Source organism: Neoarius graeffei, chromosome 6 (assembly GCF_027579695.1).
Source record: "Neoarius graeffei isolate fNeoGra1 chromosome 6, fNeoGra1.pri, whole genome shotgun sequence".
NCBI lineage: Eukaryota > Metazoa > Chordata > Actinopteri > Siluriformes > Ariidae > Neoarius > Neoarius graeffei.
The window spans coordinates 66,148,403-66,292,581 of NC_083574.1; the positions used below are offsets into that span (position 1 = coordinate 66,148,403).

At 42.3% G+C, this 144,179-nt stretch overlaps 2 protein-coding genes, 2 long non-coding RNA genes and 1 pseudogene across 5 annotated transcripts in view; 4 read left to right on the forward strand and 1 right to left on the reverse strand.

Moving 5' to 3' along the window:
* Positions 1 to 30,458: 30,458 nt before the first annotated feature.
* Positions 30,459 to 31,194, forward strand: LOC132888308 (uncharacterized protein K02A2.6-like; annotated as a pseudogene).
* Positions 31,195 to 41,168: 9,974 nt separating this feature from the next.
* Positions 41,169 to 98,006, forward strand: st14a (ST14 transmembrane serine protease matriptase a). The gene is made up of 19 exons (XM_060923997.1): positions 41,169 to 41,557; positions 57,920 to 58,076; positions 65,505 to 65,635; positions 65,730 to 65,800; positions 68,111 to 68,274; positions 68,375 to 68,404; positions 68,506 to 68,740; positions 72,877 to 73,022; positions 76,428 to 76,531; positions 76,616 to 76,713; positions 78,511 to 78,644; positions 78,769 to 78,873; positions 79,233 to 79,340; positions 79,448 to 79,564; positions 80,272 to 80,391; positions 87,524 to 87,707; positions 89,596 to 89,864; positions 91,825 to 91,961; positions 95,779 to 98,006. The coding sequence occupies exons 1-19, from the start codon at positions 41,513 to 41,515 to the stop codon at positions 95,938 to 95,940; spliced, it is 2,517 nt and encodes an 838-aa protein (XP_060779980.1). The 5' UTR covers positions 41,169 to 41,512; the 3' UTR covers positions 95,941 to 98,006.
* Positions 98,007 to 104,098: 6,092 nt separating this feature from the next.
* On the reverse strand, positions 104,099 to 117,265 carry LOC132887506 (uncharacterized). 2 transcript variants are annotated; one of them, XR_009654835.1, is made up of 10 exons: positions 117,182 to 117,265; positions 114,071 to 114,112; positions 113,927 to 113,988; positions 113,777 to 113,828; positions 113,580 to 113,680; positions 113,435 to 113,480; positions 113,129 to 113,334; positions 106,916 to 107,267; positions 104,490 to 104,649; positions 104,099 to 104,271 (listed from the first exon to the last, which is right to left on the reverse strand). It is a non-coding gene; the product is annotated as an uncharacterized LOC132887506 (long non-coding RNA). The 2 variants fall into 2 exon arrangements; XR_009654836.1 differs by lacking the exon at positions 106,916 to 107,267.
* Positions 117,266 to 117,334: 69 nt separating this feature from the next.
* dhx34 (DEAH (Asp-Glu-Ala-His) box polypeptide 34) overlaps positions 117,335 to 144,179 on the forward strand; it is a 156,515-nt gene continuing 129,670 nt past the window's right edge. Inside the window, exon 1 of the mRNA XM_060923998.1 lies at positions 117,335 to 118,201. Coding sequence (XP_060779981.1) covers positions 117,509 to 118,201 — 693 coding nt within the window. The 5' untranslated portion in view covers positions 117,335 to 117,508. The remainder of the gene's footprint in view (positions 118,202 to 144,179) is intronic.
* Positions 125,294 to 127,614, forward strand: LOC132888065 (uncharacterized). Its single transcript, XR_009654897.1, has 2 exons — positions 125,294 to 127,244; positions 127,335 to 127,614. It is a non-coding gene; the product is annotated as an uncharacterized LOC132888065 (long non-coding RNA).

A 144,179-nucleotide genomic window follows, 5' to 3' on the forward strand; every position in this document is an offset into this window, starting at 1 on the left:
AAACCGGAGCACCCGGAGGAAACCCACGCGGACATGGGGAGAACATGCAAACTCCGCACAGAAAGGCCCTCGCCGGCCACGGGACTCAAGCCCGGACCTTCTTGCTGTGAGGCGACAGCGCTAACCACTACACCACCGTGCCGCCCCAATTTCAAAGTAACGCAATAATACATTTTTAAAAAAACACATATCAAACATACTTATGAAACCAAACTTCACGATAGATAACATAGAAAGACATAGACATCATAACCCAATATTCACAATAAGTAACATAGACTTAATACAATTTTAGAGCTTTGGGAGGTCAGAGGTCATAATTAATCTGAGCTCAGAACTTTGAATAACAGGTGTTCAAATTAGAAGTTGGTTTGTGACATAAAGAAAGGTCTGGGGTGGTTTAACTGGAAGAAACATCAAATCGTTTTGTAGAGGAAATGTAAGTTTCAAGTGCCTGAAATACTTGTTTGTTTGTACAGTTATCACAGCCCGGTAGCCCCTGTAGTAGAATTGATTTGGTCAGATGATCTTGTGTGAGCTGTTCAACAGTGGTGGCCAAGACTTCACACTGGTTGTTGTAGAGCGGACAGTGTAGCAAATAGTGGGCGACAGTTTCAGAGGACGAACCACAGGAACATGCTTTGTCTTTTATCTTCGTTACATGCAAGGTGGCATTTAATGGGCTCCAGTCCATTCTTAGTCTGGCAGCAAGGATGTTGTAATGCTGGATACCCTGTCGTCTGTACGCCTGGTGTTGCCTTAGAGTCAAGAGGTAGTCCTTGCACATTCTCTTGAAGGTGTTTATGTTGTTGACGTCCTTCAGTCTCTGTGGAAGTTGATTCCAAAGAGTTGATGCATGTGGAATGAAGGTGGACCTGTACGACTTTGTTCTACAGTGGGGTACGTGAAGATGAGTTGTGTTGCGGAGTTGAAGTCGAGTTGTTCTCTGTTCGCCTCTTGTTGAGGGGATGAGTGACTGCAGGTGTACTGGTACCAGTCCATTCATGAGCTTATACATTATCACCATGGAATGATAGTGCCTCCTAGTGGCCAGACTGTCCCATTCAAGTTCTTGTGCAAGGCTGGTACTGGGGGTCCCCTTCATGGCTCCGGTTATAAGGCAGCCTGCATGATATTGCACTTTGTCAAGCGTCTTACTTGCTGTACTACTGAGATCTCCCAGCAGTACTGATGCGTATTCTAACTTAGATTGTATCATGGTGTTGTAGGCTAACTCAAGGGCCTCCCTACTTAACTTTCCCTTAAGTTTGCAGAGAGCACCTAAGAGTTTCCTGGCTTTGCTAGTTTGCGCTTGTACATGTTCATTCCATATCAGGGACTGATGGATGGTGACTCCAAGGTGAGTGTATAACAACACTTGTTTGACAACTTTTCCAAGGATGTAAATAGATGGTAGCTGTACATTCTTCCTGTCTGGCTTGATGCAAACAACCTTACATTTATCTGGGTGAAGTTCGAGACCCCAGTTTAGAAACCAGGTAGAGACAGTACGCAGGTCTGCATTGATGGTGTCAGCTACTTCCTGGGCAGTTTTTGCTGAATTGTACAATGAGGTGTCGTCTGCAAAGCAGTTAGTATTTGACTTGCAAGGAAAGTCTTTGATGTCATTGAGATATACAAGGAAAAGTAAAGGTCCCAGTATACTCCCTTGTGGCACTCCTGCTACTGTTGTCCCCCAGGAGGATGAAACACCGTTAATGACGACACGCTGTTGATGGTCCATTAGATAGCTGTAGAACCAGTGGATCAGCGGTCCATCTACACCATAGTGGGTCAGCTTGTAGATAAGCCCTTGGCGCTAAACCGTGTCAAATGCACATCTGACATCGAGAAATACAGCCGCAGTACAAGCTATGTCTGGGTCTTCGATGGATTTCTCCCAGTCGTCCACTAGGCGTATCAGCTGAAACACAGTACCGTCTCCCTTTTTGAATCCAGACTGGTGTTTGTTAAAGAGGTTGTTACTTTCCAGATGAGCATACAGGTGGTTATGGACCAGTCTTTCAAGAACTTTGGCAACAGTTGGTAGTAGGGCTATTGGTCTGTAGTTCTGGGGGTCTGTTCGGTCACCCTACTTGTAAACAGGGGTGATGTTACACTGTTTCCATTCAGTGGGGAATACTCCAGAGTCCAGTGAGTGGCTGAACAATTCCTTTAAGGAAGTACATATTTCATTTTTTTTCTCTTTTTTTTGTTTCATTCTGTCCTTGATACTTTGTATTTGTTTGGAAGTACATATTTCAGACGCAGCCTCCTTGAGTAGTGTGTTCAAAATACCATCCGGGCCTGTTGCTTTGTTTGTATGCAGGTTCTGAAGTACCTTGAGGACATATTCTATCGAGAACTGGAGTACAGTGAGTTGTTCAAAAGTAAACATAGGGAGTCTCTTTGTCCTGTCAGGATGCTTCGAGTCCTTGGTAACATTAACGAACAAGTGGTTTAAAAGTTTGGCTTTATCCCTGTCTTTGTTGACTAGTAAGCCCTGATTTGAAAGTGCTGGAATGTTCGTCCTTCCCTTTCCAGTCAGCCTGCTCAGTACTGACCACAATAGTTTTGATCCATCAGGGGTTCTGATTTTATCGCCTATGGACGCGTAGTACTCTTGCTCGGCTTTGCGGAATTCAGAAGTCAGCGTGTTCTTGTACATGGTGTAATTTGCCCAGTTCTCCTGCATTCGGGACGCCTTATAAACTTGGTAAAGTTCAGTCTTCTGTCTAATCATATCTAATAAATCAGGGGTTATCCAGGGTTTATGGGCTCGGCCACCTACTTTGACCATTTTGTTTGGAATTGTATTTCTAGCAATTTTGAGAAATTTAGTTTTCCAGTTATACCACATATCATCAATGTGACCTGTCATACATGAGGACCAGTTGGCTTTTCGTAACTCGTACCGAAAAGTATCAAAGTTTGCCTTATCATACATCCATATATGTCGCTTTACATTGTTACTAGGTAAATGCATATTCAATTTACATACTACTAAACAGTGATTGGAGGTAGCTAGGGGAGCTAGTGTATACATATGATTGATTCTACCAGGGTCAGATAACATAATCAAATCTAGTACACTACTGCTAGTTTGTATTAACCTTGTACCCTCGTGTTGGGATTGATAGAGTCCATATCTGTCAATTATGTCTGCTAGAAGGTGTCCATTTTGGTCGGTAGTCGATCCTCCCCAGGCTGTGTGATGGCAGTTGAAGTCACCGACGATCTCCTCAGAAAAATCTGAAAGTTTGAAGAAGAAGAAGCCTGGGCATCCCACGCAACTGTCCCCCATTCAGATGCGCTCCCTGTTAAGAGAGAAATGACAGACTATGCAAGAGCAAGTGCAGCTGGCCACAAGCAGGAGCAGGCAAAGCAGGTCTTGGGTAAAACATGGAGTGGAGCAACTAGTAACACAGCACACCAGTCACCAGGAGCAAAACCCGGCTCAGAAACTGGAAGGCCTGGGTCTGGCTGTCATACTCAGCACCTTGCTACACACATTTCTAATAGTAACTTGTAGAGTATTGTGGTGGCTAGCAAGCAGCTCTTCAGCCAACTTGCAGATAATACTACTCTCTTTTTAAAGGATGCTTCTCTCCCTTAAGGAAAGATCTTCCTTACTCTGGTCACGATAGAGAATTTTTTCAAAAGCATCTGGGTTGTATTTGAATTTGGCTAAGGGTGAATTGATGGCTATAACTGACTGTGAAAGGCCCTCCATTTGTGGTATCCCTGTAAAAGAACAAGTGATGTATTTAGAAATTCTTATGTCAAAAGATAGCAATAAAAGATGTTCCTCCAAAAACTCAACTTATGGCTGCAAAGGGATTTATCAGGCCATAGGCCTCTCAAAGGCCAAAGGCCTATCCCAGCTATTAAATGCTGCACTTTCCCTGTATGTTGCAGAATTTAAGAAAATTGATAAAGTACTGATTAATTTTTTTAATGGGAGAATAAGTGATTTTATTTAAAAAAAAACTGCAGTAGACTTCCAGTCGGAACACCGGCAAAATGGCCGCATAGTGAGGGAGCTCCCGGTTGAACCAGAGCAATTACAGAAATACCCCCATACAAACCAAACAAATCATTCCGTAAAAAACATAGAGAAAGGGGATAAAAAGCGATATCACCACCTTGAGCAGTGTAGGTGCAATCAGTTAATTATTGAAATTAAGTGATCAATCTCATTAAATCAGTCTCATTAAATTTGAAGGTTAATAATTAAAATGAATCAATCCCATTGAATCATTTAATTTGACTCATTTGAATTGAATCATACCATAGAATCAGTCTCATTTGAAGTGAATCATTCAGTGAATCATTTAGTGAATCGTTCAATGAATCATTTAGTGAATCGTTCAATGAATCATTTAGTGAATCATACCATTAATCCTGGTGCTTAATAATAAATTACCAAACAGCTAAATTATGGTATATTTCCAAATTATTACGATCACTTACCATATTACATAACTTATATGCACCTTTTTGAATTCTTTGAGAGATTGGGGACTTCAGATATTGTTCACACCAACAAGATGAATACACACAGCTTTGATAAAAAAAAATGGATTTATTATAACAAAGATAAAAATGGATAATCAATATATACAAATATGATATGGTGTGTGTGTATGGCCTAGCTTGTTGCTAGCTAAAACAAAGGAATGTTATCTAAATAGAACAAAGGATTAGCTCTGTTGCTAATGTGTGCTTGTGTGTGTGCATGTGTGGGAAGGACTTGACCATGTGTTTAGCCTCGTGTAGCTAACTACACGTGGTGGAGGCCTAGATTAGCCTTGTGTTGCTAGTGTGTGTTTGTGAAAGCCCTATGGCCTAGCTAAAGTGTGTTTGTTAGGCCTGGTGAGGCCTACTGAGCATGTGTTGCTAAAGACAAAGGAATTAGCTTTGGATGCTAATGTGTGCTAAAAGAAATCAACCATAGGCCAATTTCACTAGCTTATAACAGTACTGAATCCCCTGAAATCTTAATGTGGTCAAGATGTATAATAAGAGAACTAAATATGTTAGTAGTAAAGAAAAGCATGCACAGCCTATCTATTAAAAACAATTGAGAGATTAACAAAATAAATCAACACGCTGCATGTTTTAACAGTGTAACAATAAACCTGGGTTTAAATTCACACTATTTCAATAAAAGCAAATTCCTAAGACTATCTTAATTATGCCCAAATGCCAAAATCTTACTTAATCCTGCCTTTAGCAAGATATGAAGAAATATTCGCCGTTGTAGTTTCGGGCCTCGCCGTTGGAGCACGTGAGCCGCTCGTGATAGAGGCGTAGAGAACTTTCTGGTCCAGCGGAGCACTTGGGTGGTTCCCGTGGAAAGCAGAGGATTCTTGGTCCGAACTTCAGCGTTCGTGAGGAAAAGTCTCTGATCAGAATAAGATGCACAGCGCTTTTGAGTTAAAAAGGATTCAATCGCTTCTTAACTTTTAACTGCCTGGGCTGCAGTCGTGACGTCACTTCTAATACGAATAAACCGGTTGTAACTCAGGTTGAGTTTAAAGATCGCGCTATTCCGGACTTTTACCTTGGCCAGTGGTTATGCACAGAACGCGCTGGATGGTGAATCTTGCAAGAAGGAAGTGTTTTCGGGTTTGAGAGCAACTCTTTTGTGCGTCTAGATTCCTTGGAACCCGGACATGAGAGACCAAGAGCGGAGCTTCCGCCTGGACTTATGTGCGCATGGCGGACTGACGTAGATGATCCCGCCCACGCGTGACGTAGGTCACGCGGAAGAGGACTGGGACTTGTAGTTCTTAGACACAGAATGGCAGCATGATACCTACATTCCCCCTTTTGGTCTCAGGGGTATGACGGAGTCGTAGCACTGAGAGCACCGTATCGTATCATCGCCATGTCCATAGTCCTTGAGGTAGACTTGTTCTGCACAGTTCATGGTGTCCTGTGAAGACTGTGTAAACTTGTGAGTTCCAGTAAGACAGTTGGAGACAGAGGCATTTTGGGCATATAATCACTATGGGCATTTTGGGCATATAATCACTATCTAACTAACTAGATCAAAACCACATCAAAAAAAAAAATATTAAACATTGAACATGAAACATGTAGTGTTCAATTTTTTATGCATAAAAAAAACAAGAAAAGAGAAGAAATGAAGGAAGGAAAGAAGTATTAGTGTTTGGGTTGGCAAACCTAATCTTCTAGAAATCTTCTGTATTTGGTAATCGCAGTGGGTGGTCTGGCCAGAGAGCATGCACTACTGCGGCTAAAGCTGTCAGGGACACAGACTATCTTATCTAACTTGGCATAGTGTTATGTATGGGTTGCCTGGGCAGACCCAGTGGATGTCTTTAGTGGGGGTGCATATCTCTAAGTCTTGTGGATTCACAAAAATGAGGATAGCACTGCCAAGACTATATGCCAGGTGTATTTGCGATGAATACACACTAGTAATGATAGCGGATTTTAGTATTTTATCTACCATGTTATACTGAAGGGTTATTACTTCATTGGGTTGTGAAGTCTGACCGGGAATGTTAGTGTACGCATGGGTTGAGTGATGCGTACAAGCTAGGTGGACAGGATGGGCCTAGCTGTCGTCCACCCCCTTTTGGAGTGAGGACTGTTCAACAAGGTTTGATTCGATTATCATGGAAATCGATATGAAAGCGTTTGATTAGGCCGAGATGTCCTAATGCGATACGCGACGGGGAACGGTTTTGTTTTGTGTGAAGTTGACTAAGTTTATGTCGCAGGGCTTGGTTGGGATTGGGTCGCCTTGTGAGAGCCGTGTGTCTGAGAGATGGTGGTGAAGACTTTAGCGCACATGAGAGGTGCGTTTTGTGTGTTTGCCTTCGCCACCAGGGGGGGCCCTACATCCTGACCCTCGCCTGCTGTTTCAGAGGGATCTCCTCCCCCTTTCACGAGATATACCCGTGGTTCCTGGCCTAGTCATGCCAGCGAATAGCTTTTTGTCATTTTTCTTGGGCTCTTTTGTTTTATCTGTTGAGGGGTCTGACCTCTCCTGTAACAGTTCTTTAATCTCAGCCAACTGGGCTTTTAAAGAGTCCAGCTCTGAGGGGAACTCACCAGGTTGGTCTGAGGCACTGTGTTGGTCGTCTCTACCCTTACGTTTAGAGCTACGGTCGGAACGCTTCTGCCATTTCTGGTCAGAGCGGGGATGACGGTTTTGCTGCCAACCGTTTTGGTCCCTACGACCCTTTTCATGTGATGGGCGATTGCCATAGTCACTTTGGACTCGCCCTTGGCCCCTCCTGGCCTTACCTTGTCGATTTTTCCACTCACCCTTGTGATGGTTCGGCAAGGGGCAGTTCGGACCGGGATTTCCCCAGGGGGGTCCCCCTTTTGGAGCTTCGCCTCCTTCTAAGGTTAGTGGGGGCCCATTTGCATCCTGGAGCCTAAGGACTCTGGGTTCATCATCATTTCCGTTTGCGGTTTTGACAATGGTCTCCCAGGTCATTTGGGCTAGTCGCCTAATTTCCCTCATCGAATAGCGACCTCGTCGACACGTCAGTGTGACATGGGTCCGCACGCTTGGGTGGAGGTTATGTAAGAAGAGAGATTTGAAACCTCTATCTTCTTCCAACCCTGGTGCGCTACTACCTTGGAAATAGGCAGTACGTAGCCGTCTGTAATATTCATGAGGCGCCTCAGACCGTTTTTGTTTGATTTGTAATGCACACAATGTCGCAGAGGTTTCGTCCATGTATGGCGCATATTCTTCCCTCATGTAATTGCGAAGTTTCGAATAACTATCGCGAATGTTTGGGGGTAGTGTCCCTAAAAAGGCACGAACACTACTACTGGAGGTCTTCCAGATTAGTTTAAGTTTTTCACGTGTTGTGGCGTTCGGCAGGTCCATCAGGCATCGGTCAATTTCTAGTAAATAGTCATTTACATTAGTTCTTTGATTGTCGGGATCGAATTGTTCGACATCTTTGGCAAGTAAGTCAATTTGCCGTAAGCGAAGGGTTTGGTGCACGTCCTTGTGCGACCTTCTTGGCTCTTCTGAGCACTCACTATCTAAGCTACTCTGGTGTTGTTCCCGTTTCGCACTAGATTCATAGTCTGATTCATCTGAAGATTGATCAGGGGTACTGTAGCACACTGACCTGGGTGTACTAGGGTCCTGGGCTCCGGATGAGCGCAGGATGGCTCCATCTTGGCTAAACGATGGAGTCGAGTAGCAAGTTGATGGAGTTTGGCGGGGTGTCTGGTCCTCGACCAGATCATTTACAGTGTCCGGTTCGGACGCCTCTTCCCGCTCTGAGCTTTGGCGCATTGTTGGGGGTCTTTCACACCCCTTGCGCTGCTCTTGGGGGGTCTGCTCCTGGGCAGCCCTCTTAGCAACCATTTCGGCTTTCTCTAGCCGTTCGGTGCAATCATCAAGTGAGGTCTTCAAGAGCTCATGCTCCCTATGTAAATCATTATTTTCGGCTGTCAGCTCAGCGTTGCTGGTGGTCAGCCTTTCAACCTCTCCGCGAAGGCGTCTGATTTCTGAATCAGCATTTTGGAAGTATGATAGGAATAGCTTACCTAGTGCCACTTGGGCACTAATAGTTGTTCTTTTTGAATCTCTCATATGTTTGTTCGAGTTATCTATGTTGTTTTGGCATTCACTCTTACTCATGTTCCTAACGTTTGCCTTTTTGGAGGCAGAGCAGTGAATGAGGTCTGCGATGACCTCAAGGAGAGACACGTCTTGAGCGTTGTCTTCCATTTTTGAGACATGAGGGGATGCCATTTTACTTAGGCTGGATACTAGATAATTAATCAATGAGTTAATTATTAATTAATCATTATTAATTAACATTAACTATGTAATTAATTAAGGATTATTGGTTTGGAAATGCTCTCTTATCCTAAGTTGAATAGGTTATGAGTATTTGTGATATAGTTATCACACTACTGTTAACCGTTTTAGCACACCTGGGGATATACCTTAGCAGTTGCTGAATTAAACTGATAGTTTATTTGTTGCTGCAACAATATTTCAAGAAGTCAACAAACCAATCTTCCTCACACGGGGCACCAATTACCTGTAGGTGCAATCAGTTAATTATTAAAATTAAGAGATCAATCTCATTAAATCAGTCTCATTAAATTTGAAGGTTAATAATTAAAATGAATCAATCCCATTGAATCATTTAATTTGACTCATTTGAATTGAATCATACCATAGAATCAGTCTCATTTGAAGTGAATCATTCAGTGAATCATTTAGTGAATCGTTCAATGAATCATTTAGTGAATCATACCATTAATCCTGGTGCTTAATAATAAATTACCAAACAGCTAAATTATGGTATATTTCCAAATTATTACGATCACTTACCATATTACATAACTTATATGCACCTTTTTGAATTCTTTGAGAGATTGGGGACTTCAGATATTGTTCACACCAACAAGATGAATACACACAGCTTTGATAAAAAAATGGATTTATTATAACAAAGATAAAAATGGATAATCAATATATACAAATATGATATGGTGTGTGTGTATGGCCTAGCTTGTTGCTAGCTAAAACAAAGGAATGTTATCTAAATAGAACAAAGGATTAGCTCTGTTGCTAATGTGTGCTTGTGTGTGTGTCTGTGTGTGTGTGTGGGAAGGACTTGACCATGTGTTTAGCCTCGTGTAGCTAACTACACATGGTGGAGGCCTAGATTAGCCTTGTGTTGCTATTGTGTGTTTGTGAAAGCCCTATGGCCTAGCTAAAGTGTGTTTGTTAGGCCTGGTGAGGCCTACTGAGCATGTGTTGCTAAAGACAAAGGAATTAGCTTTGGATGCTAATGTGTGCTAAAAGAAATCAACCATAGGCCAATTTCACTAGCTTATAACAGTACTGAATCCCCTGAAATCTTAATGTGGTCAAGATGTATAATAAGAGAACTAAATATGTTAGTAGTAAAGAAAAGCATGCACAGCCTATCTATTAAAAACAATTGAGAGATTAACAAAATAAATCAACACGCTGCGTGTTTTAACAGTGTAACAATAAACCTGGGTTTAAATTCACAGTATTTCAATAAAAGCAAATTCCTAAGACTATCTTAATTATGCCCAAATGCCAAAATCTTACTTAATCCTGCCTTCAGCAAGATATGAAGAAATATTCGCCGTTGTAGTTTCGGGCCTCGCCATTGGAGCACATGAGCCGCTCGTGATGGAGGCGTAGAGAACTTTCTGGTCCAGCGGAGCACTTGGGTGGTTCCCGTGGAAAGCAGAGGATTCTTGGTCCGAACTTCAGCGTTCGTGAGGAAAAGTCTCTGATCAGAATAAGATGCACAGCGCTTTTGAGTTAAAAAGGATTCAATCGCTTCTTAACTTTTAACTGCCTGGGCTGCAGTCGTGATGTCACTTCTAATACGAATAAACCGGTTGTAACTCAGGTTAAGTTTAAAGATCGTGCTATTCCGGACTTTTACCTTGGCCAGTGGTTATGCACAGAATGCGCTGGATGGTGAATCTTGCAAGAAGGAAGTGTTTTCGGGTTTGAGAGCATCTCTTTTGTGCATCTAGATTCCTTGGAACCCGGACACGAGAGACCAAGAGCAGAGCTTCCGCCTGGACTTATGCGCGCATGGCGGACTGACGTAGATGATCCCGCCCACGCGTGACATAGGTCACGCGGAAGAGGACTGGGACTTGTAGTTCTTAGACACAGAATGGCGGCATGATACCTACAGCAGTAAACGTCATCTGAAGACAGGTGGGAGAGAAAGACGGAACGCAGCAACAATTAGTAACTAACAGGTTTGAGCTAGCAAACAACACAGTGCAGTGCGGAGAAATGGCCGACTTGGATCTGATTCTGCAAGAACTAAGAGGGTTTCGGCAAGAAAACAAAGAACAATTAGAGACAATAAGAGACGAAATTGTAAAGGTGAATACCAGACTAGACGAGGCTGAAGGGTGAATTGAGAAAGCAGAAGAGAGGATCCAAAACACAGAAGACGTCATCATGGCTATGCTAAAGCTGCACACCAAGTTGGAGGACAAGTTGCTGGACCTGGAAAGCCGCTCCAGGCATGAGAACATAAGGATCTATGGGGTGCCAGAGGGATCCAAGAAGGACTCACGATGGTCTCATTTGTGGAAAATTTACTCCGCGAAGGTCTTGAGCTAACGCACGACATGCCCGACCTGCAGATTGAAAGGGCTCACCGGTCGCTGGGACCACAGTCGCCGGGGGATGTGCTGCCACGCTCCATTGTAATCAAGTGTCTAAGCTTTAAAACAAAAGAGTCATTAATCCGCAAGGCATGGCAGAAGAAGGGATTTACCTGAAAGGAAACCATATAAACTTGGATCATGACTATCCAACTCTAATACTCAAGAAAAGAAGAGAATGCACAGAGATCCGCAAAATGCTGAAGGAAAATAAAGTTCAGTTCCAGACCCTCTTCCCTGCCATGCTACGCGTGAGACACGAGGACGGAACCAAAACCTACGAGACGGTAGAGGAGGCATCAGAGGACCTGTTGAGAAGAGGCTACTCCATGACAACCACCACACCTCCAGAGACGCTCATGGAGCAGGTGCAGCGGCTGACCTGGAAGAGAGTGGACAGATGAGCAAAGAAGGGTACAGCCGAACGGGAACAAAGCTACAAGGAGAAACTCCAAGCCTTCAGGAAACCATCACCGACCCCCTCCGGGGCTTGAAGGAAGTAACCCACGCTCAAGGACGGCGGAGTGAATTGTGAAATCTCGTATAATGTACTGACTGTAATTAGTGGTGAAGATACACTATTGGTTCACTTGGGGCAAATTTTTTTCACTTTGGACTTCTTTTTTTCTCTTCTTCTCTTTTTTTTCTGACATGCGACTGTGGCAGGTAAGGGCCTCTTCCTCTGGACTGAGGAGGGAGACTGTTCCCTTCGAGCCTCCTCAGGAGGCTCAACAGGGTCGGATTATCAGATCCCTACATAGGGAGTCACACAGACAAATAATGTTCAATTTGATGTGGTTTAGAGTGTTAGTTGTTTTTTCCCTGCTGGTTCTCGCAGGGAGGGCAGAAGCGCACCGGGTTTTTGAGAGGGATGGAGGGGGAAATCACATAGATGCAAAACAGGGCTTTAAAAATAGCGTCATTTAATATAAATGGAGTATTCAACCCAGTTAAAAGGGGGAAGAGCTTGTCAAAATTAAAGAAAGATAAAATCCAAATAGCCCTCTTACGGGAGATGCACCTCAACGACGCCGAACATACTAAATTGAATAAATCAGGATTTAAACATGTTTACTTTTCTTCACATGGATCGGGGAGACGGAGAGGAGTGGCGATTCTGATATCCAGTGCGTGGACCATTTCACGGATACCGCCATTTTGGATTTGGCACGGTGCACTCTGGGACCGTTTGGGGACAAACAAACGCCTGAACCAGGCATCATGGCTGATTAATCATCCTACTTTCCGAATTTATTAGCCGAATATATGGATGCTGCAATGGAAGAAACCACCCCACCCGTGCCTGATTTTCTTTCCTGGACGGTCGAGGCCTTGAAGGAGTATTTGTCAGCCCGAGGTGTTCCCACCTCCAATGCAAGGAGGAAAGATGTCTTGGTAAAGCATTGTGAGGCAGCATGTCTGCTGGAATTGATTCCCAGCAAACCAGGCGCAGAATACAAGCAGGAGGTGACCAACAACAGACTGAAAAAACTGGTGTTGGACGGTGGGGTGGTCTGTTTACCGGACCCGGACACCCTAGATGGGTGGGAAGATTCATGTGCGAGTTTCCCACATGTGATCCAGAGCACAGTAGAAAAATACTTTGATAACAGTAAGTAGTTCTAGCTCATGTCTGGAAGTTAGCAGAATGCTTATATTATAATTATATATTAAAAAAAAAAAAATATATATATATATATATATATATATATATATATATATATATATATACACACACACACACACACACACACACACACACACACAAGCCTAGGTCCATATATTTAAATCACCATTTTGAACCGAACTCCTGAGGCCTGATGTAGATTCTAAACTAAGCAACCTTTATCTGAAAATTTCAACTAAAGGGTAAACCATGGTAATGTTATGTTTATAAAGTCCCCTCTGACTGATGATACTAAAACATTAATAATAATACCATTATGGCTATAGTCTACACGTAGTATAGTACTATTATATTCATAATATCGCTCACCTGTCCTTATACCGTCGATCATTGTTGCATTTATAAACTGCACATCGATCAGCACCATGGGCATAGCGGGCGCGGGGTACGCGGGGGACATGTCCCCCGCACTTCCCGTATTTGTGCCCTCTGTCCCCCGCACTTTTTACAGCCATTACAACCACTCAATTCATTTTTAACATGTGGAAATGCGTTTTTCTGAGCCGCCTCTAAACGCATCATGAGCAGGCGGAGCTGAGGCGGCAAACAAAACACCGCTGTCGTGTGTGATCAGAGACGCTTTAGAAAATATTGTATGAGTATCTTTGGTGTGATTCAGATCTGGGCAGTGCTTCTGTATGTTCAGCAAACCAGCCAAGAGGCTAAAGACTTTAGACAGTTTTTTTCCAAACAAACCGTGTAAGTTGAGTAATGCTGTTAAATGTAGATAATGTTTAGCTAAAAGATGACAAATAGATGTCAATTTAGTTAGTTAAGCTAGCTAGCTAACTTAGAGGCAGTAGTAACTAGTTACATTTACTCTGTTACATTTACTTGAGTAACTTTTTGGATAAATTGTACTCTTAAGAGTTGTTTTGTTGCAAAATACGTTTTACTCTTACTTGAGTAATATTCTAAAGTAACAATACTCTTACTTGAGTAACGTTACTATTTTGGCTACTCTAAGCTTACTCACTTCTGGGTAGAAAATAAGAATATAAATGTATTTGTGTTCCTTTGACTGTTATTTTTGTAAAGATTTAATTTATTTTTGTGGTAGTTAAAGTTTAAAGTACATAAATTTGCTGATTATTATTACTGTATTCCTAATTCTATTTCAAAATGTTGCTTTCCACATATTTTTCAATCTTTATTGCCACAATAGAAAGAGCAGGGTGAGAGAGGAGACAGTGGACCAGAGGCCAACAGGGATGATTATGCAGGGTCACAGGTGACAAGAGAATATAACTAGCTATGTCACTACTACTATTCTTAATTCTATTTTTACTTTATAGATTTATAGATTTAGACTTTAGATTTTAATAGTATATCATTTTTAAAGAACTAAAGTCGGTTCCCTGGTGCTGTGCTGTTTGTGGTTATGTGGTTCTTTAGCTGCTAAGGAGAGGTGCAATTGAATGCGAGAGGATGATAAATCACTCAATAGACCTCTGAACAATTTGTCCCCCTCACTTCTAAAATGATGGCTACGCCCCTGATCAGCACCACCCATTTCACTATAGGAGTAAAACACACACTGGCAGGACAAATGAGTACGAGGCTTTTATGACTTAATTACTAACACAACGTCTACAACAAGTTCACGTAGGCTGGCATCTCGCATGGGATGCTTTGTTTGTTCCCAAACGGTCCCAGAGTGCACCGCGCCAAATCTAAAATGGTGGTATCTATGAAACGGCTGATTATGAACACATATCAGAACATAAGGATAAGGAAAGCAGATTTATTATGGTTACAGGGAAAATAGACAGTACTGTGATGAGTCTCCTTAACGTGTATGTGCCACCAGGCAGTGACTGGTCCTTTTATAAACATATGGTTGATTTAATGACAACAAAAGTCAAGGGATTTTAATATGTGGCGGAGATTTTAACATCCGATTAAATCCCAGAATTGACTCATCAAACGGGATATCTGACGCAAAAAACATTAGCAGACGATTAAATACTTAGATGCGTGAAATGGAGATTGTGGACGTATGGAGAGAGATAAACCCGATGAGCCGAGACTATTCACATTATTCGTGCGCTCACAATGTTTACTCACGCATTGACTACTTTTTTATGCTTAAAGGAAATATTTTCAGGGTGAGTAACTGTGAAATAGGACCTAGTACTATTTCAGATCACAGTCCCATCTATATGTCAATCCATCTGAATAATAACAAGAAATCCACTCTCTGGAGACTGAACTCAAACATTCTGAATAACCCAGTTATTAAAGATAAATTGAAAAGCGAAATTAAATTGTATTTGGAAAGTAACGATAATGAAGAAGTGACCCCACCCATTCTCTGGGATGCATTAAAAGCAGTGTTGAGGGGCAAAATAATAGCCATCTCCTCATATGAGAAGAAAATTAGGGAACAAAAACTCAAAAAATTAGAAGAGGTCTTGAAGAGACTACAGAAAGAACACGCAAAGTCTCTCAAAGATGATGACAAATGTAAGATTAAAGAATTAAAAAAAGAAATAGATGAAATAAATACTCAAGAAATTCAGAAAAAGCTCCTTTTTACAAAGCAACAATACTATGAGACAGGTGGGAAAATCATTGAAACTTCTATCGTAAAGGTTAAGAAAACAACAAGCGGACAGAACTATATATAAAATAAGAAACTCCGAAACGAATGTAGTAGAAACAAGCCCGGAGAAAATACAACAATGCTTCCAAAAATACTATAAAATATTATATACACAACCACAGATAAGCAACGACAACCAGATCGATGCCTTTCTGGCCCAGGTAAATTTTCCAAAGATCACTGATGAACAAAATGGAAAATTAATATCTAAAATAACAAAGGAAGAAATTCAAACAGCAATTAGGAGAATGAAAGGGGGGAAGTCTCCAGGGACAGATGGTTTTCCCACAGAATGGTACAAAACAATGCAAGATCAGCTAATTCCAACATTATTAAAAACATTCAACTGGGTTTTGGAGAACAAAAATATTCCCCCCTCATGGAGGGAGGCAATGATTTCGATCATACCTAAGGAAGGGAAAGACAAATTGGAGTGTGGGAATTACCGTCCCATAAGTCTTCTAAATAATGACTATAAACTATTCACCTCCATATCATCCAAACGAATAGAATTGATACTACCAGTATTAATACACCAAGGACCAGACTGGCTTTGTCAGACAAAGACAGACCCAAGATAACATCAGGAAAATACTGCACGTTATGAGACAAGTCACACATCAAAAACTGGAGACACTGATATTAAGTTTGGACGCTGAGAAAGCATTTGACTCAGTGAGGTGGTCATTCTTATATAAAGTACTTTCGAAATTTGGCTTCCATACAACTATAATTGACACGTTTGCAGCACTATATAACAAACCAACAGCTAGAATCAAAATCAATGGAAACTTAACCAACTCATTCGCTCTGGAAAGAGGAACGAGGCAGGGGTGTTGTGCGTCGCCGCTCCTCTTCGCCTTGTTTATAGAACCCATGAGTCAACTAATTAGGCAGAGGACTGATATAAAGAGGGTAACAATGGCATCTGGGGAGCAAAAACTGGCCCTATTCGCTGATGATTTATTGATAAGTATAACACAACCTACTCAGACACTCCCAAAACTGATGAAATTGCTAGAGGAATTTGGTTTAGTTTCTGGTTATAAAATTAATATTAATAAAACCCAAGCATTAACATTTAATTATGACCCTCCACCTTTAATTAAGACCATGTACAATTGGAAGTGGGATGCTGAGTCCATTAAATATTTGGGTGTCTCATTACCTAGGGACTTCAAGAGACTGTATAGCATCAATTATGGCCCATTAAATTCAAAGATAAAAACTGATATACAAAGATGGAACGTTATTCCCTTTTTAAGTTTAAGCTCCCGGATAGATTCAATCAGGATGAATATTCTTCCACGGATGTTGTACCTTTTTCAATGTTTACCAGTTAAAGTACCATCTAAACAGTTCTTAGAGTAGGACAGATTAATAGCGAGATATCTGTGGCAAGGGAAAAAGGCCAGAATTAAATTTAAAACATTGCAATTAAGAAAAGAAAAGGGGGGAATGGGCCTTCCCTGCTTACAGGATTACTACCACGCAGCTCAATTGAGACCTTTAGTCTGCCTGTGCTCGCCTACGTACACTGCAGCATGGAAGGAAATAGAAGGAACGGCGATAAAGGGAATTCCAATAACAGCTTTATTAAGTGACAATAAACTACAAGAGGAACAGGAGATCCCAGAGGACTCTATAACAAGCAACTTCCTGAAGTCCTGCCAGGAAATAGTCAAAATTTGCAGATTAAAAGACACATCTAAGATTATGAGGTGGTGTGCCTATGATTCAGACTTTACGCCAAATAAAACTGACAGCAGATTTAAGACATGGATCACAAAAGGTTTAAAGGAACAGTCCACCGTACTTCCATAATGAAATATGTTCTTATCTGAATTGAGACGAGCTGCTCCGTACCTCTCCGAGCTTTGCGCGACCTCCCAGTCAGTCAGACGCAGTCAGATGCGCTGTCACTCCTGTTAGCAATGTAGCTAGGCTCAGTATGGCCAATGGTATTTTTTGGGGCTGTAGTTAGATGCGACCAAACTCTTCCACGTTTTTCCTGTTTACATAGGTTTATATGACCAGTGATATGAAACAAGTTCAGTTACACAAATTGAAACATAGCGATTTTCTATGCTATGGAAAGTCCGCACTATAATGACAGGCGTACTAACACCTTCTGTGCGCTTCGGCAGCGCATTGATATCTGAGCTCCGTATCAATGCGCTGCCGAAGCGCGCAGAAGGTGTTAGTACGCCTGTCATTATAGTGCGGACTTTCCATAGCATAGAAAATCACTACGTTTCAATTTGTGTAACTGAACTTGTTTCATATCACTGGTCATATAAACCTATGTAAACAGGAAAAATGCAGAAGAGTTTGGTCGCATCTAACTACAGCCCCAAAAAATACCATTGGCCATACTGAGCCTAGCTACATTGCTAACAGGAGTGACAGCGCGTCTGACTGTGTCTGACTGACTGGCACTACGTTCACACTGCAAGGCTTAATGCTCAATTCCGATTTTTTTGTGAAATCCGATTTTTTTGTGAGGTCATTCACATTAACAAATATATGCGACTTGTATGTGATCCTCAGTATGAACGAAAAGCGACCTAAAAGTGTTCCGCATGCGCATTGCAGGATACGACGACGTCACACGCAGTGAGCATGGCCAGTGTTTACGGAAGTAAAACCGCCCGGTTGCGGTATGACCCATCCAATCTAGCTTGAATAGCTGTATCCCCCCAAATGGAAATCAGCTCCCTAACCTCTGCGTCCTTCCATTGAGAAGATTCAGAACCTTCACAGCCCGAAGCGTCCCTCGCATTGATGTCATGCGCAGGGGCACAGATACGTTTTTTGAACTGGGGGGGACAAAGCTGCCAGCAAACCAACCCCAACCCCGATATGCCTGTCAAACTTCTTGTGGGTTACCATAGCAACCAAGCTCGAGCTCGCAACCTGTGCAGTCTGCGCAGCTCAACCAACTGAATATCAGTCTTTGTTTTGTTTTATGTGAGTTGTTGCAACTATGTATATACTGCCGTGCACCTCAATAAACCGAATGGTAATTAGTCTTTTGATTTTTCCGTGAGGTTTGCCTTATGCAAAGAAAGACAGCATAGACGTTTTTTCCTCCCTATAAGTGGGGGGACCGAACGAGGTGAATTTAAATCTGGGTGGGACGAGTCCCCCCCTCTATCTGCGCCCGTGATTATGCGCCATGTTGTTGTAACTTTTTTTGAGAGACCCGCCGCCTACTTCAGCGCAGAATAGTGATGTTTGTGGCTTGTTGATGACGTGTAAGTCGGATGAATGCGACCTGGCGGTTCAGACTGAAGTCGCATATGAAAAGAGTGGATAGGAATCGGAATTAGGACCACATATCCAAACGGCCTGGGTCGGATTTGAAAAAAATCAGGTCTGTGTCGTTCATATTGTCAATAAAAGATCGGATACAGGTCACATATGGGCGAAAAGATCGGATTTGAGTCACTTCAGCCTGCAGTGTGAACGTAGCCTGGGAGGTCGCGGAAAGCTCGGAGAGGTACGGAGCAGCTCGTCTCAATTCAGATAAGAGCATATTTCATTATGGAAGTACGGTGGACTGTTCCTTTAACTACCTATTATTCATTTGTCCACAAGGGGGCATTTCAGAGTTTTGAGGCCCTACAGAAGGGTCATGGTCTAGGGCAGAGGTCACCAACCCGTCGATCGTGATCGACTGGTCGATCTCGGAGGCTTTCCCAGTCGATCTTGGGGGAGGAGGAAAGAAATTGGAAGATTATACAGAAATACACTGCAGTATATCTGATTGGCGTTCATATCTTCCGATAGGCCCACTACAGCTTTCCCCCTCTGTGTCGCAGGGTTCTTTTTTTAACTCCTGCTGCTTACGTCTTACGTCTCTGAGCGTCGTCACCATGGTGATAGCCTCGCAATACAGTTCAGGTTCTCCACGAGGGGTTTTAGAGGTGCGGGCCACCCCCCTTTCTGTGATTCCCGCCCCCGTTTAATTTCTGCCGCCCCTTTACAAAAGGAAGCATGATATTGCCTATAAAACCGTGAGGATATAACCTGGCTGTCAGTGTTACTGTAGCTCTTTAAGTGTTTCCGCGGAGTGGTGGCTCGGACTCGAGCCTGGCAGGAGCCGCTCCGACGCGCTATAATGACACCAATCTATCACCAGCCAATCAGGAGACTTAATCAAACGCATCCCCTGCCCACCAATCTATCATCAGCCAATCAGGAGACTTAATCAAACGCATCCCCTGCCCACCAATCTATCACCAGCCAATCAGGAGACTTAATCAAACGCATCCCCCGCCCACTTGTGTCCGCATCTGAGACATTGAATTTTCACAGAAGGAGGGAAGAAGTTGACTGAGGTAAGACTGTGTGATAAATTAACGAACGAATAAGAGAGGAATTTCAACATATAGGGCTCAAATTTGTTACCGTTAAATAAGCATTGCTTGTACAGTAACGTTATGTTGTTACAACGTTGACCCACTTTTAACGTGCCGAGTACCGACTGTAGCCGCTAACATGCTAATTAGCTTGCTGTCAAGTTTTTCCTTTGTCGAGCTTTAAGCGTAAGGTCATGGATGTTCCGACTGCTTGTTCCTGCTGTAATATGATATGTGATATGAACCTAACTATAAGGCACTCACTGACCGTGTTCAGTCACAGCCATTGACTTGAGTTGCGTGATGAACTGTAACCTCTGTAGCATGACAGCAGTCATTGGTAGTAGTATCACTGCAAGTTCATATTTGTCTTTATTGTGTATGTATGGTTAAAGAAAATCAGTTCGTGTTGAATTGAAGTTGTCATTTTGTCACTTAAGTTACAATTTGTGATATATCTGTGATCTATTTGTGTTGTAATTTCAGTTGACAATTTCCATTTTGTGTTGCTGTGAAATTAATTAATTTAGTGTTACAATACAAACAAGACAGTGCAACTGATGTTAACAGTTCAGCTCTCTCATTACAATATTATTAGTTGATATTAATAACAATCTGAGTCATTGGTGGTTCATTCATTCTGCTCACTACAGATATAGGCCTATATATTTTTTGTGTATAGTTAATTTCCATTGTATGTTGTACTGAAATTAAGTCATTTAGTCAGCTCTCACAAGAAATTAAAAAGTTGGACCAGGGTCTTAAATCTTATTCAGTTAAAATTAGGCTAAATAAAAAGCCTCAACTTGAAACAGTCTAGTCTGGATTTCTTTTTCTGTCAACGCTTCAAGGGGTAGATCTTGCTTGCCATCTAGGCAGAGGTTAGGGATCTCGGGCATAAAAAGGTTGGTGACCACTGGTCTAGGGAGAGATGATTTTTTTTTAGATACCTACAAGTGAGACACTATTATAACAAAAGTATTAAAGAGGCAGAAAAGATGAGTCAGGGTTCATGGAGGTATTCTTATCATTAACTAGGTCCAGATCTTGCAACAAAATTATCTCCAAATTATATAATGCTATACAACTATCCAAACAAGAATACAGAATACATAAAGAGGAAATGGGAAACAGAAATAGGGACAATGATTACACAGGAGAGCTGGAAGAAAATATGTCAACTACAGTGGATCTCAACCGGGTCAAACACATGGCGGGAGTTATGTTGGAAAAGTATAACAAGATTTTTCATCACACCCATTCAAAAACTTCAAGGTAGCGGGGACGCTTGTTGGAGACTCTGTGGGTTTAATGGAGCCAACCACTTCCATATCTTTTGGGATTGCCAAGCAATAAAATACTACTGGGAAGAGATGTACAAACATCTCATCTCATTATCTCTAGCCGCTTTATCCTTCTACAGGGTCGCAGGCAAGCTGGAGCCTATCCCAGCTGACTACAGGCGAAAGGCGGGGTACACCCTGGACAAGTCGCCAGGTCATCACAGGGCTGACAGACACAGACAACACTCACATTCACACCTATGGTCAATTTAGAGTCACCAGTTAACCTAACTTGCATGTCTTTGGACTGTGGGGGAAACCGGAGCACCCGGAGGAAACCCATGCGGACACGGGGAGAACATGCAAACTCCGCACAGAAAGGCCCTCGCCGGCCACAGGGCTCGAACCCAGGACCTTCTTGCTGTGAGGCGACAGCGCTAACCACTACACCACTGTGCCGCCCATCCACAAACATATTAAAAATATATTTAATGTGAACATTCCATTAAAATGTGAAACGATGTTCTTGGGTAATATAATGTTTGAAACATGGAACATAAAAGACAAAAAACTGCTGACTATACTGTTGGCAACTAGTAAGAAATTTGTTACTAGGAAATGGTTAAAAGTGGAACCTCCCTCCATCGACGAATGGACTGAAATTGTTTATGAGATCTATGTTATGGAAAATATTTCTTTTTCCCTCAAAGTTGAGAAAGATAATTTTTATAAGATCTGGACCAAGTGGACTGAATATGTAAAACCAATCAGATCTGATTTTATTTAACTATACTCATGTTTTGTGTGAATCTACCCTCTTTTATATATATATATATATATATATATATATATATATATACACTGATTGCATGTAGGGGTGCGCTCCCCGGTTCTGTTGTTTGTGTTATTGCTTCCACCCGGAATGGTTTGGGTCCGTGGAAGAAAGCTCCAGAGGGGCAGTATGTACAACATCACTTTGTTCTTGACAAACTGAGTTAATGTACGTGTGTAGTGATGTATGTGATGGAGATGTGCCTTTCTGAATAAAAAGAGAATTTCAAAAAAAAAAACTGCAGTAGGCGGCATGGTGGTGTAGTGGTTAGCGCTGTCGCCTCACAGCAAGAAGGTCTGGGTTCGAGCCCTGTGGTCGACGAGGGCCTTTCTGTGCGGAGTTTGCATGTTCTCCCCATGTCCGCGTGGGTTTCCTCCAGGTGCTCCGGTTTCCCCCACAGTCCAAAGACATGCAGGTTAGGTTAACTGGTGACTCTAAATTGACCGTAGATGTGAATGGTTGTCTGTGTCTATGTGTCAGCCCTGTGATGACCTGGCGACTTGTCCAGGGTGTACCCCACCTTTCGCCCGTAGTCAGTTGGGATAGGCTCCAGCTTGTCTGCGACCCTGTAGAACAGGATAAAGCAGCTACAGATAATGAGATGAGATGAAAACTGCAGTAATGAACAAAGTGGAAAAAGGTGGCTGACTTAACACTTTAAAAATTAACTGGCTTAAATCTTTTTTTAAAATTCCAATTTTATATATATATATATATATATATATATATATATATATATATATATATATATAAAAATGTGTGTGTGTGTATTTTTCTAAGTAGGTTGGCTTGAGGTTTCTAATGGCCTGTAGGTATGATGTCATAAAAATTTCCATCAAACTTCAAATTTTCATTGGCAGACACCGGGCGGTACGGTGGTGTAGTGGTTAGCATGGTCGCCTCACAGCAAGAAGGTTCTGCGTTCGAACCCAGCGGCCAGCAAGGGCCTTTCTGTGTGGAGTTTGCATGTTCTCCCCGTGTCTGCGTGGGTTTCCTCCGGGTGCTCCGGTTTCCCCCACAATCCAAAGACATGCAGTTAGGTTGCCATGGGGCGGCCTTGGACTGAAGTGCCCTTGAGCAAGGTACCTGACCCCTGACTGCTCCCCGGGCTCTCTGGTGTGGCTGCCCACTGTTCTGTGCGTGTGTTCACTGCTTCAGATGGATTAAATGCAGATGATGAATTTCACTGTGCTTGAAGTGTGCATGTGATGAATAAAGGTTTCTTCTTCTTAATTATTATAATGGTCCCTCATTTACAAGCCCAAATCAGGAAAAGTTAAGACAGTATTTTGAAATTAAAATGAAAAACAAATAATTGTCAATAATCTTTGACCTGTATTGCACTCATAACAATATAACCACACATTATTTGTTGTACCTCATTAATTTTTTCCCAAAATAAACTCTTATTTCAATTTTGATTCTTGCAAAACATTTCCAAAAAAAAATGTTGGGATTATAACGTATTTACCACTCTATAATGTTACCATTCGTTCTCACATTTAAAAGATGTTCAGGGACCAAAGGCACCAAGTGATGAAGTCTTTCAGGTTTTATTTTGTCCCATTCTTTCTGCAAACAGATCTAATGGTGTGCAACAGGATGGAGCAGTTGACTTTTTTTTTTTCTGTTTCAAAATTCCCCACACAGTCTCTTGTGGACAGAGGGGACAGGCACTCTCTTCTGTAGCCATGCCTTTATAATGTGTACAGAATGTGAAAATATGTGTTTTGTTGAAATATCCCTGGAAAAGATGTTGTCCTTGAAGGCAGCATATGGTGCTTCAAAATCTCACGGTACTTTTCTGCATTAATGTTGCCATCACAGAATTGTAAGTTACATTTACCAAGGGCACTGATATAGAATCAATTTTGTGCCAAAATGTTCATACAATACTTTTGAAATATCAAACAAAAACAACAAATCAAAATACAAAAAAAGAAAAAAAAGTAAATTTTTTTAGACTGGCAAACAAATTATTCTTGTAATCGTGCAAAATATCAGTCTATTACTCTTCAGAAACCTTTTATTTTTGTTCCGCATCTTTCTCAGTTTTGTTTGACGTAATTTATTTTGGTTGCGATTCCAGCTTTCTCGTTTGCGCTCCCTGACTTTTTGCTTGCAGTTTTGGCACAAACTTCACATGTGGGTGGGCTGTCCAGGAATGCATTCCCATTGGGTAACTTGTGTTTGACTGACAGCTACGCTCAGCCATTCCCTACTCGGATTCTGGCGGACTGTTTGACGAGTGACCGATCCATTGACGGTAAACAAGGATCGAGTGGACTTCAGTGGCGACTAGGATATTGAATTTACACTTTGTTGAATTAATTCAATATCATAGTCGCCACTGAAGTCCACTCGATCCTTGTTTACCGTCAATGGATTGGTCACTCGTCAAACAGTCCGCCAAAATCCGAGTAGGAAATGGCCGCAACAGCCTCCGGGGAATGGCTGAGCGGAGCTGTCAGTCAAACACAAGTTACCCAATGGGAATGCATTCCTGGACAGCCCACCCACATGTGAAGTTTGTGTCAAAACTGCAAGCAAAAAGTCAGGAAGCGCAAACGAGAAAGCTGGAATCGCAACCAAAATAAATTACGTCAAGCAAAACTGAGAAAGACACGGAACAAAAATAAAAGGTTTCTGAAGAGTAATAGACTGATATTTTGCACGATTACACGAATAATTTGTTTGCCAGTCTAAAAAAATTGACACTTTTCTTTTTTTGTATTTTGATTTGTCGTTTTTGTTTGATATTTCAAAAGTATTGTATGAACATTTTGGCACAAAATTGATTCCATACACTGACATAACCCCATACAATGACAGATCCTGGCTTTTGGACTTGTTGCCGGTAACAGTCTGGATGGTCCTTTTCATCGTTGGTCTGGAACACGCTGCATCCATTTCTTCCAAAAAAAAAAAAAAAAAGTCACCTGACTGCAATATACATTTCCACTGATGGTCCATCTCAGATGCCTATGAGCCCAGAGGAGTCAACACACTATGTTTACATGCACATAGAGAGAATCGAATTTCTGCCGTTGCTCGACTGAAATCGAAGTTCAAAATGCCATGTATACACCTTAATTCGGCTGAAATTGAACCGAACTTGATTTCTCGGAATCGAGCTACACGACCTAGTTTATGCGATTTCTGCCGAGCTACTTTGTGCATGTATACCCTATCGAGCTAGTTGTCGAGCTACTTCCGGAAGTGACGAGTGACGAGACCACAAGCGGGAAACACAACAGCCTCGGTCGGCATGACAACAGTAGTAGCGAGCAGCAGAAGAGGTCAGGAGGAACAAACGAAGAAGAGAAAATGGCGATGTAGAGCTCTCTGAAGTGTGGGTGGAGCACAGAGGACGGCAGGACAAAGCTTCTGGTACTAATAGGCTTTTTATTGTCAGACTTTTCAGTTTAACAGCCTACTTTTATTCTTGAGAGAAGCGCGCGCACATGCGCGCGCTGTGTTCTAGTCCCGGGATGAGCTTTCCCCTCTGCTCTCCCTCTGCCTCCTTAAATAGGACGCGGTTACTGGGAAGACACACAAACACAGGTTAATTACCGTCAGGTGTACCATCGTTCTGCCACTCACCTTCCCTGGCTCCGCCCTCCTGTCACAGACCGGTGCTTGACCACGCCCCCACTGCCACAGGCAAGCAGAAACGTGCACTTCTGGAGCAATGAGGAGACAGAGTTCATGCTCATTCAGCTTAAGAAGTTGAATATATTAAAATTCATGGACGGGAGAAAAACGCGCAATGGAGAACACGGAACTGATAACTTTGTTTACACTCTTGAATAGCTCTTCACGACGACAACCGGAAGTGTACCAACACGATGGGGCGTGTAGCGCCACCTGTGGCTTGGGTGCACAATGCACCTCACACAATAGCCCGATTTCATTGTGTGCATGTAGGATTGGATTTCTCTGGCACCCTGCTGGGACCTTCAGCTCGATTACCGACAGCAGCTCGATTTGGATGTGCATGTACAGCCCTTTTCCACTACCCTTTTTCAGCTCACTTCAGCTCACTTCAGCCCGACACGGCTCGCGTTTCGACTACCTCAGAGCAGCACGACTCAGCTCGCTTCAGCCCTACTCAGCACCCAAAACTCACACGGTTTTGGAGTGGGGCTGAACTGAGCCAAACCGAGCCAAGTGGGGCTAGGGGCGTGAGGAGACACTCCCCTGTGCACTGATTGGTGAGGAGGAGTGTCCTCACATGCCCACACATGCCCCGCGAGCATGCTGGGATCTGTAAACACCGTAAACCCGGAAGAAGAAGAATTACGAATTACAAGAATTTCTGAAGCCTTATGCACCTTGCCTCATCTATACGCTCTTGCCAGTATCTGTTGGCGTTGTCGGTGACAACAAGCCACAGCACCAAGATCAGCAACACTAACGACTCCATGTCCTCCATGTTTATTGTTTACTATCCGGGTCGTGAGACTACCGCTTAAAAGGTCACTGATGTCACTGTTTGCGCCGCCTAATGACATCACGTGACGTCCACCCACTTTCGCTAACTCCACCCAATGTGTCCACCCACTTCCAGCCAGCACGGTTCAGCGCGGTTGTAGTCGAAATGCAACTCCAACAGCCCCACTCAGCTCGACTCAGCACCGCACGGCTCAGCCCAACTCAGCCGCGTTGGTAGTGGAAAAGCGGCAATAGACACAAACAACCATTCACACTCACATTCACACCTACGGTCAATTTAGAGTCACCAGTTAACCTAACCTGCATGTCTTTGTGGACTGTGGGGGAAACCGGAGCACCTGGAGGAAACCCACGTGGACACGGGGAGAACATGCAAACTCCTCACAGAAAGGCCCTCGTTGGCCACAGGGCTCGAACCCGGACCTTCTTGCTGTGGGGCGACAACGCTAACTACTACACCACTGTGCCGCCGAAGGTAGAGTTGCTAGATTTAATAAGTACTTTGATACAAAATGCTCCTTCTGTGACTGTATGCCTGAATCTTTTGTGCATTTGTTTTAGTTACGGACTCACTCTGCTAAAAAATTTTGGTCTGAGGTGCTTGGCTTTATTCAAATTAATGTGTGCAATTACTTTTTCTTTCCTTTCAGAGATGTTTGTTTTATCTGTAACTGCTTATCCCATGCAGGGCAAGCTGGATCCTATCCCAGCTGACCATTGGCAAGAGGCAGGGTACACCCTGGACAAGTCACCAGCTCATCGCAGGGCTGACACACACATAGAGACACAAACAACCATTCACACTCATGGTCAATTTAGAGCCACCAATTAACCTAACCTGCATATCTTTGGACTGCGGGAGGAAACCCACACAGAAAGGCCCTCATCGGCTATTGGGTTCGAACCCAGAACCTTCTTGCTGTGAGGCGACAGTGTGAGGCAACCACTACACCACCGTGCCACCCTTCAAAGATGTTATTTTAGTGTTTTTAGTGAGAAGAGGACAGATAGAAATTAGTACTTTATAATTAATCTTATTTTTATGCTAGCTAAAGTCTACAGAAGTGCAAAGTGAATAAATCCAAACCAATCTTCTGTGTAATCCAAAGAGACCTCATTCAATATTGTGGTATATTGAGCTTATGGGCTCACCGTAGTTTCATGTGTGTTCATGTGATATGCGCATGCCTAGACAGATGCGCCAGAGAACGCAAGCCATTACCAGCATGACATGTATCAGTTATGCAAGTTATCAGTAAAGGTGTTAAATGCGTGCAACCGTCTCATCATTAATACACCACATAATTGGTGACGAGGTAAAACGAAGTAGCCTAACTGTAGTGAGCAGTGGAGATGGCAAACTTTCCTAAACTGGACAAGTTCAATCCCGGAAATGAACAGTGGACAGCCTACGTCGAGTGAATGGAACTTTTTTCGAAGCACACGATGTCGAGGACGGAAAACAGGTAGCTACTCTGCTAAGCTCTGTTGGTGCTTCTACATACGGACTGCTAGGAAATTTAGTTCAGCCTCTGAAACCTAAAGACAAGACTTTTGATGAGATCGTGGAAATTCTGTCAGATTACTATGAACCTAAGCCACTGGTCATAACTGAGCAATTCAGATTCTGACAATGTGTTCAGAAAAATGGTGCAATGGTAGCTCAATTTGCTGCTGAACTGAAACAGCTAGCTGCAAGATGTGATTTCGGGGATAGACTGGACGAGGCTCTGCAAGACGGCTTTGTCAGTGGAATTCATGATGAAGCGTGCCAACGCAAGTTGCTTTCCACAGATGAGCTAACGTTTGCCAGAGCCCAGGAGATCGCTCTCAACATGGAAGCAGCCCACCGAGACACACGATAGCTAAGGCAAAGCGAGCCACTGTCTACATCATCTGTTCACAAGGTAATTGAAAAACAAAAGCCTTCTCAGTCAGCACAGACAGCGTGCTATAGATGCAAAGGAAGAATCAGCGCAAGTGACTGCTACTTTAAAAGCGCTAAATGCCATAAATGCGACAAAGTTGGCCATATCCAGAAAGCATGCAGAGGGGGGCAGCCTGCCGCGAGGGAGAAGAAAGGGAAGCAAAATAAAAATTAGCAAAGAGTGGCAAGTTATGTGCAAGCAGAAGAAGAGGAGGAAGTGTTCTGTGTAAATGAAACAGACAAACAGGCATTCAAAGCGAACTTTGCCATAAACCAGAGAAATGTTCGAATGGAAATTGACACTGGAGCCGCAGTTAGCATAATATCTGAGGCAATGTACAAAGAGTCGTTTGCGGATGTGCCACTAGGGGGCAGCAACGTCACACTGAAGACCTACACTGGCCAGGCCATTCCAGTCAGAGGGCAGTTCATGGCAAAAGTTGCTTATGGAGATCAGACTGCTGACTTACCATTAATCGTAGTGAAAGGCAATGGACCTGCACTCTGTGGTAGGAACTGGCTTGAAAGCATTAAGTTGGACTGGAAAACAATTAAAATGGTCAGTGAAAATGCAAAACAGCCCTCAGCGCCCAAGTCAATTCCTGAGGTGCTAGAAAAATACAGTCAAGTCTTCAAAGAGGAGTTGGGAACATTAAAGGAAATTAAAGCAACAATTTCTGTCAAACCCGATGCCACGCCCAAGTTCCACAAAAGCCGGCCCTTGCCGTTCGCAATGAAAACAAGAGTCGAAGAGGAACTACAGCGACTGGAAAAAGGAAACATCATCAGTCCAGTGAAGCACAGTGAGTGGGCCGCTCCTGTCATTCCTGTGGTCAAGCAAGATGGCACGATTCGTTTGTGCGGTGACTACAAGGTGACAGTGAACCAGGCAACCAACACAGACGTATACCCACTACCGCGCATTGAAGAAGTGCTGGTGACACTGAGTGGTGGAAAGTTGTTTTCAAAAATAGACCTAGCCTCAGCTTACCAACAAGTGCTCCTTGATGAAAAATCAAAAAAATACACAACAATCAACACTCACAAGGGCTTGTTTGTGTATAATCATCTTTGCTTTGGCATTAACTCTGCCGTCAGCATTTTCCAGAGAGTGATGGAGAGTCTGATGAAGGACCTGAACGTGGTCGTTTACTTCGATGACCTGCTCATAATGGGAAGAGATGAGGCAGAACATCTGAAGAACCTCGACAGAGTCCTGCAACACTTGCAAGAGAACGGACTCAGAGTGAAAAAGTCAAAGTGCGAGTTCGGAAAGACCCAAATCGAATACCTGGGCCATGTCCTGGATGAAAAGGGGGTGTACCCATCTGAAGACAAGGTGAGAGCAATACACGATGCACCCACACCCACAAACGTCAAAGAGCTACGGGCTTTCCTAGGCCTAGTGAACTACTATGGCCATTTTGTGCCACAGCAAAGCACTGTGTTAGCGCCACTTTACAGACTGCTGAAAGAACAAGTCGCATGGAAATGGAAGAAAGCTGAGCAAGACGCGTTCAACAAATGTAAAGAGCTCTTGACAAGTGACAAAGTGTTAGTACACTATGATCCGAACCTGCCGTTGACCCTTGCCTGTGATGCTTCAGCTTATGGCATTGGAGCTGTAATCCAACACACAACACCAGATGGAGAAGAGTATCCAATAGCTTATGCTTCATGTACACTCTCTCCAGCAGAGAAGAAGTATTCACAAATTGAGAAAGAGGCCTTAAGCCTTGTGTATGGTGTTAAGAAGTTTCACCAATACCTCTGGGGATGTCAATTCAACCTGGTCACAGACCATAGGCCATTATTGACTTTGTTCGGAGAACACAAAGGGCTCCCCACAATGGCAGCAGCCCGGATCCAGAGGTGGGCCATCATACTGTCTACCACATTGTTTACCGTCAGTCAGAGAAGCATGGCAATGCTGATGGGTTGTCTCGTGTGCCGCTGTCAGAGACCAAGGATGCGGGAACAGAGACAATCTCCGCCTACGTCGGCACACTGATATGTGAACACCTAGAGGGCGTGCCGCTGACTGCAAAGCAGATTGCCAAGGTAACGAGAACTGACACAGAGCTGTCAAGGCTGCACAGATTCATCATGGAAGGGTGGCCAAAGGAAATTCCTGAAGAACTGAAAGTATACCACAAAAAGCGTGATGAACTCTCTGTGGAGCAGGGGTGTGTGCTGTGGGGCATGAGAGTGATTGCACCAACTAAGCTCAGAGCTGCCATGCTTAAAGAAATCCACAGTGGGCACCCTGGCATTGTGAAAATTAAGGCAATCACACGGCAATATGTCTGGTGGCCACATATTGATATGGACATTGAGAGTGTGCAAAGGATGTGAAACATGCCAGCTAGAGCAAAGCATGCCGCGCCACGTGCCACTGCATCCCTGGGAATTTCCAGGAGATGTTTGGAAGAGGCTTCACATTGACTTTGCAGGGCCTTTCATGGGCCACATGTTCATGATTGTAGTTGACGCATTCTCAAAATGGCTGGAGGTTTACAAAATGACACAAATAACCTCCACTGCAACCATCACCAGACTAAAGAGACTGTTCGCATCATATGGAGTCCCTGAACAGATTGTCACAGACAATGCAACAACCTTTATGTCTGATGAGTTCCAGCAGTTCGTGAGGAGAAATGGAATCCTCCACACGACTGGTGCCCCGAGGCACCCAGCCACAAACGGCCTAGCTGAGAGATACATCTCAATGTTCAAGGCTGGCATGAAAAAGCTGGCGAGAGAAGATTTGAGCACTGAAGACAAAGTCTCTCACTTCCTGCTACGGTATCGCACCACTCCCAACAGGCGAGACGCCTGCTGATGTGTTTTTGAAAAGACATGTCAGAACCAGACTGGACTTTTTGAAACCAAACATCCAAGAAACGGTGAGGAGAAAGCAGTATCTGCAGAAGGAAGGACATGACAGAAAGGAGTTGGACAGACAGTTCGAAGTCGAGGAGCAAGTCTACCTGTGAAACACTGCTGGCGAAACCCCAAGGTGGATCCCAGGAGTCATCACCCAGCAGTCGGGGCCTGTGTCATACAAGGTCCGCGGTGAAGCGACGGATCAAGAATACTGATGCCATGGAGACCAGCTGAGACCTCGCCGTTCTGCGGGGCTTCCAGATCAGCAACCTGAGGAAGTAGCTGAGGAGACCGGGCCGATGGAGAGCAGTTTCACAGCATCCCCAGCACCTGAACTGTCAGAGCCAGCTGAGCCGCCTGATCCTGTAGCGGTGACCCTGAGGCGCTCCCAGCGTACCCCAAAAGTGCCTCAATGTTACCAGGACTGAGTGTGGTGATAAGAGACTGAGTGCTGATGTTTAGTAAAAGTTATAGTTAAAGCATTCAGTTAACTTTATTATGCAGTATGGGTAATATTGACATTTCTAATCTTAATGCGCATAGTAATGATATATTTTATGTTACAGTGTTTGGTTAGAATAATACATTAAGCTGCGGGGTGTCGTGGCTCAGGTGGATAAGGCGCCATACCATAAATCCGGGAACCCGGGTTCGATTCCGACCCTAGGTCATTTCTCGATCCCTCCCCATCTCTCTCTCTCTCTCTCTCTCCCCCGCTCATTTAAGCTAACCTTAAAGTAAAGGGGGAGGTGATGTGGTATATTGAGCTTATGGGCTCACCGTGTGTTCATGTGATACGCGCATGCCTAGACAGATGCGCCAGAGAACGCGAGCCATTACCAGCATGGCATGTTGTATCAGTTATGCAAGTTATCAGTAAAGGTGTTAAATGCGTGCAACCGTCTCGTCATTAATACACCACAAATATTTAGATAGAATTCTGAGAATGCCAAGGAACTCGAAACAGTTTCCTTATGTTAGAGTACATAGCATCACTTGTGATGGCGCCAGTGTGTGTGGCCTGCCATCCGCTGCTGTCAGCTCTGGCGTCTCTGTCTGTACTGTTTTCATTTTATGTTACCAACAAAGTGAACTGTCTGCTGGTCTACGACCGACAATCACTGCTCAGCATTCGGTCAAACTATGAAAACCTGTTGCGCTGGGGCTATGGTGGACAGAACTGCCCTCCCCCTCCACTGCTGTCAGATTTACCTGCGTGCATACTCCGCGGACCTGTCCCTCAACGGACCCGGAGACGCAAACATCGGGGGAAACGCAGCGGTCGACTGGTGAAGCTGAAGTTCCATCTGTCGTTGACTCCTGGGATCAAGGTCCTGGATTATTTTCCCGATCACAGCCGATTCGTCTCCTGGCACTCCCTGGAACCTGCATACACCTGGCTGAAGACTGTCATCGCTCCCCCGGAGGCCGCCTGCCACACCCAACGCCCTTGCTCACCTCGTCTCCGCAGAGGAGGGGTGAACCACTGTCATCTTCGGCCGGTAGGTTGGGCACCCCGGGAAGAGTGCGAGCCGCTTGCCATCAGGTTTGCACTGGTGAATGCGTGTTCGGTGGGAAACAAGACCTTCATCCTGAACGACTTCTTCAAAACGCACCAATTGAATGTACTGTGCATCACAGAAACCTGGCTGTGCTCAGGTGAGCTGAGCCCTTTTGCTGAGCTGTTATCGCCAAATTGCTCATTCCTTAACTCGCCGAGAACAGCTGGACGCGGTGGTGGTTTGGCATCTGTTTTTAAAAACTCTTTAAAATGGAGACAGTTGTTGCTGGCTCAGTACGCCAGCTTTGAACAGAATGCTTTTGAACTGATTGCCTCGCATGCCGTTCTGTGCGCGGTGATCTACTGTCCTCCGAAGTACAACAAGGATTTTATACAGGACTTTTCTCACTTTCTGTCTGAGGTCATGCCTAAATATGATCGCGTGCTTATAGTTGGTGACTTCAACATTCACGTCTGCTGTCCCTCCAAACCACTGTCTAATGACTTTTTAAATCTTATTAACTCTTTTAATCTTGTTCAGTCTGTGACGGGCCCCACCCAAGTATTAGGACACACATTGGATCTGATTTTATCCTATGGACTCCATGTGCAAAATCTGAAAATACATGACGCTGTTTTCTCAGACCATATGGCCATATCATTTGAACTCCCCTGCTCTGCAAACAACTCAAATGCGTGCGCCTCCGTATGCTGGCGCCGCATTATTAATTCCACTACAGCGTCCCGCTTTTCTGCTGCATTCCATAATGCCTCTGAGTCCCATGACTCGGCTGCCTGTTACGATGTTGAACAACTGATTTCATCTTTTTACTCTACCTGCACCAGCATCCTCAACTGTGTCGCACCTGTTAAAACTCTGCGCCCAAAAACAAAGCAAGTCCCCTGGTTGACTGACGCCTCTCGCTCTGTCAGACGAGAGTGCAGGAGGGCTGAACGCAGGTGGAAAAAAGACAAGTTACATGTGAACTATGACATTTTGAAGGAAACCTGGGCTAAATACCAGAAAACTGTCAAGTCTGAAAAACACAAATATTTCTCTGACATTATCCATCATAACAGTGATAAACCACGTGTCCTTTTTAGCACCATCAACACTGCTCTAAACCCCAAGCAGCATGTAGAGTTAGACCCCTCCTCAGTTAATAGTGACACACTCCTGCAGTTTTTTGTTTCTAAAGTCAACAATATTAGAGCTTCCATAACCCCTCCCTCTTTCGATCCCTCTGTCCCTGTCATTTCCACTGCAACTTTTTATCAGTTTGAAACCATCTCCCTGGCCACTTTAACCAAAACAATTGGCCAAATGAAAATTACCTCTGGCCAAGCAGACACCATGCCCTCATCTCTCATCAAGCCGACACTGGAGACCACAGGTCCCAGCATACTGGACATTATGAACTGTAGCCTTGTCTCAGGATGTGTTCCACAGTCATTTAAACATGCAATTGTACAGCCATTAATTTAAAAACCTAATTTAGACACCACTATCCCCTCCAATTACAGACCCATCTCAAAGCTTCCCTTCCTGTCCAAGGTCCTCGAAAAACTAGTGCTCCAGCAAGTGCAATCGTTTTTAGACTCCCATGGCATCTTAGAACCCCTCCAGTCTGGTTTTAAAGCTCTCCATAACACAGAGTCAGCTCTATTAAAGGTTTTAAATGATCTTTTAATAGCTACTGACTCTGGTGACAATGCCATTTTGGTTTTACTTGACCTCACTGCTGCGTTTGACACTGTTAATCACAACATTTTAATTTCCCGTCTAGAGAACTGTGTTGGTATCAGAGGCACTGCCCTTGAATGGTTTAAATCTTACCTGACAAATAGAACCTTTTCAGTCTGCCTGGGGGACTCAGTATCCCCTTCTGTTCATCTCTCCTGTGGCATTCTGCAAGGTTCGATTCTTGCCCCCCTACTCTTCTCTCTGTACATGCTACCCCTGGGGTCTATCCTTAGAAAATACAATGTATCTTTTCACTGTTATGCTGATGATACACAGATCTACATGCCCCTAAAACCCAGTGACCCCCATGCTTTTAAACAGCTACTAAACTGCCTTGAGGACATCAAAGCATGGATGGCCTTAAATTTCTTAAGTTTTAATGAAAGTAAAACTGAGGTCCTAGTCTTCCGGCCCAGTGCCACCTCTGACCCCCTCCATGACCTAGGCCCATTCGAACCCAATGTAAAAGACACAGCGAAAAACCTTGGTGTATGTGGCAGCGGGGGCGTGGTCAAGCGCCGGTCTGTGACAGGAGGGCGGAGCCAGGGAAGGTGAGTGGCAGAATCACTACACCTGACAGTAATTAACCTGGTGTTTGTGTGTCTTCCCAGTACCGCGCCCTATTTAAGGAGGCAGAGGGAGAGCAGAGGAGAGCTCTTCCCGGGACAAGAACACAGTGTGTGTGTGTGTGTGTGTGTGTGTGTGTGTGTGTGTGTATTTACCTGAGTAAAACTGTTGTTAAACTGAAAAGTCTGGCAATAAAAGCCTATTCTTACCGGAAGCGTTGTCCTGCTGTCCTCTGTGCTCCACCCACACCTAAGAGAGCTCTACAGTGGTGCTGAAACCCGGGAATAAGGTGGAGCACCAACCCAGCAGCCCCATGGAATCCTCCCCATTCGCAGACCTGGTCCACGCCCTCGCCACGGCTCAGCAAAGCCAGCACCAGGCGCTCGTCACGCTCCGAAAGGAGCAAGAGCGGCGCTTCGAAGCCCTGGTGCTGGCCCAGCAGGAAGATCGCGAGGCATTCCGGCATCTCCTTGCGTCGGCGGGGTCCACCAACGCCCCGGCCGTGGGCCCGTCTCCCCTCACCGTGACCAAGATGGGCCCGCAGGACGACCCCAAGGCGTTCCTCGCATTGTTCGAACAGGTCGCCGAAGCCTCAGGGTGACTGATGGAGCAGCGCGCGGTGCGCCTCCTCCCCCTCCTGACGGGAGAGGCGCAGCTGGCCGCGCTACAGCTCCCCGCCGACCGCCGGCTGGCCTACGCGGACCTTCGCCGGGCCGTCCTCCAGCGCATGGGGCGCACACCAGAACAACAGCGCCAGCGCTTCCACGCGCTGCGGTTGGAGGAAGTCGGCCGGCCGTTCGCGTTCGGCCAGCAGCTCCAGGACGCCTGCTGGCGGTGGCTGAGGGCCGACGATCGCGACTCCGAGGGAATCATCGATCAGGTGGTGCTGGAGCAGTTCATCGCCCGCTTACCAGCCGGAACCGCGGAGTGGGTCCAGTGCCACCACCCGGCGTCGCTGGATCAGACAGTAGGACTGGCGGAGGATCATTTGGCGGCTGTTCCGGCGGCAGGACAGCCGACGACGTCTTCTCTTCTCTCCTCTTCTCTCTCTCTTTCTCCCCTCCCTTCTGTGTCCCGTCCTCGCCCCATTCCCCCACCACGGAGACGGGGGCCGGCTCCACCCCAGCCGGCCCGCCGCACCCGTGGTTCCCTCCCGTTTCTCCCTTCTGTGTCTGTCTCTCCCCCCCCCTCAGGTGAGTGAGCCCCAGAGCACCGGTGCAGAGGGAAAGCCCGGGCCGGTTTGCTGGCGCTGCGGGGAGCCGGGCCACCTGCAACAACAGTGCGCAGCAATGGAGGTGGGCGCGGTGGTATGGATCCCCGACGCGCCAGAAGCTGCCCTCGATCGGGCCGGAGCGTATCGCATACCGGTGAGTGTCCAAGGGGCTACATATCAGGCGTTGGTGGATTCTGGTTGCAATCAGACCTCGATCCGCCAAAGCCTGGTGCAAGACGAGGCATTGGGTGGAGCACAGGGGGTGAAGGTGTTGTGTGTGCACGGGGATGTTCACAGCTACCCTTTGGTGTCGGTCCACATATTTTTCAGAGGGGAAAAATCTATAGTGAAGGCGGCGGTTAATCCTTGCCTTACCCACTCTTTAATTTTGGGGACTGATTGGCTGGGATTTCGGGGTTTAATGACGCGCCTAGTAAAGAGTGGGTCCTGTCATTTGACAGGGGGAGGTCCCGGTGTCGCTTTGGCTGGAGCTGCTGTCGCAGAGCCGTCTATGTCATCTCCGCGACAGAGTGAGGAGCCGCCGGCTCCTCCTCTTTCTGTTGGGGAATCCCTCGCGGATTTCCCATTAGAACAATCGCGAGACGAGACTCTGCGACATGCGTTTGACCAAGTGAGAGTAATCGATGGTCAAACGCTCCAGCCGAATGCCACCCTGTCCTACCCCTATTTTTCTATTATGAAGGATAGATTATACCGAGTGACGCAGGACACTCAGACGAAAGAGCGAGTCACACAGCTGTTAATTCCAAAGAGCCGCCGGGAATTGGTATTTCAGGCGGCTCACTTTAATCCCATGGCTGGACACCTAGGGCAGGATAAGACACTAGCCCGAATAGTGGCCCGATTCTATTGGCCGGGGATTCGCGGCGATGTCCGTAGGTGGTGTACGGCGTGCCGCGAATGCCAGTTAGTAAATCCAGCGGCCATTCCAAAAGCGCCTTTGCGCCCCCTACCATTAATTGAGACCCCGTTCGAAAGAATTGGGATGGATCTCGTTGGGCCATTAGATCGGTCAACACGAGGGTACCGCTTTATATTAGTTCTGGTGGACTATGCAACGCGATACCCGGAAGCGGTGCCTCTTTGCAATATCTCAGCACGCAGTATTGCGGAGGCCCTCTTCCGCGTCATCTCCCGAGTTGGAATCCCGAAAGAGATTCTGACTGACCAAGGCACCTCGTTTATGTCACGAACACTGAGCGAACTGTATGGGCTATTAGGTATCAAGCCGATCCGCACCAGCGTTTATCACCCACAAACGGACGGTTTAGTTGAACGGTTCAATCGCACCCTCAAGAATATAATTCAAAAATTCGTAAGTGAGGACGCACATAACTGGGATAAATGGCTTGAACCCTTGTTATTTGCAGTGCGAGAAGTTCCCCAAGCCTCCACGGGGTTCTCCCCGTTTGAATTGTTATACGGGCGTAAGCCGTGCGGCATTTTAGATGTGCTGCGAGAAAATTGGGAGGAGGGACCTTCACAGAGTAAAAACAAAATTCAGTACGTTATGGACCTGCGCGCAAAACTCCACACACTCACCCACCTAACTCAGGAGAATTTGCGGCAGGCCCAGGAACGGCAAGCCCGCCTGTACAACAAGGGCACGCGCCTTAGAGAGTTCACTCCGGGAGATAAGGTACTCGTACTGTTGCCCACGTCGAGCTCCAAATTAATCGCCAAGTGGCAAGGACCCTTTGAGGTCACACGGCGAGTCGGGGACGTCGACTATGAGGTGAGGCGAACGGACGGGGGGGGGGGCACTACAGATCTACCACCTCAATCTGCTTAAACTCTGGAACGAGGAGGTCCCCATGGCATTGGTGTTGGTAGTTCCGGAGAAGGCAGAGCTGGGGCCGGAGGTTCAAAAAGGGACTTTGGCATCACGTACCTCTCCGGTCCCCTGTGGAGACCACCTCTTCCCGACCCAACTCACGGAGGTCGCCCAGTTGCAGGCCGAGTTTTCGGATGTGTTCTCGCCCCTGCCCGGTCGCACTAACCTCATAGAACACCACATAGAGACGCCCCCGGGGGTGGTAGTGCGTAGCCGCCCTTACAGGCTACCCGAACACAAAAAAAAGGTGGTTCGGGAAGAACTTCAGACCATGCTCGAAATGGGCATCGTTGAGGAGTCCCACAGTGACTGGAGCAGCCCGGTGGTCTTGGTACCCAAGGCCGACGGGTCGGTCCGGTTCTGTGTGGACTATAGAAAAGTCAACGCGGTGTCTAAATTCGACGCGTACCCAATGCCTCATATTGACGAGCTGCTCGATCGACTAGGCACGGCTCGCTTTTACTCGACACTGGATTTGACAAAGGGATATTGGCAGATCCCCTTGACTCCATTATCCCGGGAGAAAACGGCCTTTTCCACACTGTTCGGCTTACACCAATTTGTCACACTTCCTTTTGGGCTGTTTGGGGCGCCCGCTACATTTCAGCGGCTGATGGACAGGGTCCTCCGGCCCCACGCCACCTATGCGGCTGCATATCTTGACGATATTATCATATGTAGTAACGACTGGCAGCGACACTTGCAACACCTGAGGGCCGTCCTTAGGTCGCTGAGGCGGGTGGGTCTCACTGCCAACCCGAAGAAGTGTGCGATTGGGCGGGTGGAAGTACGGTATCTGGGCTTCCACTTGGGCAACGGGCAGGTGCGTCCCCAAATTAATAAGACAGCAGCGATTGCGGCCTGCCCGAGGCCCAAGACCAAAAAGGGGGTGAGACAGTTCCTGGGGCTGGCTGGCTACTATCGTAGGTTTATACCTAATTATTCGGACGTCACCAGCCCGCTGACTGACCTCACTAAAAAGGGGGCGCCAGATCCGGTCCAGTGGACGGAGCAGTGCCAGCGGGTTTTCTCTGAGGTAAAGGCTGCACTGTGTGGGGGGCCACTATTACACTCCCCTGACTTTTCTCTCCCTTTTGTGTTGCAGACCGACACGTCGGACAGAGGGCTGGGGGCGGTGTTGTCCCAGGAGGTGGAGGGGGAGGACCACCCCATCCTGTACATTAGCAGGAAGCTGTCGGTGCGTGAGGGGCGCTACAGCACTATTGAGAAGGAATGCCTGGCGATCAAGTGGGCGGTCCTCGCCCTCCGTTACTACCTGCTGGGGCGCCCTTTCACCCTCTGTTCGGACCACGCGCCCCTCCAGTGGCTCCACCGCATGAAAGATGCCAACGCGCGGATCACCCGTTGGTATCTGGCACTCCAATCCTTCAATTTCAAGGTGGTCCACAGGCCGGGGGCGCAGATGGTCATGGCGGACTTCCTCTCCCGTCAAGGGGGGGGTCGGCTGCGGGCCGGACGGGCGCCCGGCCTGAGTCGGGCGGTGGGGGTATGTGGCAACGGGGGCGTGGTCAAGCGCCGGTCTGTGACAGGAGGGCGGAGCCAGGGAAGGTGAGTGGCAGAATCACTACACCTGATGGTAATTAACCTGTGTTTGTGTGTCTTCCCAGTACCGCGCCCTATTTAAGGAGGCAGAGGGAGAGCAGAGGAGAGCTCTTCCCGGGACAAGAACACAGCATGTGTGTGTGTATTTACCTGAGTAAAACTGTTGTTAAACTGAAAAGTCTGGCAATAAAAGCCTATTCTTACCGGAAGCGTTGTCCTGCCGTCCTCTGTGCTCCACCCACACCTAAGAGAGCTCTACAGTGTAATTTTAGATTCATTTTTTAATATGGAGAAGCAAATCAACATTGTTGTTAAGTCGAGTTTTTATCAACTAAGGCTTTTATCCAAGGTTAAGCCTTTTTTATCTTTTAAAGATTTTGAGAAGGTTATTCATGCATTTGTTTCCTCCCACCTGGATTACTGCAACGCCCTGTATGCTGGCACAAGTTCTTCCTCCATCTCACGCCTGCAACTTGTTCAAAATGCTGCCGCCCGCCTTCTCACTAGAACACAAAGGCGAGAACATATAACACCTGTGCTTGCTGCTCTTCACTGGCTCCCCATACGCTACAGAATACATTTTAAGATTCTTTTATTTGTTTTCAAATCCCTACATTGACTGGCACCCTCTTACTTGTCTGACCTCCTAAAAATTCACACCCCCTCCCGGGCCCTCAGGTCAGCTGACCAATTACACCTAGTTGTACCACCCTCCAGACTGAAAAGTAGAGGGGACCGAGCCTTCGCAGTCATTGGCCCTAAATTCTGGAACGAGCTTCCACTACATATACGTTTGGCCCCGTCCTTAGCTGTTTTTAAAACTCATCTCACAACCCATTTTTATGCCTTGGCTTTTAACTCTGTATAGCTTTTATTTACTTATTCATTTTTGTTTTTCTTTTAATGTTACATGAGTCTTTTTACTTTATTTTTTAATTACTTACTCTTAGTTAATTATTACTCTAAATTTATTACTATGCCTTGATGCCTTTTATTACATGATTTCTTGTTTTAAGATTGCACTGACCTGTGTTGTTGGTTCTTAGTTGTCAGGTCATGTTGTCATCTCTCTGTGTGTATGGTGTCAGTTACGTTGTCTTTGTGTTTTGTGGTGTCCTCAAGTCTTTTTACCTGCTTGTCCAGCACTTTGGTCAGCTGCCTCTGTTGTATTTTAAAGTGCTTTATAAATAAACTTGACTTGACTACATTGTGTTCTTTGTACTCACTTGATTGTTTATAATGTACTGTAAACATGGTGTTTACATGGTGTTGTAAACATACTGTACCACCATGTAACTATTGTATTTTTATGTAAGCCCCGAATGTTTGTGTATAAGTTTTTTTTAATCAACAATATAATATAAATAAAAACAAACAAACAAAAAAAAACCTTCTTCCTTGCGCACGCCACAGTTTTCCTGGGTGCGGCCAGTGAGACAGGTGAGTATCGAGCTTAGGGACACGCCCATTGTAACCTGAATCCGGAAGTATTTTGTTTTTCGCTCACACAGGTAGATGTTATGTTCCGGGTGTTTTGTCGTGTTTGTTGTATATCTTTAATCGAAATACTTCTTGATTTTACTTTTGGTACTTCGCATTTGTGTTGTTTATTTTTAACTATTGTTTTTATGTAAAAGACTACAGCTTTTTATTTGTTTGGTGCCAGAAAGGATAGGCTACTCTTTTCACCTGCCCTCGACAGCGAACAACAAGACTGGTTTGAGAACTGGTTTTACTCAACCTGTATTGCTCTACGAAGAAAAAAAATAAATCAAAAAGTGATCGTGTAACAGCCGTGCAACAGCACAAATCAGCAGGTCACCTTAAAGACATGGACCCAATGGATGCAGGAATGCGTTACACTCCAAAGTCTTCGGTAGGCCTTTTACTAACCTCTGTTTCTCCCTTTGATGCTTGGTTACATTTGGGTTTACCCTGAATTTATTACGCAAATGTTGTTCGTTTTATAAGCTGGTTAGATGCATTACTCTATCATGGCTCAGAAAAAATAGTAATATATATATATATATATATATATATATATATATAGTTGTCTGCCCGACAGTTTGGTCCACAGTGGAAGTAAATGGGAATACTGCTGTTCCTCCCAGCCTTTTTTGAGTTTCAGACCACAAACGATTTTATTTGGGATGGTTTTCTCCAAGTGCTGTCAGACATGACTATGTTTATAGATTAAATTTCAGGAAAAACAAACATTTTATTAAAATCCTATTTATTATTATTATTATTATTATTATTATTATTATTGCTATTTGTTTATCAGATTCCTCTTCATTTATTTTGGGGAAAAGATTTCCTTTTTGTGTTGTGTGTGTGTGTGTGTGTGTGTATATGGTGGTTTTTCAACTGCACTGTCAGAAATGGGGTAAAATATGAATCCATTTCTGTCCCCCAAGGTACAATCTACACTAATGTACTCCCTCGGGCTCATTATTGGACCTCAGAGTAACTATGTGTACCTTTTTAGGGCCAAAAAGTTACATACATGTTCCCAAGCAGTATATAAAGCATACAAATGAGCACCGTACAGGGCACTGTCCCAGTAACAACCCCTTGTACCCCTAAAGGTACAATAATTTTATATTTTTTCTGAGAGTGTAGGTGCTGTTTTGGCCTTGTGAACTTGTGTATATACAAAAAAAAAAACCCTTTCTTGTCAGTTTATGTAATTTTTGTTTTAAGAGGGGATGCATTGCCATCACAAGATAACTTCAATTTTCAATTTTATTTATTTTAACCAGGTTTGTCCCATTGAGATCACGATCTCTTTTACAAGGGAGACCTGGCCAAGAATGGCAGTACATGAAGTTCCATCACATCATCACAACAAGCACAACAAAACATCACATCGCCACATCAACACAAACAAAAACATAATTACATCGTCACATCAAAACAGACAAAACCTGAAGTTCAAAATCAAAGCTAATAAATTTATTAGTTAACTTGGTCACTTTTTGCATTTTTTCCCCCTGACCCTTAATGAACAAATCCATCACATCTAAATATGACTACTTTTTTTTTTAATAGCGTGATGTGTCAAATATCCAACTATTTTCAAAACTGGTTTTGCCAGTTGATACCTTTTTACAGTTATTATACATTTGTGAGTGAAATTAATTAAATGTCACAAGGACCAAACAGTTTAACACACATTCACCACAATCTGAAATAGTGTTGGCTTGGGTAGATACTGTTTTGAAATAAATAAAATGTATTATTACATTAAGTAGGGTATACGCTCTCAAATTGTGAAGTGTTTAATTGATGGATATAACTTTTAAAAAATATATTTTCAAAGAATGTGTGCAGTGATGGAAATGACATTGCGTTGTGGAAATGCGTTAATACATATAGAAAATCTTAAATGTATTTCCAAGAAACGGTTAATTTGAATTTTTTTTACTGAATTATGAAACTGCTTTTGCAAGGAAAAAATGTGTCTAAGCAATAAATGATGCATAAAAATTACATAACGCTTAATTTTTAAAAATACATCAAATTCGGTTGGTCTTAGATAAATAGTTGTGTATGAATTACTGTATAGAACTTTAACAACACCTGGTGGAAATGTAGCTTGTACTTTCAATGCATTGTGTGTCTTCCATTATGCAGAAGATGATTTTGAAATTCTACTATATCTCTCATTGCTTTCACTACACCTCTTTCTATTTTCCTCAAGTTTCTCTCCCAAGCTCCTTTGAGCCGCTCTTGATATTTTCTACCCTTGATGAATTGTACACTATCAGCATAAATGTAATTTCTGCTACACTCTTGTCTTTTCCACCACAGATGGAAGTGTGGTGGAAATTACATTTCTACAGTATTTTGTGGAAAAACTGCAAGGTAGCTTGACCTGCTATCAAATCAGAGCTAACTAGCGTATGATGCATGCAAAATACACTGGCTACCGTTTATATATTAAAAACAAACAAAAAAACTCTAGCCTCTTAGAAATGTCCATGAAGGTACAGCATGTTTGGGAATGACATACAATAAAAATATTATCTATTCAAGCACTATTTACCTTGATCTTTTTTTCAATAGCTGTACATGAAAAATGTACTTCTCCTCCATATCTGAAATAGTGTTGTGTTGTCACTGTCCATTTCCATCGCAACCACCTAAACAATCTCTCATACAGATTTTTTAGTAGGAAATTACATTTCTTTGGTGGAAATCATGGTTATACTGGGTGGATTTTTTTTTTTTAAACACAAAATATAACCATGTTGACAACTGTCTCACATTAAATACCAAAATATTTTTGAATATTACTTTTATTAGGGTACATTAAAAGTTTTCAGATAAGTCATATGTTTAAACTTTGAATTTTAGGAGACTGTTTCTTCAAGGGCAAAATGGTGATATTGACGCTAGTAAGGATGTTAAAAAGTAAGGAAAAAATGGACAGATGGTAATGTTTCTAAGGTGATTTTTTTTATTGTTAAATTAAAACAGGTTTTTTTTTTAATATAAATATGACCAAATGATGGAAAGTTGCTTGTAGTTTAAGAAAGTATGACTTAATTTTAGTTAAAGTTTGTGAACTAGGATGTTTCATCACAATATTAAGATTTCCAATTTGAGCATAGCTATCTTCTATAAGGGATAAAATTAATCATTGAGGGCTTTTATGAGATTCTGGTATTGCTGTTTAGTTTTTGACATGAGAAGAAAGCAGTGAGGACTGGTTAGCCTTAACAAGCTAAAGGTTATTCTCCTCCTCAATGAATGATTGGAAATACAGGCTTATAAAATGGACTCTGCCGTTGATAATTCTGAACTTGGTTTGCTTTTCTCAGTGGTTTCTATTTGCACCATAGTTTTAGCTAATGGAATACTGAGATCTGACATGTACATAAGTACTTGTATGTGCATACAATGCTGACATTTTGGAATGCATCCCTTCAGTATATTACATATTGTATTATGCTATGCTTCAGTGCCTTGGCATGCATTTCTTCAGATAGTTAATGCATCTCTCAAGTTATTGGGTAAGAATGCTTTATCACGTGTTCCTGCAGACAGGTTTTAGTCCCCAGATTTTAGGGGTGAGTGAGAGACAGACTTTCCGTAACTTCCTCAGTCTTATAAATTATTTATGGGTTAATTTTAGAAAAATTAAAGCTCAATAATGTGGTTATTGTAATGTCAGTTTAGTCAATATTTTAAATGAAAGTGAATGAATTGGGTAATGGCCTAATCTAATTTAGGCAAAAAGCTAGTCATTGTATATAACCATTGAAGGTAGATCGCCTTTCAGATTTTAAGTTTAGGTCATAAAAAGAATTTTCCCTGACACCCAATTATTTTTGTTTAGTGGACCGAAAGCCACTGAATTTGAATTGCAGACCTCCGATTTTATTAGGTTTTTTAAAATGGAACAATTAATGAATTTTGGGCCATGTGGCCCTAAATTCTCTACCCCTCCATTGCTTCACCATGACCCAATTCAAGATGTACTTCTCAAAAAAAATTATCAGGTCAGTTCAACTTCTGGGATATTGATCTGGTCAGTTAAGTAGCTGAGGGGTGTTAATCAATTTCAGCTGCTTTGGTGTTAATAAAATTAACAGCACGTGCACTAGAGGGGCAACAATGAGATGACCTCCAAAACAGGAATGGTTTCCCAGGTGGAGGCCATTGACTTTTTTTTTTTTTTTTCCCCCCTTCTCATCTTTTCTGACTGACTTCACTAGTTTTGCATTTGGTTAGGGTCCGTGTCACTACTGGTAGCATGGTGTGGTACCTGGACCCTTCAAAGGTTGCACAGGTAGTCCAACTCCTCCAGGATGGCATACCAATGTGTGCCATTGCCAGAAGGCTTGCTGTGTCTCCCAGCACAGTCTTGAGCATGGAGGAGATTCCAGGAGACAGGCAATTACTCTAGGAGAGCTGGACAGGGCCGTAGAAGGTCCTTAACCCATCAGCAGGACCGGTATCTGCTCCGTTGTGCAAGGAGGAACAGGATGAGCACTGCCAGAGCCCTACAAAATGACCTCCAGCAGGCCACTGGTGTGAATGTCTCTGACCAATCGATCAGAAACAGACTTCATGAGGGTGGCCTGAGGGCCCGACATCCTGTAGTGGGCCCTGTGCTCACTGCCCGGCACCATGGAGCTTGATTGGCATTTGCCATAGAACACCAGAATTGGCTGGTCCGCTACTGGCACCCTGTGCTTTTCACAGATGAGATCAGGTTCAACCTGAGCACATGTGACAGACGTGAAAGGGTACGGAGATGTCGTGGAGAATGTTATGCTGCCTGCAACCTAATTCAGCATGACCGGTTTGGTGGTGGGTCAGTGATTGTCTGGGCAGGCATATCCCTGGAAGGACGCACAGACCTCTATAGGTTAGACAACGGCATGCTGACTGCTATTAGGTATCAGGATGAAATCCTTGGACCCATTGTCAGACCCTACACTGGTGCAGTGGATCCTAGGTTCCTCCTGGTGCATGACAATGCCTTGCCTCATGTGGTGAGAGTATTGCAGGCAGTTCCTGGAGGGTGAAGGAATTGATACCGTTGTCTGGCTCCCACGCTTGCCTGACCTAAATCCAATAGAACACCTCTGGGACATTTGTTTTGGTCTATCTGACGCCGCCAGGTTGCACCCCAGGCTGTCCAGGAGCTCAGTGATGCCCTGGTCCAGATCTGGGAGGAGATCCCCCAGGACACTATCCGTTGTCTCATTAGGAGCATGCCCTGATGTTGCCAGGCATGTATACAAGCACATGGGGGCCATACAAACTACTGAGTACTGTTTTTGAGTTGCTGCAATGGAATTTCAGCAAAATGGACTAGCCTGCCACATCAGTTCTTTTCGCTTTGATTTTCAGGGTGTCTTTGAATTCAGCCCTCTGTGGGTTGATAATTTTCATTTCCATCAAATGATGTGGCATCCTTTTGTTCCTAACACATTACCCAGTCCATATCAGGAAAGATATCCAGCATGACTTTTTTTTTTTTTTCCCCAAATTGAGATCTGATGTGTTTTCAAAGTGTTCCTTTAATTTTTTTTGAGCAGTGTACTACATCCTGCATCATGTGGTGGGCTTTTTTTTTCGTGCAAGGCATTGTGGGATACAAATTTGAAACAGGAGAGGAAAATGGAGGACACGAATGCAACGTGAAGGACTGACTACAGTAACTAGGGCTGTAACGATATGCGTATCGAAATCGAAATCGCGATACGCAGAGCCATGATCCGTATCGCGATACAAGAAGGCAGAATCGCGGTACACCCTTTCAAACTTCTCCTCAGCCCAAAAACAGAGGCGCTTCCAAACTTCAATTTATGAATACTTTTTATTTAAATTACATTTTAAATTTACTTAAATTGCTTTAATTTTTTTATATCTATTAGTAAGTCGTTTTTTCGCCGACCTGCGACAATCTTCTGCGAGTCACGCAACGTCCACACTCGCCACTGGCAACCATATGGTGTCCTTGGCCACCAGAGCATCCGTTTCTTTTAAGCGATCTCCATTCTGGTTGTGACGTGGGGAGCGAATCTATAAACAAGCAGCTCATTGGCTGGCTAGGTGTGCCACAAGCCAATCACAATCACTTGACCGGAAAGGCATGCAGTGTTGCCAGATTGGGCAGGTTTAGGTGCTTTTTGGCTGGTTTTGAACATATTTTGGGGTGGAAAACGTTAGCAATATCTGGCAACACTGAAGGCATGTCTGCTTGGGCGGAAGCCTTCTGCGGCAGTTACATTTTGACACGCGAGCAATGTTTCACCATAAAAATTCCGTAATTTCCATCTGTTTTCCGCGATCACAGAAAATCATTGGCCCTATGAGAGTGACACAGTGAGAGAGCCACCCCCCCAAAAAAAATCTTAACGGATTTACACGATTTGGAAAAATGACTTTTTCAGAACCGAAAAAACAGAGCTTCCGGCTCAACAGTATTATTTTGAGAAATAAAACAATCTTTGGATATACATTTGTTCATTTTTGCATACATATTATTCATTCTCTGCAGTGGTCTGAATTATTTGTTATTAAATAGTTAATGTAAGTAAATGTTAAGTCAAATTTACTACTTTAAAAAAACATTAAAAAAAATCGTGGGCGTATCGAATCGTGGGTCAAAAATCGCGATACGAATCGAATCGTGAGTTGGGTGTATCGTTACAGCCCTAACAGTAACGGAAAGTGAGAAGTAAAGATGTTGCAAAGGAAACGCAGGACCAAACTAATAAATGTCAGCGAGCACCTCGGTGTGATCAGCTGTTCGTTTAGTGACCGAATGATGTAACTGTCGGTGCACGGTCAAGATAAACCTATAGATGGTAGTAATGCAACACCGGATGCCAGCGTCAATAAAACCCAAAAGAAGAAGGTAAACCTACGGGTGCGCACACCGGAGTTCCTCTGTTTGCTTGACTGCACAAAGCGAGTGAATTCAGGCATATTATTTGCTAAGGAATCCCCTCAAAGTAAATAACTTCCCAGCTACAGAATGGCTTTTTTTTTTTTTGAGATATTGCAGAAATAAGCATGTATCACAATGACCACATTTCAGAGGGAACTAAATTTTCACCGATTTTGTGAAATTGAAAGGTCATATCGCTTTAAATCCTGGTTATAAATTTAACACATCAGTTGGCATGCAGCACTATTATTAGAATTGTTTTTTAAATATATATATTTATGACCGGGCGGCATGGTGGTGTAGTGGTTAGCGCTGTTGCCTCACAGCAAGAAGGTCCGGGTTCGAGCCCCGTGGCCGGCAAGGGCCTTTCTGTGTGGAGTTTGTATGTTCTCCCCGTGTCCGCGTGGGTTTCCTCCGGGTGCTCCGGTTTCCCCCACAGTCCAAAGACATGCAGGTTAGGTTAACTGGTGACCTCTAAATTGACCGTAGGTGTGAATGTGAGTGTGAATGGTTGTCTGTGTCTATGTGTCAGCCCTGTGATGACCTGGCGACTTGTCCAGGGTGTACCCTGCCTTTCGCTCGTAGTCAGCTGGGATAGGCTCCAGCTTGCCTGCAACCCTCTAGAAGGATAAAGCGGCTAGAGATAATGAGATGAGAGATTTTTGACCTCTATGGTCCCGAGTGTGTTTAGTAGATTATTTATTTGAGGTGTATCTGTACCATGAGGTTTTGGTCAGGAGTGGTTTTTAGACTTATAGTTGTAACTAATTGATTTTTGGACCAAAGTCATGTTTTCAGTGTTGAAATGTAAATGTAGGAGTAGAAATAAAGAATATCACTAAGACATTTGTTTGTTGTTACTCTGGCCTAGCACATCAAGTGTTGGTTGAATTTATGGTACACTATTTATTTATTTATTTATTTTTAAACACATATTTGACGGCGGCACGGTGGTGTAGTGGTTAGCGCTGTCGCCTCACAGCAAGAAGGTCCTGGGTTCGAGCCCCGGGGCCGGCGAGGGCCTTTCTGTGTGGAGTTTGCATGTTCTCCCCGTGTCCGCGTGGGTTTCCTCCGGGTGCTCCGGTTTCCCCCACAGTCCAAAGACATGCAGGTTAGGTTAACTGGTGACTCTAAATTGACCGTAGGTGTGAATGTGAGTGTGAATGGTTGTCTGTGTCTATGTGTCAGCCCTGTGATGACCTGGCGACTTGTCCAGGGTGTACCCCGCCTTTCGTCCGTAGTCAGCTGGGATAGGCTCCAGCTTGCCTGCGACCCTGTAGAAGGATAAAGCAGCTAGAGATAATGAGATGAGACATATTTGACAAGATGACACGATAACAGAAACTCAGCTCTGTGACATCATTTTAGTGTGTTAGATTACCAAATGCCAAATTTGGAAAGTGCAGCTGACTCATAGTTTCAGTACACTATGACTTCTGATTGCATATGTATCTTTCTAGATCTACAGTGTCTTGCAAAAGTATTCACCCCCTTAGTATTTTTCCCCCTGTTTTGTTGCATTACATCCTGGAATTAAAATTGATTTTTATTTGGATTTTATATAATTCACTGAACAAAATAGTTAAAATTGTGAAATATAATGAGAAATTAAAAACTGAAGAGTTGAGTTCATATGTATGCACCCCATTTGCTATGGAACGCCTAATTAAGATCTTGTCCAACTAATTAATTTCAGAAGTCACATAATTTTGTTGATTTAATGTCCACCTGTGTGAAATCAAAAGCCCCCTTTACACACAGCTTGTTCAAGATGGGAATCTTGCACCTTTATCCTACCCTTCTTTGCATTTTGTGTAAAATGTCGGTGGGGGGGCCCAGTGGTGGGGATGATTGGAGGGGTTGTCTGTATTCAGCCTCTGAGCCAGAACAATTGATGATATTGTGTATTTAAGTTACCGGTATAAGATTATTTAATTTGCTTCAGAATGTGATAGTCTCAGTTCATCTGAATATTTAATTAGCCTTTTACATTTTATCAGTGAAAATGCATGTATGTTGCAGAAGTTCTAACACCTATCCTGTTTTAATGAATCAACCTGCAATCAGTGAAGTCAAATCAGTCTTGGTTGAGCACGTCAGTAACAGTATTTCTTACTTTCACCATAAATTTTTATTTATATGACTTTGGTCTATAGCCTTCACTCACTCAGGGCTGGCTGGCTCGCTCAGTGGGGCAGCTCGAATACCAACTTTGCAGTCAATTTTAACTCTCGAATATTTTTTCCCCCACTTATGCAGCATACAAGAGTCAAGGACAAAGATACTATCCACTCAGAAATGTATTTAAAGGTTCTGCATATCTCCTTTAAGACTTATTCGTATTTCTGGCATGTAGTGTGTTATGCTAGAAGCCAACATTCCGTTGTGTTTTATGTCATGCCTCTGTTTGCAGAAAGCCAATCCGCTCTGTAAAAATGCACACTGGTGCAGCTTTATTTGGTTCAGTGTAAACAACTAGAGCTGGAATATTAAGGAGTCTTCTTTATGGCAATATTGCAGAAGTAGCTAAAAAGGGTTTATGTATAAATACACATTCTGAAAAGCCCTGGAGTCTGAAAAGACGATTCAAAAACTTGGGGAAAGCTTCATGAGGAGTGGACTGAGGCAGGTGTCAGTGCATCAAGAGCCACCATGGACAGACGTCTTCAGGAAAGGGGCTACAACTGTTGCATTCCTAATATCAAGCCACTTCTGAACCAATGTCAGAAGCGTCTTACCTGGGCGAAGGAGAGAAAAAAACTGGACTGTTGGTCAGTGGTTCAAAGTCCACTTTTCAGATGAAAGTAAATTTTGCATTTCATTTGGATCTTGAGGTCCTAGAGTCTGGAGGAAGAGTGGAGAGGCACAGAATCCAAGGTGTTTGAAGACTGGTATGAAGTTTTCACAGTCTGAGTATTTGGGGTGCCATGTCATCTGCTGGTGTGGTCCACTGTGCTTTTATCAAGTACAGAGTCAGCGTGGCCATCTGTAAGTTGATTTTAGGGCACATAATACTTCAATCTACTGACAAGCTTTGTGGCGGTGCCAATTTCCAGCAGGATTTGGCACCTGCCTACAGTGCCAAAACTATGACCAAATGGTTTGCTGACCATGATATTACTGTGCTTGATTGACCAGCCAACTCGCCTGACCTGAACCTCGTCTATGGGGTATTGTCAAAAGGAAGATGAGAAACATATGACCCAAAAATACAGACGTGCTGAAGGCCACTATCAAAGCAACCTGGACTTCAGTAACACTTCAGCAGTGGCATAGGCTGATTGCCTCCATGCCATGCTGCATTGATGCAGTAATTTGTGGTAAAGGAGCCCCAACCAAGTATTGAGTGTATAAATAACACTTAAATACATTGTGATGCTTTCTCCTTCAGTCACTTAGGAAGTGACTGTAGCTTTCGGCCAGGAGATGATGTCATCAGGTGGTGTCCAACTTTCATCGGGCGTTTCAACCCTAAACCACAACGCCCTCCAGTTGGCGGGTCAGCAGTGATGGCCAGTCACTACCCAACTTCTCCTGGCCCCCAGCTTAACTCCTTCCTCCTATTCCAAAGCCAACAAGAGGCTCTCTCCACTGCCTCCCCCAACCTACGGACCGCTATCTTCCTCTCCTTTCCTACTATTCCCAAAGCTGTGAGTGAGTTCCACACAGAATGAATATACTTTTCAGAAGTTGGACATTTCTGTATTGTAAGTCCTTTTTTGATTGCTCTTAGGAAATATTCTAATTTGAAATACTGGATTTCTGCTTTTCATGAGCTAGGAGCCATAATCGTTTATTTATTATTATTTTTTTTAAATGGGGCTTAAAATATTTCACTTGCATGTAATAAACATATGACCATTTTCATGGGCAGCACGGTGGTATAGTGATTAGCACTGTCGCCTCACAGCAAGAAGGTTCGAGCCCAGCTGCCGACAAGGGTGTGTGGAGTTTGCATGTTCTCCCCATGTCTGTGTGGGTTTCCTCTGGGTGCTCTGGTTTCCCCCACAGTCCAAAGGCATGCAGGTTAGGCTAATTGGTGGCTCTAAGGTGGTGTTTACATTAGACCGTATCCGTCTCGTTTTCATCGCGGATGCACTGTCCGTGCACATTAAAACGCCGGGAAACGACTCCACAGGCGGAACAATTTGAATCCGCCAGGGCCCACGTATTCAACCCAGTTTGTATCTATCTGATCCGGTGCTGTGTAAACATTGAGGAACGAGGAAACGCAGTGCTGAGCTCTAGCTGACGTCGTCATTGGACAACTTCACTGTGACATCCACCTTCCTGATTCGCTGGCGTTGGTCATGCCACGTTGGTCATGTGACGCGACTGCTGAAAAACGGCGCGGACTACAGGAAACGACACACAGCGGCTCAGTCCCGAATCACTGCTCGTGCACTTCACTCGCGCGCTCTGTGAGCTGCACGAGGCTGGAGTGCGCACCCTCCAGAGGGCACTCGCTGTTCAGGGCGGAGTGATTTGGAGCGCAGGAGGAAGCCGCACTGAGGTTAATTTACACATTTCAACTTATTTACCTCCTTCAGGCGCTTAAACTCAGTGAGAACATGAACATCACAGCCAGGTGTGTTTATCTGCTGGAGAAGGTGTTCGCTTGCCATCCTTCCACTTGCAAGTGGTGAGTGACTTGCGCATGCCCGATATGCATTGGGATCATGTGACGTGACGTCTAATTAGTCATGTGATTAGCGTATCCGTGTATTGGCGTTGCTGTGTGCACGCGAATCGTTTTAAAAACGTTAATCTGATGATCCGCTGATGCGGTCTAATGTAAACACCACCTAAATTGACCATAGGTGTGAATGTGAGTGTGAATGGTTGTCTCTGTGTCAGCCCTCCGATGATCTGGTGACTTGTCCAGGGTGTACCCCGCCTCTCGCCCATAGTCAGCTGGGATAGGTTCCGGCTTGCCTGCGACCCTGCACAGGATAAGCAGTTACAGATAATGGGTACATGACAGTTTGCCTTTTTGAATTGAATTAAAAAATAATAATAAATTTTCATGATATTCAAATTTTTTTAGGCATGTGTATGTATATGCTGTGCAAAAGTCTTTGGCACATGTAAAGAAATGCTTGAGACCAAAAATGGCTTCAAAAATAATGAAAATGTTTCAACATTTTAAAAAAATTCTGCAAACAATATTAAGCCACAATAAATGAAACGATCAATATTTGGTGTGAGACGACAGAACACCCCACCTCCCACCGATGGTATAGACCACTGATCGTCTATATTCATTTAAAGAGGTGTGTGGCTTTTTTTTTTTTAATGGTGTGGAAAACTACTTGCTTTAAAAATGAGATGCACTTTATTTAGTTTGAAATATTATTTTTACCAGACACAGTGTGCAGCAAAATCTGAATTTGATCATACATCTCATATGTTTAGTTCCTGTTTGCTGGTAGTATTTGCTATACTGTTTGGGGAAGGCTTTTTACTGGACTTTAGAACATGCCTATGTGGATTTGTGCTCAAGTACAAGTGAGATCAGGCACTGATGATGGATGAGAAAGATTGGAGCGTTCCAATTCAAGTGATTTAGCCCATGTTTACATTAGACCGTATCAGCGGATCATCAGATTAATGTTTTTAAAACGATTAGCGTGCACACAGCAACACCAATACACGATTTGCGTGCACACAGCAATACCAATACACGGATACGCTCGGCTCCGCAGGCATCCTGCGCTCCAAATCATTCCGCCCTGAACAGCGAGTGCCCTCTGGAGGGTGCGCACTCCGGCCTTGCGCAGCTCACAGAGCGCGCGAGTGAAGTGAACAAGCTGTGATTTGGGACTGAGCCGCTGTGTGTGTGATCCCAGCACATATCACTTACCACTTGCAAGTGGAAGGATGGCAAGCCTAAAGACAATCATAACTACACAATGGGCAGTATTTGCATCAGTATTTGCAGTATTTTCATACTTTTATACTCTTTAATGAAAGGTGATACAAGGCGGAAGTCCGCGCCGTTTTTTAGCAGTCGCGTCACATGACCAACGCCAGCGAATCACGAAGGTGGACGTCACAGTGACGTTGTCCAATGAGACGCCAGCTAGAGCTCAGCACAGCGTATCCGCGTATTCTGAATGTTTACACAGCACCGGAGCTGACACGATCTGGATTGAATACGTGGACGCTGGCGGATTCCCGTTTCCCGGCGTTTCCAGGCGGTTTAATGTAAACGGACAGTGCATCCGCGAAGAAAACGAGACAGATACGGTCTAATGTAAACGTAGCCTTAGTGGGGTTGAGATCAGGTCTCTGTGCATATTGAGTGAGGTCCAATAACCGGAGATCTCTAGTGAAAATGCTTCTGTTCTTTCTTTTCTAATTTAATACCACAACGATCATTATGAGTTACATTATTGACAACCTGAGAAATTAGGATCTTTGAAATATTTACATGAATTACTGCGTTGCTTAGTATTTGGTATGTCTCCTTTTTTTGTTTTAATGACCGTGTGCACTCAAGCTAATATGGACTCAACATGTTTCTGCTAAGCCTTATGAAATCTTCTAATTACTTTTAGACCAAATCCACCCAAGTGGTATCTGAACACGTTTCAATAGAAGAGATTGGGCATGAGGAAAATCTGACCTTTTGTACAAGGCAGTTAACATGGTCAGTATCACAAATGTTCGCATTTAATTAGGCACCTTGAAAGAGTGCAAATTCTTAAATATTTCACCATTCTAACAACCCCCCCATTTTAAATAAACAATATGGTCTCCGTCTTTTCAACCCCACTGTACATATACAAATGTATGTATATGCATGTAGGAATGGCAGAACGGCACTTATTTTTACGAGTGTTGCTTTACGTCTTTTTTCATGCATTTATTGCATACATCTAACTGCATGGTGCTTGTGGAAAGAAGCAAAAACAGAAGACTGTGATTTGTATGTACTCAACTGGTACTTCCTCCAATTTGACCAATTTAAAAAGATATTGATTGAGTATGGCATTGCAACATACAGAAGCAGTACACAGATCATGTCTGGCTTAATAAAATCAGTTAAATGAGCTTAATCTCGATTTCACTGCCTACCATGATGCAGCAGTGAAATGGCTTTTTAGATATTTAGTGACACAGCTTTTGCCAGTGTAACCTGTAATGATTAGAACTGGTCATAAATTGAGATGTGTTCTACAAATGCAAACATTGTGTTGGCTTTTCAATGTGTCCATGTGTAAGTATTGAGTATTTAATAATTGTTCGCCAAAGGCAAAGTGAATATTGGTGAGTTATATACGAGATGAAGTTGAGTTTATTATTCACTGAGCCTGAGGCAGATAATTGTTTTAGTATAAATACAGAGGTGATTTACAGTATTTCAAAAAAAAAAATCATATTAAATTATTTAATCCTGTGGGGTTGATGGCTTCATCAGTGAAGCTCGGCAGGTTTAGAATGAGTAGTTCATGTATTGAATCAAATCAAATCAAATCAAGTTTATTTGTACAGCGCTTTTAACAATAAACATTGTCGCAAAGCAGCTTTACAGAATTTGAACGACTTAAAACATGAGCTAATTTTATCCCTAATCTATCCCCAATGAGCAAGCCTGTGGCGACGGTGGCAAGGAAAAACTCCCTCAGACGACATGAGGAAGAAACCTCGAGAGGAACCAGACTCAAAAGGGAACCCATCCTCATTTGGGCAACAACAGACAGCCTGACTATAATATTAACAGTTTTAACAGGTATAACCCTCAACTGTCCTCATGGGGCCGTCCTTCACAGGAGTGGGGCGATAAAACTCCGACCAGACACAGGGCACCAGGATGGATCAAGCAGGTCCGAGGGGCAGAAGAGGCCAGCATCTCAATCCCAGGATAAACATGTAACTCAGAGGGACAGATGGGGGGGGGGGGAGAAGAGAGAGAGAGAAAACACGTTGTTAGGTATGCCCTAAAAATGACAAGTATTAAATCTGTGTGGTAGGCTCGCAGAGACGAGAGTCTTTACATGAGGCATGACGCACAATGGCATGTTAATATGGTAAAAAATATATCATGACCTGCTCTGGCTGGATGCTTGATCGGGTGATGGGAGCACACTCCTCAGCAATGATGAGATGCAGATGGGACCCTTAGGCCTGGCCAAGACAATTCAGTTACATTTCACCGGGTCTGGGACATGCGACAGAATGTCTGACGGCCGATTCCCTGCAGGCTACGATTGAGAGAAATATCTTTGAGTTTATCATCGTACAGACATGATACATATTGACAAACTTTTTATACTTTTCTGTGTGCCCACTGCCAAATAATATTATAGTTTTTAAATTACCTAAATTAGATGAAACATAAAACTTGACACATTCCTCAGTCACACCAGTGTTGTAGCGCAGAGCGCACACTTGCGCATTCATAAAAGACTGTTCATATAGTAATGGCATGATAATTGCTTTCACTCTTTCAGTTTCGATTGGTTTCTCTTAGGAACACCCACTATAAACAAGATGAAATTAGTCCAGCTATTTGGAGGTAAAACTTGAAATGGCACGTGGATTTTCTGTACTTCAGATGATTCAGGACAGCGAATCAATTCATGATTTCAGTTCTTGATTCAGGACAGTGATTTGGTTCAATCTTGAGAACTGCGACAGTGATTATGAATAGTGCCATTTTATTTATTTTAAAAACGTCAACTCAAGTAAGTGTAAATATTTCTCCTATTTATAATGAGCAGATCAGTTGATGTGTGCGCACTAGTGCATACACAGGAAAAATGACAGCAATTTTTCTACAGTTAAAAGTATTTTCCTTAAAATTGTTAATTTTGCTCTGTTGAAAGTAAAATCTGGAGTGGGAGCAAAATTAGAGTAATTGAGTAACCGGGTTGGTTGAGTAAAATAGTACAAGAGTTAATTTCAAGACACACTGAATAGTCAAATACCAGATAAATGAAGATGTTGTAAAAAGCAGTTTTAGAACGTCGTTGGAATGTGTGAAAAAACATTACCTTCCCCATTGTGACTTGACCTGATGGGATTAAGAGTTAATCTGATGGGATTAAGAGATGGTAGTGATGGGGGGGTTTCATTCTCCTCATTGAATGAATGGTGTTTTTTTTTTTTTTTTTAAGTACAGTCATGACATACATACAGAGAGATTATTGTTATTGAACTTGTACTGAATACAGAAAGTCATATGACTTTGAAAATACTGCTTAGATTTGTTGAAATTGATGACAAAATCATTAGTGCCAGAAAAAACCCTCAGACCCCAGAGGGTTAAAACTTCACAAGCCGCATACAAATGTAATGCGCACAGAATTGTCACTTATCTATGCCGACTCATCTAAAATACTTTTTGTTTTGAAATGGATCAGATAAATCACAATCCCAGCTTACCTTTGAATAGTTTTAGACCATAGTTCGTAGCATCTTTAGTGCTTTTAGGAACAGCATTTTCTTTCATAATTTGTAATTCTTCTTTTACGGTGACAAAGCAATTGGCAGCCATTTTACCGAGTCACTCAAATTTGGACCATTTCTTGATAATCGGCCACACGATTTTCTATAATCACCTATGTATTTATACTGAAAACATTTATTCACTTGGTAAAAAGAGAGCTTGCCTACCTTTTTACAGAACTAGATCTAGATAGAAGGGTAGCTGAGATGAGCTCAGGGGGGGGGAGAGCTCTCTTAACTGAAATTTTTTCCCCCTTTCTTTTACAGTGAGTGGTAACTTCATTACAGTACAGTATAAAGAATAGTAAGGAACTTTTTTTTTTTGTGAAAACGAGACAATGGCATTAGCTTCTTTGTTGCTTGCTTGTTTAGGACAAGGACTGGGACCAAGCAGTCACATTTCTACCAGCAACAGATTCCAAAAGGCTGGAGAAGCAGCATCGAGGGAAGACTGGTGCCATTATTGGCATAGTCATCTTTGCAACTGTTGTGGCTTTGATGACCGGACTTCTTGTGTGGCATTTCCACTGTGAGTTCTTGTTTTTATGTAGTTCTATTAAATGTTATCCGCATGTTTTGGGCATGAAACTACACTTTTTGGTCCAAATGGTCATATTCACTGTTAGGGAAAAATTTAAGATCTTTTAAAACACTCAGAGCTGTAATGAACCAGGGCTGGAAGAGGATGCAAGTGTATTTTACCTTCACACACAGTGAAAAGGATGGTTAGAAAGGCAAAAAAACAAACCTTCAAGAATAATTTGACTACAATAATACTAGTAACTACCAGTAATACTGGAGCTTATGCCTAACAAATAGTTATTGCCTAGCTAGCTGTTGAACATATTGGACATTACAGGTGCAAAAATGTGACTACAGTACTTTTGAAGGCCTCCTTACAAAATGTATCATGGTAATTTATATAGTGAGTTTTTTTCCAACAAAGGCCATTATAATTTCAGACTTTTTTTTTCAGCATTTTCAAAAGCGTACTTGATGAAAAATCGGCAGTTTGTACAAAATGTTGTAACTGTTTAATCAGTCATTTGTTACACTGTCTAAGTGATACTAATGATTTACCCAGCAATATAACTAATAAAAAAAAAAATCGGTTGGCAACACTCCTTTAGCCATTTAAGTAATATTTATTTTGATTTCAGCCTTACAGCAAAGATCTCATTAATGTTCACATTCTCATTTAAGGATTAAATGATAAATCCTCACTTTAACTACTACATACAGTCATTCGGGGGGAAAAAGTCCACCAACCTTCAATTCTGTTATTTATTTATCATGGCTGAAATAATTGTCATCCTCATCAACTTGTATGAACAAACAGATAACCTGAGATGATCTCACTCACTCACACACGCACGCGCGCGCACACACAAACCAGATTTCAATATGTAGTCGTTTGTTCCCAAAATATAAACCAACATTCAGAAACCACGTGGAAGGGGGGAAAAAATAATTATACCCTTCCTACTTCCACAATCATTGAGAGTATTTAGCAGCCAGGTGTTATTCATGAAATGCACAAGATTCATTAATCCTCAAGAAATATGATGAGAGAGCCTGCATGAAGACTTGTTATGGTGGTGAGCTTGCGCAATTCCTGCCTGCACCACTTGACTCCACAGCAGTGATCCAATGGCAGGCCATAGGGTGAGACAGTCAGGGTGGTGAGGAGCTGCACCACTGATGCTGGTTCCCTTGTGGAGCGGGGTGCCAGAGCTCCGTTGGCCGCATTGTTTTGGGGTTCCAGCCAAGCCTTCACGGCTACCGTGGCGGCGCCAGGGCACACGAAGTCCCTACTGTACTTCACCTTGGCTGGCAGTCCCTTACTTTGATACATTGCCCGCCGGGGGACGACGTGGATGTGGAGTTGGACTTCTCCCCCCAGCTCAAGAAATATAAATACTTTAAAGGCAGGAATTTTTTTAGCTCGATGTTCTGGAGCACTCTGATGTATGTCTAGACCATGCTAAGAAGAAAGAACATGAGCCATGACCTCAGAGAAGCAATTGTTGCTGCTTCTCAATCTGGAAAGGGTTATAAGGCCTTCTCCAAACAACTTGAAATTCGCCATTCTACAGTGAGAAGGATTGTTTGCATATGGACAACTTAAGACATTTACCAATCTTCCCAGTAGTGGGTGTCCCAGCAAATTCATTCCAAGGTCAGATCATTTTATGAGCTCAATCATTTGATTTGTAGGTCTCTGTAAGCACATTAAGTCAAGTCAACTTTATTGTCAAATATGCTATACATGCTCGACATACAGCACAGATGAAATATCAGTCCTCTCTGACCCATGGTGCAAACAGGCAATGCAATAAATAAAAATAGAATAATTGAAAAAAAACAACAACAATATAAACACTCGATAGGAACTAGACATAGACTAAACACTCAAACAATATAAACAGTATAAATAAATAAACAGTATAAACACTAGATAAGAACTACACACAGACTAAACACTCAGACAATATAAACAGTATAAACACTCTAGATATGAACTAGACGTAGACTAAACACGTGTGTGTGTGTGTGTGTGTGTGTGTGTGTGTATTTTACACACACACACACACACACACACACACACACACACACACACACACACACACAAAAAAAAAAAAATTGGTTCAAATAACCAAACAGTCAAGGGCACTTGAGGTATAGCAGGTAAACATGAAATAAGCAGTATAAACAAACTAGCAGCTGTTAAGATGTAGTGCGAAATAGTGCAGATGAGCGAGGTATAGTGAGAGGTGCGGTCCCTGAGTTCAGTGTGTTAATGAACGATGAGGGGTGTGTGTGTGTTGGGGGGACTGTGAGGATGACGTGTCAGATGCTGAAGGGGGGTGTGCGAGCAGAATCTGTGGCAGAGGGGGGAGGAGGGGCAGAACAGGGAGGGAGTTGAGCCTCCTGAGTGCCTGGTGAAAGAAACTGTTCTTGAGCCTGCTGGTTTTGGCCCGGAGACTCTGCAGTCTCGTCCCCGATGGCAGCAGGCTGAAGAGGCTGTGAGATGGGTGGGTGGGGTCACCTGCAATCCTGATGGCTTTGCGGGTGAGGCGGGAGTTATAAATATCCATTAGAGAAGGGAGAGAGACACCAATGATCCTCTCAGCTGCTCTCACGATGCGCTGCAGTCTTGCAGCAGGACACGGTGCAGGCGCTGTACCACACGGTGATGCAGCTGGTCAGGATGTTCTCGATGGTGCCTCTGTAGAAAGTGTGCATGATGGGGGCCGGGACTCTTGCTCTCCTCAGTTTGCGGAGGAAGTACAGACGCTGTTGGGCTTTTTTGGCCAGTGACGTGTTGTTGCTCCAAGATAGGTCTTCAGAGATGTGCATACCCAGAAACTTGGTGCTGTTCACCCTCTCCACTGCAGCACTGTCTATGTTAAATGTTTGTTCATGATGGGACATTCAGGAAAAGATCAAACAAGTATGGCTTTGGGTGACTAGGAAAAAGCCTCTTCTCTCCAAAAATCAGTATGGCAACACAAATTAGGTTTGCAAAGTTGTATTTGAAGAAACCACAAATGTTCTGGAACAATATCTTTTGAACTGATGAGGCCAAGGTGGAGATGTTTGGTCATCATGCACAACACTATATGTTTGGCAAAAACCAAATGCAACGCATCACCACAAATGCCTTATAGTAACAGTCAAGCTTGGTGTTTTTGAGCAGTGGTGATTTGAGGGATAATTGTTTTGCAGCCATGGGACCTGGGAAACTTGCATTGAGACACTGAGACCAAGATAAACTCTACTTTGTACCAGAATATTCTTGAGACAAATGTCAGGCCATCTGTGCAGTAGTTTTAAGTTGGGTTGAAATTGTCATGTAATAGGACAGTAATCCTGTTTATTACATGACCAATTTGGTGTGTATGAACACACCAGCAAATTGGTATCTGGATCAAGAAGTGTTCGAACCTCATGGCCGACAGGAGCCTTTCTGTGTGGAGTTTGCATGTTCTCCCTGTGTCTGTGTGGGTTTCCTCTGGGTGCTCTGGTTTCCCCCACAGTTCAAAGATGTGCAGATTAGGTACAATGGGGCCACTGTAATTGGTGCAATCTGTAGTGGTTTCCCAGCCATAATCAGGGCTGATAGCGCTCCGGCTATTTCCGGATTTCCGGCGTAGCAACGTGGCTTTTTTTTTTTTTTTTTAATCGTCCTTTCTGTCGTTATTTTCTGGATTCGCGATGCGCAGACCAATTTTAACTGTCAACTACAGATACATGTCTATGTACAAGATAATAAGCCAATCAGAAATAGGGCGGGCCTTTGTCTCAGCCAATAACAGTAGGCTAGATTGATGCTGCTGAACCAGGCTCTCACACGAGCCCGTTTGTGCCGACTCGAGTCCCGCATGCGCCTCCCAACTTGTCTGTGGCGTCGGTTAAGCATGGCTACGTTTATGAAGCCAGGAGAGGATGTAAAACACATCGATAAAGGTATAAAAAATAAATGGTGCTGGGCTTGGCTGGAGGATTTGGGTGTTGACGGTAAACCCTTTTCGAGCTGGTGTCAAAAGTTACCTCAACCCGGTGTATGTTACTGCACTTTATGTAGGAAAAAGTTAGTCTATGGTACAAGTGGGAAAAAAAATGCTACCCCGGCACGAACAAGATGCTTTCCACAAAGCAGCAGCCAGGTCAGTGCAATATACATCACGTTTGCCAGGAGCAAGTGCCACAGTGGACATTCCGCCCTCGATTACAGACAGAGTGACTGATTTAAAAATCCGACTGTGTGCCTTCATTGCGGAACATGACTTGTCGTTCACGGTAGCTCAACCACTTGTAGCCCTGTGTAAGAAAGTCGCCGAAGATGGAACCGCACTTGCACAGCTCTCCGTGTCAAGACAGCATGCGAGCTATCTGCTCACCCATGGCATATCGCCAGAATTTAAAAAACGTCTGTCTGAGAAACTTCGGAGTTCTATGTTTTCCCTCAATATTGACGAGGCCACGGACAAAAACATGGACAGGATTATGAATATACTTGTCCGGTTTTATGACGAGGATACAGGCAGTGTGAAGACCCAGCATCTTGCCAGCAGGAAGGTTAACATTGCAAATGCTGAAGCTTTGATTGCAGCGCTAAATGACGTCCTGCGCTCATATGGACTCGACTGGAGACAAGTTACCAGTCTGTTACTTGATAATTGCGCAGTTATGAGGGGGAAAAAGTCTGGGCTGGAAACTCTGGCGAGAAAGGAGAATCCTAATCTACTTGACATCTGGAGACACGGTGCATATGGTGTCAAATGCGGCAAAAGCCCTTCTGAGCCCATTTCGATCCGAAGTGGAGGATTTTTGCTCCGATGTCTACTATGACATAGAAAAATCGCCCAAGCAAAAGGAGATATTTTCGCAATTCCAAAGTTTATTGCATATCCCCCGGAAGAACTTGATGAGGCCCATCAGCAATAGATTTATCCAAATGTTGGAGGTCTGTAACCGGATGAACGAGCTTCTGGATGCTGTTGTGCTGCACTACTATCATGTAATAGACCCCAATGAAGAACACCGATACAGGTAATAATAATAATAAATAATAATAACACCTGTGATTTATTTAGGGTGATCACCCCAAATCGAATCGAATGAGGCCATTTACTTCCAGTGATTGTGCAAAACTGGGCTAATAATGCCAATCTAAGTTTTGAATACATTGGGAAGGACATGGGCAGTGTTTTCCTGAGTAATAGGGTATTGAAATGAAAGTATTAAAAAAAAAAATCAAACTATTATCAAAAATAGTGACTTCACGATAGTGATGTCACACAGGCTGTTAATTGTTTGAATAATGTGTTAAAACAGTACGTTGCATACATAATACCCCCACCCCTTACCTCCTGAGAAAGGAAAAAAAAAGTTCAGGCTCAGGATTTTTTTTCACTATCAGCCCTGCATAATGTATGTACATATTTGTCACTATGGCAAAGCTAAATAAATTGAAAAATTAAAGAAAATAAAATTACTTGAAGGGTGGCACGGTGGTGTAGCGGATAGCGCCGTCGCCTCACAGCAAGAAGGTCCGGGTTCGAGCCCCGTGGCCAGCGAGGGCCTTTCTGTGTGGAGTTTGCATGTTCTCCCCGTGTCCACGTGGGTTTCCTCTGGTTTCCCCCACAGTCCAAAGACATGCAGGTTAGGTTAACTGGTGACTCTAAATTGACTGTAGGTGTGAATGTGTGTGTGAATGGTTGTCTGTCTGTGTCAGCCCTGTGATGACCTGGCGACTTGTCCAGGGTGTACCCCGCCTTTCGCCTGTAGTCAGCTGGGATAGGCTTCAGCTTGCCTGCGACCCTGTAGAACAGGATAAAGCGGCTAGAGATAATGAGATGAGATGAAAATGACTTGAGAAGGAAAAAAGTTTTGGAATGGTCAAGTCAAAGTCCAAACCACAACCCTACTGAGATGCTGTGATGGGATCTTAAAGGCATGGTAGGTAATTCCACCACCACCCCAAAAAAATGCTCTGACCAATAAAACGGAAAGGAAAAATTTCTCCTGTGTGGCAGTTGCAGGGCTATAAAAAGCCCATCTGGTCATTTTCATTCGATCCAAACGCAGTGATTCGGATTGCCTGCCTGCCTGCCTACCTACCTGTGCGCACACTATACGTGACTGAAGTCTTCCACAAAGTTCGGCAGACATAATGTTAAAGCTAGAGAGCTAGTCGCACAAGAATAGCAGAGAAAGGGCAGCTAAAATTTCTAGTTGCACCTAATGTTATACTGATAACACCTTGCTCTGTTAAACAAGTGATAAACTCCTACAGATAAACTAATAACACTACGTTCACACTGCAAGGCTTAATGCTCAATTCCGATTTTTTTGTGAAATCCGATTTTTTTGTGAGGTCGTTCACATTAACAAATATATGCGACTTGTATGTGATCCTCAGTATGAACGAAAAGCGACCTAAAAGTGTTCCGCATGCGCATTGCAGGATACGACGACGTCACACGCAGTGAGCATGGCCAGTGTTTACGGAAGTAACCTAAAGTTTCCTGTGTATGACAGTAGCCAGCATGGAGTACCTGGCGATGATGCAGTTGTTGTTGTGACGGAGCCAGAACATGCACAATAGCCTGATTTTAAGGAGGTGGTTGAGAAGGAAGAGGGCAAGGGTTTTGGCTCAGGCGTTCTGCGGGGTAGTGACTGCAACCTCCGTTCAAAGGAACATCAAAGCCATGTTGTTGTAACTTTTTTTGAGAGACCTGCCACCTACTTCAGTGCAGAATAGTGATGTTTGTGGCTTGTTGATGACGTGTAAGTCGGATGAATGCGACCTGGCGGTTCAGACTGAAGTCGCATATGAAAAGATCGGATAGGAATCGGAATTAGGACCACATATCCAAACGGCCTGGGTCGGATTTGAAAAAATCGGATCTGTGTCGTTCATATTGTCAATAAAAGATCGGATACAGGTCACATATGGGCGAAAAAATCGGATTTGAGTCACTTCAGCCTGCAGTGTGAACGTAGTGTAAATGACCACAGAACATTTTGCTTCAAGTTTTTGTTAAGTCAAGTCAGTTTTATTTATATAGCACTTTTAACAATTTACATTTGTTGCAAAGCATCTTTACAGGAAAATATCAATTTTAAGCAAATTAATTTATAAATTAATCTCCATGTTACTGATTTATAGGGTGCACTTACCCCCCCCCCCCCCCCCCCCCCCCAAAAAAAAAAAAAAGGTTCTGAATGGTGACTGACCTTTTTGGGGGAAAAATCACCTGAGGTTATTTGTTTGTAGAGGTTGGTGAGAACCACACAATTGTACTTTAGGCCCTGATGAATAAAAACACAGAATTGAATGAGTGTACTTTCTTTTTCCCATGACTGTAAGAATTGAATACATTTATAGGGAAGAACCTTAAATTCTGTCGTCTATTGAGTTTTTTAACATCTTTGTATGGACTTTTAGTCCGAAAGGACACAAAGGTGAAAAAGATGTACGTTGGCTCGATGAACATCACAAATCAAGACTTCAAGGATGCTTATGAGAACCCCAACAGTACAGAGTTTCAGACCTTGGCTAACCAGGTAGTCGCTCAGGTAAGAATACAGTCAGGACACCTGGCTAAATCAGCCTCATTTTGCTTATTGTTTGCTATATTGAAAATGTGTCCTAATATTTGTTCATTTTCAGTTAAGCGAACTCTACTCTAGGATCCCCCAGCTGTCTAAATATTATGTTGCTTCTACAGTGCAAGCCTTCAGGTACTGACGTTAATCTATGAACTTTAGAGACAAAATTAACATGTTTTCCCCACTTGTACCTTTTGTCATATAATTCAGAAGAACTGTCTTTCAAATATCGTATTGTTAAGTCAAAGTCTGCTGTGACAATAAAACAAAAAAAGGTTTTGTTGTCCCTTTAACCCCCAGGCACTGGGGTACACGCATCAGGTGTAATTGGATTACTTGTTTCATTATTGAGTTAACTTGGTAACAACCCAACAGGTTCCATTAGATATTCCATTCTCATGGTGGCATTTTAAACTTTATCCAGCCTTTAATGGACAAAACTTGCTGAGCTGATATCCAACCTTCTGCTTTCTTTCAACTTGGCTATGTCTCCCAAATTGTTGGCTGTTTTCATGTAATTAATGTCTGCCTCTTAATAAATAGCTGAATTTATCCCAGTTGGTTCCTTATAGTTAATGTTATTTTTGTTAGCTTGGTTGGTGTAAGTGTAGTGTCTGTAGTCAGGTCCTGAAATAAGCTCACAGTTAAGATATAATTTTAAATAAATGCATTTTCTGCAAATAATACACCAATCACCATTAACATTAAAACCACTGACCGTTGAAGTGAAATAACATGTTGATTTATCTCCTTACAGTGCTACCTGTCAAGGGGTGGAATATATGAGGTAGCAAGAGAACAGTCAGTTTATGAAGTTGATGTATTAGAAGCAGGAAAGATGGACAAAAGTAAGGCTCTGGCCCTTACCGAAGTCCATGTAGATTCTGTTGGCTAGACGGCTGGGTCAGAGCATCTCTAAAATGGCAGGTCTTGTGGGTGTTCCAGTATGCAATGATTTAGTACTTACCAAAAGTGGTCCAAGGAAGGACAACTGGTGAACCATGACAGGGTCATGGGTGCTCATGGCTTATTGATGTGAGTGGGAAGTGAAGGTTAGCCCTTCTGGTCCAGTCCCACAGAAGAGCTACGGTTGTACAAATTGCTGAAAAAGTTAATACTGGCAATGATGGAAGTGTTGGAACACAGTGCATTGCAACTTGCTGTGTAGCTACAGACTGGTCAGAGCGCCCATGCTCACCGGTGTTCACTGCAGAAAGAGATGACCCCAGGATGCACTATGGGAAGAAAGCAAACTGGTGGAGGCAGTCTGATGCTCTGGGCAATGTTCTGCTGGGAAGCCTTGGGTCCTGACATTCATATGGATGTTACATTGACACATACCACCCACTTAAGCATTGTTGCAGACTGCGAGAGTGGGAGTGTTGTTGAGCATCAGCTGTGGATGGTGAGGAGGCAGGGAGAATCAGCAGGTCACAAATGAGTCTCACCTACTCTGGATTGCTGGCAGCTTCTTTGTGCATGTTTGCAGAGAGAAGCTTGTAATCGGGGGGGGGAGAGCGTACACGTTGAGTAGCCCAGCAGATACGTATGTGTGTGTCCATATGCATGCATGCACACTTGATGGATAAAGTGCAACGTAATCTCTGAAAAGTGTAATTAAGTGGGGAAAAAAAATCTTTGGGTTGTCACAAGCCTGTCTCCCATTTCCTCCAAATCACGAATGCGCTACATAGACCAAGGACAGTCCTTCATGGCAACAGGATTCTTTAATGGCAGTGGCCTCTTTAAGCAGGGTAATATGCCCTGCCACACCTGCAAAAATCCTTCAGGAATGGTTTGAGGAACGCGAGAGTTCAAGGTGTTGACTTGGCCTCAAAGTTCCCTGGATCTCAATTTGATCGAGTCTGTGGGATGTGCTGGACAAGTCCAATCCATGGAGGTCACACCTTGTAGGACTTGAAGGATCTTCTGTTAAAAATTGGTGCAAGATACTGCAGCACACCACCTTCATTGGTCTTGTATAGCCCATGCCTTGATGCGCCAGAGTTATTTTGGCAGCCCAAGGGGGACCTACACAATAGTAGGCAGGTGGTTTTAATGTTATGGCTGATCAGTGTATATTTTCTGTTAGCCCCTATCAATTGCACAGACTTGGTATTTGAGGTCAGAAAAATCAGCAATGTTAGGTTAGCTACATTTCAATAGAGGCAAACACCACATGTTGGCTCATTGTTACATTTGTATTTAGGTTTGTGATAGTTTGTTGGGTATTTTTTAAATTATTTCTTAACACTATATACCTTTCTATACCTCTGTCAATTACTACTACTAATAGTAATAATACAAGGTCGTTCAACAGACTAGATAAATTTGCCCAGTGCACGGAGTTTAAAAAAAAAAGTGTTTTTTTTTTTTTGGTGAGTGAAACCTATCACGTTTAAATTTGTATAATAACTTTGTCTCTCTTCCCTCTATCTCTAGTGAAGGCAGTGTAATTGCATATTATCTGTCAGAGTTCCATGTTCCACTGTCACAGGAGGCTGCTGTGGATAATACCATGAAGGACATGGATGAAATGCTGCACAAGCAACGGCGTCTAAAAGGCTCATCGGGAAATTTGAGGTTTAATAAAATAGATGCTTCAGGTACATAAGGTTTGCATGGTTCTATGCATTATTTTAGACCATGTCACATTTTTGACATCTTACCATCTCATAACCTCTTTGGGTCTTTTTCTTTTGATAGCTTTAGACTCACAGATGTTTACAAAGGAAAGTAAGTTTTACTGTTTTTTTTTTTTAATTAATTAATTTCAATTCATGGATCTCTGTATGTGAGCTGTGTGTATGGAGTGATCCTAAGATGTGTCTCTACAGAGAACTACAGGTCTTCTCTGCACACCAAGCCTAATGAAGTCACTGAGATCATGTCACCTGGGTTTCCTAATTACCCATACCCACAAAATGCATTTGCACAATGGCTCTTACGAGCTGACCCTGGCCACATCATCAAGCTGGAATTCACTACTTTCAATCTGGAGGAAAACTGCAAGAATGACTTTATGAAGGTGTATGACTCACTAGTGGCAATTAAGAGCAAACTCATGGCTGAGTAAGTTTATTTTTCTTTTTAATAAGAATATATTTTGTATGGTGAGGAGGATGGTTAAACACACTGATGAAATTAAATACAAGATTCATCAAAAGGGTGTTGGCTCACGACAACCAACCACCAATAACTTCAAGTCGCTTGTGGAGTGACACCCCTTCAACTATTTTAGCCTTTAGTTTCTGATGTGTGAAGTGCCTGTGGCCCTTGAAGGGCGAACGCATGCTGAACCTGAAGAATATATTTTTTAAAATGTTGGATAGGATGTAAATGAGTAAAACCTGACGTTTCTTTGGAGATATGAGGAAGGTGTGCCTCATATTGTTGTGTACCTGTTATCTTGAAGGCCATAAAACCTGAGGATTCATTTTCACCGCTCTGTCTCTTTTTCATTGGGTATGGTTGGGGAAACACCTTTTAAATGCGGCTTTATGCCACCATCCTGTTTCCCATATACTCAGAATATAGTAAAGGGAGTTGTTTCTGCTGGAGGAAAAGTGCGAGCCATATACGCATTTGAATGCTGTATGCACCCTTGATGTTTGCATACAGCAAGTCCAGTATCTTATTGTCACTGGGATTTCTGGTCACGTGACTTTTCTTAGCAGTTTTACCAGAAGCCAAATAGCTGGTGGTCTAAAGGCTGCCATAGTGCAAACAGCTAGCGATTTAACTTATCAGAGTATGTTCATAATCTAGAAGCCACTGCTCGCTTTAGAAATATTCAGATTATGTGCAATGGAATAGACCCCTACAGTCTGGGAAAGAAGGATTTGTCATACAATCTTAAACTACCCTTCGGTCAAGTTCCCCGATATCTCGAACTATCTGGTGTTGCAGACATCCTTGTACACCGCAAAACGGATGAAAGTGTAGAAGAGTATGGAAGCTTACAACTTTTTTTGTATGAGGCTGGGTAAAGGACTTCTGTATCAAGTCGTTGCTGAATGAATCCTGTATTGTTTTTGCCTGTGTGTGTGTGCGCAGGCTGTTTTTATATAAAAGCTTTTTGTTCACGTCTTTACAATGAAGCGCTGCAAGGTGAAGTGTAAACAGTTCGCTTGATTTTCACTTGTGTTTGCTGTTCTCTCAGATAAATCATTCGCAAAGCTAACCAGAAACCCCTTTTAAAGTGCATATTCTGGACCAATTTCGGGTTTTTTTTTTTTATATATATATATGAAAGTATGTTCCTTTACATACTCATCCAGAAGGGTAATTTTGCACAAGGCCATCTGTCTACAGCAGAAAAAAATAAAAATAAAACGCGTCTGGGAAAAATCCCAAGGGAGTCTGGAGCCAGATTCGTGACGTCACCTGCAGAAGCGCCAGCAGGCTGCGCGAGCTTGCACGGTTTCAGTGCACAGCCTGTGTAGACCAAGCGCTCCCATTTCTCTCTCATTGTCTGGTCTTTTGGAAAACGATGAGTACTAATCCCATCAAGATTGGTGTTGCTACACCCTCCTACGATATGTCTGTTAACCATTTTATTAATTATGTGATAACATTGAAGAAATTTGCAGAAAACCACTAGGTCGTTTTCTCAAACAAACCAGCGCTGACGTAGGATTCAGAGGGAGGCATCCCGCAGATGACGTCACGAAAATCAACGTTTGCCGGGAAATCCAAATGCCAAGTTTTTTCAGAGGTGGACTAATTCGCCTCAAATGGCTTGATTTCAACTGAATTTTTCTGGTATTGCGCAAGGTAAAAAAAAAATTGCAGAGAATGCAGAATGTTACAGATATTTGACCAAACTTTTAATATAAAATAGGAGAATTACATTGATTTTGCTCTTGAATTTACCCATGACATGGACTTTAAAGACCTGGATCTTAGTTAAACAAGACGGAGAAGTGATCACGGCGCATTGTAACTGTATAGCTGGGTAAGAATTTTGTCATGACCTTCATGCATATGGACTTTGTGATGAGTGAGGAGTAAACAAAGAAACACCTGGGGACTTTAGTGCTTTGTGACTTTAAAAAAAAAGGTACCGTAAAATAATGAGACAAAGCAAGGAAAGTACTTGGGAAACCACGAATAACGTAGCTGAGACAGATATACAAACCTTTAATGAAGTGATCATTACAAACTCAAGCATGCGTCAACTCTGCTCCCTTCGATTTCAGTGAGAGGTTCAAAAGCCACCTTTCTTGATGTCTTTTTGTGAAATCCTGTGTTCGTTCAACCCCCCCCCCCCCCCCCTTTTTTTTGGGGGGGGGGGTAGTTTTATTTTATTAGTTTGTGGGGAGCCCTGAAGAAACTGATCAGTTTCATGGTTTGATTCGAACGACCTAAAACAATTCAAGGTTAAGGCATTTTTCATGCGAGCAATGCACCTCCTCCGTCCAAATGCTTTTGTCAACTGAGCTTTGGTCGACCACCAGCTAAAGTTTTGAATAACTAATGAGGCAGTTGTGATGTCATGTGAAATCCAGCAATAGCGGTCAACATACTGAGTGGAATTGAGGAGAGTGGAAGACAGGGTAGCATGATTAATGTCCTCTGAGGTTAGGAGGAAGGCTTATGGATGCAATGTTTGCAGCTGTGATACTACTGTGTCCATCGGTCAATAAAGCTAGAACTGAATCCTCCTTTTTTTCTTTTCTTTTTAACTCTTTTGGCATGATCAATAGCTATTTTTGTGTTCCAATTAAGTTTAAGGGATTACTAGCACTGTTTTTGCAATCCAAACTGGTCCTATTGCAAGAGGATGGTGATGACCACAGCAGTGGTTTTTGTACTTTTCCTCATTTAAATAAGATTTGGTTCAGGTGATCACCTAATCAGTACCTCATTAAATAAAATGAGCTGTGCATGTGTTGGAATTCCAGTACAGACAATGGAATGAAATGACTGCCATACTTACAGTTGTGGTCAGAAGTTTACATACAGTGACATGAATGTCATCTTGGATATGAATGTCATGGCAATATTTGGGCTTTCAGTAACTTACTCTGAACTGTTCTTTTTCTGTGGCAGAATGTGCAGCAGACATCTTTAATAAAAAAAAAAAAAAACTAGAATTCAGTGCACAAATCTTAATTTTCTTTGTTTTCTGAAATCAGTACAGGGTCAAAATATTACATACAGGGTCAAAAATTTACATCCGCTCACTTAGATTATTAATTCAGAGGTGTTAAAACTTCCAAAATGTCTCTGCCAAGGCCGAGGGCCCTTAACTTCCTGTTAGTGATCATGATTTGACTACAGCTGGTAGCTTCTCTGTGCCTTTTATAAAAAGGGTTCGTTTACAGCACTCACTGGATTGACCAACACACAGTAAAATGGGAAAGTCCAAGGAGCTCAGTGTAATAAATAATTTGCTGTTTCTTAGACTACTGCTAAAGAAAAGTTACCTTGGTAGATAATGAGAGAATTTATCATGTGTAATTTGATAATGGTTGTGTTCATAAATAACCTCTCTTGAAGCCACAAGTCGTAAATGAATGTTTCTATTATTGCCTCTCTATAGCAGCACTGGCATGCATTTGGGCATGCTTCATGAAATAATTATAGGGCAAATTGGGGGCATGCTCTATTTACAGTTGGGTCCATAAGTATTTAGACAGTGACACACACTTGTAATTTTGCCTGTGTACTCCACCACGATGCCTAATGCACAATTTTACCAGCTAATGTCCTTACAAAACAGCACAAATTGAAACCGGATACTTTCCTTCCTTCCATCCGTCCGTTCCAATATTGATGTTTCATCTATTATTCTTTCCTGCTCTTTATAGTATTTCTTTCATGTAGAAACTTTTAATTTCATTTTCTGAAGGCATTTTTGTTCTACAGCATTTCTTTGCTTGTGCTGAAGGATTTTGCACAGTACTGTTAATGTTCCGTTTGCAGCACTCTGAATAATCCTTATGTCTGAGGGGTGCATAGCATAACTGACATGAAGAAATTATCATGTGACTTACACTTTTAGCACATCTTATCAGAGACCTCTTAAAAAAAAACAAACCTGTACCAGTGTGTGTGTTTTTTTTAAATCCTTTTCTGTTTTGCCGATTAGTAGCTAAAATGACTATAAATGGTAATACAAACACCTTTTTAATATTAACGTTAAGATAACATTCATATGATATTTTGATAAGTGTATCTTATTGCCTTTTTTTCCCTAATAGAAAATGTGGACACTACTCTCCAAATAACCCTCTCGGCTTCTACTCTTCTGGAAATGTGATGCTGGTGACTCTCCTAACCAGTGAAGAAGGGGACTACCCTGGATTCAGAGCACAAGTGTCTCAGGTGGCTGTGGGCAGTGCTGAAGGTATGAATGAGGACTGTTTTAGGGAGCCATCAGTAGTTTGACCTGTATGTTTCACTTAATGTTTGTTTATGCATACTATAGTATCATGCCAAGCACAGTTCATGGGAGAACTTTTTTTTTTTTTCTCTAAAGACTGTAGGTGGTGACCTCTATATTGTGAATCTTAGATATTTGTATATATTGTGTCTACATTTACCCTTTTAAAATCAGGTGGAAGAAGAGAAAAGCATTATAAATTATTTTAACTTGGTTGTAAATAGAAATATAGAATTATGGAAATCCAGGCAATCATTAAATTGAATTCACTGAATTTTATTAATATTGTGCTTTTAACACTGCGTGTTGTCAAAAAGCAGTTTTACAGAAATCTGGACATAGATTTAGATCCCTAATGAGCAAGATAGATGTGACTGGTAAGGAAAAACTCCCCGAGATGACATGAGGGGGGAAAAAACCTTGACACGAACTATACTGGAAAATGAACCCATCCTTTTCTGGGTGATGATGGATAATGTTTAACTCTATAGTTAATGTTTTGAAAGGATCTTCATTCAGGCTACTTCAAAAGAGCAACAAAATTCTGCCACAGATGGTTAACCGCAATACCTATCTGAGGCAAAAGGTTAATAAGTGACTGATTCCACAACATTGTCTTCTCCTCACCCTGTCACATACAATATGTGGCCAAAAGTAAGTAGACACTTGGCCATCACACCCATGTGTGGGCATTCCTCAAACTATTGCCACGAAGTTGGAAGCACACAATTGTCTCAAATGTTTTTGTATGCAGTAGCATTAAGATTTCCATTCACTAGAATGATGGGGCACAATGCCCCTGTGTACAAAGTAGGGTCCATAAAAACATGGTTTGCCAAAGTCAGTATGGAAGAACTCAAGTGACCTGTACCAGAGTGCTGATATCAACTCCACTGAACACCTTTGGGATTAATTGGAACCCCGACTGTCCACCAGGCCTTCTTATCTGAAAATATGTTCAGCCTCAAGAAAGCTGAACATTTTGTGGCTGATTGGGCGTGACTTCCCATAGCAATGTTCTGGGTTCTGGTGGAACTTACTCCCAGAAGAGGGGAGGTTGTCATAGCAGCGAAGTGTAGACTAACCTCATATTAATAATTGTGGGTTTGGAAAGGGATGTTCAACCATTACATGGTGTGTGTTGGTCCGGCATCCACATATCTTTGGGCATATATATGTGTATATCTGTGCAATGTGTAGTTAAATTGTCTGTTATTCAGACAGTTGACATATTGAGGTATTTAAGCTTTCTTGCTTAGAATCAACAATGCACAGAAAAATATTTCAACTTGTAAACCTTTAGGGAGATTATCAGTCATGTGTGACAATCAGTAAGTAATATTGCTTGAAAAGATATAAAGGGGCATGTTAAAAACCTTTATTCTTAATAGTATGTAATAACTAATTATTACTCATGAGAGTAGTAAAATTAGACATCACATTCATAAACTAGAACTCTTTTTTTTTTTTTTTTTTTTTTTTTTTGCATTTTTTCCATGTTTTTCCTTTATTCCTCATTATTATACTACCTCCCAAACAGGGAATTTTAGACTGATTAGTACTCTTGGTACATGACCTGTTGAACCAGTATCAGGATGTATTTATTGATCGAGACTTCAAAACACTTTTTTTTTTTATAAATTTCTTCTGATAAGAGCCTCTGCCAAATGCAATAAATGTAAATTTAAATGTCATCTGACTGATATGACCTATACTGGTGCATTATGTATGAACTGATGGCTTGTACACTACAGGTAGTGCAATATAGAACTAATATGCAGTTTTTGAGAATGTCATGTGACCTACAATTTCAATTGTTTTCAGATATAAAATGATAGTAAATGACATGTCAGTCCAAATAAGAGTCTGTGCAGTAAAGTGCAAGGCTCAAGGTTAATGAAGAACTTCTGTAAATTGGTATTAATCAAAAGAATCTTAAATGCCTCTTTAGGGATGGCAGATCTGGAAATCCTATATTGTGTACAGTTTTAATTTGGCATTTAATATGCTTTTCATAGGAATCATACAGATCATTCCAATCAATAAATAAATGCACTTTCACAACTTTCCTACTCCACATCAACTAAGCAAAAGCGTGATTATGAGACAATTTAGGATGATGCTCTGCATCTTGGAAGTGTGGCTTATTTTGCAAACAGAAGGCAGCATGATGGACAAAGGATAGTGGAGAGCGGACCAACATCATGAAAAGTTCCGGTTAGAACTTTTAGAATAAAATTGGAGTGAAAAGAGGATACAGAGATTTGAGTTGGGCCTTTAGTCTTGAAGTAAAGTGACAGGCTCTGTATCCAGGCAACCATATGCACAATTAATCATGTGATCACATGAGTTCAGGTAAATCTGTGGGGAGAATTGTGATAGATTGTGATTGTACCCCAGAAGATGACCACACAGCTATTTAGTCCCAATCCTGAGAGTTCTCATCACATTGTAAATGTGGAAATGCTCTTATTTTCACTATTAAATATAGCTGTGCAGTCTGCTGTCACTTTTTTTTTTTTTTAATAAACGATTTGACTTTAAGCATTTAAGTGATCTCTGATCAGTCAGTCAAGATTTTTTTCCAACCACATTTCTTCCATGAAGCTGATGGTTCACCACGATCCTTCAAGGTTTTATTAATGCGTTAGACAGTCCTTAATCCAGTTCCAGTCATTTCAGCAGTCTCCTTAGTTCTTTTCTTTCCTTGATGCAGGCTGAAAATATTACCCTTCTGAAGTAAAGTAACATCTTTTCCATGACCATGGGATACGTCATCGGACAAAGTTGTTTAAGAAATGAACCACTCACTGCATCAGTTAGGGTTATAAGAATTGTTGCCAGCTAAAACATTAATACCTGCAGTAATTATCCAGTCAGAGTTTTTGCTTATTTAAATCCAAACTTTGGATTTACTTTTGAACGCTTTTTATTTATTTATTTATTTATTTATTTATTTATTTGGCCACACACTGTGTGGGTGTGTCTGTGCACAGTACTAGTCAAAATTTTGGACACATTACCATGAATGAGTGTGTCCAAACTTTTGACTGGTACTGAATAAATAATGTACTAACTTCATTTCCAGAAAATTCGGATATTTTCCCAAATGCAGTAAAAACAAAAATCTTGTGTGTTGCAGGCTTTAAATTCTAACTTTTGTTTATATATACAAAATACAATTAATTTAGTTCGTAAAACTATTGACTCTTTGTACTTTTGTCAGTTAAATAAAGCTCTACACTCTCTAGTAGCAGTGTTTTCCCACAATATAAAGTCTGTTTTTGCCAACATAAATGCCTTCTGGTAAATCTGATTTAAGAACATTATTCCCTGTCTTTTTTTTTTTTTTTCTCTCCATGCCTTTAGTGATGTCATGTGGTGGACTTTTGACAGGAACTTCTGGAAAATTGACATCACCAAACTATCCAAAATATTATCCACCACTTATGAGGTGCGAATGGAAGATCCAGGTTAGACAACCTCTTGTACTGAAACTAATATCTAATGACTCCCATAACAGCATGTAATAATAATTGTGTACTTGTGTCTTGAAGGTGCCCTCTAATATGCATGTGAAACTGGTTTTCTCGAAATTCATGATGTCTTTTGGTGGGAATTGTGTGAATGATTATGTCCAGGTCAATGACGAGAAGTGAGTCACTATACAGTTTCTGTTTGTGTGTGTGTGGTTTGTGTGTTTGTGTGTGTGTGTGTGTGCGCGTGCGCAAGTCCCAGAAATATTGGCAGTATTCAAGAAAATAAGTAAAATAATTTGTGTAAAAACATTACACACACACACTAATTAAAAGCACTCGCACAAAATCTACCAAACATCATTCTCAGTATGATTTCAAAGTGCATGCTTTTCAGCTTTAATTTGAGGATATTTTCATCAAAATCAGGTGAATGATCGAGGGAAACAGCACTGTTTGGTCCCCCTACCCCCCCCCCCCCCCCTTTTTTTTTTTGCATGATTAAATAATTGACTGCTTAGCTGTTTCATGGCTAGGTGTGTGTTATTCCTTTACAAGTAAACAGATAATCAAATGTCAAGTTGAAGTCAAGTGTGGCGTTTGCATTTGGTATCTGTTGCTGTTGACTCTCTTTATGAAGTCTAGAGCTGTCACTGTCAGTAAAGCAAGTCATCATTAGGCTGAAAAATCAAAACAAACCATCAGAGAGAGAGGGAGAAACATTGGGTGTGGCAAATCAACTATTTGGTTAATTAATTTTAAATGAAAGACTGCACTGGTGAGCTCAGGAACACCAAAAGGCCTGGAAGACTTGTGGTGGATGACAGAATTCTTTCCCTGGTGAAGAAATACCCCTTCACAACAGTTGACAAAATAAAGAACACCCTCCAGGATGTTGGCATATTTGTATCAACAGATCAAAGAAGTCTTCACCAGAGTAAATACAGAGGCAAGATGCAAATCACTGGTAAGCTAAGCCTCAAAAGCAGAAAGACTAGATAAGAGTTTGTAAAATAAATAAATCTAAAGCCTGTACATTTATGGAATCATCTGTTCATGGGATGATGCAACCATCAACTGGTACCAGAATGATAGAGAAATGTATCAAAGGCTCATGATCCAAAGTGTACCATCTCATTTTTATGGTTTGAGCTTGTATCGCTGCCAATGGGACTGGGAACCTTGTATTTACTGATGAATGCTGACAAAAGTAGCAGGATGAATTCTTAACTGTACATGGCTATATTATCTGCTCAGTTTCAGCCAGATGCTTCAAAACTAATTGGACGGCCAAGGCACTCACCAGAGCTGAATCCAATTAAGCATGCATTTCATTTGCTGAGGGCAAAACACACCAAGAACAAGCAGGAACTGCATACATCTCCAGTAAAGGGCTGGCTGAATATCACCAGGGAAGAAACTCTGTGACTGGTCATGTCTATGGGTTCCAGCCTTCAGGCAGTCACTGACTACAAAAGATATACAATCATGCACTAAAAATGATTTGGTTTGATTATTTGTTCAATTACAGGTACTTTAGCCTTTTAAAAAGGGGGAAACACATCTAAAAAATGCTGTAATTCCTATGCCATCACCTGATTTTTTTTTTTTTTTTTTGGATATAAATACCCTCAAAGTAATTTTGGAAGCCTGTACTTTGAGGTCCTATTCATTATTTCACCACAACTCCAGTGTACTGTGGTAGACAGCTAAAATTACTTTTGTCAATGTCCAAATACTTGTGGATCTGAGTATGTAAAATCGTTTTGTCAAAGACCTACTGGGGGGGGGGGCAACGATCAGTTTCAGTATTACACAACTTGAGTCAACCATTATTGCTTTGGGACTGTTTTGTGCCTGGTTGAAAATTGGTGCAACAAGAAATTTTGTTACATCAGGATATTTTAGCCCCAAATCTGGTTGTCTGGTATAACATTTAAGACTTGAGTGTTCAGGTATTGACTGTTTCTCCAAAGGCTTTGTGGTGATCTACCTTCTTCCACCACGCGGACCAGCACTTCAAACCAAATGACGATAGTTTTCTTCTCTGATGCATCATATGTGGATCGAGGCTTTAATGCAACCTTCATGGCCTTTGAACCCAGTAACCGTAAGTGTCATGTCCTAGACTCCACCTTGAATTCATGATGTATCTATGCCACATCTTCCAGTGCCAAAAGTATCTACAAATGGCACTAGTATTAAAACTCTCTTACTCCAACTTGTGCCCTCAGCATGTCCTGATATGTTCCTGTGCAACAATAAATTCTGTGTCCGTTCTGCCCTGCGCTGTGATGGCTGGAATGACTGTGGAGACAGTAGTGATGAGAGGAATTGCAGTACGTACTCCCAAGACACTGACCTGGAATATATACGCACACACTCAGTTGTCAGGTTTTTGATCAGTGAATGTTGCAAACCTAACTGATTTTTCATGCAGGATAGAGGCAGCAGCACTCCCTACTGGTTCAGTTTTAGCATTTGGTCTGAATCCAAAGAAATACAAAGTATTTTTAGATGAATTCGACATTAATTAGCACTGGTTGCTTTGAGAGGTGAACACTGCCATCAGTTAAACTTGCCATACTGGTTCCATTAGATGAGAAGGCAGCTTGACTGAGTAGCTGCAATTATGAAGCTATTAAATTGTCTGCTTATTATATAATATAAAATATAAATTGTTCATTTTTACTCTTAGAGTGTGGCTCTGACATGATCAGCTGTGGGAATGGTCTGTGTAAGCCAATGTTCTGGAAATGTGATGGCATTGATGATTGTGGAGACAAAACTGATGAAATGAATTGTGGTAAGAATTGTGATCTTTAAGGACAGTTAAAAGACACCTGTATTTTAATTGTATCTTATCAATTAATTCTCTGTGTGTGTGTGTGTGTGTGTGTGTGTGTGTGTTAGCTGCCTGTAAAGGAGGAGAGTTTGTATGCAGAAATGGTGCGTGTATCACAGAGAAACAAAGGTGTGATGGGAAAAAGGACTGTGGTGATGGGTCCGATGAAGCAGACTGTGAAAGTAGTAAGTTGCAGGAAAATACAAAATTTAGTATGCAGCAACAACCTTGGAACTCTTGCTGTATACCTCATGTTTATGGGTGGTTATCTATGATGTCATTACATTGTATATCTTAGAATGGTGCTTAAGTTTGTGAATCCTTTGGAATTTTCCATATTTTTGCATAAATATGACTTAAAACATGAACAGGATTTCACGCATGTCTATGTAGAAGTAGGTAAATAGAACCCAGTTATACATATGAAACAAAAATACTATGCTTGGTCATTTATTAAAGAAAATGACCGAATACTATGTGAACCTCTTGGGTTGGCGGTTAATTTTGAAGATGAAATTCATCAGGTGTTTTCAGTTGATGCAGTGACAATCAGGTGTGAATGGTCACCCTGTTTCAGTTAAAGAACAAGGCTCTGTCAAAGTCTCCTCTTCATAATGTTTGTGGAACTGTATCATGGCACAATAAAAGGAGATTCCTGAGGATCTCAAAGAAGAGAGATTCGTCTCAATCAGTTCACAGCCAGACAGAAGGAGGAAATTCAAGACTATTGTTACCTTCTCCAGGAGTGATTGTGCACCACAAACTTTCAAGCACCACTGTACATTAGATTATTTCTCTTTACAAAGGTTGACATGTTAACACCTTAATAGTCCTTGTTAGTATGGTACTATATGGTAATAGTATTTATGTCTGGCCCTTTTCCCCCTTTCAGGCTCTGTATGTCTGCAAACTGATTTTCAATGCCAGGGTGGCCAATGCATCAGTAAGCAGAACCCAGAGTGTGATGGAGAGCAGGACTGTACCGACGGGTCTGACGAGAACAACTGTGCTGGTATTTAAAAAAAAAAAAATTCCAAAAAAACCCCCCCACACGCACTAATATATACAGTTGCAATCAGAAATATTCAATCCCCCCACCTCAAAAGACATAGGGCTGTGGATGAAAGATAATGACGACAAATGACAAAAAAAAATTAAACAACAAAAACTATTTATTGATGCATATTTGAGTAATTTTGACAACAGAAGTTGACTTGACTTTGAAGTTCAAACGAAAATGTAAATCTTTTAACGTGCACTATTATTCAACCCCCAGCTTCAGTACTTTGTGGAGCATCCTTTTAGCTTTTAAAACTTCTATCATTCATTTTTGGTAAGCGCTGACAAGCTTCTGACACCTCTCGACTGGAATCTTTGCCCATTCTTCACGTGCAAAAGCCTCTAGCTCAGTGATGTTTGATGGCTTCCGTGCTGCAACTGTTGCCTTTAAATCCCACTAAAGAGTTTCAGTCGGGTTGAAATCTGGTGACTGAGAAGGCCACTCCAGGATGTTCCAGGATCTTTCTCAACCAAGTTTTGGTTGACTTGGACGTGTGCTTGGGATCATTGTCTTGCTGGAAGTCCATTGATCACTAAGGTTTAATTTGTCAACTGAAAGAATCATGTTCCTCTTTAAAATGGCCTAGTGTTTCTGGGAATCCATGATGCCAGGTCAGTGTTTCCCCTAAAAAATGTTTGAAGGTGCGGTGGCAAGACCTGTGCTCAGACGTCCCTCCCCAGTACGAGGATACGGGAGCATTCTGAGAAATTTTTTGACAAAACACACTCTAAAATGGTGACCCTTCGTAAGGGAATAAATGAATAAACCTAGTCTTGAAAGACTAGGTAATTAACACACAGACTATGAGTGGCAGAATTGGTTGATATTAAAGTAGCCACAGAATACTTGCCATGGTCAGTGTGGTAAAGCCAAGGTTTGTATCTGGGCTTGTCAACCCATGTAAGGTCCCAGCCCGTGGCCCTGTGTTTGCCCTTCTTTTGGCTGCTCTCCTCTCTCTCTTCCCTCTTTTCACATTCTCTTTCCTGTTCTGGCAGTCTGCTTTGCTCTCCTGCTTGATTACTGCTACCTGCCTAAAATGTTCATATTTTCAAAAACATTTACATGGACATTTTGAAATTAACGTGGTTTTGATCATTTCTGATCTGATATGGCATTTTGCAGATGATCACACCCACCCACTGACGTTCGGAAAAAGGGCTGTGTTTAAAAACTCGCGTCGGTGTTGTACTTTCTGCAACAGTGTATGCTCGAATTAGGGATGGATATCACATAACCAATAGCCTAGATTAATCGATAATTGACCATTAAGAATTTCGTTAAGAAGAATGACGTTCATGTTCATCGACAAAAATGAATAGCCTATAGGTTGTTGCGTTGTGCGTAGTGCAAGTCTTCAAGCAATGAATTTCGCTGTCTGTCACGGACAAACATTTGGCCGTACCCTGGCTTCAGTTACCTACGAGCTTCCGTAGCGTAGGTCAGTCGCTTAAAAATCAACATGAAGCAGCACGGCGAAGTAGCCTGGGCCCGCCCATCCTAAGCGTGATGCAACACGAGGGCCTGTTGCGAGCTTAGTCTGGCCAGGCAAGCTATCTACAGCTCTTCCAAGCTCCTGAAAAATTGGGAGCCAATCAACTTTGAGCATCTCCAACGGCCCTGGGTAGAGGCATGTTCAAGGCAGTGACGTAGTAGAACTGCGACCGGAAGCCATAGATTGTTTACAGAATCTATGCCGGAAGCGCTTCATTCACTCGAAATATTATGAACATGGAGCAAGTTCTCATTGAAAACGGAGCAAAGAGCAGCCCTGGAGGTATTTATTGAAAGGAAGGCCGTTTTCGCCTTGCTCCCGACCGGCTTCGGTAAGAGTTTAATCTACCAGTTAGCCCCGTCGCGTCACATACGTCAGAGGAAAGAGTGATGTGATTGGTTTAAGCTTCGTCACAGCCTTTTCTGGCTTCGACCAGTAGCAAACTGAGGCATTTCAGGGAGGCGGGTCAACCACGCACTTTGGGAAACAGTTGGGCTTAATATCTTTGCCAGACCAAATGCTCGCAGAGCTTTGAAGTCGCGTTAGCCAGACTAACGGCGAAGTGTGGCGTGGGACCATTTTTAAATGTACAAGTTTACTGTCATCACTATAATGGAGCGTATAAATACAATTCATCCACAACAAAAATGATGTAGCCTACCATTTGAAGAGCGCACCGGAGCCTTGTAAAATGACGGTGGCGGTTCATCTTAATTCCAACTATCGACTCGATGTTAGACTACGGACAAGAAGGAGCTGGAATATCTCATAGTAAAACTAAGATAGTTAAATACAAACGTTATGGCTTTGGTTCTAAAAACACACCGAAGAGGGTCTGAAGTTTCGATATTTAGTGTATAGGCTATCAGATAGAACCTGTGGTTTGTATCCAAGGACGGCTCGCAAACCGCAAGATCTATAGTAAAACTAAAATATCTAAAAATAATTGATTACAAAGACGTGTTTTTATTATGAAAATAAATCGAAGAGGGTCTGAAATATTGATCTTAAGAGTATTTAGGCTTATCTGTAAATGGGATGATTGCGTCGTCCGTTCACCTATATAGCCTATTAAAACACAGACGCCGGCCGCTACGGGATACAATATGGCCGACGCCGGCCGCCATGGAATCTAATGGGATAAACTCCTCTCATCTCATTATCTCTAGCCACTTTATCCTTCTACAGGGTCACAGGCAAGCTGGAGCCTATCCCAGCTGACTATGGGCGAAAGGCAGGGTACACCCTGGACAAGTCGCCAGGTCATCACAGGGCTGACACATAGACACAGACAACCATTCACACTCACATTCACACCTACGGTCAATTTAGAGTCACCAGTTAACCTAACCTGCATGTCTTTGGACTGTGGGGGAAACCGGAGCACCCGGAGGAAACCCACGCGGACACGGGGAGAACATGCAAACTCCGCACAGAACGGCCCTCGCCAGCCCCGGGGCTCGAACCCAGGACCTTCTTGCTGTGAGGCGACAGCGCTAACCACTACACCACCGTGCCGCCCATGGGATAAATTATAGCAATAATTATGATTACTTTAATATAAAGATGTTAATTATTATTCGATTATTCGTTAATTCTCCCGACAATCGGCGAAGAAAACGTAGCAGTTAGTTTACCTCAGGTTGGCTTGGCTACGCTGCTCCAGGCAGAACGTTGTCCAATCAGAGCCCACGGCGACCCGTGGAAACCAATCAAGTAACTGCTAGCTCGGCCAGTGGAACTGCGCTTCGCCCCAAACGCAAAGACTGGGCAAGCAACGGATAATGTAGTCAAATACATATAGCTCCTAGGGGTATTCCTGAAGGTGCGGCGGCAAAAATCAAGGTGCGGCGGCACGCCGCAGCCAATTGTATATAGCGGAAACACAGCACGTACATGATCAAGATTGCCAGTTCCTGCTGCAGAAAAACAGCCTCACATCAGTAACCCACCTCCATGCTTGACTGTGGGGATGGTATTCTTCTGGTCATAAGCTTGGCCTTTCGCACGCCAGACATACCGCTGGTCCATATGTCCAAACAGTTCCAGTTTGGTTTCATCAGTCCATAGAACTGTCTCCCAAAATGCTGTAGTCTTATCCAAAGTCCTCCTGGAATATTCTAGTCAACTTTTGATGTTCCTTGTGGTCAAGAGTGGAGTGCGTCTTGGAGTCCGGCCATGAAATCCTTGTTTATTCAGTGCATGTTTTATAGTTGCCACTGAAGCACTTGTACCAGCCTTCATGTCATCCTGTAGGTGTCTTGCACTCGCATGGGTTTTTTTCTTAGTTGTCCTGACGAAGTGGCTAATGCTGCTTTTCCACTACCAATGCGGCTGAGTTGGGCTGAGCCGTGCCCTGCTGAGTTGGGCTGAGTCGAGCTGAGTGGGGCTGTTGGAGTTGTATTTGAGCAATTCCAGCGTTATGGACGTGACACTTGAACTCAAAATGACCCAGTGCATGTTTTATTGTCTCCCAGTATTTAAACAGGTGTTGAATATTTTAAGGCTGTACCATACTGGAGAAGTGATAGAACAAGAACAATTCCCATAGTACATCTAGGGCATGCCAGAAAATGCCAATAAAAGATGCGTTATGGATGTGACAGAAAAAGTATCACTTTTCTTGGGTGACTGTACATTTTTATCAAACTCTGTGAAATTGTAAACCTAATGTCGAAATGGAGATATCCATTTGATAGAGGGGTCCAAGGTGAATATTAAAAAAAATCTTTGTTTAAAATATTTTGTATTTCATGCAGAGTTTCGGAAGGAAAAGTCAGCGTTGTGTATGTGACGAAATTCCGTTATGGATGTGACGCGTCTGAAATAGACATGGCATATGTTTAGAAAATCAGCAATTTAACCACCATAACCCTTTGAAAAACTCTCTAAATATCAGCTAAAACTATCAAAGTTCTTAAATAATATTTAGGATGGCTATTGTTTTGCTGTTTTGTGGATTTTAGCATACATTTCTGTGGCTTGTGGCAATAATATAGAATTGTACATGATCAAAGTTGATTTTAGCTTGGGTTTTACATTATAAGAAAGAAAGACTGACTGACATATTAGGTTGGTTACAAATTGGTTCAACTTATTCACATCTGTAAAATACAGGCCTAGGTGATATCTCTGGGAGTGGTTTTGATGTATTACATGTTGCTTTATTTTTGCATGGTGAGGTTGACATTTACATGGAATTGCCCACTTCGACTACAACCGCGCTGAACCGTGCTGGCTGGAAGTGGGTGGACGTCACATGATGTCGTTAGGCGGCGCAAACAGTGACATTAGTGACCTTTTAAGCGGTAGTCTCACGACCCGGATAGTAAACAATAAACATGGAGGACATGGAGTCGTTAGTGTTGCTGGTCTTGGTGCTGTGGCTTGTTGTCACCGACAACGCCAACAGATACTGGCAAGAGCGTATAGATGAGGCGAGGCACATAAGGCTTCAGAAATTCTCGTAATTCGTAATTCTTCTTCTTCCGGGTTTACAGTGTTTACAGATCCCAGCATGCTCGCGGGGCGTGTGGGGGCATGTGAGGACACTCCTCCTCACCAATCGGTGCACAGGGGAGTGTCTCCTCACGCCCCTAGCCCCACTCTGCTCGGTTTGGCTCACTTCAGCCCCACTCCAAAACCATGCGAGTTTTGGGTGCTGAGTAGGGCTGAAGCAAGCTCAGTCGTGCTGCTCTGAGGTAGTCGAAACGCGAGCCGTGCCGGGCTGAAGTGAGCTGAAAAAGGGTAGTGGAAAAGGGCCATAAGGGCCCTTTAATGAAATTTTGGGCTTTCTTCCACGGCCAGGCAGGTTTGCAGCTGTTCCATAAGTTTTAAACTTCCTTATAATGCTCCCAATGGTGTCTCTTGGAATGTTTAATTTTTTTTTTGAAAATCATCTTATACCCAATGCCCTTTAGGTATGATGAAATAATCTCCTCTCAGTTTTTGTGGAAGCTCCTTTGTCTTTCCCATGATTGCAACTGACCTTGAATACTTTCATGGGTGGGGTTTATATATGCATCACAGCTGAAGCAAATGAAGGATCATTATGGAGTTCCCAAAGGGTTAATTATGTTTCAACTCCACTTTAGGTCATAAAAACTGTCAAAGCTTTAAAAACAGCAATATTATATAGGGGCTGAATAATTGTAACATAGCTATCTTAACAAAATATATTGTTACACACACACACCATGCATTTTCTGTGTTGATGTGTCACTCAACTCGTAAAGAAGTCATCCAAAGCAGAATCTTGCTCTTTGAAAAAACTTGAATTGAGAAATCTTTGGGGGGTTGAATACTTCTGATTTTTCTCTCATTATCTCTAGCCACTTTATCCTGTTCTACAGGGTCACAGGCAAGCTGGAGCCTATCCCAGCTGACTACGGGCGAAAGGCAGGATATATATAAATCCTCAGCCACATGCCAGTCTTTCACATTATACATATTCATTTCAAAAGGTGCAATGATCAGATGTTTTGGATTGATGCACTGATTTTAAAAGAAAATTAAATTCAATAAAGGCAGCTATCATAAGTTATTAGTTATGTTTGATTATAAATTTGATAATTATAGAAAAATACAGCTGGTAGATGACAGGTAATTAATATATTTAAAGTGATGTGTTAATAAGCTAGCAAGGTTTTTGCCCATAATTATGGTCCTTTTCTACATCAGCATAATTCAAGAATTAAATAGTGGGCCTACACCAGATTCTGTTGGCCACATATTCATCAGAGGTACTAAATCTTAACAGATTCAGTGGTCTCCTCAAATACCTAATGGTTGACTTGAGAATTAATGTGTATGTATGACAGAGGATTGAATGTCCCCACAAACCTAGAAAAATCAGACAATCTTGACCTTGTGAGGACATTTGGATGGTCCCCATAAGGAAATTGGTGGTGGTTTTTAAACAAACCAATAAAGTAAAAAAGCCTAAAACTTTTTCAATACTGAGGTTAGGTTTAGTTGCAGGCATAGGATTAATTACCTGCATTAATAATTGTCATTGGAAGGTCCATACATTGTCTTTGAGTGAAGGAGGCCTCTGGATTTCTGATGGAGCATAAGGATTTTATTTTTCCCTTTCTATCTTGCGCAGATGCATTAGAGTGGAAACCCCCCCCCCCCCCCCCCCAATAAATAAATAAATAAATAAAAATAAATCAATCCATCAACAGACCAAACAGTTTGCTATTTGTCTTGCGTTCAAATTTACTTAGTTTGATTATGTTGCATCAGCTCTACCAGCTTGGGGTCTCTCTAGTTCACAACTTGTACTGAAAAGAAAACAACCATATAAGTAGGCTGCCCGTAATGACACACAGGTAAGAAAAATCACTTGTCTGGCCATTTAGCCTGCCTCTTTTCCCTGTCCATGGCAGATACGCTCCCATGCTCTTGCTGCCACACAGTGGTATCATCAAATATTGAATTCTTACCTTGTAGAATATTTTGAAATTGTACGTCATGTCATATTGTTGCAAATTCAGTGGTATTGTCAAGTATCAAATCACTGACCTTGAAGTTATTATTTTGTGTGGAAGGCTGAGGTTTACACCCTTAATCCCCTTGTCTCTCTTCTAGTGTGTGGAATGCGTCCTTTCAAGTCCTCACGTATTGTGGGTGGGCAGGATGCGATGGAGGGGGAGTGGCCTTGGCAGGTCAGCCTTCATATCAAAAACAATGTGCATGTGTGTGGCGCATCAGTCATCAGTGACCGCTGGTTAGTCACTGCTGCTCACTGTGTACAAGATGAACCCAAAATTAGGTAAACAATACTGTTTTTGTGCTTCATATCTACCAGTGTGATTAGTGTAACTGCAAATCCAAATAGTAGTTTCCAAGAATTATACAAGAGCATAAGTTTATCAGAATTAGTTTAAGAAGTATCTCATCGTTTTCTGTCTCTTGTATCTAAATACCTTAGGATTACAAAAGGGATTTTTACAACCCTGATTCCAAAAAAGTTTGGGACACTGTGTAAAATGTAAATAAAAATAGAATGCAATGATTTGCAAATCCTTTTCGACCTATATTCAGTTGAATACAATACAAAGACAAGATATTTTATGTTCAAACTCACTTTGTTGTTGTTTTTTGTAAATATATGCTTGTTCTGAATTTGATGCCTGCAACATGGTTCCAAGTTGGAACAGGGACATGCTTACCACTGTTTTACATAACCTTTTAACAACTCAGTAAGCATTTGGGAACTGAGGACACTATTGAAGTTTTGAAAACAGGACGACAGTTAGCCACATTTTGGCTCTGCGGAGAATCCTAGAGGAGGTCAGAAAGAACAACCTATCTGTCGTGCTCACATTTCTGGACTTCAAGGCCTTTGATATCCATCGAGGGGGAAAAATGATCAAGATCCTCAAGGCCGATGCCATTCCATCGAGGCTTTGAAGGGTAATTGAAGCGATGTGCACAGATACCCAAGCAAAGGTTGTGACCCCAGACAGTGATACCGAGGAATTTAAAATCACAGCAGGTGTGCTGCAGGGAGATACTCTTGCCCCTTTTGTGATAGTGCTTGATTATGCTCTTTGGAAGGCTATTTATGGCAGAGAATCCGACCTCGGGTTTATGTTAACGCCTAGACACGCTTGTAGACACCCGGAAAAGGTAATCACGGACTTGTACTTGGCTGATGACATCACGTTGCTATCTAATAGTGTCCAACAGGCACACACATTGTAATCGCATTGGGCTTGTTCTAAATGACAAGAAAACCAAGCAGGTGTCTTGCAACTTTACATCTCCAGCACCTCTCTCCACAAGTGATGGGACGGTGCTTGATGAAGTAGACGATTTCAAGTATCTAGGCTTGTGGGTTAATTCAACTGAACAGGCTGTCACAGTCTGCAAGGCACTAGCCTGGCAGGCACTGAATGATGTGTGTAAGATCTGGAAATCAAGTGTCTCCCGGGAGCTGAAGCGTAGGCTCTTTGTGGCCACTGTCGGGTCTGTCCTCCTGTACGGATGTGAATGCTGGTCCCTTAACTCTACCTTTGAAAGATCTCTTGATGGCTCCTACACTCGAATGTTGCATGTGACCCTGAACATCAGCTTGGCAGAGCTGTGTACCAAATTAAGATTTATATGGTACCCTTCCCAGAATTTCTGACAAGGTGGTCTAGCAGAGACTTGGGCTTGCAGACCACTGCTTCAGGCACAAGAATCTGCCTGCTTGTGCTGTGGGAGCCTCTCCACGGTTGCAGAAGTCGAGGCCGTCCCCCCGCAACCTTCATTGACACCCTAAAAAGGGATGTGTGCAACCAGTACAGCTGAGCTAGCCAACTGCATGGCTGGCCAACAGGATTGGGGCTCCAGGTGTGTGACTCACCTGAGGCCACCTTGAATGAGTTGAACATGAAAGCCATTAATTTATTTAGGAATGTGTTGCATGCACCAAATTCAGAAGGACTGTAGATTTACAAAAACAAGTTCATCAGTTTTTGAACATTAAATATCTTGTCTTTGTATTCAATTAAATATACAGTAGGTTGAAAAGGATTTGCAAATCATTGCATTCTGTTTGTGTTTTATGTAGCATTCCAACTTTTTGGGAATTGGGGTTGTGTATAGGATAAATGTCTTCTACATGTCCAAAAAGTGTGTGTATATTTGTGTGTGTGTGTGTGTGAGAACAGGCTTTCTCAGCCAGACTCGTGGGAGGTGTATCTGGGCCTCCATTCACAAAAGCAGTTGGCTAAAGCTGAAAAGCGTTACGTAAAGAGGATCATTGCTCACCCCAGTTACAACGAATATACGTTTGATAATGACATAGCTCTCATGGAACTTGACAGAGCTGTCACTTTCAGAGACACAATCCAGCCCATCTGTTTGCCATCTGCCTCTTACAGCTTCCCTGCTGGCAAATCGGTGTGGATCACAGGCTGGGGGGCGATCAGGGAAGGAGGTGGGTTTCACAGTTTAAATTGGTAATTAATGCTTATGATGTGAAATGTTCCCTCACTCACTCTTTGGAGTTGGTCAGCCAAAGCACTTGTGCACATCACAATAAATTACAATTAAATAAATCTCTGTTGTTTTTAAAAGGTGTGAGCACATGGATGTCATTTATGCTAGGGACACCACTTTTTGTTGTGGCTCATTTTGTTCCCATCACGGATTTTGAAAGCATTCAGTTTGGTGAAATTAATGAGATTCTCTGAATGGCTGAATGTAGATGATACATTTTTGTCAAAAGAAAAGTACTTGTTTGACTATTACTTGTTTCATGTATGTGGTTAAATAAAAGTAGTGTAGTCGTAATGAGTCGCTATAATTGACTTGACATTTTAAAAATAATGTTCCTCAATGTAAAATTGCAAAGAATTTAGGGATCACCTCATCTATGGTACATATCATTTCCAGATTCTCTGAATCTTTTAAAGTCTCTGTATGCAAGAGACAAAGCGACACTGCATTAAAAGCAGACAAGTGTCTGTAGTGGAAATCACTGTATGGGCTCAGGAACACTTCAGAAAACCATCGTCTGTGAAAACAGTTCATTACTGCATCCACAAATGCAAGTTAAAACCAGATATAAACAATATCTAGAAACACTGCCACCTACTCTGGGCCCGAGCTCTTTTACGATGGACTGAGGCGAAGTGGAAAATTGTCCCGAGGTCTGATGAAGAAACGGTAGAAATTCTTTGTAGAAATCATGGACACCATGCCCTCCAGGCTAAAGAGGAGAGGGACCATTTGGATTATCAATGCACAGTTCAAAGCCAGCATCTGTGAATGGTATGAGTGTGCATTAGTGCACATGACATGGGGAGCTTGTACATCTGGGAAGGCATCATTAATGCTCAGTGATGGTATACACGTTTCAGAGCAATATACTGCCATCCAGACAATCTTTTTCAGGGAAGGCCTTCCTTCTTTCATCAAGATAATGCCAAACTGCTTTCTGCACATTTATATTAAAACTGCATGGCTCCGTAGTAAGAGTCCGGGTGCACAACTGGCCTGCCTGCAGTCAAGACCTGTCTCACATTTAAAACATTTGGTGCATTATGAAGAACAAAATGACAAGAGACCTCAAACTGTTGAGTAACTGAAATTGTATATCCAACAAGAATGGGGATACATTTCTTTCTCAAAACTACAGCAGTTGGTCTCAGTTCCCAAATGTTTAGTGTGGTGTTAAAAGTAGAGGTGATGCAACATACTGCTGTCCCAACTTTTCTGAAATGTGTTGCTGACATCAAATTCAAAATGAGCATTGATTTAAAAAAAAAAACTTCAACATTTGATACGTTGTCTTTGTACTATTTTCAATTAAATATAGGGTTTCTATGATTTTTGTAAATTATTGCATTCTGTTTTCATTTGCAATTTTTTTGGAATTGGGGTTGTACTTTTCAGAAGTTGGGCATTTCTGGATTGTAAATCCTTTTTTGATTTTTTAGGAAATATTCTAATATGAGATACTGGATTTGTGATATTCATGAGCTATAAGCCATACTCATCAAAATTGAAACAAAAAAGGGTTGAAATATTTCACTTGTAATAAATATAGAATATATATGAAAGTTTACCTTTTTTATTACAAAAAACAAGCTTTCACAATATTAAATTTTTTTGAGATGCAATAGCATTTACATCATCCATGGAAGAAGGTTATTGTAATAGCATCATATCACACTTAAAAAGTGCAAGCAGCTTTTACAGGTGATACTGAAAGGGATGCTGTTTACATCTGTCAGCAGTCTATGGATCACTGAAAAAGGTGTGAAAACGTCAAACCCATCATTGTCCCCAGTACTTTTCAAAACAAACTGATCCCAGTGCGTGAGCATGCAAAAATTTTCTCTGGATGGAATTGATGCGATGTATAATACTTAAATATTTGTGTGCGTGCACAGGCTCTGGTGCAACAGTGTTGCAGAAAGCAGAAGTTCGCATCATTAACAGCACAGTATGTGATCAACTCATGAAAGGGCAGATTACTTCGCGCATGACGTGTGCTGGAGTTCTTGCAGGAGGGGTGGATGCCTGTCAGGTATAGTGTGTTTGTTTGTTTTCTCCCCCACAAAAAAAAAAAATTCTATTTCTAGTTATCCGATCCTACAGATACAAATGCTCCTATTATAAACAGTGGTGCTTGAAAATTGTGAACCGTTTAGAATTTTCTATATCTCATCTCATTATCTCTAGCCGCTTTATCCTGTTCTACAGGGTCGCAGGCAAGCTGGAGCCTATCCCAGCTGACTACGGGTGAAAGGCGAGGTACACCCTGGACAAGTCGCCAGGTCATCACAGGGCTGACACATGGGCTACATCCACACAACGGCAACGAGATAATAATTTTTTTTTTTTTAGTGGGTAAAAAAAAAAATCGCGTCCACATGGGCAATGGATCAGTAAAATATCAGGTACATATGGCAACGCAACGCTTGCTGAAAACGATGCAATACACATGCCACACCTCTACGTGTGCTGTAAGACGGTCCCATCGGAGACACCAGAACAATAGAAGAAGTAGGACGCATGCGCATAAACCCCTTCTTCTACCCGGCACTGAACTACTACTACTCTGGGGTCCGCCATTATTGCTGTTGTTACGAATGATGCGTGCGAGAGTGCTGCTTGTTCTAGTCATGTGGTTGTGACGTCATTGTAAACAAATCCGTTCTACTCATCCAGACGACTTCGCAACGGCGCCGTTACCAGATTTTTCCACTCTAGAAACCGTTCTCAAAAAATATCGTTTTGGGGCACCCAAAACGCCGGTGCCGTGTGGACGCCAGGCCGAAACGATAAATTTTATCGGATTCACCTGAATCCGTTGCCGTGTGGACAGGGCCATAGACACACAACCATTCACACCTACGGTCAATTTAGTCACCAGTTAACCTAACCTGCATGTCTTTTGGACTGTGGGGGAAACCGGAGCACCCGGAGGAAACCCACGGGGAGAACATGCTAACTCCGCACAGAAAGGCTCTCGCTGGCCACAGGGCTCGAACCCGGACCTTCTTGCTGTGAGGCGACAGCGCTAACCACTACACCACCGTGCCGCCCAGAATTTTCTATATTTCTGCATAAATATGACTTAAAACATCAGATTTTCACACGAGTCCTAAAAGTAGATAAAGAGAACCCAGTTAAACAAATAAGGCAAATATTATATCTGTTCATTTATTTATTGAAGAAAATGATCCAATATTACAGATCTGTGAGTGGCAAGAGTGTGTGAACCTTTTGCTCTCAGTATCTGGTGTGACCCCCTTGTGCAGCAATAACTGCAAATAAATGTTTCCGGTAACTGTTGATCAGTCCTGCACACTGGCTTGGAGGAATTTTAGCCCATTCCTCCGTACAGAACATGGGTTTCCTCACATAAACCGCTTGCTTCAGGTCCTTCCACAACATTTCGATTGGATTAAGGTCAGGACTTTGACTTGGCCATTCCAAAACATTAACTTTATTCGTCTTTAACCATTCTTTGGTAGAACGACTTGTTTGCTTAGGGTCATTGTCTTGCTGCATGACCCACCTTCTCTTGAGATTCAGTTCATGGACAGATGGCCTGACATTTTCCTTTAGAATTCACTGGTATAATTCAGAATTCATTGTTCCATCAATAATGGCAAGCCGTCCTGGCCCAGATGCAGCAAAACAGGCCCAAACCATGATACCACCACCATGTTTCACAGACGGGATAAGGTTCTTATGCTGGAATGCAGTGTTTTCCTTTCTCCAAACATAACACTTCTCATTTAAGCCAAAAAGTTCTATTTTGGTCTCATCGGTCCACAAAACATTTTTCCAATAGCCTTCTGGCTTGTGCACATGATCTTTAGCAAACTGCAGATGAGCAGCAATGTTCTTTTTGAAGAGCAGTGGCTTTCTCCTTGCAACCCTGCCATGCACACCATTGTTGTTCAATGTTCTCCTGATGGTGGACTCATGAACATTTGGCTAATGTGAGAGAGGTTTTCACTTGCTTAGGCTACATCCACACGACACCGGCAACGAGATGTTATTTAAAAATATATCGCGTCCAAATGGGCAACAATCAGTAAAATATCAGGTCCATATGGCAACGCAACGCTTGCTGAAAACGATGCAATACACATGCCACACCTCTAGGGGCACTGTAAGACGGTCCCTTCGGAGACACCAGAAGAAGTAAGGACGCATGCGCATAAACTATTATGCGCGAGACTTCATATTAGCCACAAAGTCAGGAAAATCTGTTTGTAAAATTACATTATAATGACCAAATACAATGAAAAATATTTTTCCAGTCTCACCTGTGAAAGGTAATCCCATGTAATCTCGTTTGGACGGCAAACCTGTTGGTACAGTTAAACGCAGCTAATCTTTATTCTCCGCTTTGACCTCTCCAAAATGGCGGCGAGGATGACGTATGAATCTACGCGGAAGGCGGCATCTTTAATGGTCCGGAATAAATTGAATGATACACGTTGATGGATTAATTTGTTGTTTCTCACCTGTGAAAGGTAATCCCATATGATCTCGTTTGGACGGTAAACCTGTTGGTACAGTTAAACGCAGCACATGAATCTTTATACTCCGCTTTGACCTATCCAATATGGCGACGAGGATGACGTATGATTCTACGCGGAAGGCGGCGTCTTTAATGGTCCGGAATAAATTGAATGATACACGTTGATGGATTAATTTCTTCTACGCCCTTTTTGAGGAATGTATTGTAGGACTTAAACCCACATCTGAAGAGGTGAGATCGCTCCTTTTTTTTTTTTTTTTTTCCCTATTTTTGCTGGCAGGATTGACTCTGCCCTAAGGGCTATTTTCTTTCTCTCTCTCTCTCTCTCTCTCTCTCTCTCACTTTGCACCATTACACAATAAATATTCACAGTGAAAATATTTTGTAAGCGCGTTTCATGAACCAAGTTATAGGATTTGTTGACAACTCGCATCGAGTTCGTTACACTTCAACCCGGCGTGAAGCACTCACAGTCATGTGGTTGTGACATTATCGTAAACAAATCCGTTCTACTCATCCAGACAACTTCACAACGGCAACGTTGCCAGATCTTTCCACTCTGGAACCCGTTCTCACCTGGTGCCATGTGGACGCCAGGCCTAAACGATAAGCAATTGTATTGGAGTCACCTGAATCCATTGCCATGTGGACAGGGCCTTAGAAGTTACCCTGGGGTCCTTTGTGACCTCGCCGACTGTTACATGCCTTGCTGTTGGAGTGATCTTTGTTGGTCGACCACTCCTGGGGAGGGTAACAATGGTCTTGAATTTCCTCCATTTGTACACAATCTGTCTGGCTGTGGATTGGTGGAGTCCAAACTCTTTAGAGATGGTTTTGTAACCTTTTCCAGCCTGATGAGCATCAACAACGCTTTTTCTGAGGTCCTCGGAAATCTCCTTTGTTCGTGCCATGACAAACATGTGTTGTGAAGATCAGACTTTGATAGATCCCTGTTCTTTAAATAAAACAGGGTGCCCACTCACACCTGATTGTCATCCCATTGATTTAAAAACACCTGACTAATTTCACCTTCAAATTAATTGCTAATCCTAGAGGTTCACATACTTTTGCCACTCACAGATGCGTAATATTGGATCATTTTCCTCAATAAATAAATGACCAAGTATAATATTTTTGTCTCATTTGTTTAAATGGGTTCTCTTTATCTACTTTTAGGACTTGTGTGAAAATCTGATGTTTTAGGTCATATTTATGCAGAAATATAGAAAATTCTGAAGGGTTCAAGAACTTTCAAGCACCACTGTATTCACATTTATCGTTTGGCTGATGATGGAGTTTTATTTATATATTTATATTTAAAAATGTATATATTTTTCCCCAGGGTGACTCAGGTGGTCCTTTGTCTAGCTCTAATGCAGCTGGGCGAATGTTTCTGGCAGGTGTGGTGAGCTGGGGTGATGGATGTGCCCGTAGAAACAAACCTGGAATTTACACCACTGTCCCCAAATTCCGTGCCTGGATTAAAGAGCAAACAGGAGTATAATTGCAGAGGGGAAAAAAATTGTGGGTGTTTTAGGAGAACAGGGTTACCAGGACTTTAGTGAAGCATGTCAATCATCTAATGTTATCTGTTCTGTTCATCTGCCTGAGAGAACAAATTGAGAAAGAACTGACGAGCTGTTTAGAGATATTTATATTGAGGCTGTCTCTAAAATTAGGTCAGTGTTGTATGCGACCCACAGCTTGATAAGCCCATGTCTATGAAAGTCTTAATCATTCCTGCCATAGATAGATAGATAGATAGATAGATAGATATCTCCTGCATACAGCAGTCTTTTTTTTTTTTTTTTTTTTTTTTTTTTAATTTGAAATTTTATACAGCATTAACTTCTGTTTTACGTTTGTATATTTAGTGACCTGAAGTGCCAGGCTATGTTTTACTGTAAATAGATTTTTAATTTCTTCTCTTAAATATTTCTTAGACCTGGCGACTTGTCCAGGGTGTATCCCGCCTTTTGCCCGTAGTCAGCTGGGATAGGCTCCAGCTTGCTTGCGACCCTGTAGAAGGATAAAGCGGCTAGAGATAATGAGAAATATTTCTTACTAATGAATTGCTTGGAAGACAGTACTATTTGATGTGCTTTGTAGATAACTGTTCAGCGGTATGATTTTATATAGTATACTTGTCTTAATTTCTAACACTCTGGGATTCCTAAATATACATGAAAATGTGACTAATGATTTTTCTTTTTTTTTATTACAAATGATTTATAACCAGAGAATATTGTTCTTTTAAAGTTGGATTAATGTGCAATTTTTTTGGGCCTTTGTAATTTTAAGAAATGTGTTAACATCATTTAACAGTTGGTTTTATTTTAGTCTTGTTTTATTTTATTCATCATTAATTTCTTCAGGTTCCAATTCAAAATGCCAAAATTTGTTTTGTAATGTACTTCCTGTGCACAAGACAAGTGTTTTTAAAACCATATACCTTAATAAATCATGCTTTTTTTTTTTTTTTTCTCCTCCTCTTGAAATGTGATTGGGAACTCCAAAATATTACGGCCCATGTGGCTGTAGGCTTTCGTTCCAGACAACGGGGAGGCATATTTGATTAGTTTATTAGAGCCCAAGAGCCATTGGTTAAACAAGTGGAAACAGATGTGACTTCTGCCTAGTTATAATACAAGCCAGCAGCTGAGATTGAAGACCTCTCTCTTAAGGCACAACAGCCCTGCATCTGGATATGCAAGTTTTTCTTCCTCCATTGGATCTCCAGCTCTTGAGCAGACTTGTAGCCTGAAGATGCATCTACCAAGAGATTTCAGCCTTTCAACAACCTCGCATTGTGCAGTGGTCAGTTACAAGAAACAGGAGCTGTATTTTTAATTTTCATGTTTTAACACACAACATTCAAAAAGTTTTTGAATGTTATAGGTGTAACACAGATGTCCATTAATTCCTGTGCCTCCAACAAGGACAAAGCCATTGCCTTTGATAGGTGTTGGAGTCATTCCATTGCAGGTGTTTCAGTTGAAAATAAGCTTCACAACTCTCACCCTGTATCTGTGAAAGGCACATACGATTACCTCTGTACATCATGTGTTGACCATATGAGAAATGTCCCTGTCTGTTTGCTCTGTTATATCATGTAATAGGCTAGTTGTGTGCAGTGTATTTAAGTAAATTGCAAGGGGAAAAAAAAGGCACTCGTACAGTAAAAATTCGAGTAGGTCACACCCTTTCTGATCTCTTTTGATAGGATGTCTGTACACGGATACATTTTTCTCACAGCCTAATAAGTGCCATCCTTATACAATAAGATGAATTGTCAGCATTTCTAAATTTTCACTTTAGAGATAATGAATAAACGTGTACTTAACAGTTCAACTTAAGGTCCTTTATGTGCAAATATGTAATGTTTTTTTTTAAATATGAAACCTTTCTTTAGCAATCTAATGTTCTTGCAATACACAGTAATTTTAATGACATTTAGTACCTTTGATTCGTGGTGTACCATTACTGACAAAAATGCACAACAAAATATATTTAAATTGTACTTCTTACAAAAGTACATTTAATGTATTTTATATTAAAATGTTTACAGTACTAACAATTAATTTGTTACATTATTCCGTACAATGCTGACATTTGAGCAAGTCAGAGTGGTTAGGTTTCTTGAGGTTATTTTTGATGAGAAACTCACGTGGATACAGCATATAGAACAAACAAAAGGAAAATGTGAGAAAATCAACAATCTTTTGCGTTGCTTGTCGGGATGGGACTGGGGGGCAGCGAGATCATCATTATTAAACATTTACTAGGTACTCATGAGGGCAACATTAGATTATGGTTGTGTAGCCTATATGTCAGTGGCAAAAAGCAACTTTAAAAAATTAGATGTAGAGTAAGCACAGGCTCTAAGAATATGCTGTGGGGCATTTAAAACCTCTCCAGTAGCTGCTATGCAGGTAGAAATGGGAGAAATGCCATTACATATTCGGAGAGTTAAGCTTATGTTGGCATACCGGGTTAACTTACAGGGACACAATGAATTGCACCCAACAAAGGCTGTCCTGTAGGAGTGCTGGGAACATAAATCAAACTTACAGTTTTGGATGGATTGGTAATGTCAAGGCAGGTGAAGCAGGTCTACACAGTCACCAGTACAGCAAAACGGTTCCAATTTCAGCTATCCCTCCCTGGCTGTTTGTGATGCCATCTATTGATCTGAACTTACAAAAAGAAATGAAAGAGAAGTCCAAGCTAGTGCCTGCTTATTACATTGTCCAAAGCTACACACAACACTACTTTGCAGATAAGACAGTAGTATTTGCAGATGGTTCAAAAAAACCTGAATCTGGATGCACTGGTGCTGCAGTATATATCCCACAGTATGGCACAGCTATAGAAAGAACAACAGACCATCTTTCAGTATACACAGTAGAGCTTGTGGCCATAATGCTAGGATTACTATGGGTAGAGGAAAACAACCAAAACAATACTCATAGCAACAGATAGTTTATCAGCACTCATGAGCATCAGGTCAGAGAAATCATGCAGACAAGATATCATAAATGAAATATACCACATTATATACAGGATATACAGAATGAGTTTAAATGGATGTTTCATTTGGGTTCCTGCTCATGTTGGGGTAGAAGGAAACGAGGACGTAGACATACTGGCAAAGCAAACAATTCAGCTGCAAATTCCACTATGTAAAGCTGAGGCTAAAACCATCATTAAAAGTTAAACAGAAAAGTATGGCAGGAGTACTGGGACACCAGTGATACAGGAAGACATCTCTACAATATACAAAAGCATGTGGGTGTTGGGAGAAAAGTGGGAAGAAACAGAAGAGAGGAAACCATCATCACCTGTCTAAGAATAGGTCATACAGCACTCAACAAAACACTTCATATAATAGGAAAACATCCGACTGGGTTATGCAGACATTGCAATCAGCCAGAATCAGTGCAGTATGTGGTAATGGAGTGTGACTTCTATAAAGAAGAGAGAAAGAAACTAAATTCAAAAAGTGTTTGTCATATGCACAGTAAGGACATGTCCACTTGCACAATGAAATTCTTAGTTTGCTGTCCACCATGAATGCCAATTACAAATAAATCGGCGGAAGAAGTAATACAAAGTAAAGGCAATATAGTGCAAAAAGCAAAAGCAACAAAAACACCCAGTGTAGTCCAAAATAAAGGTAAATGTAGTGCAAAATAGGCAGTGTAACGCAAAAATAAAGCAATGATCAGACGTAGCAGCAGAAGGGCAGTAATGTGCGAATGTGCAAACAATGTAACCAGATGTAAACAGTCAAGGACAGTTTACAGGGAGGTAATCCATGGTTATAGACTCCTGTCAGCTGTTCAGGAGTCTGATGGCGGTGGGAAAGAAAGAGTTCTTTAGTCTGACAGTCTTACATTTCACACTTCTGTACCTCCGGCCTGAGGGTAAGAGTGTGAACAGTCTGTGCCGGGGGGGGGGTCTTTAAGGATGGAGGCAGCTCTCCTGTGGACTCTGCGGTGGTAGATGCTCTGCAGAGAGGGCAGTGGAGTTCTGGTGATCCTCTCAGCAGTCTTCACCACCCTCTGCAGGTGTTTCTGGTCCATTGCTGTAGTGCTGCCATACCACACAGTGATGCAGTTGGTCAGGATGCTCTCAATCACGCAGCTGTAGAAGTTGCTGAGGATCTTAGGTGACATACCAAACTTCCTCAGCCTCCTCTGAAAGTACAGTCGCTGTTGAGCCTTCCTAACCAGCTGTGTGGTGTTAACTGTCCATGTGAGGTCCTCACTGATGTGAACACCCAGGTATTTGAAACTGTTCACCCTCTCCACCTCAAGCTCCTGGATGAACAGTGGGCAATGAGGTCTCCTCTCCTTCTTCATGTCCATTATCATCTCCTTCGTCTTGTCCGTGTTGAGGGTGAGGTTGTTGTCCTCACACCATGACACCAGACTGGCCACCTCCCTTCTGTAGGCTGTTTTGTCACCGCCAGTGATGCGTCCTATCACTGCAGTGTCGTCTGCGAACTTCAGGATGATGAAGTTCTTAGAAATAAGAACTTCACTTCAAGAAATAAGACTTATTTCTTTAAGTGAAGCACTTAAAGAAATAAAGCTTAACTTCACACTCGAGAACATCTTAGGCAAGGCATTTGGACACATATATGGCCAACTAATGACATTTTTAAAAGTAACAGGTGTAATAGAGAAAATTTAGGGGTTTTTTTTTTTCCTGCCAATCTTCTGTTCCACACTCCAATCCAGTGGGTGGCGGTAATGCACCTTTAAGTTGGCATGCCAACCGCCATTAAACACAAAAGAAGAAGCAGCTAAATTTATATCCCTGATTACAAAATCTCTATTAAAAAGAGAACATCAGATCATCTGTCCATATTTGCAGCTGAAATGACCGCCATTATTATTGCATTACAGTGGATAGAAGAAGCTAGGCCCCCTAAAGCAGTTATTTGTTCTGATTCTATGTCATCTCTCACATCCATTCAAAGTGGAGAATCATCATGCCAACAGGACTTATTGAATGAAATTAATAATATTTTATTTGCAATCAGTCAACAGGGAATATCAATCCGGTTTGTATGGGTTCCAGCCCATAAAGGAGTTGGTGGTAATGAGGAAGCAGACAAGCTGGCAAAAGAGGCAACCAAAGAAAAGGAGGCTCAGTTAAATATTCCACTCAGTAGATCACAAGTTAAGGTACTCATTAAACATAAAGTTAACATAATATGGCAAGCTGAATGGGATAAGGAGAAAAAAGGTAGACACTTATATAATATACAAGAAGATATCTCAGGTACCAAACCTAGTTACCCAAACAGACAGGAGGAGGTTTGGTTTACAAGACTGAGAATAGGCCATACTGGATTAAATAACAGTTTAGGAGCAATTCCAGCGTTATGGACGTGACACTTGAACTCAAAATGGCAACAAATGACCCAGTGCATGTTTTATTGTCTCCCAGTATTTAAACAGGTGTTGCATATTTTAAGGCTGTACCATACTGGAGAAGTGATAGAACAAGAACAATTCCCATAGTACATCTAGGGCATGCCAGAAAGTGCCAATAAAAGATGCGTTATGGATGTGACAGAAAAAGTATCACTTTTCTTGGGTGACTGTACATTTTTATCAAACTCTGTGAAATTGTAAACCTAATGTCGAAATGGAGATATCCATTTGATAGAGGGGTCCAAGGTGAATATTAAAAAAATCTTTGTTTAAAATATTTTGTATTTCATGCAGAGTTTCGGAAGGAGAAGTCAGCGTTATGGATGTGACGAAATTCCGTTACGGATGTGACGCGTCTGAAATAGACATGGCATATGTTTAGAAAATCAGCAATTTAACCACCATAACCCTTTGAAAAACTCTCTAAATATCAGATAAAACTATCAAAGTTCTTAAATAATATTTAGGATGGCTATTGTTTTGCTGTTTTGTGGATTTTAGCATACATTTCTGTGGCTTGTGGCAATAATATAGAATTGTACATGATCAAAGTTGATTTTAGCTTGGGGTTTACATTATAAGAAAGAAAGACTGACAGTGACATATTAGGTTGGTTACAAATTGGTTCAACTTATTCACATCTGTAAAATACAGGCCTAGGTGAGATCTCTGGGAGTGGTTTTGATGTATTACATGTTGCTTTATTTTTGCATGGTGAGGTTGACATTTACATGGAATTGCCCCTATACATTGTAAACAAACATCCATCTGGAAAATGTGAACTTTGTGGAGTGAGAGAGGATGTAGATCATGTTCTTTTAAGGTGCTTAAAATCTCATCTCATTATCTCTAGCCGCTTTATCCTGTTCTACAGGGTCGTAGGCAAGCTGGAGCCTATCCCAGCTGACTACGGGCGAAAGGCAGGGTACACCCTGGACAAGTCACCAGGTCATCACAGGGCTGACACATAGACACAGACAACCATTCACACTCACATTCACGCCTACGGTCAATTTAGAGTCACCAGTTAACCTAACCTGCATGTCTTTGGACTGTGGGGGAAACTGGAGCACCCGGAGGAAACCCACGCGGACACGGGGAGAACATGCAAATTCCACACAGAAAGGCCCTCGCCGGCCACGGGGCTCGAACCCGGACCTTCTTGCTGTGAGGTGACAGCGCTAACCACTACACCACCATGCCGCCCCGTGCTTAAAATTCTACAGACAAAAAGAAAAACTGAAGAAGGACGTGAACGCAGTCTCATCTCATTATCTCTAGCCACTTTATCCTGTTCTACAGGGTCGCAGGCAAGCTGGAGCCTATCCCAGCTGACTATGGGCGAAAGGCAGGGTACACCCTGGACAAGTCGCCAGGTCATCACAGGCCTGACACAGCGCTAACCACTACACCACCTGTGAACGCAGTCAAGAAAACCTTTTCTTTAGACACCTTATTAGGTGAGCCTAGATTAGAAAACATCACTTGTGCTATGATAACATTTATCAAAGAAACAAAATTAGCAATTAGGATTTAGTTTGTTGTTTTTCCTTTTAATTCAATTTTTCTTTGAAATGACATCCAATTGATTGGACCTCAGTCCAGTAGATGGCGGTAATACACTTTGCTGGTAAACTGCCATAAAACCTGACAGAAGAAGAAGAGTCAGTCCGAGTCTAGTAGCCTACGTCGAGCTCACGTGATTCAGTGGTTGTTGGAGGTTTTTTTTTTTTTGTGTGTGTGTGTGTAGACGAGGGAGGTGAATCACGTGTAGAATTTAGAACTCATCCGACACTGCGTTTTATTTACTTAAGCCTTTAAACGACCACTGAAATGTACACTATGGCCTTCGTGCCTTTGTTAAAAGTGGGGAAACAAAGCGTCTGACGTAATTGTTTACGTCTTTGTCGCAAACTATTCAAATACGATAGCCGGAAAGTGTCTATTCTACAGTTGTGTGTTGCAGAATTTGTTCGGTGATTGGAATATTTGCCTAGACACAACATACGTTCTAGTCATTTGCAGCTTGTAAAAGATTCAAAATAAAACCAACGTGGATATCTCGTAGTTCCCAAGTAGAAAAAATTGTGCGGGCCGAAAGCGGCCCGAGTAATCAGAAATCACTCGGCCGATCTCCGGTTTGAATCTAGGCCCGATTGCCCCCCGAGCACTCGACTTGAACTCGGCCCGATTGCGGAACCCCGAGTGAGAGGACAGAAAACTCCCGCCCTCAATCTTTGTTTAGGTTTATTCCACCATTTTTCTTTTCCATTCCTACCAAGGTAATACTAGAATTCCGAAGCAGTCGTTCTTTATAAACTGTTAAATGAACATAGGCTAAATCATAAGCAGACAGTTTCCACAGAACGACTATTCACCAGAACAACTATTTGTACTAGATTCGATTGCCTCAATCCAGTTGATTGAGAACTGCAGCCAAAATAAACCAGCCCTGACAGATCATTTCAAATGTGTATTCCACTTGGCCCACAACTTCATCCCAGATTTAGATTTTGGCCCATTGTGAATTTGAGTTTGACACCCCTGACTTAATACTTATTCTAGAAATGGCACCCTTGGTACCAGTACTCTTTTTTTAACCCCATTAGTGGAAGTGAACTTGTGCATTAATGTGGTTTCCTTTTACACTTAGACATTTATCAATTCATGTCCAACACGATACTATTAAGATAGAAACAATGAGAAGACAGAAAATGAATTTGGATTTACATTTTAATGAATTTACGATGTGTGTGTGTGTGAGAGAGATCTTGCTCTCCGGCTTCTGCCACCATCTCTGTCCGCGGCAAGTTGAAGCCATCTAATGATAAGGATCTCTATTTCCTTATCTGTTGCGGCTTGGGTGAGAGTATTTGAGCGGACTGCATCTGGAAAACACAAGAAGAGGATAGTATGATACTCAGTGTAAACACAGTATGATACTCAGTGTAACACTTGTGTCACTGCAACCATTTGGATCAGTTGTATGTTCGTTAAGTGGTGTATGTTGTATTTAAGACATGAGACATGCCAGCAGTTTGCTAACAAGAATAAAATTGAAATAGGTTAGCATATTGATATTTATATTATTTATACAGTGACTCACCCACGATCACATTTTTTAAAAGCAGGCCTTTAAAGGCTACTTTTTGATTCGCCCCACTCCAGTTTGTACGTTTTGCCAGGGAGGTGTCAATTGTTCTTTTCAGGATACGCCAGATTGTATCTTTAAGTGACAATCCCCCCACCGTTCCCAGGAGAACAGTCTGAAACAAGACATGCATCAGTTATTCAGTGAATATTACATTACATTAAGCAGACGCTTTTATCAGGGATCCCAGCAGTAATTGAAAAAAATAGAGGAATGTAAGAAACTATCAGCAGGGGTCAAGGGGGCTGCAAGCCCCTTAAAGCTGTTGAGATTTTAACATTTAAAGATGCTATAGAACACATTTTTTACATAGATTTAACATAGAAAAGCAACAGAATTTAACAATAATGTGTATCTATTTGATGCCATATTTTGTAATCAATGACATAAGTGGCAAAAAAAAAAATATTTATAAAAATTAGATGAAAATGTAGCTTTGAAGAATATACTACTTCTAACCCAGACACTGTTCCACTATCTCTTTTATGGAGGATATCTTTTTTTCCACGACATATTGAATTAAGTTCAACGCATTAGAAACAAAAGCACGAACGGAGTTAAAACACATTTTCTAGCAAATGGGCGCAGCCATATTGTTTTCTCGTTCTATCGCGTACAGTCTCGCGGTATTTACATCAATTTAACTTCTGAGTGTTCCCGAATGTCAACGATAACAAACGAAGCTGACAAAAACATCGCTAAACAAGCAAACCAAATCAGAACATATTCTGCTGGTCATTTTACTTAACGGATATACACAGGGATGAAAGTAACTTTTATTTCTTGCCGATATTATTATTTTGAGTCATTGTGCGCGCGCAGAGCACGCGCCGAAAAATACACCTAATTATTTATTATTGTCTACTTATCAAGCATTCACTAGGATTTCTTATCACTCAGTAGTACTAGTATAGTACTTTTTTAATCACACTATCACTCTTTCATCCACCTGTATGTTTTTGATTGCAAATAAATTGCAAACATCATTTCAACAACACAATTGTTTTAATAATTTTTTTTTTTTTTTAGCTGAACAGTTGAAAACTAACTTTTCATTTTGGACATTGGACACAAAACAGTGTAACAGAACAGAAAAGTGAAAGTTTGTAGGTAAAAGTTGTCCTCTCTTCCTTATCTTATCAAATATATCGTTGTGGTTTTCTGTTGGTGTTTTTTGGATTCTTTGTATTTTCCCACGGGTGTGTCGGAACGTTTGAGAAAGTGCGTGCATTCTACAGTAAGTGCATGTGTTCTCAGTGCGCGTGCCATGCATTGGGAGCCTAGTTACTCTGCTCGCTCCAACCAGACAGTAATCTAGAATCTTTGCCCCAACTTCCACTCGATTTACGAATTCTGATCAAAGCCATTTTTAAATAGCCCATCATGAAACGTTAACATGTTTTTTTATATGCCTTTTTATTTGGGAGGCTTTGCAACTAACGTCTGTCTGCTAAAACACTGATTACCAGCTGCGCACTTTATGGACCCTTTTCAGTCACGTGATCTTCGTAAACGCGACCGCCATTTTGGACATGTAGTGGACTTCGGCTCGAATCAGTTTGAATGCGAGAAAGGCGACAAACGAAAAACATAAAAGAAAAAGGAGCGAGATGCAGAAAACACCTTCACTATCCAGCGACGTAGGGCATTTACAGGGCGAGCAGAGGGAGAGGTATTTGCAAAAATTGAGGTTAGCAGGCTTAGAGAACGACGTTTACCTGCTTCCACCAGGATTGTTCACTGACGTACGGAAGTACACGAAGCCCTCGTCTTTACCTGACTTCGGCCCACATGATCTGTATACCTATGTCGTTAAAAACCCATCGCCATACACATACACGCCAACGTCCGAGGTTCCGGAGTGCTCCGGCCGAGGTTCCGGAGGGCACTCCGGCTTGCTCCAGAAGTGCTCCGGCCGAGGTTACGGAGCGCGCTCCGGCTTGCTCCAGAGCAAGCTGGCGCGCGCTGCTTAATTTGAGGGGAACCTCGGCCGGAGCACTCCGGGAGCAAGCCGGCGCACGCTGCTTAATTTGAGGGAGAGCAAGCCGGAGCGTGCTCCGGAACCTCGGACGTTGGCTCCGGCAGCTATTTATACTGGATCCGGTGTAAATAGCTGCCGGATCATAATTACAGTAAACTAGTAAATACAGTAAAGGAAAAACTTGAGACTGAAAGGTTTTAACAGTCATCCAAATGACTGAACGTAAACATTGCTACAGTAACATACTAGCTACTTGTTGACATTAGCTAGTCAACAATAGCTACTACAGAAGAACAAAGAGGTTACAATGGTTTATTTTAGCCCATTTGGTTACACACTCGCCGCCACAGAATGTTAACAGCAATGTAATGCCTTTTCTGGCTAATTTTATTCGTCTTACCTCCAACAAAGTGGTCAGTACACAAGCGCTGGTATGCCGAGGGCTGCCAATCTGTTAATGGCCGCTATCCATCTTCTCCGTTGGGATCCGATAAAATGATAAACCTTGCCTTGTTTGTTGATGGTTACTACATCCAGGTGCACAACAATATAGTGGCATGATGGAAGTCTTGCTGAAAGTAAAAACTTTCTTTGCTGCCATTCCTCAATGTTGGCTGTGGTAAACTACTGGTAGTACACGTCCAAAATGGCGGCCGCGTTTGTCGTGACGTCACGTGAAAAGGGTCCATAGCACAAGATCTGGTTAAGCCGTACGCGCGCTGTAGCTCGCTCGTTGTTTGTCCAGCGAAACACTGCACACATAATAGAATATTGAAACATCATCATATGTTTCTGTATATGTTGTTTATTTGGGAGGCTTTGCAACAAACGTCTACTAAAACACTTTGGATACCAGCTGCGCACGTTGGCGCAAGATGGTTAAGCAGTGGGCTCCGTACACTATCTCGCACGCTGTCTGTCGAGTGAAACACGGAAGGAATTCACTTCAGACAATTCAGAGACAGGTCAGAATGCGTTATATGTAATGTATATTGAGGAAAACGTGTTGCTTTTGGTAAATTGACGTTAGCAGGTGTGGTGTTATGCTTAAAGTGCATTTTTTTTTCAGAGACAGTATATTTTTCTTTCTGGTACGGCCAAATCTTTTAGTGGTACGCCGGACCGGCCAAGACCGGCTTACTTTCACCCCTGGCCGTGCCCCAGTTATAAACAGCGTGAGCACAATGTTCTAAAGCTTAACCACGATTTATAAAAGGTGTATTTGAAGAGTCCTTTATTATTTGTCCGAGTGAAACCACCAGTGATGTGAATGCCATGTCTCAATCTGATACCCAGTCACTTAAAAACATGATGTTTGAAATGCCGATTAATTTCGTTGACACAATTTTCTATCAAAGACGAGACTTGGCTGACTAACTGCTGAGTGGGCAGCGCGAGCCCTGCATGAGACGGAATTGAAGCTCCAAAAACGCACCAAAAGAAAGACCAAAATATGGGAGACATTTGCAGAAGTTTTGAAAACGGATTACCATACATGCTGGCATTTAGTACCATTATTTTCCTATTTATTATTTTTGCGGCTCGAATGGGTAGATTTGAAAGCGTCGGTCGATGCACAGCACTGTAAAAGGAAGCTGCTGCTGACGCGCGTCACACATCCTATGACTTTTTAAACACGCTACTCTTCATCGGAGCTGGTCAAAAATGGCATATTGTGGGTAGATGTGTTTTCTTCTCAAACAGCGAACGTTACTAATTTTGTGGGTTTTTTTTTTTAGTCAGCATAAACCCTCTCTCTTACAGGTGCGACGCACCGGCCCTAATGCCGCTTTTCCACTACAAACGCGGCTGAGCCGTGCCGTGCTGAGTCGAGCTGAGCAGGGCTGTTGGAGTTGCATTTCGACTACAACCGCGCTGAACCGTGCTGGCTGGAAGTGGGTGGACACATTGGGTGGAGTTAGCGAAAGTGGGTGGACGTCACGTGATGTCGTTAAGCAGCGCAAACAGTGACATCAGTGACAGTGGCGGAACAAGTCAGAGCCGGGCCGGGGGCGGGGCAAATGACCGGGCCCTTTATTAAAGCTTATCATAACATCATTTTAGGCTACAAAATGTCCGCAACTGCGGTGTTTACCAATTTCAACACTACCGGGTGCAACTATGTTATTTAGTACATCAAGTCCTTCAAACGAACATGTAACTCAGAAACAAAAAACATTAGGATACTGTACATGGCTCATAATAAAACATCAATAGCCTATACTGCGCACATTATTTGAAGGGCATACGAATGAGCGCTCAGAGGTTGCAACGGTGACAGGAAGAGTCAGAAATAAAAGGAGGGCGGTGCAAACCTCACTGAATGCACTGTGTTTACCAATTTCAACACTCCGGGGTGCAACTATGTTATTTTGTACATTAAGTCCTTCAAACGAACATGTAACTCAGAAACAAAAAAACATTAGGTGACATACTGTACATGGGTCATAATCAGTGATGGGAATAACGGCGTTACTAATGGCGTTACTTTTTTTTAGTAACGAGTAATCTAACTAATTACTTTTTACATCGTTATAACGCCGTTCCCGTTACTTACAATAAAATACTATGCGTTACTTTATTAACGCTGTTCTCATCTGGCACGCTGCTCGTTCAGCCTTTCTTTACTCTGCTTTAGTGTGGGGCGGGGAGACACGAGACAACGGCACAGTAAGCCAATCAGAGTAGATACTGCACTACTGCGCATGCTTTCAATCGGAAGAGCCAGCGATGGCGAGCGGTCAGCCCAGCACTGCGCTTTCACACTGGAAATACAGCCATTACTTTTCATTACTTGAAATAAAAGGCAAGAGTGTTTACGTGCAATGCACATTATGTCGAGGAACAAAGCGTTTGTCCTCGTCAGTGGCCAGTAATTAGTAACATAATTTTAATAACTGCAAAAATATATTACATTTGATAGATGTCTTATCTCACATTGTCCCACAAAAATATTAATATAGTGTAGATAATGTTACTAACTGGTTCTGTTAAGTGTCCATTTCAGTCATTAAACACATTTAACATTCACTTTTATTATGATTACACTAACTGAATTTGATTTTTTTTTTTGGGGGGGGGGGGACAAAATGTAACGGAATAATTACTTTCCCTGGTAATTAGTTACTTTTATGACAAAGTAACTCCGTTACTTTTTGGGAAAAGTAACTAGTAACTATAACTAATTACTTTTTGAAAGTAACGTGCCCAACACTGGATAATAAAACATCAATAGCCTACTGCGCGCATTACTTGAAGGGCATACGACGAGCCTTGCGCTCCGCGAACTCGTCCACGATGCTCTGTATGTCACTGATTCAGTGAGCTTTTAAGCGGTAGTCTCACGACCCGAATAGTAAACAATAAACATGGAGGACATGGAGTCGTTAATGTTGCTGGTCTTGGTGCTGTGGCTTGTTGTCACCGACAACGCCAACAGATACTGACTGGCAAGAGCGTATAGATGAGGCGAGGCGCATAAGGCTTCAGAAATTCTCGTAATTCGTAATTCTTCTTCTTCCGGGTTTGCGGTGTTTACAGATCCCAGCGCGCTCGCGGGGCGTGTGTGGGCATGTGAGGACACTCCTCCTCACCAATCAGTGCACAGGGGAGTGTCTGCTCACGCCCCCAACCTCACTCGGCACGGCTTGGCTCACTTCAGCCCCACTCCAAAACGGTGCGAGTTTTAGGGGCTAAGCAGGGCTGAAACGAGCTGAGTCGTGCTGGTTTTTGGTAGTCGAAACGCGAGCCGTGTCGGGCTGAAGTGAGCTGAAGCGAGCTGAAAAAGGGTAGTGGAAAAGGGCCATAAATCTTTTGACGGTGCACAGCACCGTCTCGCACCAGTCTACTTTCACCCCTGGATATACAAGAGATTAAAAAAAAAACACTTTGGCTAGGAAAAATAGCGGATGTCTGGGATCCCTGTTTTATCCAAAGCAACTTACAAAAGACATATATAAATCAGCAACATACCAGGGATCCCAGCAGTAATTGAAAAAAATAGAGGAATGTAAGACACTATCAGCAGGGGTCAAGGGGGCTGCAAGCCCCCTGAAGCTGTTGAGATTTTAACATTTAAAGATGCTATAGAACACATTTTTTACATAGATTTAACATAGAAAAGCAACAGAATTTAACAATAATGTGTATCTATTTGATGGCATATTTTGTAATCAGTGACATAAGTGGCAAAAAAAAAATTGTTATTTAGCTATAAAAATTAGATGAAAATGTAGCTTTGAAGAATATACTTCTTCTAACCCGGACACTGTTCCGCTATCTCTTTTATGGACGATATCTTTTTTCCACGACATATTCAAGGCTGTGAAATTGTAAATAAAAAATCCGAGGAAAAAGGGGGGGGGGGGGGGGTCGGGGGGGGGTCTGGGGGGCACAGCCCCCCAGCATAAGCCAGACACCAAGCCATTTAAGGTGTTATATGGTGTATTCTGAGCATTTCCTGCAAGTAAAAAATTGATCTCAACAAGTAAATATTTGACTAGTCTTGGTCTTCATTTTGCCATATAAAATACCCATCAACTAGTCTGGTTAACACCAGACCATATCACAAGTGAAATATGGTCTGGAATCCGCCTATTGAATTTCTCGTAGGGGAGGTGTGGTTTACGATTGTCAACGGCCGTTTATTGGATGTTGCGAATGTCTATCATTTGGCGTATATGTAGCCCATGGCCAATCATGGCAGTTGTGCCCGGTGACGTAGTTAGAGCGACGAAGAAGACGAAGAGGCGAAGAAGAGAAGGAAAGAGAAAGAGAAGGCAAAACAAAAATAGGAAAACAATGGCACCGAACGTATTTCACTTGTGATATGGTCTGGTATTAACCAGACTAATTCAGAACAGTGTCTAAAGCTTGATCGAAAGTTTGGTTCGTATCGCTCGCCGCCATGTTAAATGTGATCCGTAAACAGTCCCAAATAAACTACAAGCTTCCGTTTGTCGAGTAGTACACGTCACCGTCTTTCCACCCCTCCCAACTCTCTGATTGGCTCCCTAACTCAGGCGAGCCTTTAGACCATAGTTTCCATGCTGTCTTTTCAGATCGGAACGATTGTGCAAAGCAGCATGGGATTTCCCAGGCTACCTATCAACAGTTTTCTCTTTTAAAAAGAAAGATCCATGTAAAATAGCTTGAAATAAGTGCATATGTATTTTATCTCTTAATCAAAATAAAAGTTAAAAAAAATGTGTAAATAACAATTTAAAGAAATGTTAATAAAAGAAAACTTTGATAGGCTTTTCAAAATGACTTTGTGAAAAATCATGCTCAATATTTAAGTGAGAGATACCTGTTGTCTTCCAAATTACACTTAATTCTTGTATTATGTCCTGGCTTTTTCCAAGAATCTGTCACAATGTCTCTTGTCTACAGAGCAAAAGTTTAAAAAAAAAAAATAATGTTTCTTATCTAATATATTATTTACATCTTTTCTTTTACTTCTGGCTCCTTCTATTCCTCTTTGCATCACTCCCAGCTATTTCTTTCAATTCATCTTTCAGTAAAGTTATTAGTTCTATAGTATTTGCATTCCTCTATTAAAGCTATTTACAAAATGTTCATAGTCTGTCAAACAGCATCTAATGAAAGTCTTTTAATTTTCTTTTCTTTAACACCATCTCTTTCAGTTTTGCAAACTTGTTCTTTTTCATCTTTTCCTTCAGTCTGTCTGTGTGTTCTTTTCTAGCCCTCTTTGCATCTCTCTCAAACACCTCCTTAGCTTTCCTTTTTGATGGCATCTTAACTATGTCTGATCTTACACCCTGTAAGTACAGAATTCACGTACGCGGTGCCAGGTCACGCAATAGCTATTTTTAGCTCTGTCATGCACTGAGTCGCAGTCAAGACGTGTTCCACGCTCAGCTGGCATAAAACTCCGCGAGTCCGGCTGTATTGAGCCGCTGGTCTCGTGCAAGGCGATTAAAACCGACTAGACCCCCCCAATGATTTTTAATGCAAAAATAGACGTTTTGTGAAGATGATATTTTTCGCGACAGTATCTGCGGAAATTTCACAGCCCTGCATATTGAATTAAGTTCAATGCATTAGAAACAAAAGCACGAACGGAGTTAAAACACATTTTCTAGCAAATGGGCGCAGCCATATTGTTTTCTCGTTCTATCGCGTACAGTCTCGTGGTATTTACATCAATTTAACTTCCGAGTGTTCCTGAATGTCAAGGAGAACAAACGAAGCTGACAAAAACATCGCTAAACAAGCAAACCAAATCAGAACGTATTCTGCTGGTCATTTTACTTAAACATATTTTTAACGGATATACAAGAGAGTAAAAAAAAAAACCCACCACTTTGGCTAGAAAAATAGCGGAATTCCGCTAAATAGCGGACGTCTGGGATCCCTGACATACAATGTGTGGGGGAAAATAGAGTACACAGGCATAACAAGGTTAGTGCAGATGAGCAGGGTTTTGTTTGTTAAAGTGAAAGAGAGTCTTCATGAGCTTCTTGAAGGTTGAGAGAAATGACCTTAGTCTTTTAGTGGCTGATATCTTGTTCCACCATTGGGAGAAGAAATCATGGGTGAGAGTCAGGACTAACTTTTAGGATTGAATTGATTAATCAACCATTTAACTCACCAAGTTCTTCTTCTTCTCCTCCTCTGTCTATAAGATTTGCTCAAGGTGTTTAAGGTCTTCTGGTGTCTTGAGAGGGAGCCTAAACTTTCTTGGGTCAGGAGCTGCCCCACTGACCCCGGTGTTACTGAGCTGTTGTAGCTGCATGAGGATTAGCAGCTGGGTCTCCCGGATGGTGTTCACTTGTATAAGAATCTCCCTTTCAAATGCTGTTAAAACATGAGAAAAAAAGGCGTAAAGGATTATTAGCAAAACATGGTACGTAGTTATGTCAAGGTAAAAAGAGAGAGAACGCTGTATTATTCCTACCTGAAGGTTGGGCATCAGGTGACTGTACTGCAACTTGCATGGTGTTCTAGAAGAAAAAAATAAAGTGAATATTTTAACCTCATCACACATAATATCAGGGTGATTGTTTTCCCACATGAACTATAGAATATTCAATTTTTCTTACTTGAAAGCCAGTTTGGCCGGATGACTGATGACTGACTGGTTGGCTGGACACTGGGCTGTAAGTGGGTACAGGCCGTAAACCGCTCAGCAGGTCTGTGGGCCCTGTGATGTCCACAGTAGATTAGTAGTAGTAGATTAGTAGCAAAAAATGGTACATATTTCAAGGTAAAAAGAGAGCGATCACTGTAGTATTCCTACTTGTAGGTTGGGCATCAGGTGACCTCGTTTGTACTGCAACTTGCATGGTGTTCTAGAAGAAAAGAATAATGGAAATGTTTTAAACTCATCACGCGTAATATCAAAGCGATTTTTTCCTGCATGAACTATAGAATATTCAATTTTTCTTACTTGATAGTCGTTAGTCATCTGGCCAAACTGGCTGTCATCAATCCGGTCAGCATTCTCAATATCTTGCAGTAAATTAAACACTGATTTCACTGCCTTGCGTCTAAGATTAGATTTTAATGAATGTATGTGATTATCCATACTTACCTTAGAGCAGGGTTAATAGAAATTGGCTGAGAGAGAGATTACCTGAGTGAGAAAGAAAGAAGGAAAAAAAACATTAGAATGGCAGGGGAATCATGGAAGAAAATAAATACACACATTGATTTTATCCATATACTAAGACAATGACCCTTAAATAATATTTTTTGTTATTGATACAGTAGATATATAATTTCTCAATACAGTCTTCTGGTATCATGTAGTTTTTGTCTTCTTCTATGCATAAACTATGTGGCAATTTATACCACACACGTTTGTTAATAGCTCATTGCTTTACACTTAGGGTGTAATTATACCAACTTAGCATAGGTCTATTAAAATAACTCAATTCAAGCTCTCATTTTCGATGAACCGCAGATCTATCTGGCGGTCCATCATGCCAGGGATGTTAAATTGCTAAGAATCCACGAGGTAAGCCATGCTAGTCAATGGTAATGCTTGATAAGTCCTTCGCGCCATTAATGTACAACTGAACCAACTAACATTTCCATTTTATTTTCTTCCTTAGGTCAAATACCATGCTCGTAAATAATATACTACTACACTGCATTCAAGCTCCAAAGAAACTAATGAGCTAAACCCCACATAGTCCGCCTTGAGCTAATAGTCACTGAGCTAAAACGGTTAGTTCGCGCCGTAGTTGAAGCCTATTTCATATACATCTTCCCCAACTTGCACTACTTAACTCGACATGATAAAGAATTTTCGGTTGCTGTTCTAATTAATAATGGTTAGCTGCTGTTTAAATTACATTTTATTCTGTCTGTTCATTTCATCTGGAGCAAAGAATCCAACGAACAAGAATATATTTCAACGGTTAAATAATAATCGACATATATCAGCAACAACTCGAAATATTAATGTACCATGTTGTTGGAACTCTATTGTTTCCACTTTTTACAGAAATTTTAAACAACATTTACCTCACCGTACCAAACTGGCTTCACCGCGTGGGATCAGTAGCAGGAAAAGAACGTTTCTTTTTTAAGTTGTGTCCCCTGACGTCACAGTCACTGTGAACCAGTCATACACACCGCCTAGTGGCCAGTGTTAGTAATTACCAGTCATACACCCCGCCTAGTGGCCAGTGCTAGTAATTACCAGTCATACACACCGCCTAGTGGCCAGTGCTAGTAATTACCAGTCATACACCCCGCCTAGTGGCCAGTGCTAGTAATTACCAGTCATACACCCCGCCTAGTGGCCAATGTTAGTAATTACCAGTCATACACCCCGCCTAGTGGCCAGTGTTAGTAATTACCAGTCATACACCCCGCCTAGTGGCCAGTGTTAGTAATTACCAGTCATACACCCCGCCTAGTGGCCAGTGTTAGTAATTACCAGTCATACACCCCGCCTAGTGGCCAGTGTTAGTAATTACCAGTCATACACCCCGCCTAGTGGCCAGTGTTAGTAATTACTAGTCATACACACCGCCTAGTGGCCAGTGTTAGTAATTACCAGTCATACACCCCGCCTAGTGGCCAGTGTTAGTAATTACCAGTCATACACCCCGCCTAGTGGCCAGTGCTAATAATTACCAGTCATACACCCCGCCTAGTGGCCAGTGTTAGTAATTACCAGTCATACACCCCGCCTAGTGGCCAGTGCTAATAATTACCAGTCATACACCCCGCCTAGTGGTCAGTGTTAGTAATTACCAGTCATACACACCGCGTGCATAGACAAGAAGTATTTCATAAACATATGAGATTAAAATGGTTTTCTTTGTTTACTATCTAGTGAAATGCAAACTGAATATATAATGTCTGCTATTTTAATTTATCTTATGAAATATAATCAGTCAATGCAGTCAGTGATTGAACTGTGTGCAAATGATGCTTGCTGCAGTACCGCTGGCATTTTCAATCGGCTTCATACTGGTAGCCGAGCGCTCAGATTTTAACCTGGGTGCCATGATTCAGCCGATGCCGCCAAATCACAGTCGGCATGAGCTGCAGTTTTATGGAAGCGGCACGCTCCCGGTTGCCATGGCTCAGCCGATGCTCAGTCAGACAGAGCCAATTAAAGACCTGGCCCAATTGCGGTTGCCACTATTCAGCCGATGGCGCAGGAGGTTTTACGGAAGCGTCTCGATTCTCATTGCTACTTGGGTTGTTTTTAATTCCCGAAATATAAGCGTACATGAGATGAGCTTGATAGTTAGTCGTTTCTTTACACTGCTGTGAGTTTCACGTTAGCATTCCATACATGTCAACCCCTTTGGGCGTCCACCTGTAGTATCAGAGGAAGAAATCCATAAAATCAACATAAAATCCTTATAGTCTTCGAATCGCACCAAACTTTTATTTTGATGTATATTTGTACAATACACATTTACTGCTATCCTGTTGTTCATAGGGTAGGCTGCTCCCACTCCAAAGGAAAATACTTTTTACAGACTCAGGGAAAACACTCAAACTCCACTGTCTGTGCACTGTCAGTCAAAGTGTAGGCTGCTCCCATTTCAATAGGATACTTTTCACAGAGACCATTTTTGTCCACAGTCAACTTTTCATATAGCCAGAGAAAGCACTCAAACTTCACCATTTTTGTCCATAGTCAGTCATGTTTACATATGATCTTGATTATAATCACTGGCAGCCTTCTTTGCCAGCTGTAACTGCCTTTCTGTGGATGTGATGTCACAACAGAAGTCTGTGTTCAGTTTGCATTGCAAGTCAAGTCAACTTTATTGTCAAATATGCTATACATGCTCGACATACAGCACAGATGAAATTTCAGTCCTCTCTGACCCACGGTGCAAACAGGCAATGCAATAAATAAAAATAGAATAATTGAAAAAAAACAAACAATATAAACAGTATAAACACTCTAGATAGGAACTAGACATAGACTAAACACTCAAACAATATAAACAGTATAAACACTAGATAAGAACAAGACATAGGCTAAACACTCAGACAATATAAACAGTGTAAACACTAGATAAGAACTACACACAGACTAAACTCTCTCTCTCTCTCTCTCTCTCTCTATATATATATATATATATATATATATATATATATATATATATATATATATATATATATATATATAATCAGTAGTGCAGTAAGGGTGGATTTTCCTGACCTGTGAGAATACCCTCTCACAGTCAGCATTGCTGCGAGGTAGACACAGCAATACCTCCATAGTTTTTCTCAGGTTTGGAAATCTCTCCTGTCCGCATCTGCGCATGACCGGAACGAGCGAAGTCTCGCAGTCGCGATACTGCACGAGGTTTGAAGAATAAACATCCGGTTTCACATAGTCTGGGTTATCTGCCCCTGCATACACGTTGTTCTTTGTCGATCAATCGAGCTTTTGTATGTTTTTGCGACGATGTTCAAGTAAGATACACAAAATAAATTTAGGTCAGAAAATCCGTAAGACTTTGTTTATACGCCCTTATAGGTTGACATGTCTGAGAGTGGAGGGAGCATCCGTGGCTGGGACTGGAGCAGTCCAGGGTGTCGTGCCCGGATGGATGAGATATTTTTTCGCCATCATGACTACATTCAGGCGAAAAGCATTGAACATAAAGAGTTTTGGGTTTTCTTTGAGCGCTTTCAGCGGTTTAAAACCAGAAGGGAGGTTGAGAGCTCAAATCCTAGTAAAAGTATGGCAGAGTTACGGAAGAAGTATGCCAGGGGCTCAGTGGATCTTGGGCTCCCAAAGGAATACGATGCCCGATACAGGATCAATATCTTTGTAAACACCGGCGATGTAGAGTATCGTCTGGGTGATTTGCATAGCAGGCGACACAAGGACGACCCGACCGGCCTAAGCAGCCAGATCACAGACTGTCGCCTTGCCCTGCTTCATTTTCTAGACTTCACTCAGAAGCAGAATTTCTGTAAAATCGTCAAGCTGCACCGTGAACAGAAAAGCCTGCCTATCTTCCAGTACCGTAACCGGATTGTAGAGCTGGTCCAAACTCACCAAGTGGTGGTGGTGGCTGGAGACACCGGCTGTGGGAAGTCCACACAGGTGCCCCAGTACCTGCTGGCGTCTGGCTTTAGCCATATAGCCTGCACTCAGCCTCGCCGCATTGCCTGCATTTCCCTTGCTAAGAGAGTGAGCTTTGAGAGTCTTGCCCAGTATGGTTCCAAGGTGAGAACTTTTTACATGATGATATCAATGTCGGAGCTTGATAGTACTAGTGCATCTCAAAAAATTAGAATATTGTGAAAAAGTTCAATATTTTCCATCAGTTATTTAAGAAAGTGAAAATGTTATATATTATAGACTCATTACACATAAACTAAAATGTTTCAAGCATTTTTCTGTTTTAATTTTAATCAGTATGGCATACAGTACAAAAACATAAAAAAAACCCATCTCAAAATATTAGAATATTTCATTTCGAGTTTGAGTAAAACAGTATGAACACAGTGTATCTCTCCGTCTAGTTCAGTACACACAACCACAATCATGGGGAAGACTGCTGATTTGACTGTTGTCCAGAAGATGATCACTGATGCCCTCCACAAGGAGGGTAAGCCACAAAAGGTCATTGCTGAAAAGGGTGGCTGGAAAAGGTGCACAAGCAACAGGGATAGCCGCAGTCTTGAGAGGATTGTCAAGAAAAGTTGATTCAAGAACTAGGGAGAGCTTCACAAGGAGTGGACTGAGGCTGGTGTCAGTGTATCAAGACCCATCACGAACAGACATCTTCAAGAAAGGGGATACAACTTTCGCATTCCTAATATCAAGCTACTCCTGAGCCAGAGACAATGTCAGAAGTGTCTTATCTGGGCTAAGGAGAGAAAGAAATGGACTGTTGCTCAGTGGTCCAAAGTCCTCTTTTCAGATGAAAGTACATTTTGCATTTAATTTGGAAATCACAGTTTTAGAGTCTGGAGGAAGAGTGGAGAGGCACAGAATCCAAGGTGTTTGAAGCCCAGTGTGAAGTTTCCACAGTCTGTGATGATTTGGGGTGCCATGTCATCTGCTGCTGTATTTTATCAAGTCCAAAGTCAACACAGCCATCTACCAGGAGATTTTAGAGCACTTCATGCTTCCATCTGCTGACGAGCTTTTTGGAGATGCTGATTTCCTTTTCCAGCAGGACTTAGCACCTACCCACAGTGCCAAAACTACTACCGAATGGTTTGCTGACCATGATATTACTGTATTTGATTGGCCAGCCAACTTGCCTGACCTGAACCCCATATAGAATCTATGGGGTATTGTCAAGAGGAAGATGAGAAACACCCGACCCAAAAATACAGATACGCTGAAGGCCACTATCAAAGCAACCTGGGCTTCAGTAACACGTCAGCAGTGCCATAGACTGATCACCTCCATGCCACACCACATTGATACAGTAATTCATGGTAAAGGAGCCCCAACCAAGTATTGAGTGTATAAATGAATATACTTTTCAGAAGTTGGACATTTCTGTATTGTAAATCCTTTTTTTGATTGATCTTAGGGAATATTCTAATAATTTGAGATACTGGATTTCTGATTTTCATGAGCTATAAGCCATAATCATCAAAATTAAAACAAAAAAGGCTTTAAATATTTCACTTTACATATAATGAATATAGAATATATGAAAGTTTACCTTTTTGAATTAAATTATGAAAAAAAGGAACTTTTTCATGGTATTCTAATTTTTTGAGATGCACTAGTATCTTTTTTTTTATGCCTACAAATCTACTACTGTACACAGGGTGAAACCTTGGTTAAAGTGAATTTAAAGGAGATACGCAGAACCTTTTCTTTTTAAATAAATTTCTGAGTGGATAGTATCTCCGTCCTTGACTCTTGTATGCTGCATGAATGGGAATTTAAAAAATTATATTTTTGAGAGTTAAAATCAGCCGCAAAGTTGGCATTCGACAGACCCTCCAGGATGTTGCGATTTGCAAATTCAACCAAACCCCGCGAATTCAGGGCGGTGTTGCAATTATATCCAATCACCGCAACTTTCCCGCAAATTTGACCAATCGTTGGCGTCGTCTTGAGGTGACGTCGACAAACTACCTTCCGCCTTACTTCCGTGTATACGTTCAAGAGAAGCAGCATGTGTGAGTCAGTGTTTATGTAGGCTTAAATTCTGTTACTGAAAGTGTATTATGTTTACAGTGAAGGACTGTGTGTACTTTACATTATTTTTTACTTAATACAAGAAATTAATGGATGCCAACATTTTTACCAAAATGGTATTTTATTTTCCATTGTTTAGGCAGCTTCAGCATCATACTGTGAGATTCTGTTCAAATTGTTTTTTTTCTTCTATGAAGCCTGAGCCATTTATTTTATTAGTTTATAATTATTGTTTAATTTAGTCTTCAGGAGAGACTGCCTGCACACAGTACTAGTATTAATAATAGTTTTTTTTTCTTACGTGAAAGCTGAGGCATTTATATTATATTTTAAGGTAACTTCATGTTGTGCTGTGAGATTCTCTGCACTTTAACTTTTGAACCAACCGGTGCATTTGGATAAGTAAAGCCTATTTTTCTGCATTTTTGTAGTCCTAGTAATCTTTTATATTGGTAAAGATGTTTTCGGACCATTTCTCAGTGTCTTTGTTTGTTTTTTTAATCAATAGTTTTTCAGTAATAACTTAATATTTAACATATCACTCAATTTTAATCACAAAAAGAGAAAATCGCAACAATTTCTCGCAACTTTCACTTCCTCCCGCAATGTAATCGCAACAAAAAACTAAAAAACACCGCAGCTTGAGGGCTTTCCACTAAGGTGGTGTTTACATTAGACCGTATCCGTCTCGTTTTCGTCGCGGATGCACTGTCCGTTCACATTAAAACGCCGGGAAACGACTCCACAGGCGGAACAACTTGAATCCGCCAGGGCCCACGTATTCAATCCATTACGTATCTGATCCGGTGCTGTGTAAACATTGAGGAACGAGGATACGCTGTGCTGAGCTCTAGCTGACGTCGTCATTGGACAACGTCACTGTGACATCCACCTTCCTGATTCGCTGGCGTTGGTCATGCCACGTTGGTCATGTGACGCGACTGCTGAAAAACGGCGCGGACTTTCACTTCCTGCTATTTGTCCCGAATCACTGCTCGTGCGCTTCACTCGCGCGCTCTGTGAGCTGCGCAGGGCCGGAGTGCGCACCCTCCAGAGGGCACTCGCTGTTCAGGGCGGAGTGATTTGGAGCGCAGGATGCCTGCGGAGCCGAGCGTATCCGTGTATTGGCGTTGCTGTGTGCACGCGAATCGTTTTAAAAACGTTAATCTGATGATCCACTGATACGGTCTAATGTAAACACCACCTAAGGCTCATACTAGCTAGCCATGACAAATAAGTAGCCAGCCGGGAGGGGAGTAAACACAAACTCCTGTACACGCAGTTCCCAGGATAAATGTATTTTCCACAGACCATTTATTTATTCACTTTACTCAAATACAAAGTAAAATGGCAGTAAATCTTCTTTCTTTTCTTGCGTATTGCATCATGAGGCGTTCCTGGCTTGTAAATCTCTTATTTTCGGTGCATGACACATTCACGCAGCTGAGCATGCTATGAATTAACAACGACAACGGTCTGCAGTGGTGGCTACACAAACACTCAGCGAACATTTCTCCATTTGTGTATGAAAATACACTCCAACGACTCAGTTTGGTTTCATTTACAACCAACGGTGTCTTTTGATGCCAGCACGTAATTGAACGAGAGAAGACTGGTTTACCAGAGACAAAATAAGCGTTATCTCTGCTTCTGTTCCCTCCCCAACACACTTCTGCCTCCGCTGAGTGCGTGTGCACACACACACCGCATGTTGGGGCCGCGGATGAGTTACTCTCCCTTGATCAATGAAGTCTGCGGGGAATTTGTGGTTATTATCGGTACAAACAGCGCGAATCACAACTTAAATGAGTGCGGTTCAGTTTGACATTATTGTCAGTCCGTTAGATAAACATTTAATTTTATTAAAATCGAAAATTAATATTTAGAGCCTGTGGGCTACAAAAATAAGTCATTAAAGTAGCCGGCTGGACTTAATTGTGTAGTCGGCTATATGGCCGGCAGCCGGCGGTGTGGAAAGCCCTGAACTTTCATCGCAATTTTTTGGAAAAACCCCCACAACATCAGACATTTTAGCCCGCAACAATCACAAAAAAGGCCCGCGAAATCCTGGGGGGACTGATTCGAGCTGCCCCGCTGAGCCAGCCAGCCCTGACTGCGTGACATCACAGCGGGGCACCGGTTTTACATCTATAGACCAAAGTCCGTCCGTCCATCCATTATCTGTAGCCACTTATCCTGTCCTACAAGGTCGAGGGCAAGCTGGAGCCTGTCTCAACTGACTATGGGCGAGAGGCGGGGTACACCCTGGACAAGCTGCCAGGTCATCACAGGGCTGACACATAGACAACCATTCACATTCACACCTATGGTCAATTTAGAGCCACCAATACCCCTTTTCCACCAAATCAGTTCCAGGGCTGGTTCTGGGCTGGTGCTGGTTCACAACTCGTTCAACTTGCGAGCCAGCTGAGAACCAGTTTGCTTTTCCATAGCTCGCGGTGCTAAGGGAAGCCACGTCAGTTACGTCGCTATATACGTCAGTTACGTCGTTGTATACGTCAGTTACGTCGCTGTATACGTCAGTTACGTCGCTACATTTGCATAAACCTTGGCGCGAATATCGAAGCAAAAACAACACGGAAGAAGTAGCAGCAACAACAACAACAATAATAATAATAATAATGGATGACTTCGCGTTTGTACAGCTGCTGCTTCTTGTCGCTTAAAAAAGGCGATCTTTCGCGGTCTTGTTATTGTTGTTGGTCTTAACAACTCCGCCCCCCCGCTGACGTAAGCGGTTCTTTCCTCTGGCCCAGCAGAGAGTTGGTGCTAGCCTGGAACCGGTTTTTCTGGCCCCAGAGCCAGTTCTTTGCCAGTGGAAACAGAAAACCCGGTTCCAAACTAAGCACTGGCCCCGAACCAGCCCTGGAACTGCTTTGGTGGAAAAGGGGCACAATTAACCTAACCTGCATGTCTTTGGACTGTGGGGGAAACCCATGGGGACACGGGGAGAGCATGCAAACTCCACACAGAAAGGCCCCCGTCGGCCACTGGGCTCGAACCCAGGACCTTCTTGCTATGAGGCGACAGTGCTAACCACTACACCACTGTCCCGCCAAAGTCATAATTTATGGTGAAAGTAAGAAATACTGTTACCAACTTGCTCAACTAAGACTGATTTGACTTCAGTGATTGTGGGTTGACTCTCATTAAAACAGGATAGGTGTTATAACTTCTGCAACATACATGTACATGCGTGCATTTTCACTGATAAAACGTAAAAGGCTAATTAAATAATCAGATGAACTGAGTCAATCACATTCTGAAGCAAATCAAATAATCTTATACCAGTAACTTAAATATACAATACAAGTTACATGTATTAGTCTAAATGCAGGTAAACAACGTGTTTTTGTTTTGTATCCAAATGAGAGTTCGCGCTTACCCGTCTGTGTTTTCGCTTCTTGAAGGCCGATCTTGTGGCCGATTGTTTTGAAACAATCTGACTTTCATTTGTTCATTCAGTTCTCTGTTCATTCGCTTCTTTCACGTAAGGGTGAGATATTGCTGCTGAGGCAAGCATATCCAGTGGAGAAATCAGATGGCTGGTCCACTCATTCACCATTTTCTCCATACTGAGTACTCAGCCATTACTGCTCGGCTCAGGCAATTACTAAAACCCAGGACGGGACGTCACCGGTTTTAGTAACAACTGTGGGGAGGTCACTGCTCGAGCGATATGTCACGTCCCGTTCCGTCCCGGGTTTTAGCAACAACCCTCGGCTCACACTTCGGGAGAACTGGTGCAACTGAACTTACTTTCCTTTTCTTGTGGTTTTCTTTTCCTTTAATTGTTGGTACTGCACCCTCTTTCAATACAGCCTTATAGCCAACGCTCCTCAACAGATCAGAGGTCTCGTACGAGTCCTCAGTGAAATGAGCAGAGAAGAGACCACTTCGGAGGCGCCCAATGTGCCCGTGAACTCGCAAAATGTGTTCAAATTTTTGCAGTTTGAACATTCTTGGGCCATGAATGCAACGTAAATCCACCTTCTGTCATGTTGCTGCACCGGCCAGCAACACATCTATGTGGCATGGTGATAAATTAGCTCAAAATGGAGGATTGGAGTTGCAGTCAGCTCTGTGTTTTAGTATAGCGGAAATGGCGATGAGACCGATAGGTTTCCTGCTGTGACGTCACAGATGTCAAGGTCATTCACTCAGACTGCTACCTATATGAATCACTTTTAATAGTAAAAATTACTATATTAGATTTACTGTTAACGCTTAAAACTATTCCTGTGTCATTCTTGAGGTCTCGGGCATTTATAAACGAAAGTGAGGCCATGGCTCTGCGTATTTCCTTTACAGGAAAGACGGTATCTGGTTGTCCCCCAGAAGAAATTATCATGTAATGCTTGATGTCACGTGCAAGGGGTTGGTATTCAAAAATTTTGGAGAATGATTCAATAAGTTTAATTGTTTCTTGCAATTATGAAGGTTGGTCTTGTATGAACAGCAGTATATTGTCAGTGTAAAGACTAATCTTATGTCTTTTTAATGTTTGAATTCCTTTTATATGGGTGTTCTGTCGAATGGCTGCTTCTAATGATTCAATGAAAATGAGAGAGTGGGAGGCCTTGCCTTGCCTACCTGTATAGCGTGAAGCTTTGTGAAGTAAGCCCATTAGTGATGACAGTGGCCGAAGGTGAGGTGTAAAGAATCTTGATCCAAGTAATAAATGGCTCTTCAAAGTCAGAGCTTTCTAATGTGGCAAATAGAAATTTGTTTTATTCTATCTTTTTCTGCATCTCGGGTGGTTATGATGGTTCTTGTTTGCTATATAGTGATGAGTTATGCTTGAACAGTGTGTCTTGCTAGACACATCTATCTTTGATAAAGCCAGTTTGAGCTGGATGGATTATTGATATTAACTTTTTTTATATTCTCTGAGCGGGCGGCACGGTGGTGTAGTGGTTAGCGCTGTTGCCTCACAGCAAGAAGGTCCGGGTTCGAGCCCTGTGGCCGGCGAGGGCCTTTCTGTGTGGAGTTTGCATGTTCTCCCCGTGTCCGCGTGGGTTTCCTCTGGGTGCTCCGGTTTCCCCCACAGTCCAAAGACATGCAGGTTAGGTTAACTGGTGACTCTAAATTGACCGTAGGTGTGAGTGTGAATGGTTGTCTGTGTCTATGTGTCAGCCTTGTGATGACCTGGCGACTTGTCCAGGGTGTACCCCGCCTTTCGCCCGTAGTCAGCTGGGATAGGCTCCAGCTTGCCTGCGACCCTGTAGAACAGGATAAAGCGGCTAGAGATAATGAGATGAGATGAGATATTCTCTGAGCGAGTGCCTTACTGATGTTTTTTATATGTACATTGAATAGAGAGACGGGACAGTAACTGCATGGTTAGGTTGGATCTTTGGTTGTAGGAAGAGTGAGATTATGGTGATCGTCATATTTCCTGCAAGTCTTGTTTTCTTTCACTTATCATTTGGTAAAAAATTGGTGCTATAATTGACCAAAAATGTTTATAGAATTCAGCAGGTAATCCATCAGGTCCATATGGTTTATTATTAACCATAAGCTTGAAGGCAGTGGAGAGTTCGTCTTGTGTTATTTGTGAGTAGAGCATTTCTTTTCTACAGGATTTATTTCCCCTTGTATCTTCCATGTATCCCCCAGTGTACGGTTCTAAAGTTCCTTGAAAATGTAGAATGTTGTCTATAGTTCATGCAAAAAGACCCCCTCCCCCACTTCAACCCCATGGCCATGGCTAGAGATGGTCCATCCGACACTGATGCCCCTATGCGTGTGTAGAGCACTTCTGCTGATGCCTCGTATCAAAGTATATATCACTTTTAAGGAGAACCACGTGACTGATACAGTTGGTGTGTTGGTCATGGGACAGAGGTGTCTGTGCGGTATATAAAGCCTTGGTCCTTGCTCCTACGGCCGGTCTATGTGCAAAAAACGCAAAGAAACGCACGGAGGGCGCGCGTGTGACGTGCTGATTTTCGAGCCGTAGACTGGCCGCAGACCGGCCGCAGAGGTTCTTTGTCATGTCAAACAAACTCTACGGGCGCTTACGTTTTTTTCAGGTTGCAAGACAAACTTACGGTCTTGTGTGTCTTCCGTACGGCGGACGTGCATCTTTCGTACGATTTGCTGGTGTCAGGTTTGGGCAAAATGTCAATATTTTTCGTACGTCACACTTGCGGATTCCGTATGTGTGTTGTGCGCCCCACATACGTAATTAGTGCGGCCAACGCACGTTCAGATATTTCATATGTCATCCATGCGTGTCAAGTAAGTCGGCCGTGCATTGGCCGTACGGCGAGAGGGCATCAATCGCACGAAAACTCGGGTATACATGTCAGCCTCTAGCTGTGTGGGGATCTTATTTTTATTTTTGCTGTGATGGTTTGCTGTGATTTATTTGGGTTGCTGTGATTTTGGTGTGTTCACATAATTGGTTGATTGCTGTGATTTCGCTGTGTGCTGCTAATTGACTGCTACCTACACTGATCTTGTATTTGCGGCTCTCTAATTGCTTAGATGGATCAGCTGTTTGGACAATTATTACCTGACCTATTGAAGCACTTGAAAGACGAAGGGGTGGGGTATAAAAAGGGGACCTTTTCAGTATTAAGGAGGAGTTCAACAGGGCGTGAAATCGTTAAGAGGTGCCCGTGGACGGTGTGAGGCCGGTAACGGCCCCCGCCCTGCCGGGGACGCGGACTTCTCGGAGTCGGGTTGTTTGGGAATGCAGCCCAAAGAGGGGACGTGGATTTCTCGGAGTTGGGTTGTTTGGGAATGCAGCCCAAAGAGGGGACGTGGATTTCTCGGAGTTGGGTTGTTTGGGAATGCAGCCCAAAGAGGGGATCGGACGCCGCAGCAGATGCGTAGTTACCAGTGGAAGATCAGCAGGCAGATTGAAGGAAGGAACGAATGGACGAATGAACGAAGGAAGGAATGAACAAACGAACGAATATACAAACAGTTTTTCTCTGCCTGCGCTGTGCTGTTTCCCTGATTTACTGCCTTCTTTTGAGGTGCATCGGCTGCGGACTTAGGAAATCGTGACCTAGCCAACGGGAATCTGGAGTCAACTGTACTTAATTCAACACTCGCTAACGACAGGGTAAAGGGACGCAAGACTTCTCCTTCCCTGCTGTTTTTGCCTTGTTGTGTACGTCGGCATTGTTTGATGCTTTCTCTTTTATTGCCCGAGGTGTGCGCTGACGCCGGGCGAGCCATAGACGTTTTTGGGAATCCCCCGCTGCTACCTGGACACTGGAGCTGTGACGTCACGCGCAGGGCTTCCCCGCGCATTAGGCTTCCCCACGATTTCAGCGCTTCTGGGACTGGGATTCCTCTTTGCGCGGACTGCGCACTGCTGAGACGGGACAATTTTATTTTTCTTTTATTTTTTTCTTTCTTTGTAGCTTGGTGCTATTTTTAAAGGATACTTTGGTTATCTATTTACTAAATAAAGCGTGCATTTTTTTTAAGCTTCTGTTTTTGTGATCCTTCTGTGTCCTGGGCATTTGCTGTTAATTAAAGGGTTAAAAAGTGCCTTACGGCCGACATATAAAGCTGCAGGGGTGCCCACGGCCATTTGTACACGTAGGCTTTGAGAGAAAACCCAACCAAAGTATGCCGAAATATATATAAGGTCTGTGTATCATCAGCTCATTCAAGTATTCCATTCAATCTGGAAAACGAAAAAACAAAAAAACCACTCAATATTTCGTTTTCCTGTTTTTCTGTATGACAAAAAAATGAGGGATTGGTGTTTGTTTTCCTTTTTCCAACTCAAAACAGAACAAATAATAAACAGGGAAACCAAAACGAAATAACTCTAATTTACGATTATACGAGCAACTTAACTTTCATTTCAGATAAAACTAAATTCATTTGCATTCATGTCAGTCTCAAGAATTAGTTCTTATTCATACATTATAATTTTTTGCGCTCATTCAGGCTCCTTTTACTGGAAGCAAAACTCTAGGAAGATCATGGCTGTTCCCGAGTCTGACTTTCAAGCTGTCCAGCAAAAGAAGCGGAGAATCTCGTAAGTTGGAGTGCCAGTGACTTGTTACTCCTCCTCATATTTTCCTCCTGACATGAGTCATCATAAAATGCTAAGCATGTCCTCTAATAAAAAGCAAAGTTGGTCTGACACAATATGTTGAAAGCGACAAAATGAATGCCATGTTGTTATTATTTATTATTACTATTATATTGAGATAATAATAATTAAGAGATCATCAGCTTAACATTAACAGCTTAATATATTAAATGAATAGGATGTATGAATAAATTACTTGATATATACATGCAATTTTTGTTTCATAGACGCAGAGATGATGGACTGTCGCTGAGGATCATGGGAAGGCTAATGTAGCGTGGGGAATAGAGAAAATCAATAATCGTAAATTAGTTATTATTTTGTTTTGGTTTCCCTGTTTATTTGTTCTGTTTTGAGTTGAAAAAAAGAAAACAAACACCAATCCCTCATTTTTTGGTCATACAGAAAAACAGGAAAATGAAATATTGAGGGTTTTTTTTTCGTTTTCCAGATTGAATGGAATACTTGAATGATCGGATGATACACGGACCATATAACCCTCTCCAATCGCCGCAGTGCGACAAACGAACGGCGTTGGTATGCACAACGTACAGATCGTGCGCAGTTCTTGCAACCTTCATACGAAGCCTGCATGGAACGCACGGTCAGTACGATTAGTGCACGTTTGAAGGTGCGTTGGCTGTACGAATGAAGTGACAGCCGTACGTCCGAGCAGCCTCAGATTTCGTGCATGGTATGCACATTCGACTTCCGGGTTGTACGTTGGGTGCGCGGTGATCTTACTCCTTCATGGTCACCACAGCTACGTTCTCCACGAACAAAACAAAAAAAAAACGCAGCGATTTGGGAAACGACAAAAATCGCACGGCCAAAAAATCGTACGTCCGGTTGTGACCGAGGCTTAAGGAGGTGAAGCTTTGACTGACTTTTGGCTCAGTTGTGTTAATAAATGAAACCTACCAGGAAACCTACCATTGAGAATATTTTGAAATTATAATGTCCAGTATGGGAAGGAAGTATTATTTGTAAAGAACACCAAATTCAACACACTTCATTCCCATTATGTTATGGTGATTTGTTGATTATTCATATTTTCGGTTAAAAGTGAAACTTATGGAAACTTCTTGTTTTAGCACTTGAATCAGTAACCACATTCATTACTTTGACAATGCATCACTAAGGTTCCCACTAGCACTTGTCACGCTTGTCATTGACGAACATAATCCATCAGTAACGAAGAGAAAATTACTCGCAGTTATCACAGTAATTAATGTATGTCATCTTTATCATGAAGTCATCTTTTCTAGAAATCACTCCACAGATCCCTGCGTTTGCTGAAATCTAACTGCAGTGAAGACAGTGGGAAGCCAGAGTGTAAATAATGAGCACGTGCTTGTGACCAATAAAAATCGACTACACACAATGACCAAATGAGTGCCAAGCTTTTGACTAATTGCAGTGCGTCTTAATCGACCTGGTGTGTTGTAATTATTTCTGCATGAACCAAGCAGTGGCGCAGTCTAAGCTGATGAAGTTTTTTAGGTGGTCTTCTTCAAGCACTGATGATGATGGTTTAAGGGCCGAAACAGCCATGGGGGAGGTGCACTCGGAGCTCCTACCGTTCCCTAGCACGTTGGACAGTGTCGGTAATCCAGGGGTCTGGTTAAAAAAAATGAATGAATGAATGAATTTATTTATTTCAAAGATGTATAAAAAATGCATGTAACTATTTGTACATACAAAAGAAAGAAAACGAGAAATTAAAAAAAATAAAATAACATAAAGAGCTAAGACATTACAAAACACCGCACATTGTTCGAAAAAGGAGTGGGAAGAAGTACAATACTTTTTTTTAATTTCCCACCCCTTTTTAACTACCCTGAAATCCTAACTACATTAATACACCTATAAAAATATATACCATATATACACTTCATGAATATCTATATAAAATATATAATTACAAAAATAAATATATACTACATACCATATATACACTTCATACATATCTATATAAATATATAACTACAAAAAATTTATATATATAAATATATTACACACACACACTATATACCAGATATACACTTCATAAATATCTATATAAATATATAATTACAAAATAAATATATACTACATACATATCCCTGTAAATATAAATATATAAACTGTCCCCATAAATAAATATATACCATATATACCATATACTAAGTTAGTTTTAATATAACAATCAACCCTATTCTATTTATAGATTTATCCCTCATCATCCTCCGTTAACATACTTCCTCTTCCATGTACTTGTTTAAAAATATTTTTTGTACCTTTTTTTAAACAGATTTATATTTGCACTTTTTTATTTCTGTCTCCAGTCTGTTCCATAAAGTCACCCCACAGCTCGATACGCACATGCTTTTCATATTTGTTCGAACCTTTGGTTTTTTTAAAATTTAGGTCTCCCCTTAGATTATATCCCCCCTCTCTTTCACTAAACATTCCTTGTATATTTTTTGGCAATAGATTATTTCTCGCTTTGTACATTATTTGTGCTGTTCTGAACTTGACCAAATCCATACATTTCAACATGTGTGATTTTATGAATAGCGAGTTTGTGTGATCTTTGTATCCTGTTTTGTTTATTGTCCTTATTGCTCTTTTCTGTATTGTACATATCGGCTGTAGAGTGGTTTTGTAGGTGTTTCCCCAGACTTCGACACAGTAAGTCAGATATGGCAAAAATAACGAGTAATATAGAGTACGCAAAGATTTGCAATCAAGAATATGTTTTGTTTTCCACAGAATTGCCAAGCACTTTGCCAGTTTTGCTCGTATGTATCCTACATGAGGTTTCCAGCAGACTTTATGATCCAAAATCACACCAAGAAATTTAATTTCCTGTACCATTTCTATCTTTGTATTTGTCTATTATCAATTCTACATTACAATCTATTTTGTGTCTCCCAAACAACATGATCTTTGTTTTGCTTAGATTTAATGATAATTTAAAAAAATTATCCAAAAAAAAGCCAAAATGAAAGTGCCGTCAACTGCAGCAAGTGACTGAAGGGAGCTATGTTTTGGGCGGTATGGCATGTTGAGTTCCTGTGGTGAACGTATGATGAAAAATGCGGTGTCATGCTGTGGTCATCTTTTAAATCGACAGGAAATTCAAATTCCTTCACTGTTGATTGTTCCAAGATTCTTTTTGACTCTGTTCAATTGTAAATCTAGTTTTCTGTTGAAGTAAAGGGAGTCATAATACCTCTTTTGAATAATTCCCTGCTAAAATAACCTTAAATAAGCTCAAACTAAAGAGGTTTATTTTAGCTTGATTGTGCACAGTGTGCCCAAAATCAAGTCTTTCTTATTAGAGGCTGAAGTGGAGCCGAAATTTTATATGTAATGGAGTAGCTTATACAAATATTTGAATTATGCAGTTTTTGGTTGGTAATGAACCTATATTAAGTCCAGTTTGATGTATGGGTAACTAAGAAAAAATACAGACTAAGTGAAGAAAAAGTGAAAAATACGTGTTTGACTTGATTTTTCAAGGAAAAAAGTGGAGAATACTTTTCAGAACCCACGGGGAACCCTACATCACACATGTTCTATCCATATATTAGATAGAATGACATTCAGCTATTACTTCTGTAATCCACCAGATGTTGCTGTTACATGACAGCAATACACACTTCCTGACACAGGAAGGAGAATGGGTTATGTGCTTCACGAGGCTCCCGTCACTAGCCACAGCCATACCCATGACTCTTTGGCCATGCCCATGTCCTTGCCCACATCCATTACCTTGACTGTCCTTCCTTCCTTGTCCTTTTTCTACCTGTGCCTGTACCTCTTCATCTTCTGACCCATCTGAAGGCATAAGGCACATTTATGTCCGTGTAGGGCTCAGGAACAAAGGCTATTCAAAGTGTCAATATTTATTATGCCGAAATCTAAAATTTGACTGTTAACCCATACAATGTATCCCATGTATCTCAAAATTGTGACTTGCAACTTTCAGCTGGTTTTGTAAAGGAGGGCCACATTGTTTATAGTAGAGACAAGAGGAGACCTTGCAAACATTAGCTGGTCAACCAGAATGTGCCTAATCTAGCTGTTGAATGGATGTTTAATTTGCTTCTCTGTTAGGAATGAATTCATACACTATGGGTTTTCAATGACCCAGTAGGCTAAAGTGAATATCTGTTATACAATGAATAGAAAGCAATTTTCATCTCATCTCATTATCTCTAGCCGCTTTATCCTTCTACAGGGTTGCAGGCAAGCTGGAGCCTATCCCAGCTGACTATGGGCGAAAGGCAGGGTACACCCTGGACAAGTCAGAAAGCAATTTTTTATTTTTTTAATTGATAGACATTGTAGGGCTCGACATTAATTTTTAAACCCGCTTGCCAGGGGTAAATTTCCACTTTCCCCCTATTTTGTGAGTACTTTTTATTTTTAGATAGATAGATAGATAGATAGATAGATAGATAGATAGATAGATAGATAGATAGGAAAACCATAGAATAGTTGTGAATTGCAACATAAAATGAAGATCACACATTGAGTTGAAGTTTGGTTATTGATTTAAGTTTATTATTAAGTTTGGTTATTGGTTACTTTTTACTTGTAATGGACAATAGCAGTTTTATCCAGAATAGTTTTTCCTGCCTTAGTCAATTTATTTCACATGCATGCAGCTGTTGTAAAGTTCAGTATGTTTGTGTAGAACTCTGACTGTAGATTCATTACTCAATAATTTAGAAATCATAAAATAGAAATCTATAACAAAGTTTGTATGAAGAAAACAAGGTGCCAAGACTTTTGAACAGTACTGTGTCTCATCTCATTATCTCTAGCCGCTCCATCCTGTTCTACAGGGTCTCAGGCAAGCTGGAGCCTATCCCAGCTGACTACAGGCGAAAGGCGGGGTACACCCTGGACAAGTCGCCAGGTCATCACAGGGCTGACACTTATGGCCCTTTTCCACTACCCTTTTTCAGCTCACTTCAGCCCGACACGGCTCGCGTTTCGACTACCTCAAAACAGCACGACTCAGCTCACTTCAGCCCTGCTTAGCACCCAAAACTCGCACGGTTTTGGAGTGGGGCTGAAGCAAGCCAAACCGAGCTGAGTGAGGCTGGGGGCATGAGCAGACACTCCCCTGTGCACTGATTGGTGAGGAGGAGTGTCCTCACATGCCCACACACGCCCCGCGAGCACGCTGGGATCTGTAAACACTGTAAACCCGGAAGAAGAATAATTACGAGAGTTTCTGAAGCCTTATGCGCCTCGCCTCATCTATACGATCTTGCCAGTATCTGTTGGCGTTGTCGGTGACAACAAGCCACAGCACCAAGACCAGCAACACTAACGACTCCATGTCCTCCATGTTTATTGTTTACTATCCAGGTCGTAAGACTACCGCTTAAAAGATCACTGATGTCACTGTTTGCGCCGCTTAACGACATCACGTGATGTCCACCCACTTTCGCTAACTCCACCCAATGTGTCCACCCACTTCCAGCCAGCACGGTTCAGCGCGGTTGTAGTCGAAATGCAACTCCAACAGCCCCACTCAGCTCGACTCAGCACGGCACGGCTCAGCCCGACTCAGCCGTGTTTGTAGTGGAAAAGCGGCAATAGACACAGACAACCATTCACACTCACATTCACACCTACGGTCAATTTAGAGTAATCAGTTAACCTAACCTGCATGTCTTTGGACTGTGGGGGAAACCAGAGCACCCGGAGGAAACCCACGCGGACACGGGGAGAACATGCAAACTCCGCACAGAAAAGCCCTCGCCGGCCACGGGGATCGAACCCGGACCTTCTTGCTGTGAGGCGACAGCGCTAACCCCTACACCACCGTGCCGCCCCAGTACTGTGTATAAGGATATTTATGTATCTTTTTTTTGTTATATTATCCACCTTTAGGTTTAAAGAAAAAAAACACGCTGCGTCATGACAGACAGGATAATGTTTGAGTTTAAAATTTAGTGTGTAGGTTGTGGGTGTTTTGTACAGACCTGGCAACCTGCAACTGAATCAGTGTAGCGGGTCTGTCATGATGCAGCGTGTGGTTTGTTTGTTTTTTCTCCCCTTTTCTTTTAACCTAGAAGTGGATGATATAACAAAAAAAACAAAAACAAAAAACCCAGAAAAAACCCGATATATAAATATCTTGCACAGGACTGTGTTCCTTTAATAACAGAAACAAAGCTCCAGCTCTCTCTGCTCTTAACCTGTTCTGTTTTTTCAGGATTTATCGCACATCACTCCTTGTTGAGTTTTTTTATGTCCGAGTTGTTTGAAACCAATCTGGGTTTTCTGTGTCGAATAAAGAAGCTGCTTCACCTGTCAGAAAATCAAACACTTTCATGAAGGAACTAACTCGAATATGAGCAGGAAAAAAAAAAAAAACGAGATTCTTAAGCAAACTCTTCCATCCTCACTTCCGACTTTGTTTTTATAAAATATGTTTTAAATACAATCGTGAATTTCTCTGGTGTTTTCAGGCTGAGCGCCTCTCGTTGTATTCTTTAACCACTCATTTCTTCGTTGTTCTTGAAGCATTTGCTTCTATTTGTTAACATTTTTCTTGATCGCGGGGAGACAGTAATGCCTTTTATCTATTTCTATGTTTGAATAAGCAAAAACAGCACAAAAATTAACCATACTGAAGACAGATTAAGCCTTGCTTGCATGAAAGATGGTGTCTGTCTGACCCCAGCTGTATTTATCACGTGATGCATGACGCCATGCACAGGGGGTCTATAAACAGGATGCATACCATACTACAACAGCGGGGGTGTATAAAATAACTTGCAAAGCAGTAAATGAAGCCGAGACTAAGAAAACAGCCAAGACGCAACAGCGGATATGTAGTGAGGGATGCTTTTAGGAACTGAAATAAAAGATCAAAAAAACAAATTTTTGTGGTGCTAGTTCGTAATATATGCTCATTCCAACTTGCCCAGTCGGGCATGTCGGGGACATATCCCACTTGTCCCGGGCAATCAGACAGTCCTTAATGTCGAGCCCTGATGGTAGCATTGGTGAGCTGTTTCATCCTGTAACCTGTGCAATTAGCAGCAGTCAGCCATTCTGCAACAGTAAATTATAAACAGACTTTTGTTTCAGCATTCTTTTACATTTTAGATCTGCTTTTTGCATTGTGGCATTTGAGCTGTGTTGCTTCCGCCGACGGTGACATCATGTGCATTCCCTCCCTAGTAAGTTATTGTGCTCTCTGCTGGCTAAACAAAACAAGCACGGCTAGGGCAAACTAAGACAATGCGGTCTAATGATCATGGTTAAACTTTTTTATTTTTTATTTCCATGATTTGACTCCTCATAAATTTTATACCACGGTTTATCATTGCACGATATATTGTTACAGGTCAGTTCACATTTTTAAATAATAAAGACATAGGGCCTCGACTAATAATTTGTATATTAATAAATCACAGTTTACCAATGCAAAGATATTAGAAATGATGCATCCTGATTTCATCCCCAATTGTATCCGGTGAAAGCTTTTTTAAATTGGGGCAATTGCGTTGTGAACTTATCAATTAGTGCACTGATGAGAATCTGTGAATCTTACCATTCGTATTCTGCAGGGACAGGGATGCACACACACCAAATAAATGTGAACCTGCTCCAAAACGCAGTTGATTTGTTAATCAGTGTATACATTTGATGTAGGTATAAGGGCAAAATTGCCCCCACCCAGCTAATAATACAGGGCGTTACATGTCTCTACAGCAAAGATCCATATGGCAACAAATAAATGCACTTGAATTGAAAAATCTTGAACCATAAATGGAAAATATCCCTTGAAATGTCAGGTGACTTAAATGTACTCAAAAGATTTCTTTCCTTTCCAAAGTAAATCTCCTGACATTTAAGTCACCAGACCTTTCTTAAATTAAATAATGATCAAAATCTTTTATACACATGCACAACATATTTCTACTACAGGTTAATTTCATTAATCTTCCAAACTAGGTTAAGGGTAATAACTTCATGTGGATGAAAGTGTTAAGAAGCTTCACCAGTAAGGGATTTATAATCTAAACTTTATTCATCCCTTGGTGGGGAAATTTACATGTTCCAGCAGCTCACAGATAGACTCAGAAATAGACAGTAACAAAATAAAACAGAGTGCAATAAAAGTTTTTTTTTTTTTTATATATAAAGTAAAAACACGGGTCATGTATGTAATGTACACATCAAAATAAGAATGGAACTTAAGAGTAGTACTTCACCTGAAGTAGCAATATTGCACTCATAAAATACTAGCAATTGAAATAGAAATATTGTACCAGGTAGTGAATGTTATTGCACAGCGTAACATAACTAACGAGGGTGGAATGTGTGTAAAGCAACCAATAAATGACCAAAAAAGTACAGGGTATGAACATAATTGTACAGAACAGTTATGAGTGTGAGACATGAATAAGAAAATACTTGCAAATGAAAATATTGTACCAAATACTTGTAAATGAAAAGGATATGGTACCAAATAATAATATTGTTGCACAGCATAAGTCGATAGTGCTGAGATGCAAATAAAGTGACAAAAGGTGATGGTGACCTTGAGAAACAGTGCTACATTATGCCAGGCCGTCATTGAAACGTCTGGCAGCAGTTAAGATGAAAGATCTGCAGTAGCGTTCCTTCTTGCACCATGGGTGCAGCAGTCTGCTGCTGAAGGTGGTTCTCAGGCCAAGTTTACATTAGACCGTATCTGTCTCATTTTCTTCGCGGATGCACTGTCCGTTTACATTAAAACGCCGGGAAACGGGAATCCGCCAGGGTCCACGTATTCAATCCAGATAGTGTCTGGTCCGGTGCTGTGTAAACATTGAGAATACGCGGATACGCTGTGCTGAGCTCTAGCTGGCGTCGTCATTGGACAACGTCACTGTGACATCCACCTTCCTGATTCGCTGGCGTTGGTCATGTGACGCGACTGCTGAAAAACGGCGCGGACTTCCGCCTTGTATCACCTTTCATTAAAGAGTATAAAAGTATGAAAATACTGCAAATACTGATGCAAATACTGCCCATTGTGTAGTTATGATTGTCTTTAGGCTTGCCATCCTTCCACTTGCAAGTGGTAAGTGACGCGCATGCCCGACATGCACTGGGATCACACACACAGCGGCTCAGTCCCGAATCACTACTCGTGCGCTTCACTCACGCGCTCTGTGAGCTGCGCAGGGCCGGAGTGCGCACCCTCCAGAGGGCACTTACTGTTCAGGGCGGAGTGATTTGGAGCGCAGGATGCCTGCGGAGCCGAGCGTATCCATGTATTGGCGTTGCTGTGTGCACGCGAATCGTGTATTGGCGTTGCTGTGTGCACGCTAATCGTTTTAAAAACGTTAATCTGATGATCCGCTGATACGGTCTAATGTAAACCCCACCTCAGAGTGCCAACAGTCTCATGGAGGGGGTGAGGGGTGTTGTCCACAATTGACATTAGCTTAGCTAATGTCCTCCTCTCACACACCACCTCAATGGAATTCAGAGGGCAGTTCAGGACAGAGCTGACCCTTTTCACCAGCTTGTTCAGCCTTTCCCTGTTTCTTTGTGCTTCCACATCTCCAACAGACCATGGAGATGATGACAATGTCCTCAACAGAGTCTTGCACACTCCGAAGGACCTCAGTCTCTTCAGTAGGTGGAGACGACTTTTGCCCTTTTTGTACAAACCATCTGTATTGTTAGTCCAGTTTATTGTTAAGGTGAACACCCAGGTATTTGTTTTCGCTCATGATCTCAACATCCGTACCCAGGATGTTCACTGGTGTACTTTCCTGTTGCTCTCCTGTGGAAATCGATCACCAACTCCCTTGTCTTCCTGGCGTTCATGTGGAAGTTGTTACTTCCACACCAGTTGACAGTTATTGATGCCCCCCCCCCCCCCCCCCCCCCCCCCCCCGTATTTCTGTTCGTTCCCCTCTGACACACGTCCAAAAATGGCTATATTGTCAGAGGACTTCTGGAGGTGGCAGGTGTGTGTATTATATCGGAAGTCCGAGGTGTACAGGGTAAAGAGGAAGGGAGAGAGTACTGTACCCTGGGGGGCTCCTGTGCTGCAGACTACTAGGTCAGTCACAAAGTCTGACATACTGTGGTCTGTTAGTGTGGTAGTTGATGGTTCATGCAACCAGGTGATGGTCAACTCCAGCTCCTTCCAGCCTCCCCCTGAGCAAAAATGGCTGAATTGTGTTGAAAGTACTGGAGAAGTCAATAAACATGACCCTCACAGTGCTTCCAGTGTCCTCCCGATGTAACCAGGATCCATGTAGATAACAGTATTCTCCACACCAATGCCTGGTTGTTATGCAAACTGCAGGGGGTCCAATTCTGCACTTATGAGGGGTTTGAGGTGGTTGAGGATAATCCTCTCCATAGTCTTCATCAGGTGAGAGGTCAAGGCTATAGGTCTAAAATGGTTTGGCTCCCTGGGGTGCACAGTCTTTGGAACCAGAACCACACAGGTGGTTTTCCACAGGACGGGAACCCTTTTCAGACAGAGGCTCGAGGTTGAAGATTTGCAGAATCACTTCACAGAGCTAGTCTGCACAGTTCCTCAGCAGTCTGGAGCTGATGCAGTCAGTACCTGTAGCCTTCCTTGTTTTGTTCTTCTTGAGCTCTCTTCTCACCTGATCAACTATTATGGAGAGGCTGCAGGAGGGAGGGGTGATTGGTGGCTCCAACTGTAGTAGATGGAGGGAGGTAATACAGTGCCTTGAAAAAGTATTCATATCCCTTGAACTTTTTCACATTTTTCCACCTTACAACCACGAACTTAAAAGTTTTTTATTGAGATTTTATGCGATAGACCAACACAGAGTAGCACATAATTGTGAAGTGAAACGAAAATGATAAATGGTCTTAAATTTTAAACAAATAAAAATCTGAAAAATGTGATGTGCATTAGTATTCAGCCCCCTGTACTCTGATACCTCTCAATACAATCCAATGCAATCAATTGCCTTCAGAAGTCATCTAATTAGTTAATAGTCCTACCAGGGCTTTGAACCGGTTCAAGGAACGAAAACGAAAACCGGGAACTTTTTCTATTTCACATGGAACAGAAACGAAACCAGAAACTTTATTATTTTTTATGTTCCGGAACAGAAACGCTTATTAAAAATAATGGTAACCGGTTAATACCAGTTTTTATTTCGTTCCTCAAAGTTTCCGTAGCCTACAAATAAAAAAGTCATTCTTCTCCTGCGCAAGTTTCTATGACCCGCTGGGGTTCACTTCCTGTGTGACGTTCGCTGACTGAATGTAGAGAGCGGGAGGGTGGACTACTATCATGTCTCCACATCTTAAATAAGAGGTAAATATTGCAGTCTATCATTATTCAAAAACTTCAATTTCAAACATGATATCAATATATTTGTCCACGTTAATGAGAGGCTCGCGAACATTAAATGACGTTAACCTCTGTTAGCCTATCAATGCATAGGGCCTGACTAGCCTTTGGTAACACACTAAACGAATTATCTTTCATTTTTGGCACTTTTTCTGTTTGTGTAGATGGGAAGACATACTGAGAATCCAAATCGCCAACTTTTGAAATAATAATTGTTTTGAATTATTTCTTGTCTTATTTAATGAAGGTTGTAATAGAATTAGCCTACATTTGGCTTAAGCTGGATGAGACAGAGACATAATTTTATAGCCATTTGTTAAACAGCTGACAGGGAACGTAATTAACCGTTCCGGGAATGAAATTTTTTTGTTCTAACCGGTTCGGGAACGTCTATTTAATGGTGGAACCCAAAACCGGAAACGTTAAAATTCCGTTTCTGTTCGGAACGAACCAATAGGAAAAAAATTCTGGCTCAAAGCCCTGAGTCCTACTGTGTGTAATTTACTCTCAGCATAAATACACTTGTTCTGTGAAGGCCTCAGTGGTTTGTTAGAGAACACTGAAGAACAAACAGCATCATGAAGGCCAAAGAACTCACCAGACAGATCAAGGATAAAGTTCTGGAGAAGTTTAAAGCAGGGTTAGGTTATAAAAAAAAAAATCTCAAGCTCTGAACATGTCAAGAAGCACTGTCCAATCCATCATTGAAAAATGGAAAAAGTATGGCACAACTGCAAACCTACCAAGACATGGCCGTCCACCTAAACTGATGGAGCGAGCAAGGAGAGCACTGGTCAGAGAAGCAGCCAAGAGGCCCATGATCACTCTGGAGGAGCTGCAGAAATCCACAGCTCAGGTGAGAGAATCTGTGCACAGGACAACTATAAGTCATACACTCCACAAGTCTGGCCTTTTTGGAAGAGTGGCAAGAAGAAAGCCATTGTTGAAGGACAGGCATAAGAAGTCCCGTTTGCAGTTTGCCAGAAGCCATGTAGGGGACACAACAAACACGTGGAAGAAGGTGCTTTGGTCAGATGAGACCAAAATGGAACTTTTTGGCCTAAATGCAAAGCGCTATGTGTGGCAGAAAACTAACACTGCTCATCACCCTGCACACACCATCCTGTGAAACATGGTGGTGGCAGCATCATGCTATGGGGATGCTTTTCTTCAGCAGGGATAGGGAAGCTGGTCAGGGTTGATGGGAAGACAGATGGAGCTAAATACAGGGCAATCCTGGAAGAAAACCTGTTGGAGGCTGCAAAAGACTTGAGACTGGGAAGGAGATTCACCTTCCAGCAAGACAATGACCCGAAACATACAGCCAGAGCTACAATGGAATGGTTTAGATCAAAGAATATTCATGTGTTAGAATGGCCCAGTCAAAGTCCAGACCTAAATCCCATTGAGCATCTGTGGCAAGACTTGAAAATTGCTGTTCACAGACGCTCTCCATCCAACCTGGCTGAGCTTGAGCTATTGCAAAGAAGAATGGGCAAAAATTTCAGTGTCTAGATGTGCAAAGCTGGTAGAGACGTACCACAAAAGACTTGCAGCTGTAATTGCAGCAAAAGGTGGCTCTACAAAGTATTGACGCAGGGGGGCTGAATACTAACGCACATCACATTTTTCAGATTTTTATTTGTTTAAAATTTTGAAGACCATTTATCATTTTCGTTTCACTTCACAATTATGTGCTACTCTGTGTTGGTCTATCACATAAAATCTCAATAAAAAACTTTTTAAGTTCGTGGTTGTAAGGTGGAAAAATGTGAAAAAGTTCAAGGGGAATGAATACTTTTTCAAGGCACTGTACAGGGGGGGTTGTTGAGGGGTATGAGAAGGGTGCAGCTGATGTCTGTGATGATCTTGGGGAGGGGGAGAGGTGTGCCAATAAGGTGGGTGATGGGGTGCCGATTGGTCTGGGCTCTGGTGGGTGGGGGAGGGGGTGGGGGCAGAATCAAACCTGTTGAAAAACCAGGTTGAGTTTGTTTGCCCATTCCAGGTCTTTGCTATGGTCAGAGATGTTTTTCAGGCACGTTCACACCTCTCGTGTATTGTTCCGTTTCAGGTGCTCCTCCAGCTTCCTCCTATAGCACTCCTTGCTCTTTCTGGGCGGCACGGTGGTGTAAGTGGTTAGCACGGTTGCCTCACAGCAAGTAGGTTCTGGGTTTGAGCCCAGTGGCCCGTGGGGGCCTTTCTGTGTGGAGTTTGCATGTTCTCCCCGTGTCTGCGTGGGTTTCCTCTGGGTGCTCCGGTTTCCCCCACAGTCCAAAGACACACGGTTAGGTTAATATGGGACGGCCTTGGGCTGAGGTGCCCTTGAACGAGGCACCTAACTCCCAACTGCTCCCCGGGCACTGTTAGCATGGCTGCCCACTGCTCTGGCTATGTGTGTGCTCGTTGCTTGTGTGTGTGTGTGTGTGTGTGTGTGCGCGCGCGCGCACATGCTGTGTGTTTACTGGTTCAGATAGGTTAAATGCAGAGAGGAATTTCACAAGTGCGTGATGAATAAAGTTGTGCTTTCTTTCTTTCTGCCTGCCCACTCGCTCGCTCGCTCCTCTTTGTCCCCAGATCTGAAGGCCCTCCTCTTCTCATTCAGCAGGGTTTTCCGGTTAGGAGTCGCCCACGGTTTGTTGTTGGAAAAACACCGTGCTTTCCTGGTCGGCACAGTGTTCTCCACACAGAAACTGTAATGCAGTGTGTAAGTCAGTGGACTACACAGCACTTCCCAGTCTGTGGTCTCAAAACAGTCCCTCAGTGCCATGCTGCTTTCCTCTGACCATTTTCTCACACATCTGGTGGTGGTGGGGGGGGTTGTTTGCTCACCATAGGTAGGTAAATGGTGACTGGATGAACCAGGTTGTGGATTGAGTTGCCTGGTGGGGGGAGGGGTGATTAGCTGTTTGCATAGAATAAGTCCAGTGTCTTAGTCACTACGTTTACATGCACATAGAGAGAATCGAATTTCTGCCATTGCTCGACTGAAATCGAAGTTCAAAATGCCATGTACACACCTTAATTTGGCTGAAATTGAACCGAACTTGATTTCTCGGAATCGAGCTACACGACCTAGTTTATGCGATTTCTGCCGAGCTACTTTGTGCATGTAAACCCTATCGAGCTAGTTGTCGAGCTACTTCCGGAAGTGACGAGTGACGAGACCACAAGCGGGAAACACAACAGCCTCGGTCGGCATGACAACGAATCATGACAACGGCATGAATCTTTTCTTTTTGTGGCATTGTTTGCACTGTTAAAATTTAGCTCACTTACTGTATCACCAAATACATCTGTACAGCTGTTGCATAGCTGTGAATTGTGTACATAAACAAGTCATTGTATTTGTGTGTGTGTGTGTATATATGTCCAACATCTGAAGAATGTCAATAAAAACAAAACAATTGAACTTTTTGTGTGTTTATTAAGACATAAGTTAAATTGTAAGCAAAAAAAAATATTTTTTTGTAAGCAAAAAATGGACTTTAGAAAAATATTATTGTGCAAAATAAGTTGTCTTACAAAACAGTGGTCTGCGCCGGACAGTTTATAGCCATAGTCTGTTAGAGCAAGCCTAATAGCTTGAACACGGAACTGCTAGTGTTGCCAGATTGGGGGTTTCAAGTGCATTTTAGCGGATTTGAACATGTTTTGGGCTGGAAAACGTCAGCAGTATCTGGCAACACTATAGCTCTTCTTCATGACGACAACCGGAAGTGTACCAACACGATGGGGCATGTAGCGCCACGTGTGGCTCGGGTGCACAATGCACCTTGCACAATAGCCCGATTTCACTTGTGCATGTAGGATTGGATTTCTCTGGCACCCCTGCTGGGACCCTTTGCTCGATTACCAACAGCAGCTCGATTTGGACGTGCATGTAAACGTAGTCAGTGTCCCTGGTATAGCAATCAACATACTGAGTGAAAGTGGGGAGAATGGAGGACAGGATAACATGATTAAAGTTCCCTGAGATTTAGGAGGAAGGCTTGTGGGTGTGATGTTTGCAGCTGTGATACTACAGTGTGTAAAAGCTCGCGGGCTACTGCGGCATCGGCCGCCGGCAGGATGTACAATGTTGTTGTGATAATGTACTAGAACTCCCTCGGGAGGTAGTACAGCTGAATGCTAACAGCTAGCAGCTCAGTGTCCTATGTGCAGCTCTGCTCTTTAATGTGCCCGGGGTTACACCATCTCTCGTTCACAAACATTGCTACACCCTCCTCTTCCCAGTCTCATTCGATCTCCTGTCTGTTCTCATGAGTTGAAAACCATCCAGAGTGATAAGTGAATCTGGAGTGAGTTCATTCAGCCAGGTCTCTGTGAGGCACATGATGCTGCACTCCTGATATTCCCTCTGCAGCCTAGTCAGGGCTGTGAGCTCTTCCATCTTATTAGGGAGTGATCTTACATTCCCTATAATAACAAACAGAATGAATGGTTTATACTGTCTTTTTCTCTTGAGGCACTTAACTCCAGCTCTGCATCCCCTTCTCCTCCTTGTTATTTCCACAGGGATCTTGTGTCTCACCTCAGGGAGTATCCTCATGCTGTGCAATGCCAGCAGCTGATTGTGGGTATAA

Coding starts and splice junctions, on each gene's coding strand:
- st14a (XM_060923997.1), top strand. CDS start 41,513: ATGGACCCAATGGATGCAGGAATGCGTTACACTCCAAAGTCTTCG. Junction 58,077..65,504: donor TCTTGTGTGGCATTTCCACT/GTGAGTTCTTGT, acceptor ATGGACTTTTAG/TCCGAAAGGACACAAAGGTG. Junction 65,636..65,729: donor CTAACCAGGTAGTCGCTCAG/GTAAGAATACAG, acceptor GTTCATTTTCAG/TTAAGCGAACTCTACTCTAG.